Source organism: Rattus norvegicus, chromosome 2 (assembly GCF_036323735.1).
Source record: "Rattus norvegicus strain BN/NHsdMcwi chromosome 2, GRCr8, whole genome shotgun sequence".
Lineage (NCBI taxonomy): Eukaryota > Metazoa > Chordata > Mammalia > Rodentia > Muridae > Rattus > Rattus norvegicus.
The window spans coordinates 144,904,850-145,049,028 of NC_086020.1; the positions used below are offsets into that span (position 1 = coordinate 144,904,850).

At 41.4% G+C, this 144,179-nt stretch overlaps 4 protein-coding genes across 6 annotated transcripts; 2 read left to right on the forward strand and 2 right to left on the reverse strand.

The window, feature by feature from the left end:
- Positions 1–2,354: 2,354 nt before the first annotated feature.
- Positions 2,355–6,338, reverse strand: Serp1 (stress-associated endoplasmic reticulum protein 1). Its single transcript, NM_030835.2, is given in 3 exon segments — positions 2,355–4,254; positions 5,538–5,613; positions 5,888–6,338. Coding segments are annotated over 3 exon segments (201 nt in total). The 5' UTR covers positions 5,972–6,338; the 3' UTR covers positions 2,355–4,213.
- A 59-nt stretch (positions 6,339–6,397) lies between these two features.
- On the forward strand, positions 6,398–39,856 carry Eif2a (eukaryotic translation initiation factor 2A). 3 transcript variants are annotated; one of them, NM_001399818.1, is made up of 14 exons: positions 6,511–6,554; positions 12,965–13,034; positions 19,122–19,196; positions 21,115–21,233; positions 23,287–23,386; positions 23,876–23,958; positions 27,419–27,492; positions 27,612–27,756; positions 27,884–28,000; positions 29,904–30,475; positions 33,313–33,426; positions 37,550–37,666; positions 38,756–38,821; positions 39,280–39,856. In NM_001399818.1, exons 1-14 carry the CDS (start codon positions 6,527–6,529, stop codon positions 39,343–39,345), a joined length of 1,746 nt encoding a protein of 581 aa, NP_001386747.1. In that variant the 5' UTR covers positions 6,511–6,526; the 3' UTR covers positions 39,346–39,856. The 3 variants fall into 3 exon arrangements, 2 of the variants coding, with proteins under 2 accessions (NP_001386747.1, XP_063138482.1); XM_063282412.1 differs by lacking the exon at positions 12,965–13,034 and having other exon boundaries at positions 6,512–6,554; positions 21,117–21,233; positions 39,280–39,653; XR_005500352.2 differs by lacking the exons at positions 38,756–38,821; positions 39,280–39,856 and having other exon boundaries at positions 6,398–6,554; positions 29,904–30,197; positions 37,550–37,662.
- A 9,618-nt stretch (positions 39,857–49,474) lies between these two features.
- On the forward strand, positions 49,475–66,526 carry Selenot (selenoprotein T). Its single transcript, NM_001014253.3, has 6 exons — positions 49,475–49,678; positions 58,496–58,606; positions 59,016–59,142; positions 61,029–61,116; positions 63,516–63,669; positions 64,054–66,526. Exons 1-5 carry the CDS (start codon positions 49,542–49,544, stop codon positions 63,638–63,640), a joined length of 588 nt encoding a protein of 195 aa, NP_001014275.2. The 5' UTR covers positions 49,475–49,541; the 3' UTR covers positions 63,641–63,669; positions 64,054–66,526.
- A 30,457-nt stretch (positions 66,527–96,983) lies between these two features.
- Positions 96,984–123,086, reverse strand: Erich6 (glutamate-rich 6). Its single transcript, NM_001024300.1, has 14 exons — positions 122,723–123,086; positions 122,110–122,167; positions 116,389–116,483; positions 115,536–115,598; positions 115,177–115,232; positions 114,962–115,078; positions 112,714–112,824; positions 110,323–110,480; positions 109,671–109,741; positions 108,327–108,460; positions 103,322–103,407; positions 101,107–101,262; positions 99,309–99,537; positions 96,984–97,254 (listed from the first exon to the last, which is right to left on the reverse strand). The coding sequence occupies exons 1-14, from the start codon at positions 122,931–122,933 to the stop codon at positions 96,991–96,993; spliced, it is 1,809 nt and encodes a 602-aa protein (NP_001019471.1). The 5' UTR covers positions 122,934–123,086; the 3' UTR covers positions 96,984–96,990.
- Between the last annotated feature and the right edge of the window lie 21,093 nt (positions 123,087–144,179).

Genomic DNA, 144,179 nt, shown 5'->3' on the forward strand with positions numbered 1-144,179 from the left:
ACCAAGGCCCAAGAGTTACTTCATTGCAAGGGACATGAGACGCCCCTAAACTTTGGTGCATCTTCGAATTTTACCTCAGGAAAATCATGGGCCTCGGTATCTTTAAAGTCAAAGGGAGACATTCTATCTTCTCCCTGAGTCTCACTTTGCAGGCCACGCTGGCCTTGAACTCTAGGTGATTTTCCTGCATCAGCCTCCCCAGTGCTTGGGATTATAGGTCACTCATATGACCAGCTCCTAATAATAGTTTTCAAAATAATATTTTTATGGAGTTCTCAACATCACAGATGAAAATAGTTTAATACAAGGAAGTTGTAGCAGTTTTAGGTTCCATGGAATGTACCGTGCTGATAGCATTATTGATTCAATTTTCTATTTTTCTATTACATGAAAAAAGTGTAAATGTCAACTGAGCTCACTCTCCTTTCTAATTAGCAACTTGAAAAAAATTAAAGGCTTTTCTTTAAAGCATATGTGAAAGGAAAGGCACGTTAAGTTAACCAGGTCTGTGCTCTCTTGAGAGTACAGTCAGTCAAACCTTGGCTTTGTTTCTGCTCCCCAGCAAAGCTGTTCTCATGCATCACTTACATGTTTCCTTTGAACCACTGTAGCCATTACAGCTATGCCTTTGCTGATGGACAGTGGGACTCTAGTCACAGCTCTACCTCATATTACTTGTAATCACTGGATAAATGCAGTTTGTCTGTAAACTTCCCACAGTTCTGCTGTCTTTGTTTCTGCAACATGCATGGGTTTGAATCATCAAAAGACCAGGGGCTTTTTTCCCTTTTAAGAACTGGCACATAGGGGCTGGGGATTTAGCTCAGTGGTAGAGCGCTTACCTAGGAAGCACAAGGCCCTGGGTTCGGTCCCCAGCTCCAAAAAAAAAGAACCAAAAAAAAAAAAAAAGAACTGGCACATGTGTATTCATTGTTCGGTTCCTTATTACAGATGTGATATGAACAACTTCCTCAAGTCCCTGCAGCTCTGACTTTCCAGCTGCTATGACATGGAACCGAGCAGAAAGGAACCCTGTGTCACTTCCTCTCCTCCACTGCTTCTGTCAGAGTATTTCATCACATCAATCTGAAAGAAACTAAGGCACAGAGAGTTTGGTGGAGAGCAAATCAAATTTAAGGTGACTTCTAAACAGAGAATGTCATGATGTTGTAAGTTTACAGATGTCAAGCACTGTTTTATGGATAGACCTGGTAATAAGTCCTGAAATAAAAGTTCTGTGTGATTGTCCCGTATCTCTAAAATCCCACCAGTAGCTTCATCAGGAACCCAAGTGGCCCCACAATTGAATATAGAGGTATACACAAGAATGTAAGCCAAAGCCCCAGACACTGTATCCTGCTACAATGAAAACCGTGTTTTATTTTAGAAACCTGACTGCCAGCAACATTGTATCCAACCAAGCACATACAATGAAATGGTATCTCTGTTCTGACAGAGCTAAATCACTATTTGGGCAAATTAATTTCCTTTCTGTATCCAGCATTACAGGATAATATAAAATACGATAAAATAGGATAAAAGAAATGTGCTTTTGCCTTGAGCCAAACTTGGTTAGTAAGGATATGCTAAGTGGGTTAAGTATTGAATTTTCTGGCTTTTTATACTTTTTCTTGCTACCATTCAGCCTAATTACAGACATAACATACACCCCATGGTATTATTTCTTTTGACTTAATGTGTCTTATGTTAACTTGTCACCAAACTAGCTACCTAAATCTTGAGAAAATGCCCCCATACGGTCTTGCTATAAAGTATTTTCTTAATTAGTGATTGATGGGGGAGGGTCCAGCCCATTTTAGGTGGTACCACCACTGGGCAACCAGTCCTGAGTTCTATGAGGAAGCAGGCTGAGCAAGCCATTAAGAACAACTAACCAGTAAGCAGCATCCCTCCATGGACTCTGCACCAGCTCCTGCCTCTAGGTTCCTGCCTGTTTGAGTTCTTGTCTTGCCTTCCTTTTGATGATGAACAGTGAGTGGTATGGAATCGTAAGCCAAATAAATCCTTTCTTCTCCAACTTGCTTTTTAGTCATGGTGTTTAGCTGTAGCAATAGAAACCCTAAGACACTTAAATGCAGACTTTCCTTTCCTTTCTTCTTCCAGTGTTTTAAAACATGGTTTCTCTGTGTAGTAGTCCTGGCTGTCAGGGAACTCACACTGTAGACCTGGCTTGTCTAGAGCTCTGAGATCTGCCTGCCTCTATCTCCCAAGTGCTCGGATTAAAGTCATGTGCCACCACTGTCAGGCTAAGTACAGGAATTCCTTTAAAATAATTTTCTATGAACTATGAAAAGTTCAAATAGGAACCCTGCAAAAAATTTACCACAAAAGCATCAAATATCCAGGGAACTTTATTTTTAAAGCATAAATCAAACAGACACAACTTTCATTGACCCAAATATGCATAACCCAACCTGAATATAAAATGCACTGAATAGGCAAATTACATGATACAAAGGGAATGTATTTTACAAATGTGAAATGATTGATGGCTACAGCAATTTAACAAATCAATTAAAACACTGTATGTTTCAAAACAAAAGTATCTTAAAGCCAATTATCTAATAGTAAACCAAGGGAAATTCTGGTATGGAATGATTTGATTCAAAGGAAATAAGGCACCTGCTATAAATTTAGAGAATATTTTTCACTTTTAAAGTTATAGTAAAATAGAATTAGTTAACCAAGACTTGCTTCAGTGAATCCAGTTCAGGGATTCACTTACAGGGTGAAAAGAGGCAGACAACCATCAGTCATGCCCCTGCAGACCCATAGCCAGCTTTCTTTCCTGATCAGAGACAGATAAATTCCTGTGCATCCCTAACTATTCCTTTCCTTCATTCTCCTCTACATCTGAGGGGATCCAAAGTCCTGTGAGGTTTACACTGCTCTCAGAACAGGTAGCAAGTTTCCCTTCTGTTCCTTTGAAAACAGCTTATTTCAAAAGAGATCTCCTGAGGCAAATAACAAAGCAAACATAAGCAGGTTTCTTCCAATTCATACACAGATATTGCTTGGTGTCTACACCAAGTTCTGGCTAAGTGCATAGTCAGGACTTGCAGTTTTCAATAGTACCAGAAAACCTCAAACCTGCCTCATCACTCTCACCCTTACCGTTAGTAAAAAGGAAATCTGACCAATCACAACCTACTAAGTCATACAGAGGAAGACTAGACTGATCCTTATCAGTAAATTCATTTAACTCCAAATGCTAGTTTAGGTTGACATACCTAGAACCCTAAGGGCATTTCAATCATAACTTTTTAGTTGATGTGCCTTTTTGGTATTAAAAGTGCAATTCACATGCTAAGATATCATATGGCACACAGGATTCCACATATTTTGACAAGGCATTTACTTCTTGTAGACTTTTCCCCTTAACTTTTTTTCTACACAGTAAACCCCTTGATAAGTTAATTCTGATCTGTATGACATCAGCAAACCATCCCTAATTTCATCTCACCATGATAGCTTTTAGTGAAACTGCAGTCACTTTGATTAAGTTACAAAATGCTCAACCCAGTCTCAAATGGGATCCTAGGTGACTATACTTACTCATGCAAAACTCAAGGCTGTGTAACAGAAACATTATCATTAGAAACAGATGCAGCAGTGAGCATCTCCACTTACATATGCCCTAGGAGTTTTTAAAAAAATTTAGGTGACAATGATTGTGGTAAAACTAGGCCGTGTAGTTGTCCATTTATAAGCACCTGATTATAGGATAGTTACATGTCCCTATAATGGAGTGTGCTTTTTCAATCCAAGAGTAGTAAAGTGCCTAGCTATATAAAACCTTAAGTTTCCAAAATTTAAATTAGCTAATTGCATTTACACATTAGGGTTAACAAAATCTATACCCTGTCTACACAGATTTAATCTAATTAGTCATAAGTTTTAATAACCACATAAAACTCATTCTGTACTGAATAAGTATGGTCTACTACTGGAACTTAATAATCAAATTTTATTGCTTTATTCATGTGGTGCTTTTGCAAGGCACTGTGGCATGGACTAGCAAACCTGGAATGACTCTTGAAGAAACCTTGGAATGACACATGAAGGTTGATATGAAAAAGTCATTCTGAGGCAGGGTGATTTACTGAATTGTTTTTAACCAGGGCATCGAACATCAGGAATGAGTTCAAGTTAAAATTCACAGGAGAATGGAAACATCTCAAGGTCAGTCACTTCACATGCCCATCCTGATACTTTGAATAATCTGGAAAATTGCTGTGGAGAGAAAGAGCAAATATTAAAATAAGTTGAATAAAACAGGCCTCTCAACTAAAAAGTAATCTATTACAGCAGCTGGAGAATCCAGAGTAATCGTACAGTCAGTTACAAATGCTAATCTAACTTTACTAATAAGTGAAAGCAGGCTTATCATAATTAAACAATTAAATGCCTTTAAATGATTACTGTCTTGTGCTGCTGGGGATGGTAGGTAATGCATGATAGGTAAGTACTCTGCAACTGAGCTACACGTTCAACTCAAATTATTTCTTTAATTGCAGGTCTTTGACTTTTACCTGTAAGACGTACAAGAGAGCTTCCAGATGTGAAATTTTAGATAACTTAAAAGCACCAAAACAGTTGGGGATTTAGCTCAGTGGTAGAGCGCTTGCCTAGCAAGCTCAAGGCCCTGGGTTCGGTCCTCAGCTCCGCGGGGGGGGGGGGGGGGGGGGGGGGCGGCAAAAGCACCAAAACATTTTTCTACCACAGGTTTTATTTCAGTTTATTTCTTACATATCCTTAAAGGTCTGCTTTCCTAATATATGCACATTTCTTCATTCTCACAAAGCTGAAATTCAATAATCTTTGTGTTACATAAACTGGTTGGCTCTTGGCCACACATCAAGAAAGCTTCCGGTTGTTCAGTTTTGAAAAAAGGCGAAGTGAAAATGTCAACTGAAAATCTCAGTAACTATAGAGTGTGGCAAATAAAAGCATCTGCCTCAGTAATAACAGTTTGCATATTAAAGTGACACACAGAGCAGAAAGGCATTCTGTAATACATCTGCAGAGGCAAAGGTCTGTCACCTTAAGAGCAGGTTGTCTTAAATAACTAATTTTACCTGAAAACACTTGTCTCATACATTAAATTTTTAAACAGGTATGTTTCCTCTACAGAAAAATCAGTTCTTTGTGCTAGTCTTACTTTATATACTTTTTGACATAGAGACCTTGGATGCTGGTACCGTTCAGTCTTGCTTTAGTATCCAGATGTTCACAATGTTCGTTAAGTTATTTTTGATAGTTACAATGCAAATCACTCATGCCAAGAGTTATTTGGTGTTTAATTTCTTCTAAGGGATTATTAGGAAGATATAATCTCTTTTTTGATCTTCTATGAACACAAATCAAGATAAGAGAATTTCTGGGGCACCACACTCTGTGGTACAAGTAATCTGGTTCACTAGAAACAATTCTCAGCAGGTGGGTTGAAAACCACGCGGGTAAGACTCGTCACTCATCCACGTCATTCCAAACCACGAGAGCCCCCAAACACTTACCAGATCCACAAACGACAAAAATGAAGAGGGCCAATAACCAGGGTCCTACCGACGCCTTTTCTTCGGGGGCATTTCTCTGCAAAAAGAAAAACCCAGTTTCAAATGCAGAGAAACCACTCTCGGATCCCGGACTCCCATGGCCTGCACCCCAGGCCAGATGGCCAGACCAGCAACTCACAGATCTCTCCTCCCACCCTAGATTCCACCGCAGCGGGAGTCCGGAGTCAGGCGGGTCTGGAGAGAGCTAGCCGCGGCCATGGCCCCGGCCCCGGCCCCGGCCCCGGCCCCAGCCCCGGCGCGGGCCTCAGCCCCCGGCCCCAGCATGGAGAAGGGTGCCCGCTTTTCCTTACCGAGGTCTTAGCGACGTTGCCGCGCTGAGTTATGTTCTTGCTGTGCTTCTCGTTGGCCATACGGATCCTCTGCTTGGCGACCATCTTCGCGGCGCCACCTGCCCCAAGAACCTCTCGGACTCGCTCGCTTGCCGTTCCCCGGCCACCGGGAGGCTCGGCTCGCGGTGCCTACGCCGCCTACGGCCACTGGGCCGGGACGCCAAGCGCTGGAGCACCGGCAACCTCCGATCACAGCGGTCTGAGCAACCGAGGGGCGGCGCGCCGGAGAAAGAGGGCCGCAGGACCGGGAGGAAAGAGTCCAACCACCCGACAGTGCAGCCGGCAACCTCGAACTAGTTCGGGTTCGGCTGCCAACGTCAGCACTGGGCAGACCCCGCCCCGCGGAAGTATGGACTCCGCCCGCTCCAGAGAAGGAGGGCGAGGGCCGGCCGCCGCTGCAGCCAGGCCCTTCCACGCTCGGGAAAGCGAGGAGCCAGAGCTGCGCGTGCGCACTCGGAAACCGGAAGTGAATTGGCCCCGAGGCTGGCGGCGCCGGAAACACCAACTCGCAGTCACTGTGCTTGGGGAGACGTGTAGAGGCCGGGTTCGGCCTTTATTGAACTCTCACCCCAGCGCATGGGTTTCTCTTTCCGGGACAAGATGGCGCCGTCCACACCGCTGTTGACAGGTGAGTTCCGAAAGCGCGAGAGACTCTTTCTTTACAGTGGTTTCTTTCTGTGTCTTCGTGCTGGAGAATTACTTAGCAGACCTAGGAAGTCTGGCTTGCATTTTCTCCTGGAAGGACCAGACTGTCTTTTGGTTTATTTGACAATAGCACGCCAATGGGAAGTGAATTCTCCGTCTCCAATATTCCCTCCTCCCAGTTATCCATCCGTCGTTCTTCAACTTCTATAGGAATAGACAGGTAACAGAAAGTACGATTTTGATGTGTGACTTCTGGTCTGTAATACTGGTGCTGCTCGGACCCTTCTTAAGTCATCTGCCTATATAATAGAAGAAACGTGACTCCACATCATTTCATCTGAACTTAAGTAATTATGTTACTTAAAAATTATGTACTCCCTATTTTTATGAGGTTTGTGGAACTCGATAGGGAGCAAGGCATTGCTAGTATAAGTTAGATTTCATGATGAAGATTGGCTTAGGGTGGCAAAAGTAAGCAGGATAATGATAGTCTAATGTTTTCAGGTGAAGCAGTTGTGAGAATTGAAGTAGAACAGTAGAAGACTCTGGGAATTTGAAGCTGACACTGATTATGGTGCTTAAAAACAGGGCTGGAGAGATGGCTCAGCGGTTGGGAGCACTGACTGATCTTCCAGAGGTCCTGAGTTCAAATCCCAGCAACCACATGGTGGCTCATAATCATCTATAATGGAATCCAATACCCTCTTCTGATGTGTCTGGCAGCTACGTTATACTCATACATATAAAATAAATAAATAAATCTTTAAAAACAAACAAACAAACAAACAAACAAACTTGGACAACACCGGGAAAGGTGCTATGATATATTATGGTAGGGCTTGGGTGTGTAAGTTTGAATAAACAAAAGAATTCAAATAGAAAAGAATTGGGAAAGAAAAAAAACGTTGATAACAATGTAGGAAGAAAGATAAAATCACTAGGACATAAGTCTTACTTTTGTGAATTGGAAGTTACGTCCTTCTGAGCCATGGCAAAACTGTTATACTTCTTGCCAGTCTAGGAATACACTTTAAGATCCGTGCTTACTCGTGTTCAGTTAGACTACCATAATTTATTCACCAAATATTTATAAAATGCTAGTTATAATCTTCTAAACACTACACCCGACAGATTGCTTTCTTATATTTAGATTTATTTATTTATTTGTGTGTCTGTATCTGAGCATGTACACAAGAGCGCGGGTCTTTTTTTTTTTAAACATGTATTTATTATGTATATATCATACAGCTTTCTGCCTGTATGTATGCCTACAGGCCAGAAGAAGGCACTAGATCTGATTTTAGATGGTTTGAGCCACCATGTGGTTCCTGGGAATTGAACTCAGGACCTCCGAAAGAGCAGACAGTGCTCTTAACCTCTGAGCCATCTCTCCAGCCCAGGAGCACAGGTCTTAAGAGTACCAGAAGAGAGTGTGGGCGTCCCTGGAGCTGGAGTTAGAGTTGTGGGCCTCACCTTAAGTGAGTGCTGAGAACTGAACTTATTTCTTCGGGAAGAAAAGCAAGTACTCTTAATGCTGAGCCATCTCTCCAGCCCTCTGACACTATTTAAATGGCATGATTTTGTAATTAAATCAGTTGTTTCTCTAATTTCATAAAGATAACTTTGTTTAGAGGTTTAATACTAACTGAATATTTAAATTTTACTTTAAAAAGCGATTAAATGTTCTGCCCTTCTGAGGCAGTGTAAAATCCATCCTCTTTAGCCCAGCATATGGATCTCTTACAATCCTAGAACAGCTCTTGACATATTGCATGGGCATCCCGCCTTATTTTGTGTCCCATTAGTACTGAGTTGTCACAGCCCTTTAAGCTATTCTTTGGAATTATCCTATTCTTTCTGTTGACTTGGCACGCTACTTAAAGCAATTTCCCACACTTTCTGGACGGTTGCTTTGTGAGCTATTTTTCACTACTTTTCCACTTATCACGAAGGAAATTCTGTTTGTTCAGCTATTTTCCTTCCCTGATAGACTGTTAAATTCTTGATGTTTGGGGTAAAGTCTTATTCATCTCTACCTTTTCAGCACCTAATGCAGAACCCAGTAAAGGACACTAAACTAATTAACTAATGAAGAGTAGATTGTATTTAATCAAATCAACAGAGTAACAATTTTTCTCACAGGAGTCTAAGTTAAAGTCTTTGTTCTGACACACTCTCATAGTATCATATTCTTAGATACCCAAAGATTACTTGGCCAGATTTACATTACATATTTGCAGTGTCAGGATTATACCCAGATATTTCCATTCCATGGTCTATTATCTACCAGTAGAACACAGTTTACTCTTTCAACCATTCTTAGTTTTAAGTAAAATTTTAAAATCCTAAATCTTGTTTAATGTATATTTCCAAGATTTATAGACCTGTAAGTAATTGTAGCTTAACAGTGAATTTTATTGTTATGACTCTAAGTCAGAAATAAGAAAAGACCAAAACACGTGAAACTTGAGTTTTTAAACACTTGTTTTAAAAAGCTTTAATGTTAATAAATTTAAGTATTCACATAACCAAAAAATACCTATTTTCTCTATTTCCTGATTCTTGCTTTTCTTTTATTAAAGGAGACAGATTTATCCTCAGGCAGATATTCAACCAGCTAAGTGACTCTAAAGAAAAGAACTTTTCTTTATTTGGCCAGCACTCCCAACAGAAATCCCAAATTCTTTCCTTTAGAGAGTGTGTTTTATGTGGGTCTTGTTTTTCCTCTTGTTGCTGTTTTTTCTTATCTCTGTTATTTTGGCATTTACTATCTGCCCTAGGATGAGGTATAGATCTTAAATACAAATTGTGTAGGAAACCCCTTTGGTTGTCTAGAATATCCTGAGTTCCCATAATGTTGCCAGAGATGAACAAGATAGAGATCTCTGTGCTACTGATGAAAAGTGTCACTAGAGCTGGGAAAGTGCTGAGATACAGGTAGCAGTAAGAAAAAGCATTCCTGTCCTTTCTCCATCAGTTGAAGACCATGTACTTGGGCTGGTGAGAGTAACGTAGGATCACATTCATGTTTTATACTGACAGTTTGCCATTCTATTCTAGATTCGTATATAAATTCTGAAAAAGGTCTTAGTGTGTTATATTCTGCTACACCTTTGTGAGTGTGACCTTACACTGGCTAAATTTCTACATTATGTACAACTAAGGTATGATCTCAATAAACTCCCTAATTTGAAATTTTTATTTATGGTTTATTCCTCTAGTGTTTGTTAAACATGTAACTTATGCTGGGTATGGTAGCCTTTAATCCCAGCACTAGAGGGCAGAGGTAGTTAGATTTCTGTGAGTTCAAAGTCAGTCTGGTCTACTTAAGAAATTTCCAGGCCAGCCAAAGCTACATAATGAGATATTGATTTTTTTTAATTAATTATAGCATTAAGACAATGGGGCCTGTTCTAAATCGTAATGTATCTTCTATAAATTGCAGCAGTTTGACTGATCTGTGCTGAGAAATGCTACTGCTTTCCTGAGTGGTAGCAGGATTTTAATGCTGTAAAGAATAAAACTTGAGGGCTATAGAGGTAACTCCATGGTACATATATTTCCCTAAAGGCATATAAAGTTGATTAACGCACACACAAAGTGAAAGGGCAAGACAGTGACAAAAACAATGTGTTTATAATGTGTTTATGTTACTTACCTTGAGCACAGGAGCTCTTAGGAGAGAGGCCTCTCTGAGTTCCAGGACAGCCTGGTCATCATAGAGAGTTCTAGGCCTTATGGGGCTACATCATGAGACCTTGTCTCCAAAAAGAAAAAATTTACAGAACTAAAAATCTAGGACATATTTTGCTTCGGGACATTTTACAAGTATCATTATAGTTTTTTAGATATCTTCAGCATTTGATTAAATTATAGCAGTAGATCAAACTGGCCTCAAACTGTATGTCCTTGTATCAGTCACCTCAGAGCTGAAATGATAAGTGAGTGTTATCATACCCAAGTAGAAATCATCCTGAAGACCGTCTTTTTAATCCCTAACATTTAGCACATAGTGAAGGCACACAGAAGCACATCAAATAGTCTGTAAGCCATTGTGTACAGTCTCCGTTTTGAAATGTACAAAGCAGCTTAGCTCCATTCTATTGTCTGGTATCTGTAGGGACTATCTTCCCAAAGTAGCCCAGCTGGTAGTCTAGAGGTGAAAGTGGTGTCCACCTGTTTGCTTACATTTGCTTACTGACTTGTTTTCTACTGTTAGGCTGGCAACTCTGTAAAGATGTGGCTTTTCATTCTAGCTTGATGTTCCTTTGTCCCACCTGATAACTGAGCTAGTTAGTTCTTAGTCAGGATATGTGTTTTTCTAATAAGTGTCTCTTAACAGTTCTTGGAAAAATAAAGAAATGAAAGGATTAGAATTGGAGCTAAGCCCACCCCAGCTATTAACTTTATTGCTTCCTAGTAACTAAGAGAAGAGGGAAGCTTTTAACTAGCAGAAATGCAAATGTAGTGGAAGCCATGGGCTTTGGTTATAGTTTCTTCTTTTGTTTGCTTAAAGTGCTGTTAAAGTAGCAATTCTTCACTAAGTCCTGTTACATTTTTCTACATCTTACATCTACATTTCCACTTTTCATACCCATGACATCACTCTGAACAAAATGCATACCCTTTTTGGTGAGAGCAGTGCATACTTTCCCCACATCCAGTTCATTTTCTCCATTAAACCAGATTGATCTTTTCAAAATGCCGAAGTCCACAGAATATGACATTGTGGATAAAGATCATTTGACTAGAGACCTGTCTGCTCATGACAACACCCCTTCTTGGATTCTAAGAAGAAATTGAGCATCAGTGGAGTTGCTCCAATTGTGGTGAGACAGCCACTGGGCAAGAATTGCTTCAATTAATCTACAGACAAATACTGTCCCAAAAGGGACACATTATGCAGAATAGGTGACTGATGATCTTTGCTGAGCCAGAATTATCAGCCCATCAAAATTCTGCATTACAAAGGTCTGTCAGATGATGCTGGGCCAGAAGGCTGAAGACTGATGCTCCAACGTTTTTAGGAATGAGGGACTGTCCAGGTGATCAGCGATCTCTTTAAATTGGCTAAGTTTTAGAAGCTCTGTTTTGTGCTTCTCATAATTTCAGGTAATATTAGTCGTTCTCAGATTTCTGACGGAGTTGAAGACTAATTTAGCCTCATAGCCTACCCAAGCTAATGAACTTTGAGAAAACACAGTCATTTAGTTAATTTTCAAATGGTAATAGTTGTGCACAGCTTACATTTGAGAGAAAAAAATTTTTTTAAATTAAACAGAAAGGGTGATGTGTAGGTTGATGTCAAGGTGATACATGATTGGACAGTAGAGAATGGAGGGGGGACAAACTTTTTATAAGGTAGGAGAGGGGAGGAAGGAGGAGAATCAAGATGGGGACAGTTGGAAGGATGACTCAGATCTGGGTGTCTTGGATTGCTAAGGTAGCTGGGATGGATTTCTGTAATAGGCAAATTTATCTTATCTAGGTGAGCAGTTTATATCCTTATCAATTGGTTGTAAGTTCATTGTGTGGATGTATTGTGGATTGAGAATTTAACATGTAAATCTAATTGCTAAATTACAAGTTTCTAGAATTTTGATTTTACCGGGCAGAAGAGGAAGTGTGTGAAAGAAATGGCTGAGAGGCAGTTGGAGGGTGTGGATCTAGTTCTGTAGCCTGAGTGGAGTGAGAACGTGGAGGGCCTGCAGAATGAGGGGTGTGTGTGAGAGTGTGTGCACACACACACACACATGCCTGAGAGGATGGTGACTATCACCTAAGGGACCTCTGGACTAAGGGAGACGGCAGCTTGCAGACCTCATGGCAGAGTAGCAGCTAGAACGCGCAGATTCAGCATGTGAGAACTGATAGAAAACCTTCCTTTTAAATTTTTACTGCAACAATCTGGTTTTAGAAATCAGCAAGAAAAACTCTTGAGGTTTCTTCTTAAGATACTTAAGACCAACATTACTTCAGTCTCCATATTCTTCTAGGTCTGAAGCCTGTTTTCTTTTCCAGCTTCTCTTACCCACAAAACTTTCTGGGTTTTGATGTTCTTTCTTATCTTTCCCTGGGATTGCTTGAACTTGATACTGTTCTCTTTGCTTAACTGTATTCAGCTAAGTTTTAGCCTTTCTACTGTGACACAGGTACTTTTGTTTTGACAGTGATACTGTTTTAAGGTTTTTAAGCTGCATATTTATTTCTATCCAGCTATATGATTTTATGTGAAAAGGCAAAATAGACTTGAAACGTTCACATTCTATAGCATAAAAAAATGTTCCATGAGTTCTTTGTACTTTGATAGCCTTTGGCTTTTGAGTAACATTCAATAATAAAGCTGGGTGTTTCTCAGCACAGTAACCAACCTTTTTTCCACTGTTTCTTTAGTCAGAGGATCAGAAGGACTGTACATGGTGAATGGACCCCCACACTTCACAGAGAGCACAGTGCTTCCAAGGTATAGCTTGTGTCAAATACAATGCACACTGAAAGATTTTTGTTGATGGTGTGTTTCTTAAAATATTTTATTGTGTGAGTATAGGTATTTTCCCTATTTATGTGTCTAAGCAACATGGGTGAGTGGTGCCCATGGAAACCAGAGGAGCGTGTTATGTTCCCTAGGACTGCAGTTACAACAGTTGTGAACTATTTAGTAGGTGCTAAAAACTGAAGTGAGGTTTTCTGGAAGAGCAGTGAATGTTCTTAATTGCGAAGCCATGTTTCCAGCCCATTGACTAAGAAAGAAAAATAATAGATATGCTAGTTTCTTGGGGTGTTTTATTAACAAAATGGGAAGAATATGTATTTCTTTAATCAAGAAAAATAATCTTTGGACTTGAAAATCATTGTCTTAGGGTCTGGAGAGAGTGAAGGGCATACACTACTCTTCCAGAGCATCCAAGTTAGGTTCCCAGCACCCACAGCAAGTGCTCACAACTGCCTATAATTCTAGCTTCTGGGGCTGGAGAGATGGCTCAGCGGTTAAGAGTACTGACTGCTCTTCCAGAGATCCTGAGTTCAAATCCCAGCAACCACATGGTGGCTCACAGCCATCTGTAATGAGATCTGATGCCCTCTTCTGGTGTGTCTGAAGATAGCTACAGTGTACTCATATACATGAAATAAATAAATCTTTTTAAAAAAAAAATTCTAGCTTCTGTAGATACAACACTCTTCTGCACATGCACACATATAACAGATCATTTCTTTTAAAAAACAGAGCAGGAAAGAAAGAACTAATTAAAGGCTTAATGTAAATGAGTGTGCATTTTGGAAAAGTTTCATCTTCTAGAATGAGAAAAACTTGCAAATTTGATTAGTAAAGTCACTATTAGTGATCACTATGCTGCCAGAAGGTGGAAGTGGCATAAAAAAGAGAGTAGAATGTATATGGATAACGTGTATGAATACACGTGTGTTCTTCCCAGAAAGAAACCAAGGAAAATAACACAAAACTGAATAAGAAAGATAACCAGTGGGGCTGGAGAGATGGCCAGAGGTTAAGAGCACCAGCTGCTCTTGCAGAGGTGGCTCACGACCACCTGTAATGGGATCCAGTGCCCTCTTCTGGTGTGTCTGAAGACTGCGGCAGTGTATGCACAGACATAAAATAAATAAATCTTTTTTAAATAATGGTAACCAATAATATGTGACAAAATATATAATCAGGAGACTGTGAATGAACTTTGTTATATATTTTTGATGTTGGTTCATATAATTTTTTTTTTTTTTTTTGGGTTCTGTTTTTCGGAGCTGGGGACCGAACCCAGGGCCTTGCGCTTCCTAGGCAAGCGCTCTACCACTGAGCTAAATCCCCAACCCCTAATTTTTTTAAATAATAAAATTGGATAAGAATAGAATAATTAAAATGGCTAAATGAAACAGGTAAATTTAGCTTATGTTGAGGCAGTATAATTTTATAAAGACCTACAAAATTATTGAATACATTTAGTATTGTTATTGTTCACTAAAAATTGATATTGTCCCTTGAGGCTATTGAAACATAAAGTAATTCTGCTACCTTTGTGTTGCTATTACCAAAATAACTGAGTAAGCAAAGGAATGAAGTTTATTTGGGTTGCACTTAGTGGTTGACTGGTCCCTTACACTTGTGCAGAACATAATAGTGGCAGGTCACAGAGGGGGCTTTTCATGTTATGGAAGCCAGGAAGCAGAACAGAGCAGCCACAGGAAAGGACCAGGGCAAGATGTAACCCCAGGAATATGCCCAGTAGTGACCTTCCACCAACAAGAGCCCATCTTCTCCAGTTTGGCCACTTTCCAATGCTCTATTCACATTTTGAACCTATCAGTGGATTAAGCCATTCAGTAGGTGAGAGCTGACATGACATGATCTCATTTACACAGCCCCCCAAGTGTGCTTTGCTAATCTTTTAGATATTTCTCAAGCCAGTCAAGTTGACAGTCAAAGTTAACAATTAGAATAATTATATTAATTTCATTAGGATCTAAATTATTTTAGCATGAGTAAAGAGACTTGTGTATATCCATAGGAGCTCATTATTGCTTCTTACAAAATTATTTGTGGGACTAGAGAGGTGGCTCAGTAGTTAAGCCACTTGCTCTTTAAGATGACCCAAGTTCAGTTCCTAGCACCCACAGTAAGTGGTTACAACCTCCTATAAATGTCATTCCAGGAGATCCAACACCCCCTGCCCCCAACCCCGCCAGCCTCCAGTGGCAACAATTTACCCATTGCTTGAATGAACACCCGCAATGTACACTACAAACAAATAAATCTTAAGTAAAACATTGATTCCTAGTTTTGTCCAGGTAAAAGGCAGGAAGCAGTAATGAAAGAGTCACAGGAATCAGCTAGAAAGAGTTTAATGCTGACCTAAAAAGGCCGATTTGAACATTAAAAATTATACTGGAGAATAAAGATATTGAATATAAATACTCCATAAAAAAATCTCCACCTCCATACCTTATGTATCTATGGTACAAAAACCTTATGGGTTTTTTTCTTTGTATTCGCCCCCATCTCCTATTTCTTTGGGTAGCCCTCAGTGTCCTGGAACTTGCTTTGTAGACCAGGCTCTCCTCAAACTTAGAGATCCACCTGCCTCTGCCTCCTGATTGCTGGGACTAAAAGCATGTGCCACCATACGAGGCTTAAAAGCCCCACATTTCATAGTACCAGAAAAGTTGATGAATACGGACTCTAAAGGATGTGGTAGTCAATGTAGGAAGAATATTTCATAATCAGAAAGAAATTTTGCATTTAGACTATTGCCTCTCAAGCTCTAAGATATATCAGCTGTGTGGAAAAGGTTGGATTTAGTTGAGTGAAGTACGTACCTAGCTTGTAGTTGGACCCCTAAGACATCCGTAACTAGACAGCATGCTTTAGTGTTTATTTGTAATCTAATGTCAGAACCACTCCTTTCCCACACATTGAATAGCGAGGGTAGAAGTAGCATGTTCAAGTGTGAATTCCACCCCTCTAGTGTCTGAAAACAGGTGGTGGTGTTAGAAGATGAGGCAGCCGGTCTTTCCAGCTTGAGGTACTGAGAATCAAATCAGGCTCCTCGGGAAGAACAGCCAGTGTTCTTAACTGCTGAGCCACCTCTCTAGCCTCTGATGTTTTGTTCATGTTAGTGTTTGAGGTTGGCAATGAGTGCTTATAATTTGTATTTACTTAAAGTTTTTTTTTTATTTAAAAATATTGCTGACTGGGTAGCAGAAGCAGGGAGATCTCTGTGAGTTAAAAGCCAACCTGGTCTACATAGTAAGTTCCAGGATAGCTGGGGGCTACATAGTGAGACCCTGCCTCAAAAATAAATTATATCAGCATAATTTATAATTATATCTATTATTAGATATATTTTATGGAAATAATGACGTTTCTCATGTACCAAGATTAAGGAAAGGAGTGAGGGAAGAAGAGATGACACAGTGGTTAAGAACACTGCTGCTCTTCCAGTGGACCATGGTCAGTTCACAGCATTCACACAGCAACTTACAGCCCACTGAGACGCCAGTCCTAGGGGATCTGAAGACCTCTTCTGTCTTTCCCAGGCACTGCATGTGTGTATTGCACAGATTTCCATTCAGGCAAAACACTCATAAAGTTGTTGGGGTTCAGGAGTCGCCCCATAAACCACATGAACACCAATCTCAGACAGGAATGGTTTATTGAACACCCAAAGATTTGTCGACCAGGGCAAAATAGCTTCAGACTCAAGAACTGAAAGCTGCATGCTGAATATTTCTCAGGCCAACTCAGAAAGGCTAAACTGCAAAACTACAGTGAGCTCATACGCAGGTGCTGGAAGTGCCACTCAGTAGTCTGCCCTGACTCAAACCATTTTAGACATGACAGTCTATATTGACCTTTTGATGGGACAATTATATTGAAAATTTAATAGGCCCTAAGTGAAGCTTATGGTTGTGGAATTTCTTGAGACTAACAGATCTCATAACATACAGAACATAATAGGGTATGTGGTCAGCATGACTCTGCTCTGAGTCAAGTTATTTTTTGTGCCAATGACTGGCAGGCATATTACAGCAATAATATGAAATAGCATGGCAATAGCTATGCTCGGGGCAGGCCACAACAAAAATTAAAATAAAAATAAATAAAATCTCGGGGTTGGGGATTTAGCTCAGTGGTAGAGCGCTTGCCTAGGAAGCGCAAGGCCCTGGGTTCGATCCCCAGCTCCGAAAAAAAGAACCAAAATAAATAAATAAATAAATAAATAAATAATCTCAACAACAAAAAATGAATTAGTTTTTAACATCAACACTTGGGAGGCAGAGGCAGGAGGATCTCTTATGGGTTTGAGGACAGCTAGGACTGTTACATAGAAAAACTTTGGAGAAACCTTGCCTCAGTAAACAAACATGTTTATAACAGTGAAGGTATAACTGTGGACTCAAACATGAGGAAGATAGAAATGAGTAGATTGGAGCAGGCTAAAATATGGGTGGAATTAATAAGGATAATAGAAATTTTCTGTCTTAAGGTTGGAGAATGAATTGTACTATGACAGGACAAAAAACATTATTCATAGATATTTTTGTGGGAAAAGTATTTTCTAAGTTTCATTGTTAAGTCAGTATAAGCTACCATTAGTGAAAACAGAAACCAAAAAAATCTTAAGGTAAATCAATTAAGTTGTGTTATTTAAAGGACTGTTTATTGATCAGTTCTTGGTGTATTATTACTTAGCAATTGAAACATCGTTTGCCACAAAGTTCTTATTTAATGTCATTACACCAGTAGACATGTATCTTAGTTTCGGATTTTACTGCTGTGAACAGACACTGTGACTGAGGCAAGTCTTATTCAAGGCCAGCATTTAACTGGGGCTGGCTTACAAGTTCAGAGGTTCTGGCCATTATCATCAAGGAGGGAACATGGCAGTGTCCAGGCAGGCATGGTGCAGGAGCTGAGAGTTCTACATCTTCATCTAAAGACTGATATTAGAAGACTGGCTTCCAGTCAGCTAGGATGAGGGTCTTAAAGTCCACACTCACAGTGACACACCTGCTCCATCAGGGCCACATCTTTTAGTAGTGACACTCCCTGGGCTGAGCATATACAAACCATCACAACATGTACTTTTTACCCACATACATTTATGGCTGGCTAGGTCCTCCTTGTCATTATATGTATTCATAGTGGTCTTCTCTCTATAGAGCACTATAGTACTTCACAGTTTTCATTCCTTGCTAGAATGGTGACACTGGTCATATTTCCACAGATGATATAAAAAAATTGATTTCCTAAGGCCTCTGTATTGTTTTTATACATGAAGTCTCCACACAGAATTGATGGAGAATGTAGTCTTTCAGATGCAGGAGTCCTCAAGGGCATTCTTTCCACGTGTTTTGTTTTGTAGGTAGTTCTGTATTGTGGACCTCAGCTTGCTCAGAAATGACAGCTAACTACTTCACATTCAGTTTAATTGTTTTGGCTTCTTTGGTGACTCTCTTAGTGTTCTATTGCTATGAAAAGACACCATGACCATGACAGCTCTCATAAAAGAAAGCATTTCACAGGAGCCTGCTTACAGTGTCATAGGTTAAATCTATTTTTAGCACGGTGCTGGAGAAGGAGCTAAGAGTTCTATATCCAGATCCGCAGACAGCAGGAAGAGAAGGACACTGGGCATGTCTTGGGCTTTTGTAACCTCAAAGCCCACCTCCAGTGACACACTTCCTTCAACAAAGCCACAGTCCTTTGCTAGTCCTTCTCACATCTGGACACTTCCTAATGACTAAATGTTCAAATCCATTAGCCTATAAGGGCCATTCTCGTTCAAACCACCACACTGAAAGTGATCTATTTCTGAAGGTTTTCCTGCTTGTGTAAAACCAATTTCCAGAATACTTTACAATGGTTGCTGACATTATATTCTTAAAAGGTAAAATATTTAAATAGATAATAACATTTTGGAATATTTTCTAAAAGTTGTGTAAATTATTAAGACATTGAATTAATGGATTATAGATAGTTTAATTGGATTTTTAAGACATATTATTAATGCCTTTGAACTTTTTTTTTTTTTTTCAGAGAACCTGGAAAAAATTGCAAAGTCTATACTTTTAGTAAGGATGGGACATTGTTTGCCTGGAGCAATGGAGAAAAGTTAGTATTCGTTTGCTGAAAATTTTATGTGTAGCATGAATATAACCATAACTGGCATGATTTGAAATGCATGTATTTGGATATCATTGATAAAGTCTATTTCTTGTGTATTGTGAGTACTTTGAACATCTTCAAGGTATTTTTATATATGCCAGGAATTGAGTTATGTTGTGACTTAGAATTAAAAATTAATGTCAGAAAAACTATTACTGAGGAAACCAAAAAGTTATTTGAAATAGTGTTGTTAAAGTATCATATTACAAAATTGGCCTCTTAAGATATTCTTTAAATGGTCATATTTTCTTAAAACTAGTTCTTTTGAGTTTTCCATAAAATCACTACAATATTTCACAAATCAAAAAAAGTTCAACCATTTGTTGCTTATTTTTCTTGTTATTTTTAACCACATTATGGTTATACTGTTAGGCTTTTCTTTTTTTTTTTTTTTCCGGAGCTGAGGACCGAACCCAGGGCCTTGCGCTTCCTAGGCAAGCGCTCTACCACTGAGCTAAATCCCCAACCCCTGTTAGGCTTTTCAAAAGAGAGTAAACTATATGTATTAGTTTGTAAGTATGAATTGAATAGTTTTTTTTCCCTGATCAGTTCTTTATACTGGTAATATAAAATCTTCTGAAAGTCAGATCAAATGTGATTTTTTTAATTAACTATTAAAGTCTGCATTAAATTAGTTGATTCACTTTTTAAGTTATTGATTCTAACTATAAAATGCTTCCGTTTTATATATAAACAATTAAACCTTAGCCACAATGTTAAAGGTGCTTTGTTTTGTTTTAGAGATAGGTTCTCTCTACATAGGCCTGGCTATCCTCAGATTCACTATGTAGGTCAGACTGGCCTGAGACTCACAGAGATCTATCTGCCTCTGCCCCCTGAGTGCTGTGATTAAAGGCATGTGCTGCTATTCCCAGCTCAATTTTTTTCAATTAAATATTTATTTACATATATGTGGGTTATGTAGGTGTTTTGCTCACACGTTCATCTGTGTACTGCCCTTGGAGGCCAGAAGAGCCATCATACCTGGTTCTGGAGTTCATCATGTGAGTGCTGGCACTCCAACAAGGGTCCTCTGGCCTCTGAGCTACCTCTGCAGTTCTACCCTGGAACTTAATATAGGAAAGTACGTCAGGACAAACTGATTCCCAAAGCCTGGCTCTAACATTTATCCCTCATATGCTGATCAGATCAACTCATTTGATTTTGTGTTTTAGTCTAAATGAATTTATTTGTAAAATCAAAATAATGATGCTTGTAAGGAATCCAATAGATTTACAGAACATGGTTTGGCCTGTGCTTGGGTTCTGTAGGAAGCATACAAAGTGTGCAATGGGGCACGACTTTTATTCTGCAACTCCTGCCACTTTGTCATTATTATACCACAGTAATTCTTTTTTTTTTTTTTTTTTTTTTTCGGAGCTGGGGACCGAACCAGGGCTCTACCACTGAGCTAAATCCCCAATCCACCACAGTAATTCTTAACAGACCTATGTGTTAGACCACTTTTGAGATTTTAGTAGACTTGCTTACAGATTTCTCCAACTTGTTATAACTACTTCTTCACATTTAAAAAGCAGGCATCTCCATTCTGCCTCAGGCCTGCCTTCCCTTTGATTTAATGACCCTCAGCTTCTCTGCAGCCTGGCCAGGTGCTCACTCCATTGGAAGTCCTATCATGTCTGGATCTTTCTGCTAATTGTGTACTATTTCTCAATACTTTTGGGGTAAATTTTACGTTTTTTAAAGTTAAGTGTTCCCTTGGTATTATTTGGAACTGCCTGAAAAGTATCTTTTATGAAAAGTGAATGAAGTGCTCTATGTTTGAAAAGAGGTATGAATGTTTGGGTTGGTGCTGGCTGTTATAACATGGTAATTTTGCTGAAGTAATTTCTTTTGAAACCAGAGTGAATATAATCAATGTCGCTAACAAGGGACTACTGCACTCCTTTGACCTCCCAAAAGCAGTTTGCCTTGAATTTTCACCAAACAACACTGTCCTGGCAACGTGGCAGCCTTACACTAGTAAGTATTTTCCCTTATAAAAATATTCTAACAGGAGCATTACATTTGGTGGGAGAAAAACTAGGTTTATAGCTTTGTAAGACAGTAATTTAAGGTCAAATAGACACCCCGACACACACACACACACACACACACACACACACACACACACACACACACCCCGCCATCTGCAGGGAATATGACCTTATGTAGACTGAGACTGCAAGTGAGCCACATCCCTTAAGCCCTCTGCACACCAAGTAGCCTGGGTGTCCTCAAACTTCGTAACCGTGGGTGGCCTTCAACTTCTGGTCTTCCTCTGCACCTCCTGGATGCTGGGATCTCAGCTATATAGCACCTGTCCATCCACGTGGTGCTGCCGTCTAAACCCAGGGCTTCATGCGGCCTAGGCAAGCACTCTATCAACTGAGCTACGTCCCCTTTCCATCTTAACTAAGTACTTACTGTACTGTGTCCATAACTTTACTGTTTTAAGCATGCAGCTTTGCTTACATTAAGTAATTAAGGACTTTAACCTTATCACTTTAAGGCAGCTCCTCTTGGCTTTTGTTATCTAAATTGCTAGATAGAAACACTTCTGTATTTCTACCCATTATGCAAAATAAAAATTACTTGAAAGCACTGTGTCTGGAGAGATGGCTTAAAGCTTAAGAGCACTGACTGCGCTTCCCAAGGTCCTGAGTTCAGTTCCCAGCAACCACACTGTGACTCACAACCATCTGTAATGGGATCTGATGCTCTCTTCTGGTGTGTCTGAAGAGAGCAACAGTGTACTCACATATATATATATATATATATATATATATATATATATATATATATATATATATATATACACATACATACATACATACATACATAATTCTTTTTAAAAAAAAAGCACTGTGTACTCTGGCAGTTAATATAATAACCAAGAAAGCTATTGGGTGGGTAGAAGCATGTATTTAGTATGGATATACATAATACAAACATGATTAAGGAGGTGGTGGATCTCATAAGTTCAAGACCAGCCTGGTCTACATAGTGAGTACCAAGACAGCCAGAGCTATATAGAGAGAGCTTCTTTCAAACTCAAACTAACAATTTTTTTTCAAAAGATGATTCATTAAAAAGAGACTTGTGTTCCAGTTAGACAGAATGCATGGCTCAAGATGACATCCAATTTAAAGCTAATTGAGTTATATCTAGGATCTTACTTTTAATACTTTTAGGTCCTGGTTGATTGTAAATAACATACCTCAGGATATGAAGAAAAAATGTAAGTTATTAGATTGAGGAGAAGAAGAACTGCAAAGAAAATTTAGAAAATAAGTCACTACTGGCTAGAAAACATTTCTAAAGATCTGGAATAATAATGAATTAGTCAACTTTAAGAAAAGGACAGTACAGTAGATATGCTATCAAAGAAGTGTTTGTTGTAACAGTTCCGTACCTATGATTCTAGAGGAAGATTGTCAATTAGGGATGAGTTTAGCTAGAATGAAACTTTGTCTCCAAGAACAAAAAGAATAGAGAACAGTGTGCTATTTTGATACATTTAAAGCCATCTAATGGTAATGCTATGTGAACTTCTATAAAGCCCTGCTTTAGCTATACATGACATAATATAGGAACATTATATAGAAGCTGTTTTAAGAACATTTTATTAGAGACTAGGATGTAACTCAGTTGGTAGAGTGCTTGCCTACATTCGCAAGGCCTGGGTTTGATCCTTAACACTGTGTAAACTGGGTGAGGTGTCACAGCCTGTAATTCCAGCACTCAGAGAATCAGAAGTTCAAGGTCGCTCTCAACTACATAGGAATATGAGGTCAATCCAGTATATATATGACCCTGTCTCATAAAAAGAAGGGAAAGAGAAGGGGTTTGGGGGGACCCATTCTGTAACAATGACAGTTTTTGAATAAATAAATAATAATGGTTCATTGTTGGGTTATAAACCTCAGGGTTTTATTCTGTCAAGGGGCTTGGATTCTCATGAATCTTGTTTTCCAAGTAAGTTAAGCAGTCACAAGTGTTAGAAGACAATCACTATAAAATATTTTTGTTGCAGCTTCTAAAGATGGTACAGCTGGGACCCCTAACCTACAACTTTATGACGTGAAGACTGGAACATGTTTAAAATCTTTCATACAGAAAAAAATGCAGAATTGGTAACTAAATGCTTTAAAACTGTGATTTTTAAGAAATTTTAGATTGTATGAATGTTTTGCCTGCATGTATTTATACCTTATGTATGCCTACTAACTTTGGAGATCAACAAAAGACTTCAGGTCTTCTGGAATTCTGGTTTTCTACAAGAACAAGTGTTCTTAACCTCTGAGTACTCTACAGCCTGTAAAGTGATGTATATAGCTAATGTCATCACATACACTTGTTTCTCTGATATTGACTTGGAAAATGAGTTAGACCAAAATCTAGGTCTTTAAGGGTTTTTAAGTATATAGGAATATATTATAGTAAAAATATTATCATTTTTAGTTTGTAAAAAGGGACAATATATTTTTTTTAAGCTACAACAATTTAATAAGACTATTAGTATCGTTGGTAGCAGACACAATGTAAATGTTTTATCTTAAACAGCATCATAAGCTTTAATATGATTCTTCTTTTTTCCAATTTCTTTTTTTCTTTTGACACAGGTGTCCTTCCTGGTCAGATGATGAAATTATTTGTGCCCGGAATGTTAACAATGAAGTTCACTTCTTTGAGAACAACAATTTTAGTATGGAAAGACTTACTAAATAATGTTATTAGTTATTTTAAAATACAGTTTTAAAAGTTTTTTATTTGTTTGTCTTTAGTGCTAGGATTATAGTTTTCCTTTCCTACCTGACAACATAGGACCATCCTAAATATAATTGATGTGTTTATACTTGATATTTATTTATTTGCATAAATCTGAATGCCAGTGATATTCTAGAGCATAAAGATTTTCTTTTTACAATAACTATACTATTAGGTAATAGACAATAGCTATTAAAATATTAGAATACCTCTCTTGTTCTTGCTGTTGAAATTCTGTAATACAATTTTAAAATTTGTTTATTTTTAAACTTTTTTAACTGATTAATTTTTGAGACAGTGTTAAACTACACAGATCTGCTGGCCTGAAACTCAAAGAGATCTTCCTACCTCTACCTTCCAAATTCTAGGATCAAATGCATGTGCCATAGCAGTTGTGATAGCCCATGCCTTTAATCCCAACATTTGGAAAGCAGAGGCATGGATCTATGTGTAGGAGGCCCGCCTGGTCTACATTGTGAATTCCAGGACAACTAATTTGTACACCAGGCTAGCCTGGAACTCACAGTGACCTCCCTACCTCTACCTTCCAAATGCTAATATTAAAGGCGTATATTAGCTAACACACCTGCCCTAAAGTGTCTTATGTTATAGAATTTCTATTTCAGTAATTGTCAACCGCGGCACATCTTAACTTCTCACATCTACTCAATTATCATTTTTCTACTAAGCTAAAGCCAAACAAATATTTCAGTATCACTGAAGTTTAGGGTGGGCCCTTAGTTTTTAAAACTTAGCCATATAATTGTCATAACTAGTTAAATATGATTATTGTTCAAACTTCTAACTGCAAATGTTCTATTAAGTTTTAAAACTCAAGATCAGTTTGATATCTCTCAAATTTCTTTTTTTTTTTTTTTTTCTTTTCTTTTTTTCGGAGCTGGGGACCGAACCCAGGGCCTTGCACTTGCTAGGCAATGCTCTACCACTGAGCTAAATCCCCAACCCTCAAATTTCTTTTAGTAGATTCCCTCTCAATCTCTTTTTCACCCCTTATAATAGATTGTTTCTTTTTGATTCTTTTTTTTTTTTTTTTTTTTTTTTTTTTCCGGAGCTGGGGACCGAACCCAGGGCCTTGCGCTTCCTAGGCAAGCGCTCTACCGCTGAGCTAAATCCCCAACCCCAGATTGTTTCTTTTTAATTGTGTGTGTGTGTGTGTGTGTGTGTGTGTGTGTGTGTGTGTGTGTTTGATTTTTAAGATAACATTTCCCTATATAGCCTTGACTATCCTGGAACTGGCGTTGTTTGCCAGGCTGGCCCTGAACTCACAGAGCTGCCTGTTTCTGCCTCTTGAGTGCTGGGATTAAAGATTTATACCCCTATATCTGTGCAGCAGTAGATTATTTCAAAAAATCATTTGTCTTTTTGTGTTTTTGTATAGTTTGAAGTTTGCTTTTATTTCTCATTAATTTAACATGTTTTCAGTCTTGTATAAATTGCTAGTTGGATATAGTTTTTTTGCTCTATAATAAGATATTTTAGACTGCCTCACATATTTCCTGATATACATCCAAGACAGCCGAATCCTTTTTATGGAAAGCAGTATTTGCAGACTACAGCCTTGACTCTAGGGCTTTATTGCACTGTGGTAATCGTGGTATCTATCTAGACTTTCTCTTTCTTTTGGGAGGCTGCATTATTTAGGTTTGTGCTGATAACTTCTGATTAAAAGTTGCAAGATTAAAAAATACTTGTAAGGGGCTGGAGAGATGGCTCAGTGGGTAAGAGCACTGAATGCTCTTCTAGAGGTGCTGAGTTCAATTCTCAGCCCCACATGGTGGCTCATAACCACAGTAATGGGATCTGATGCCCTCTTCTGGTGTGTCTGAGGACAGTGATGGTATATTCACATACATAAAATAAATGCTTGTAGATTTATTTCATTTTATGCGTGCAGTTACTTTGCCTCATGTATTTATACACAAGCCTGTGCCTGTGGAGGTCAGAAGAGGGCATCTTGATCCTCTGGACCTAAAATCACTAACGGTTATGTGCCACCATCGGGTGCTGGGAAGTGAACCCAAGTCCTCTGCAAGAGCATGCTCTTAACTGTTGAGCATCTTTCCAGCCCCTTTAAAGGAAATACAGAATTTAACTTAACCTTATCTGTAGTACCTTTTACCCATGTCAGGAGTCTTGTTTCTTTGGTATATTGACAAAAATGATTTGGGGATATCACCATCACATAAGTATTTATTTGCTGTGTTCCACATTATCCACATGGTATTCTGAGAATAATAGTAACAGTAATACCAATAACACAATCACTGAGAATAAAGAAAAGACAATTCTATCTCTTTGTCGGCACACCATCTAATTAGTGATTGAACATTTATTTTATCATACTAAAATAGGAATTGGTAATTGTGCTTGTATGTGCCAAAGAAGATATGCAACATCTAGTCACTATAGATACCATAGTGTGCACTACATTTCCCTACTGTTGATACTCCTACCTTAGCTTGCCTGTTTGTTTGTTGGCAGGTCCTAGTTTGCTCCCTGTGCCTGTGACCACCTTAGAGAAGGAAAGAGCTTATTTTATCTTACAGCCTACCAGTCCACTATGAAGAAAAGTCGAGGCTGGAACCCAGGGGGCAGGGACTGAGGAATTCTATTTACTGTCTTGCTTCCCATAGACTCAGCTTGTTTTCTTAGAGAACCTAGGGCTATGTGCCTGAAGTATCAAGAAAAGGCTCCACAGACTTGCCTACAGTCCGATTTGATAGAGACAGTTCCTCAAAAGGTCTTCCTAGGTGACTGTAGTTTGTATCAAGGTGACAAAAACTAACACCCACTTTCTTAATTTGCTACAGAAAGGGAAGCCTCAAGTTTGATAGTTTGTTGTGGTACATTTGAATACTTTGTGATATCTGAAACTGAGTAAAGAGATTAGCTCTTTATCCCATTAACTAGGGTAACACTGTTGCTTATTAACATGGATGCTTGTTGCTTAGGATAGGGTAACAGTATCAGCTATCTTTATTATTATTTATCATGTAGAATTTCTCTATGCATAGTTTACATTAGCAGGCTGAGGCCAATCTTTCCCATGGAATGGGCTCTATGCTGCTTTAACATAGAGATGGGTACTCACTGGAACATTTACCCTGTGCTTGGTGGTGTATTCTTAAAGCCAATCCCTGGGAAATAGGTGGTATAATGAGTAGTATCATCTTACTACTTGCCCAAGTTTGCACACCTACTAAATAAGTCAATGGAATTCAAGCCTAATTCTGTCTGGCTTTTCTACTGGATTGCTCTTCCTCATTACATGAAACTACAATAAACAGTTTATAGTTATACTAGCCTTTTATAATGAATTCAGAGTTTGATACGTTTTATTAATTTATCCATCTTTAATCCATTTCCTCTCATTTTAGACACAATTGCAAATAAATTACATTTGCAAAAAGTTAATGACTTTAATTTATCACCTGGAACCCAACCTTTTAAGGTAATTCCTGTTTTTATTTATATAGAACTTGTCTTTTTTTAGAAAGTATGTCTAAAAACATTCATCTCAGTTCACCTTCTTCTAAGAATTAAGTACTGATTTATATATGTACATCTTAGGTCGCAGTTTATGTCCCTGGAAGTAAAGGTGCACCTTCATTTGTTAGATTATATCAGTACCCCAACTTTGCTGGACCCCAAGCCGCACTGGCCAATAAAAGCTTCTTTAAAGCCGATAAGGTTACGATGCTGTGGAATAAAAAAGGTATGATGAATAATTTTTCACCTTCGTTATTAAATATTAATTTCATCATTCATGTGTATAAGTAAAGGAATATAGATGATTTTAACTTCTGTTTTAAATCTCATTGAATACTGTTTTTCTGTTGTAGCTACTGCTGTGCTGGTAATAGCCAGTACAGATGTTGACAAGACAGGCGCTTCCTACTATGGGGAACAAACACTGCACTACATTGCGACAAATGGAGAAAGTGCTGTAGTACAATTACGTGAGTAGCAGTTTTCCTGTGGCTAAAAACAGTGATGGTAAAAATGTGTTTTAGTTGGGGATTTAGCTCAGTGGTAGTGCGCTTGCCTAGCAAGCGCAAGGCCCTGGGTTCGGTCCCCAGCTCTGAAAAAAAAAAAATGTTTTAATGTCATAAAGGTAATACAGTCATCAACATTCTTAATCAAGTGCCTAAACTCAAATGCCATAATGTTGATGATAGAATAAGTAGTATTCATTGAGAAGCTTAAAGTCATCCTTAAGCACACCTGACTTGGACAGACTCCAGTCAGTTTACTTTAGGACGAGTAGAATCTGAGTGACGTGGTTTGTTGTAGTAGCTCTCTGAGCATTTTACTGCCACAGCAAGTAGAGGCGCTGAGTTTATAACAACTGCAAAAACGAGAATAAAATCCAACATGTTACCAGTTCACTTCTTATTTTGATAAGCTAATTCACTATAGAATAATAGTGATTGTATCTAAAAATGTCTTTGCAGTTGTCTATTGTATGCATATGAGTGTTTTGTCTACATTGGTATCTGTATACCACATGCATACCTTTTGCTCAGGAAGGTCAGAAAGGGGCACTGGATCCCTTGCAGCTGACCATGTTCCCACTGAAATAAGAAATAAACTATAGACCTGAAATACTAAGTAAGTACAGCAGATCAAAAGAAGACACTTAATTCTGTGTCTTTGTATTAATGAAGTCACAGTATAAACAGCCATTTAAACAAAGAAATACATACCAAGAAACATATCAACTGTAAAGACCTATGGAATAAAAACTAAAAAACTCTTCACACAACTCTAAATTTTAATGAAGACTTTTAAATGTTGTCATTTCTCTTCTACTTAATCTAAAATTTAAAATTTTAATGCCACCTATGGTTTTTGTGTTCGTTTGTTTTTAGACTAGATAAACTTTTCTGAAATCTGGTAATGAAAAATTAGCACAAGAATATTTTGAAAGCTGTTAGGACGTGTGCAATTCTGATACTCCAAGATACTAAAATGTAAAACAGTTTAATTAAGAGTATTTGGATCTGGCTTATGAAAAAGTAATGTCTGTCAAAGTAAAATACAGATATTGAAAATAGATCTGTATACTTGTAGATAAAATTAGCACTTAACAGTGAAGAAAATATTTACTGTTCAATTTGTGGTTCTTGAAAAATTGGTCAGTCATTTAGAACATAAATTTGTTATTTTTTTCTTACCAATTATATATAAAATTTTAAAGGAACTTTAAAACAAAATATATGAAAACTTTTTTATAATCTTGGAATTAAAAAAAGATTTTTCTAAGCAAGACAAAAATGCTAAGAAAAATGATAAATTTGTAATGCATAAATATAGATTTCTATATTAAAAGAATCTGTTATCTGAGGTAAGAAGAAAAAAAATTTAGGCTGACGGGGTTGAGCATGGTAATGAATACCTTAATCCCGACCTTCGGAAGATGGGGACTGAGGATCAGAGATTTAAGGTCACTTGTATACAAGTTCAAGGCTAGCTTGAGTTACAGAAGACTGTATCCCAACTGCTCCCCAGGAAAAGGAAAATCCAAAAATAAAGCAAGCAAAGGATGTATGAGCACACGAAGTGTAAGCTTTCTTAATTTCTCAAGTTACCTGAATGGCTAGTTAATAAATGCAAAGAAAAATGAGAAATATGCAGGAAATTCAGTCTACCAGAAAACAAATGAAATTACTTCTAATTATGAAAAGATAACAGTAATTAAACAAATGGAAGAAATAAAGCCAAGCCATAAATTTTAGTATAATGGTTGGAAAAGGTAAAGATATAAACTATATAGTGTGACTGTGAGGGACCCATGCCACTAGAACCTGCTGATAGGCTTTTTTATAAACTTCTGATTTATATCTTATATTCTTTTTCTAGCCAAAAATGGCCCAATTTATGATGTAGCTTGGAATCCTAGTTCTACGGAGTTTTGTGCTGTTTATGGTTTTATGCCTGCGAAAGCAACAGTTTTTAACCTGAAGTGTGATCCTGTGTTTGACTTTGGGACTGGTCCTCGCAACGCAGCATTCTATAGCCCTCATGGACATATATTAGTACTGGCTGGATTTGGAAACCTTCGAGGACAAATGGAAGTATGGGATGTTAAAAACTACAAGCTTATTTCTAAGCCTGTGGCTTCTGATTCTACATATTTTGCCTGGTGCCCAGATGGTGAGCATATCTTAACAGCCACGTGTGCTCCTAGGTTACGTGTTAATAATGGGTATAAGATTTGGCATTACACTGGCTCTCTCTTGTATAAGTATGATGTGCCATCCAATGGCGAATTGTGGCAGGTTTCTTGGCAGCCATTTTTGGATGGAATATTTCCAGCAAAAACGATAACGTACCAAGCAGTTCCAAGTGAAGTGCCTAGTGAGGAGCCTAAAGTTGCAACAGCTTATAGACCTCCAGCCTTAAGAAATAAACCAGTCACCAGTTCCAAGCTGGTAAGTAATCAATAGCACAGAGGAAAGCGATTCCCTGTGTGGAACTCTGCAGGCCTTTTTCTCTTTGCTCGTGTTGCTTTGTACATATACAGGATACTCTCCAGAGAGATCACTCCGCCCACAGATGATGGAGATGCTGAGCAGCTTATGTCTTAAGCCAGCAAAGTTTAAAGGGGCTCACAGTTTTAAAAACACAATTTTTATTCTTGAATTTTATACATAGGCAATGAAATGAGGTCATATCCACCCTGTCTTCACATCCAACTTTGTGTCCTTTGAAAAATACCCTCTGAGTCCATTTAGTACTGTTCGTATGTGCATAGGTATGAAGCCATCTATTAGCAAATAGGAGTTCTACCAGTGGCCATATCCCCAAATCCTCCTCCAGCAACTATCGGTTGCCAATAACTTTCAGTAAGGGATGTGGCCTAGAAATTATCCATCAAATCTGTCTTGATTTGCCTGGTTTGCTCTTGTAACTCCAGCTACTGTGAGCTTCTGAGTGCATTAGCCCTGTGCTAACCAGGAGACAGACTCCTCCCCTCCTCCAGCTCTTAGGATCTTTGCAACCGCTCTTCTGCAGTGTTCACTGAGCCGTGCTGGTAGGGAGGGATTGACTTCATCTCCTCTTCAGGCTAAGCACTCATCTCTTTTTTCTTAGCAGTAGTAATGCATCTCTCCCTTGACTCTGCCCATTGAAAAAGGAAGCTTTTCTGACTAAAGCTGAGGTCTATGGGTATAAATATAAAAATTTAGAAGGCAATCTGCTAGCATGACTATTTAGCAAAATAATATCAGGGCTTTTGACCAGATTATACATACAGTAGGAGGCACGGAATTTTCTTCTATAGAACAAGCCTCAAATCCAATCAGCAGGCAGTTACTGTGTAACAGGCATACAACTGTTGTAACTGTAGGCACATCTTGCCTGGGAAGTCAGTATTACACCATGCAGCATACAGTACGAGGTAAAACCGCTGATGTCTTTTTCTCCCCCAGCGCTCTGCATATGAATGCTACTTAGCAGGGAGGAAACTTCCTGGCTAGTGTGAGATTGAGTCCTCTTAGTTCCTTCAGCCAAAATATGCAGTCTCTTCAGCAGTGAGAGCCTACCATAACTTATGATGGGTGATTTAGAGCAGTGGCAGTAGTCTAGAAAAGATGCTTTATAGGTTCATAGTATTATAGGTTCATAGCACTATAGGTGCAGAACTTACTCAGATGCTGATTAGTTGAGGCTGGGGATGGAAGGCAGTAGTGAACAGGAGGACATGGTGAGCAGCTAGCTGTTCAGCAATGGTTGAGTCCCCATGGGTGATTGATTATAGCCAGTTCACCCTAAGAAAATTGTTGATTTTCAAGACAAAATGGATCTGAAAACGTATATGAAATTGTCTTAATTTTTAAAATAATGTCCTAGTTAGTATTCTGTTGCTATGAAATGACAGCATGATCACGGCAACTCTTATAAAGAAAGCTTTAATTGAGACTGGCTTACAGTTTCAGAAGTATAGTCCATTATCATCACGATGGGAAGCATGGCATGGTGGGAAGCATGGCAGCACCCAGGCAGACATGGTGCTGGAGAAGGAGCTGAGAGTGCTACATCCAGATCCTCAGGCAGCAGGAAGAGAGACACACTTGGCCTGACTTGGGCTTTTGAAACCTCAGAGCCCACCCCCAGTGACTCACTTCCTCCAACAAGTGCCCACTTCCTTATCCTTCCCAAATAGTGCCACTTCCTGATGACTAAGCATTCAAACATGCACACCTATGGGGCCATTCTTATTCAAGCCACCACAAACACCATTGGTTTGTAGAAACACGTTTATTGTCTTCAGACCATGAGTTCTCACCTTCCTGAATATTGGTAGATAATATATATATATATATATATATATATTTCAACAGTAGTTCAGAACTCGGGAGAGCACTAATTGGTGCTCTCAGTTTTTGTGATGGTGTTAATAATAAAGGACCTGCGAGCATGAGCACCTTTGGGGTTGTCTTTGGGGTTCTTAGAAAAGTAGGACTATGTCATAGCTGAGACCTAGGAATATTCCTTTTAAAGAAGCTGATAAACTAGTAATAAACTATCCAAGGAAGTAGATAACATTTTCAAAGATAAATTTTTTTTCTTGCTCCTGGCTTGCACAAAAAAAAAGAAAAAAAAAACCAAAAAACAAAAAACCAGCATCCTTCCTTCATGACTAAAAATTTCTTAAAGCTTCTCAAATCCTATTGAGATATTCTGTTTCAACATTGGTTGACCCTTCAACTTCAGACCTTACCAGTGAAGATCTGTCACATGGTTCAGGGTATGAAGAAAACAAATGCTTTCTAATGATATCAATCACATCAACTTCCTAAGGATATTAATCACATCTAAAAGACCTCAGAGAAGCTGTTGTTACTCAGTTTCACAAGAATTACATGTCTCGGGTCGGGGATTTAGCTCAGTGGTACAGCGCTTGCCTAGCAAGCACAAGGCCCTGGGTTTGGTCCCCAGCTCTGAAAAAAAGAAAAGAAGAAGAAGAAGAAAAAAAAAAAAAGAATCACATGTCTCTAGTCCTGAGACAAATTTTATTGTTTCTATAAACCAAAAGTGAATTTTGCCTGGGCTTATGTAATGAAAAGATACATACCAGCTAATGGGGAGGTCCTTATTTAGCTCTGCTCTAGTAACAGATTTGAAATATTCTTGTCAGTTCTCCTAAGTAATTTGGATAAAATCATCTTATACTAGTAAAGGTACATAATATGCTATTGTGTATGCTTTTCAGCTTTTCAAACCATGTGGAGTCCACTCAGAAGTACTTGTTTTACATTTTCTGTAGCATGAAGAGGAACCTCCCCAGAATATGAAGCCACATCCATCAAGTGACAAGCCATTATCAAAAACAGCCCTTAAAAATCAAAGGAAGCATGAAGCTAAAAAAGCTGCAAAACAGGTATTTGGAGTGCTGATCTCTTCAAACCCAAGCAAAAAGTTAATTAACCTAACTTTAACCCATGACATTTTTAACAATTATATTTCTAAAGACATGATTATGATGTGATATATTGTAGTTAGAATTATATGTAAATAGCTGGGTAGCTTTTTTTAATATTTATGTAAAATTTATTGTTTTAATTTTTTTATCTTTATTAACTTGAGTATTTCTTATTTACATTTCGATTGTTATTCCCCTTCCCGGTTTCCGGGCCAACATCCCCACCCCTTCCCCCTCCCCTTCTATATGGGTGTTCCCCTCTCCATCCTCCCCACATTACCGCCCCCCCCCCCAATCCCGTTCACTGGGGGTTCAGTCTTGGCAGGACCAAGGGCTTCCCCTTCCCCTGGTGCTCTTACTAGGCTATTCATTGCTACCTATGAGGTTGGAGCCCAGGGTCAGTCCATGTATAGTCTTTGGGTAGTGGCTTAGTCCCTGGAAGCTCTGGTTGCTTGGCATTGTTGTTCATATGGGGTCTCAAGCCCCTTCAAGCTCTTTCAGTCCTTTCTCTGATTCCTTCAATGGTCCTGTTCTCAGTTCAATGGTTTAATGATGGCATTGGCCTATATATTTGCTGTATTCTGGCTGTGTCTCTCAGGAGAGATCTACATCCAGTTCCTGTCTGACTGCACTCTTTGCTTCATCCATCTTATCTAGTTTGGTGGCTGTATATGTATGGGCCACATGTGGGGCAGGCTCTGAATGGGTGTTCCTTCTGCCTCTGTTCTAAACTTTGCCTCCCTATCTCCTCCCAAGGGTATTCTTGTTCCCTTTTTAAAGAAGGAGTGAAGCATTCACATTTTGGTCATCCTTCTTGAGTTTCATGTGTTCTGTGCATCTAGGGTAATTCAAGCACTTAGGTTAATAGCCACTTATCAATGAGTGCATACCATGTGTGTTTTTCTGTGATTGGGTTACCTCACTCAGGATGATATTTTCCAGTTCCGACCATTTGCCTACGAATTTCATAAGGTCATTGTTTTTGATAGCTGAGTAATATTCCATTGTGTAGATGTACCACATTTTCTGTATCCATTCCTCTGTTGAAGGGCATCTGGGTTCTTTCCAGCTTCTGGCTATTATAAATAAGGCTGCTATGAACATAGTGGAGCATGTATCTTTGTTATATGTTGGGGCATCTTTTGGGTATATGCCCAAGAGAGGTATAGCTGGGTCCTCAGGTAATTCAATGTCCAATTTTCTGAGGAACCTCCAGACTGATTTCCAGAATGGTTGTACCAGTCTGCAATCCCACCAACAATGGAGGAGTGTTCCTCTTTCTCCACATCCTTGCCAGCATCTGCTGTCACCTGAGTTTTTGATCTTAGCCATTCTTACTGGTGTGAGGTGAAATCTCAGGGTTGTTTAGATTTGCATTTCCCTTATGACTAAAGATGTTGAACATTTCTTTAGGTGTTTCTCAGCCATTCGGCATTCCTCAGCTGTGAATTCTTTGTTTAGCTCTGAACCCCATTTTTTAATAGGGTTATTTGTCTCCCTGTGGTCTAACTTCTTGAGTTCTTTGTATATTTTGGATATAAGCCCTCTATCTGTTGTAGGATTGGTAAAGATCTTTTCCTAATCTGTTGGTTGCTATTTTGTCCTAACAACAGTGTCCTTTGCCTTACAGAAGCTTTGCAGTTTTATGAGATCCCATTTGTCGATTCTTGATCTTAGAGCATAAGCCATTGGTGTTTTGTTCAGGAAATTTTCTCCAGTGCCCATGTGTTTGAGATGCTTTGCTGGGTAGCTTTCTTATGTGCCTGCCTGTAAAACTAAGTATCTCTATTTATATAGTCGTTAACTATTAGCATCTGTTACATCAGTGGAGTACCTGGAATAATAAAGTTTTAAAGACAAAGATTTTGATTCATAGGACTTTGTCTGGTTCTGTAGCAGGGTCTTATCTTGTAGTACAGGTTTGGTCTTGAATTCATGATCTTCCTTCTTTATCCTCCTAAGTGTTAAGGATAAATGTGTACCATTGTGCCTTACAAACATGAAGTTACCATGAGCATTTTGCTTTTAGTGGCGTTAAGGACTGAACTCAAGGCTTTGCACATGGTAGGCAAGTGATTCGCCTCTGGCGTACATCTTCAGCTCTTTGTAATCAGTTTTGGAGATTGATTGGCCCTGTTACTGTGGGCTTGTGGCAGAAACCTGTTGTGTAGCAAAACTGTTTATGTGTGTATGTATACACACACACATACATCACACATATGTATGAGCCAGGGAGCAGAGAGAAGAGGTGATGGGCTAGAAGTCCACTGTACTCTTCAAGAGCATTCCCCCGGTGACCTGAAAACCTTCTCTCAGGCCCTCCGGAAGGCTCTACTACACCCTAGTAACTCCACCTGACAGAGAAGGTAACCATGACCTTGAAACCCGAGCTTTCAATAGGACTGTGTAGTGTTTCTTACCATAGACTGTGATGGAGTATCTGTTTTCCTTAAGGCACATATGTATTCAGAGAGGGCGGACTGGGCATGGCAGTTCATAGATACTTGCCGTCCCGGCACTTGGAAGGCTGAGGTTGCAGGGTTGTTAGGAGTTGGAGCCCAGTCTGACCTAGTATACATAATGAGCTTCAGATCAGGCAGGGCTTTGGCTCCAAAAGAAAATGAAGAAAAGGAATGAAAACTCAACTAAGACAATACTTAAACAAAAGACATTTATGTACTTGTGATAATTGATCTAAATTACAGTGATATGATTCATAGGTTCATGGTGATATTATGTTCAGCTGCATTAAGAATATCTGGTTGATGAAATCAGGATAAGCATATTATATTTTAGTCTATTTAGACTTACTAGATCAAAATACCTTCCTTAGGTTAGATGGTTTCTAAGCTATAAAAGCTTATCGCCCACAAACCTTGTGACTGGAGTCACAGCAAGGTGCTGGTGGACTCCTTCTCTGGGGAAGGACTTCTGTTTTGTGTCCCATCGGGGAGGACATAAAGCCACCTAAGAATACTTAATAATCCTGGGCATGACGTCGGAGCAGTCATGGCCATGTGATCTTGTCAGGTGGTGGCAGTCTGGATGTATGTAGCTTTCAGGAGCCCCCTTCCATCCTTGTTGGACAGGCTGTCCTTGTTTCTGCCTTTGTGCTGTATATTTCAGGCTAGCTAGCACATGAGTGGTCTTCAGGGTATGATTCCCTCCCGGCCATATGTATCTGGCTTTTAAAGTAGGCTCTGAAGATTGAACTTGTCTGAGCAAGCGCCCGTGACACAAACACAGAGATGGGGTGTTTCCTGCCTGAGTTCTCCTGGGAGACACAGCACACACCTCTTCAGGAATGGAGCCCACAACAACCCAAAGTAGCAATTGTACAAATGTCCAACCTGGCAAATCAGTATTTTATTGGATACTAACAGGACTGTGGGTAAGAGGTTTAACTATATGGAGCAGGAATGACTCAAAAAGCAGCTCACTTTCAGTTACTGAAAAGCCCACCATAAGATGGGTGATGAAATACAAAAGCTATAAGCCTGCTCCCCTATCTAAAATCTCTTTAGCCTGACTGGTCATAGTCTACCCTGCAGCTGTTTGCTTCTTTTATGAAGCTCGGAAAGGCCTTCAAATCCCGCTTTCCTAGATCTGTGGCTCTTTGTTCCTTCCTCCTCTCCTGGAGGGATGTTTCACTAGGAGGAAAATGTGCCACGGTAAAGTCAGAGGGCAACCTAAGGGGTTAGTTCTCTCCACCTGGTGGGCCCTTGGGATCAACTTCAAGTTGTCAGACTTGGCAAGGAGCATCCTTACCTGCTGAGCCTTCTCACTGCAAAGGGGAAAATTACATTATGTTTTTGTAAAGTTGGAAATTGAGGCATCATTGTTCCCTTTGCAGCTAGTATATTCCATTTTTAGAAATGTGTTTTAATAGGTCAGGCTCACGTTTGAGCCCGGACCATGGACAGAGTGGCAGGGAAGCAGCAGCTCCTGCAGGCTGTCCTCTTTCCACCATGGGTCCTGGGGATTGAACTCTGCTTGTTAGGCTTGGCAGCAGGCACTTTTACACACTGCTTGTCTCAGACACATAAATGTAAATAAATGTTCAATCTTGGTTTTCCTTTAGGAGGCAAGAAATGATTTGGCTCCTACTCCTGTCCCACAGAGTGCACCACGGAGCACTGTCACCCAGTCTGCTTCGGGTGATCCTGAAGTAGACAAAAAAATTAAGAATCTAAAGAAGGTGAGGCTTGGATGAAAAGCAGATATGTACATGATGATTAAGAGTGGGACTCAGGTGCTTAAAGCAGGGATTTAAAAAGTCCGTAACAGTTCTCATTGTTGCTTCATTTCCATAACAATATTGTAATTGAGAAGAGATCTCAGCTTAGTTCCATTCACCAATGCTTTAATGACTGGAACTGCTTGTGTGTAATTGTGAAGTAACACGGAATGATGGGGGCACATCTGTGTAGGGAAGGCATGTTTCGTTGTCATGGCTGTGGGACTGGGGGTTGAACACGGGGCTCGTGCATGCTAAGCAAGTGCTCTTCCTCAGAGCCACATACCCAGCCTGGGGCACCTCCCTCAGCATCTCGTTTGCTACACGAGACATCTCACTTATTAAGTGAGATAAAGGCCTTATTTCAAGTAGACAGGTACTTTATTCCAGTTTTTAAAAGGAACACACAAACAAGGGAGCTTATGGTCTGAGGGGAGGCTTCTCTTAAGTGCAGAGATGCTGCCCTGCCGCAGTGGGATGCTGAAATAGATGCCGGCCTCTGTGTTAGCCTTAGGAATCCACACCTGCCACTCAGTGAAAAACTTACTGTGCAAACCTGACAGCCCAAGTCGGCTCCGACTCCCAGGGAGATGAAAAGAAAGGGAGAGGCGCCACAGAGCTTTCCTCTGCCCTCCATGTGTGTCCCGCAGCTTAGGCACCACACACTCACACAGGATAACTAAACAACCAAAACTTGCAAAACCTATTTTACCCAAACCCATGTTTTTAAAATATAATTTTATGTTTAACTTTTAACAAGAATTTATCCTTCCATTTTAACAAACCATTTTTGAAAGAAATGTAGTATGGTTGTTGTTAATACCAAAATCTGCTGGACCAGAGAGATGGCTCAGAGGTCCTGAGTTCAATTCCCAACAACTACATGGTGGCTCACAACCATCTGTGATAAGATCTGATGCCCTCTTCTGGTGTGTCTGAAGACAGCTACAGTATACTTACATATAAAAATAAATCTTTAATAAAAGAAAAATTAAGAATCTGCAATAGAAAGTAACTCTTCTTTCTCCTTCCCCATATTTGGTTTTACAGAAACTGAAAGCGATAGAGCAGCTGAAAGAGCAGGCAGCCGCTGGGAAGCAGCTAGAGAAAAATCAGGTGAGCCTGCCTTCGCTGTCCATTTGGTTACGGTCGTTAATACAGGCAGTCCTTCCATCAGAAAGAAAAGCACAGAACACTGGCCCAGACCATGGTGCTGAGTCACTACTCCTAAGGGGTCTCCTAATGCTCTCACTGTAACGGTAGTGACAGTTATGGGTTAGGTAAATGACCAGAGTTTCCTCCTTCCTGCCTGCTGGACTCTGTCCTCTCGTTCTCCATACTTGTAAGCACAAGGAGATGCAGGAAATCTTGCACCAGAGGGGACAGCGAGGCAGCTCTGCATTGCCCCTGACTGCCTAACGAAAACCAGGTAGAACTGCTTTCTAATCTGGGTTTGCCAGTGACTCTGATAAAGTGTAAGAATACTGCATTTCTACCTTTTGTCCTTTATATGCCTGGGTACAGGTTCATATTTATTTTCTATTTAATAACATTATCATTTGAAATGTTTCTAGTTGGAGAAAATTCAAAAAGAGACAGCCCTTCTCCAAGAACTTGAAGATTTGGAATTGGGAGTTTGAAGACTCACAGAAAGCGAATTTGTTAGCAGGAAACACTATAAGCAAGTCTGTTAATCCCATGGTGTTTATGGAATTACCACAGGTCCACCATTAACATCAGTCTATGTCTTTAACCATTTATCCAAGGTTGATATGTGTAATTATTTAATGATGTCTTTTCAATTGACTTTTACATCTGCATTCTGTATCATGTCAGTATATAATAAAGAGAGATGATTTTTTCCAGATAAGCTTAATAAATTGACAGACTTTTTTAAATGGTTAATAGTATTTCCTATATAAAAAAAAATAAAGACATTTTAAATTTGTTTTGCCTCCAAGTTAAAAAGTTCTATAAAACCTGGCTGTAGTGGCAGACATCTTTAATCCCAGCAGTCAGAAGGCAGAGGCAGGTGGATCTCTGAGATCAGTGGCTACCTTGTCTATAGAGTGAGTTATAGGACAACCAGGGCTACATAAAGAAACGCTGTCTCAGAAAACCAAAAATAAATAGTTCTTTATTATAAATTTACAGGATGTGTTATTCTTACCAGAAAACTATGAAATATGTTGCTCTAATTTTTATTTTCTAAATGAAGAAACTTAAGTCCAGAAAATTAAGGAATCTGTTGGGTCTGGAGCATAGAGAGATGGCTACTTGGATAAGGACACTGTCTGCTGTCCCAGCACCACATGCAGCCATGTCCAACTCCCAACTCCAGGGGATCTGACACCCTCTTCTGGCCTCCACGGGCACCAGGCCTGTACAAATATACATGTGGGTGAGACATTCATGCACTAAAATAAAAATAAATATTTTTAAAAGAAAGAAACCTGCTGGTGTCAGGAAATGGAATTGAAACCAAGTAGTCCGACTCCAGGGTCTATGTGCTGGGTTCCTGCAGTCTGCTGAAGGGCAGTGTGACTGCTGGATCATACAGTGTATTTGTTTTTCTCTTATGAACACTGCCAAATTACTCTCTGGCAATTTGTTCTTCCATCATTAAAGTTCTTCACTTTTATCAGTGATGACTGTAACAAGGCCTCTTATTTTGCCAAATTAAGAAAACAATTTTTTGTGTAATATTATTTTTATGTATTTAGAGGGGTGTTTATGTGTTTTGCCAAATTTGTCAGTTGTTCATATTTTATGGTTTGTTTTTCCTTTGATTATTTCTCTTATCTGATTTTTCCAAACTTTTTTTTGGTAAACATTTGTTTATTGGGTGTTTAATTGTGTTTTGGTGGTTGGGTATGTGCCCTGGCTCACATGTGGAGGTCAAAAGACAACTCCCAGAAGTCCATTCTTCCCTTTCATGTGGGTTCTTGGCATCAACTCACTCATTTACCCAGTGAGCTGTCATGAAAGCACTAATATTTCTATTTAGGAAGTGAAGGCATATACATTATTAACAATTCAAGGGGTAAAAATTCAACATAAAATGAAAACACATCTCTCACTTGTATTCTTTAGCAACATTCATCAATTCTTTTGTTCTAAAAATACAAAGTATATGATATTCAATATATTTGTTCATATATATTTTAAAGAAATGATGGGATATAAAACCTGTTCTGTGCCAAGTGTAATCCTAGGAGCTCAGGGGTGGGGCTAGGAGTTGAGGTAGGAGGATCATAAGTTTGAGGCCAAAAACTATAAAAAAGAAAGGAAAAGTTCAGTAAATGCCCCTTTATACCCCTTTTCTCTTAAAATATTTTGGAGATCATTCCATATCAGTGCCTTCTATTATATATAATTCATAATAATCAGATACAATGTGGCATTTAAATAAATTCTCCCATTTAGGTCATAAAACTCAGTCACACGCTTAATAGCAAAGCATAGGCTCTTAACTATATACTAGAATTGGGTTTATTTGGGTTTTGGAAAATTGGTTTATTGGGTGCTTGGTGTGGTGGTCATTTCTGCATTGTGTGCATTTTGAGTTAGTAAGAAACTAGAAAGGACAAGGGTCCTAGGAGTTTTATTCAAGTGGGGTTTCAAAGCAGTTTACCCTAAATGGGCTAATGTATGAGTATCCCAAGCCAAGAAAGAGCTTGTGTCTTAGTAACTCTCCTTTTGCTGTGATGAAGCATCATGGCCAAGGCAACTGAGAAAAGAAAGCATTCAATTGAGAGCTTGCTCACAGCTGCCGAGAGTTAGCCCGTCGTCATAGTAGAGGGCATGGCAGCGTGCAGACAGGCATTAACATCAAAGACCACTCAGTGGTACACCTCCTCCAAGGCCACACCAAACAGTGCTACCAACTGGAAACCAAACATTCAAATATGAGTCTTTGCAGGCTAGTCACACTCAAACTAACAGTTTTGTGACTAGTAAAATAATAGGGGTGATTGTGAGGTACTTCCTGTGCTAATTTTAGTAAAGTTATAGCATGAGGTTTTTCTTGTTCTACAGGGAAGAAGACAAAAATGGAGGAAGCCTACATCAGGTGTCTTGCTCTGTCATTCTCAGCCACCAACACCATAAAGACACATCTGGCTTACTAACATAACCTTGGCATTTTTTCAAGTTTTATGCAACAATGTTTTCAGGTGTTTACTAGACAGAGTGTAGGTAACAAAGGGATATGTGTGTCGCTTGAGAATTTCATTATTTGTAGGTCTACTTATTTGTCTATGTGTAAGTTGTTCTATGAGGGTAAAACAAGATCTAAGTCCTGGGATGGAACAGATAAACACTCACAGGCATTCAGTATGTATGGCATTCATTGTGGGATTATTATCTTCACCAGTAACTACTTCTGAGTTTTATTATACTTATTTTGTTATGTGTGTGGAAGACACAGGACAAACTGAGAATTGGTTCTCTCCTTCTGCAGTGTTGTTCCTGCCAATCAAACTCAGGTCATCAGCCTTGGCACCTTTACCCACTGACCTATCTTGCCCATCTCAGATATTTATTGGTTGCATCTCTCGGGCACGTCAGGGAATTATACCTCCTCATATTATGACTTATGGATTCTGGATAAGTGATTTGCTTCAGCTAATCACATCATTTGGCCCGAGGTGTGTCATTTGTAAGCAAAAGCATTTATGTGCCAGTGATTTTTTTAGGTGTTTTTGTTATTCTTTATTATTTAAAACATCTTTTAAATATAAATATACTTTGATCATATGCTTCCCCTCCCCCAAGTCCTTCCTGATCCTCTCCTCCTCCCTACTCACTCAACTTTATTTCTCAAAAACAAAAAAAAGCAAACAAAATCCAATTCAACAACAAACCTCCCCAAACCAAGAAAGAAAAAAGAAAACATCCAAAAAAGAAAAACAAAACAAACTGTAACCAAATAAAAGCACACGCATACAAAATAACAGAGTCTGTTTTGTTTTGGGCAATGTGAGGCCTGTCCTGGAGTGGTTCTGTCTGTGTTGCTCTATATTTGTTCATATCTGCTGCAGGGGGAGTTTCTCTGACGATGGCTGAACAAGGCACTGATCTATGCGTATAGCAGAAAGTCACTAGGAATCACTTTACCATTATGTTATTTTTTTGACTAGTATTATTAAGTTTTACCTTAGGTCCCTGGGCTATTTAGTATCAAGTTCTTTGATACCCAAACACTGATGGGTATAGAATGGGCCTTAAGTCAAATCAGTAGTTGATTGATTACTCCCATGAATTTGTGCCACCATTGCCCTAGCATATTTTGCAGGTAGTATATCATTGTAAATCAAAGGTTTTATAGCTAGGTGTGTGCTTATTCTCTTTTGGAGGCCTGAAGAATACCTTCCTGTACCAAAGTCACTGGAACATAGAGGTGAAGGTTCTATGTAGGCTCCAGGTCAACATCTCCATGCTTGGTGCACTGTGTAGGTATTGTCTTAAGCGGTGGATCTTTTATGACAGTTTGTGGAGACTGTAGTCTTGGCAACACTCTGGGCTATTTGAGAATTCCTGTGGAGCCTTTTTGGGAAATAACTCAATTAGATATAACCCAATCCCAGTACTGAAAGCTTCATTTGGAACTCTTTCTCCCCAGGAGTTCCACCCAGCTACTGAGGAAGGCACAGTGGAATCAGGACCAGAGATTGCAGTGCCAAAAGCTGCTTACTTTTGACAATGTAATTCTTTCTTTAATTCTTTGCTATTCTGTGGCCAAAAGCCACTGGCCTCTGGCAACTTAACTCCTGCTGATAGCAGCAGGAGAAAGAAACTTAATTACTTTGGATCTTGACTTGGACCTCTCAGTGGCCAGGTGAGATGCATTCCTTAACTCTTAGCTAGAGAGAAAAGAAAAGAAGAGTCGGGCACACACAGAGACACAGGCATACTGGATCAAGCAGAGAAGGGTTAAATCACCTCTTAATTGATGTTCATTATTATACTTTCTCAGGATAATTGGTCACATGGTTTTCTAAGCACTTTTACATTCTGTAAGTTCACAGTAAGTTTAATGCAATAGTTCATGTCATGGATTCTTAAAGTTTACAGAATTACAGCAGAATTGTTTACATGTCTTTCCATTAAGACTAGGACCTGATTAAACATTCATTATCTCTTACTAGCTCCCTAAGTTCATTATAAGTTTAAAACAATAATTTTTATGTCGTAAGTTAGCACAATTTTGTAAAGAAACAAATCATTCGTCGTCTTGTGTCTTATTATTTTGAAGTCTTGTATAGAAAACTAATCCATCATTTATTTTCTGTATTTACACTTTCAATGAATTGCCCATTACCAGTTTATGACCTTTAGTTACCAGGTAGTGACCTCATTCCTAACCTAGAAGAGGTATTTTCCTTGTTCATAAATTTGTTCCAAGCCTGCTTCTTTCTCTAGTGCAATTAGCCACTGACACATGAAGGTTTACAGAGATCTATTTGAAGCTTTTTTTTTTTTTCCCCCTGTAGGGGACTTGAAATTGTGTCAGTCTAGGAAGTCTATAAAATCACTATCAGGAATTGTGACATCATCAATTTATCTACACAGCATTACTACATAAAAGTACATCTTCACATTTATTCTGCAAGAGATCTGTTCAATAGGGTGGGCTGATGCCCAGGAATCATTGGGCTGTGTAATAGTGGCAGGAAAGGCAAAAGTAGCAAGAGGCATCCAGGGATGAAATCTCAGAGGACCCTGCATCTCAGAGTGCACCCATGGCAGCCATGTAAAATTGTGAGCCATCTCCAGAAAACCCACTTGCTTGCCATAGCCTGTCCTAAATGGCTTCTGACATGCCTCCCAAATTTTTGAAGACTTCGTTTAGATGGCCTTGATAATATGTATATATTTTAGGAAGTTTCTACCGTATAAATTTCTAAATTACCCCTCAAATGCCCCTTTAGCCTTATTTTAGCTGTCTCTTCCATTATTCCCTCCTACAACCCACTCTCCCCAACTACTCCCCACTTGATCCTTCCATTCCAGCCACCCCCATCCACCTATAGCTATCTATTCTATTTGTCTTTACTAACAAGAACTACCTGTTCCTTTTAGTCCTCTACTCTACACCAACCATCTGTGGTTCTATGGAATACAACTTGGCAGCTGTGACTTAGCAGCTAATATTCACATAAAAGTAAATACATATCAGATTTGTCTTTCCATCTTCCCAAGTAACCCTTACTCTGACTTCAATCCTTCCACTGTATACAAGAAGCACACCCATCCTGTTGGTCTGTGTCTTATTTGGGAAACTGAGAGCATTTATGTTGAGAGTTAACAATGGCCAATGATTATTGATTCCTGTTGTTTTGTTGTCAGTGGTGTTGGTGTTGGTGATAGTGGTGTGGTGTGTGTGTGTGTGTGTGTGTGTGTGTGTGTGTGTGTGTGTGTGTGTGTGTGTGTGTTTGTTTCTCTTCTTTTGGTTTTACTTCCTGTGTTTTCTTGTAGTTTACCTCATTATGTTAGCACTTTATGTAGGGCTGGATTTGTAGATAAATGTTGTTTAAATTTAGTATTATCATGGAATGTTTTGTTTTCTCTATGGTGATTGAACTTTTTGCTGGACATACTAGTCTGGGTTGGCATTTGTGGTCTCTTAAAGTCAGTCTCCAGCACACCTGTCCAGGCCCTTCTGGGCTTTAAAGTATCCACTGAGAAGTCAAGCGCAACTAATATGTCTGCCTTTATGTTACTTGGCCATTTTTTTTTTTTTTGTAGATTTCATATTCTTTTTTTGTTGAGTATGTTTGATGAATTTCTTTTTTTAAGATTTATTTATGTAATGTATATAAATAAGTACACTGTTGCTATCTTCAGACACACCAGAAGAAGGCATTGGCTCCCATTAGAGGGGGTTGCTGGGATTTGAACTCAAGACCTCTGGATGAGCAGTTAGTGCTCTTAACCACTGAGCCACCTCTCCAGCCCGATGAGTTTCTTTTTTGGTTCAGTTTACTTGGTATTCTGTATGCTTCTTTTATCTTTATAGGCATCATCCTCTTTAGGTTAGGGAGATTTTCATCTATGATTTTGTTGAAATTTTTTGTGCCTTTGACCTGTGTTTCTTCTCCTTCCTCTAGTCCTCTTAGTCTTAAATTTAATCTTTTTATAGTGTCCCAGATCTTTTGTGTCAGGAGCTTTTTAGATTTGACATTTTCTCTGTCTTATATATCCATTTCTTTCTTTTCCTTTTTTTTTTTTCCTTTGTTTTACAAGACTGGGTTTCTCTGTGTCGCCCTGCTTGTCCTGGAACTTGCTCTGTAGACTAGGCTGATCTTGAACTCACGGAGATCCACCTGCCTCTGTCTCCCAAGTGCCATAACCAACCAGCTTATGTGTCCATTTCTTTATCAGGTCTTCAATGCCTGCGATTCTGTCTTCCATCTCTTGTATTCTGTTAGTCAAGATTGTAAGCGTGGTTCCTGTTTGGGTTCCTAAAATTTTATTTCCAGATTTCCCTCAGGTTGGGCTTTTTGTTTATTCTATTTTCATTTTCAGGTTTTCAACGGTTTTATTTCATTTATTCCGCTGCTTGCTTGTGTTTCACAGATTTCGTTAGGGGACTTATTTATTTCTTCTTTAAACACCTCTAGCATATTCATAAGGCTTATTTTAAGGTCTTCTGCTTGTGCTTCAGCTGTGTTGGAATATTCAGGATCTATTGTGGTAGGTTTGCTGGGCTCTAGTGGGAACATTGTCCTGGCTGTTCTTTATTGTGTTTTCACACTGGTGTCTGGGCATCTGGGACTGGGAAAATTGTAATTTCTCAGTGATATTTGATCTTATCTTTGTTGGATGGGTGTTTTGTTTCTTGTTTCCTCTTTTCACCTCTGATTCTTGGGAGACTGTGGTGGCTAATGTTGCCTGTAGAAAAATCTTCTGGTGTCTTCATCAGTATGAGCACTGGGGATTCCCAGGTAAAATGTGTTTCTTGGTATTGGAACCTCAGACTTAGGAATGGAGATGTGCTGGGGGTGGTGGAAAGGCTTCCCACAAGTGAGGAAATCAGGATGTTCCTGCACCACCTGCTTAGTTAGTCTCATGGGAGCATCGAGTGAGAAGAGGCCACAGTAGAAATCTGCTACAGAGCTGGGCTGAGACTTGAGGCTTGGGCTTGGAAGAATGGAGGGAGAGGAGAAGATCTGCAGTTAAGTTACCTGCTTCACTGGCAGGAGGGGCCTATTGATTTTCTGCCAGAGTTGGGTGCTGGGACAAACAAGGAGTTAAGGGAAGGACGTTTGGAGGAGAAGATATGGGTGATCCACTGGAGATGAGTGCCCAAGAGGAAGGTAGTCTGCAGCAGAAGTTCTGCTGCAAAACTGGGGTTTTGACTTAAAGGAGCAGAGGGTATGTGAAGATCTGCAGTCGGCCTTCCTACTTCCATGTCCATCATACATACTTTAAAGTCTCTTTTGTAGACATATTATTCACTCTTTGGAGAATCCTTGACTTATAGTTGAAGTTTTTGGGGTTTTTTTAATCTTACAGGCTTTTTTTGGGTTCATAACCGGTTATAAATATAGTTCCAACTTAGTTTATTTTGGACTTCATTTCTTACACGTATCTAACTTTAAAAAAAAATTTTTTTTTTACAGAATTTCATATCATGTGACTGTTCTTTGTTTACCCTGGGACCCATCAGCAGCCCTATGGTGCATCTGATGCCCTGTGTTTTCTGCTTTACATGTGCATAACTCCTTCTCTTTCAGTATTGCTTTTATCACTATCTGTTTGTCCAGCTATTTCAATAAATGTAATGAGATGTCAGATGCACAGAATGGTTGGTTCCACATATATCTGTGAGTGGACCAAGGAGGCCACAGGACGGAAGCAATGCCACTCATTACTTCCACATAAGAGCGTGTAAATTCAAGTTGGTGGAAGACCTTTATGTTTGATGTGTTGTGGGTTGAATGCGTTGCCTCACTATTTGGTGTTGAAATTCAATCTCTAATAGAAAAGTATTTGGAGATGGAAAGTTTGGGGGGGGGTAACTAGTATTCAATGAAATCATGAAGTGAGGGATCTCTTTATGGCATCGGGATTCTGACAAGAAACAGTAAAAAGCATACATGTCAACATACATTCACACACGCACTTATAGAAAAACCCTTAACTGATCTCTGCTGCCCCTCCCCCCTGCCCCCCCCAAAGAAAAATAGTATTCATAAGTCCCAAGAGATGGTTCATCAAAAGTCTGTGATGGGGGTGCATGGGAAGTATGTATGTTCTGTTCTTATGTTCAGTTTGATACGACTCTCAAACTGCTGTAAAAGCAATATTACCTGAGCATGGTGGTCCAGGCATTTAATCCCACCACTTAGGAGGCAGAGACAGGCAGATCTCTGTTGGCTTGAGGCTAGCTTGGTCTACATAGAGGGTTCTAGGATAGCTAAGGACCACATAGTGAGCCCAAACGAACAAACTTTAATATTTAAACATCAGCACCAAAATAAGAAAATGGGGTTCAGAGAGATGGCTTTGCTGATAAAGTGCTGGCCACACAAGTATCAGGATCTGACTTTGGATCTTCAGCATCTGCATGAAAAGCTGAGTGCTGGGTCTCAGGCTGGTGAGTGATGGCTCAGGGGGTCAAGCCTGCTGTCAAACCTGACAATATGCATGTAATTCTCAGAAGTCATATGGTGGGAGAAGAGAACCAACCCAACAGGTTTGCCATCTGACCTCCACACTTGCCCAGTGCACATAAGTACACACCACACACCCACACTAAATAAGTATAAAAATTTAAAGCTAAGCTTAGTGGATATGCCTATAACCATGCACTCAGGAGGAAGAGGCAGGTGAATCTCTGTGAGTTCAAGGCCAGCCTGGTTCAGATGCCTTCTTCCAGGACACCCAGAGAGCGGAGAAGTGAAGAACAAAGAGCAAGAGAGAATGAGGAGGGGGCAAGCAGCCCCTTTTATAGAGTCAGGCACAGCTGGCTGTGGCCAGGCGACTGTGGGGAGGAGCATACCTGGCTGTTCCCAGGTAGCTGTGGGGGTGGAGCTTAGACAAAATACTAACACCTTGGAGTCCAGGAGGGACACGTCTAAGCAATAAACATCTTTATGATAAGGGCCAACATCAGAAGGAACAGGAATCTTGTAGGACAAACTGCTATTATCCCAAAATGAGACCAATTGTCTATGATGATCAAGATGCAATCTGGAGCGGGTGTAAACATCTTGCCGGAAACAAAATTTGTTTTACAAATTCTTTTAGAGAAGATAAATATCGTAAGAGGAAAGGAATGCCATTGAACACATGTGGGCGTTCCCTTGGATGTAAAAGAGCTAGGGAACATAGCTCAGTAATTAGTACAGTCCATATCTATCATGTATGAATAATTGATCAACGATGTGGTGCTGCCTGCATCACATCGAAGCAGGCCTGCAATCCTAAAATTTAGGAAATGGAGGCAGGAGAATCAGGCACTCAAGGCTATAGTTGGCTTCAGTCTGGGCTATATGAGAATGTCTTTAAAAACAAAAAGAGGGATGTAGAATTCATATCTGCCAAGAGCAACAACTACGGGCCCCTTTTATATCTCACCACCAAAACTTCTCCCTTTCTCCCTGGTATCCTGTCAGTGTTTGCATACATCCAAGATGGTGGTGGATGAAGTAGAGAAACAGACCAGCTCTCCTTCCCAGAATGGGCGCAGACGCCGGCTGCGCAGGCGCATTTCGGCTTCCCTCGCCGACCTTGGTGGAGCGCGCCTGCGCAGTGGGGAGCAGTTCGTGGCTAGGTTTTGGGCTGCAGTCTCGGTCTGAAGGCGGCCGGAGCGGCTGTCTCAATTAAGATGAGGCTCTTGCTGCTTCTGCTGGTGGCGGCGTCGGCGGTGGTCCGCAGCGAGGCCTCTGCCAACCTGGGCGGCGTGCCCAGCAAGAGATTAAAGATGCAGTACGCCACGGGGCCGCTGCTCAAGTTTCAGATTTGGTGAGTACGCGCGTCGACCCCCGGCCGCCGGGTCCGGGCTGTGCGCTACCCGAGGCCCCGGCTTCGCGGCCTAGGTGGTTGCTGCTTGCTTGGCTGAGAGCGCGAAGCCGGCTCCTTCCACACGGGCGGCTCGGGGTCCGGACGCTTCGGCGGGCCTCCGCTTCCCTTGGGGCGCTGGCCCCGGGCCTCGGCTCTCTCTGGAGTGCTGGCGTGGAGTGGCCGGCCTTTCTCAGGCGGGGTTCCTCATCGCTGTGCGCCGGCGGCCGAACCGGGCCGGGCGGCAGCACTGCGAGGACGCGAGGTGGAGCCCGCCGCTCCTAGAAACCGCAGCTCCGCTAGGTTTCCGCGGCACCGGCACGCTTCCCGGACAGCTTTCCCCCTTTAAAGGTCTTGTTTATTCATAGAAAAAGGAAGGGAGCCCGTCAGTTTTCGATGTGTTAGTAATCGACTTTGCTGTTGATTGGTTGAACATTAAAAGTAGGACAGGGATCCATTTTATTAAGGCAGCAGGGGTTGAGGCAGCTTTTAAAAAGCTCCGATTCAAAAAAAAAAAAAATCAAAAGGCTGGAGAAAGTGAAACCTCAAAAGATCTTTTTTCAGGATGGGATGTCAGATTAATAATTCTTTTCAGAATCTGTATGCTTTTCAGTGTTGTTATTGTGCAGAATTCATTTAACGCCGACTTTTTAAAACCTGTACCAGTCTTGCTTTTACTCAATCATTTTGCTTCATCACTGAAGAAGCAAACATTTAAAATAAAAAAAAAATCAAATTTGTGGCATTTAAACCAGAGAATCAGAAAATAAGACGGCAAGGTTAATTTTGGAGTGAAAAATTGGTGACTTCACTGGGACCTTCAGTATATGGTGGTATTTATTACATGACAAATCTCAGCTGTTCCATTGACCAACACCTACAGTCCCTCATACTTAAGAAAGTGGTAGATATTTTACTAGCTGACCATGTGTTGGTTGGAATTTTACCAGGTTTTAAAAGACTTTTTTTTCCCCATCATGTTTGCGATTGAACTCAGGTCCAATTTCCAAGTCTCTCTGTATTTAGACTCTTGTTATAGTTTTACTATGCATTTTCCTTAAGGTGACACCTGAAATCTCAGTGGAGTCAAAAGGATCAAATATTCAAGATTATCTCGGACTACCTAAGTCAAAGCCAACCTGAGCTACCCCAGTCTTTGTCTCAAAAAACATGTCATGTCATGTCAGTTTTGTCATGACAAAACCCAAATAGAAGGAACAGCAAGCTGTCATTAATACTAAACTTTTAAAAGACCTTAATTGCTTTAGTCGAACTTTTGATGTTTAGCATTTCTTTGTACTTTAGGTACAGCATTGTTTAAAATGTCAAATGTTTGTTTTGCTGTCATTCTAAGCCCTTTGATATTTCAAAATATATATATACCAGAAATATCTTTATTATAATACCACACCTAGTTGTTAAATTTAGCTTATTGCAATTTCCTTGAGATAAATCTTCATAATAAAGTGAATATTAGGCTTCTGGTTCTGACTCAAAAGTTTGGGAAGGGAGAAGAAACTGATACAGTTGAACATAAACACATGAAAAAAAACAAGTTTGCAATTTCAGTGCTGTAAAACTCAGGATTTTTGTTTTTCTTTTTTTTATCAGCTTAACAGTTCTAAAGAAGTTTATTTCCATGAGTTTTGTGTTTTATAATTATTGTAAGTACTTTTTCTTAAATTTGTCATAGCTCAGCATACCTGCCTTCTGGGCACTTTTGCAGTTGCTAATAGCACAAAATAGCAACACAATTCATAATGGAATTGAATGTGAAAGAGATGAAGCTTATGACCAGGCTCTGTGTTCTCGTGCCTTTCCACCAACTGATCCTTCAGTATCTGCTGTGTCAGTGCCTGTCTTAGGGTTTTACTGCTGTGAACAAGACACCATGACCAAGGCAACTCTTATAAGGACAGCATTTAATTGGGGCTAGCTTACGGTTCAGAGGTTCAGTCTATTATCAGCAAGGCAGGAGCATGGCAACATCCAGGCAGTCATAGTACAGGAGGAGCTGAGAATTCTATATCTTCATCTGAAGGCTGCTAGGAGAATAATTCTAGGCATCAAGGATGAGGGTCTTAAAGCCCACACCCACAGTGATACACCTACTCCAACAAGGCCACACTTTCGGATAGTGCCATTCCCTGGGCTAAGCATATAAAAACCATCACAGTATACCAGACTGGGCCACCAGGAAACTTCCAAAAATGGCACCATTTTGTTCTCTGTATCTGAGCCCTTGGTTTACTGTGTTAGTTGATTGAGCAGTAGAATTAGATTCTTTTGGTGTTATTGATTTCATACTGAGTATTTTGATGTTTAAATACTGAATGTTAAAAGGGAAGTTCTCTAGTCAGACCTTGGCCTAAAGTTCTGTCTCACTTACCTTCCTCTGACTTATATGAATCAATGATGTATTCTGGAAGCTGCCCATAGGCACAGTAGGCCTTTATTTTCTCTAAGAACATGTGATTTAACAATCTTCTCAGATGTGCATTTGCTACAGTTTAAAGAGGTTACTCTTACTCTTTACAGTTAATACTCCCTTGAGCATTAAATAATTGAATTACTGAGAATAGTAGATTTTATGAAGTTAACCTTTTTTTTTCCACTTGAAGTTAACCTTTTAAAACCGTTAGAATATGCTGAATTTTCAAATTAGCAATTTAATTATTTATGGCTATAATTTTAGGATACGTAGCTCCTGCCTGCATTTTTTCCGATAACTGAAGCTGGCATTAGGAAAATAGATTTTTATTTAAATGTATGCTGTCTCAGCCTTTGCTTTCATAGAAGAGTAGAAAGAAGCTGACCACGTACTTGAGCGCCTTAAGGAAATGCTAAGCAGTTGAGCGCTTGCCGCCCAAGTTCTCAGCTTCCATGTCAGCAATTTTTAACTTCCAGTAACCACCTCCAGTGATGTCTGATGTCTCTGATTTCTATAGGCAGCTGCATATACCCCTTCTTTACAAATACACATAATTTTAAAATGTTTTTAAAGACCAAAATTGATTTAAATAAAACCAAAACTGATTAATAACTGATCAAGATGAGCCAAATGCTGAAGTGGAGACATTATAAATCATATTAGTGAATTGACACTTGATAATCTGCATACTTTAATATTTCTGTGCCTACTCTAATTTTTATGTGTTGCCCAGAATTAAATCCATGCTTTTGTGGTTTTTATAGGCAAAACCAAACTATCACATAAAATTGCAATTCTATTAAGAGAGCTATAAGGGAGAGTTTTAATGATAGGGAGAGTCCCAGTCTGGGATCAAGAAAGTTCCCTTTTTGGAGGAGGGGAAGCAGGGAGAAGTAGGGGAGGGAAGGAGGGATGGAGGAGAGCTTGTCACTTTTCTTCAGGTCTTCAGGAGCCTCATCTTATGAGACAAGCAATCAAACTTGAGACCTAGCACACACATCATTCCTGGGTTTTTTGTTGTTAGTGTTAGGGATTGAACTCAGGCACTTTTGCTTGCTTGGAAAGTGTTTTCAAAACTGAGTCGTTCCTCTGCTCTTGAACAGAGATCTAGTAATGAGATTTGTTTCCATGGGGCTTTGTAGACAGTGGCCTTATGGTAGGAAAATATACTTTGTACGAGAAGCCCAAGGCTGTTATTGACTTTAAAGAAGGAGTAGACTATACCCTTGAGGTTTCAACTAGGATCAGAAAAGCCAGCTAGTTTTATTGTAGAAAAGGTATTCCAGAGACAAGAATGGAAGGGAATATATTTAGAAGGGAAGAGTTTTTTAAGAGTTGTCCAATTGAGAGGTGATAAAACTTGGAACCAAACATAGTGGTGGACATACACAGAGGTTAGAGGGATCTTTAAGAGGCAGGCAATTTAGCAGCTTGAAGTGTTGACGTATAGTTAACCTTCTGCATCTGTGGGATCCACATCTATGGATTTAACCAATCTCTGAAAATACCTTTACGGTGGCATCAGATGGTGGGGGCCGCAGGGGAGGTGGTATTGCACTGTACCAGCATTCTCCAAACAGAATGCACAGCTAACTAGTCCATTGTGCTGAGTATTAAAGTAATCTACATTCATGTGTACAGGAAGGTATACATAGGGTGTGCAAATGCTGTGCCATTTTGTATTAGATCTAGACAAGGCCTGCCACCGAATTCCCCTGAGGACTTCAGGGATACAGTGAAGGAGAGACAAGGCAGGAGGTGAGGACTGTCTAGACACTGAGCTGTGGAATGACGAACATGGTGTGTGCTCTCTGAGCTCTCTCTCCAGTGCAGGTCAGGGTCTCACGGTCTATCCCTGGCTGTCCTGGGAACTTGCCTCTGTAGATCAGGCTGGCCTTGAGCTCACAGAGATTCACCTGTCTCTGCTTCTGCTCTAAAGTGCTGAAGTCAAAGCCACGACTGCAGACTTGGTTTCCTCCCCCGCCCCCCCCTTTTTTTTAAGAGAACAGTCTTTGCTATGAAGGCTTACTTGTTAGAAAGATGTTGAAGTATTGCTGGTGGTAGATTTCTGTCTGTTATAAAAACTAAAGCGGGTGTTACTTGTTGTTCTCTGCCACGGTTGGTCCTAAGACTTCTCCCTGACCCTCCCCTAACCCTTTGCTAGAGTGTAGAGATGGTCGCATAGGTTATTACCTGGCTGGCCTCTGCTGAGCTCAGAAGTGGCTCTCTGTGGGATATGCTATGTCCAAGCCACTGAACCAAGCCTCCAGATCTCACTGGAATGTACCGGTACTATTTTTCCTGTTCCCCACCATACTCTGATGCACATATACTGCTTAAATCCCACCAGTGTTTCTCTTTTTGAACATCTGGGGCTGCAGACATGTCTCTGGTTAAGAGCACTGGCTGCTCTTCCAGAGGTTCTGAGTTCACCTCTCAGCAACCACATGGTGGCCCCTAGCCATCTATCATGGCACCTCATGTCCTCTTGGCATGCAAGCAGAACACTCATACATATAAGTGAATAAATCCTACAAAACAACCCTCTGTTGGGCTATAGAATCCTAGGGATGGGGCGCTTTGCAGAGGTGAGGATAGCTATCCAGTCTCTCTTAAGTCTTAGCTCTGGGAAGTTTCAAGTAGGAAGTTTCCAGAAGCAAACGTTAGATAATTTTCCTCAATTTTCACCTTTCTGTTTCCCTCACAGTTTTTTCTTCCAGATCTTGCATTAGTCACAGTCATTGTTAGTATTGAGTATGTTCCATTGATGTGAATTTCTGTGGTTTCAGACTTTGAATTAGAATTTGATAGGGGCTGTGTACTAAAAGCTGTTTTAAGCATTTTCAGGCTGGTTGTGATGGCACATACCTACCATCCCAGTGTGAAGGCAAGTCTGAAGACAGTGTAGGCAACTTACCGTGAGACCCTGTCTCCAAAGGGAAAAGACTGGGGAACTGCTCTGTACCACAGTACTTTCCCTGCATAGTAGTAGTTTAACGTTTTTGGTGATGCTGGCTGGTAGAAGACAAGGAGTCACTGAGGTTAAAGATTCCTGTAGTGGTTGTTGTCAGGATGAAAGCAAAACCTGGGTGTTCTGCCACTGTTCTGTGCCCTGGCACCACAGCATTTGCTCTCAGACGCCACAGAACTTGTGTTAAACCTAGCATCTGTGGCGCTCACAGGCAGGCTCTCCCTTATGTGGAGGTCTCCTTCTTTGACCAGTTCATTTGGAAGGTGGTTGGATGTCTGTGGAGTTACCTTCATGTCGTGACTCTACTGCTCAATCAGCCTTAATGTTCAGTACGTGAGTCCGTGTTTATTATTGCTGATAAAGAGGAGAGCATAGAGATGGCTTTTGAAAAAGGATAGAAGTTAGATAGTTTATGTCCTAAGAAAAGAATGGTAGTCGGTTACACATAACAGTGAAATTACAGCTATATTTTCACTTTAACACGTTTGTTTATGCACTGAATCATGGGCTTCCTTGTGTGTTACCTTATAATTGTTCTCCAGAGATTGCAGTGTATTTGTCTCTCAAATTAGATTGTAAACTCCTTCAGGAGACTAAGAACTGTAATCATTTAAAGTACTGTTGATATTTTTCTTGTAATAGGGATAATCACTTTTGTACATACTCTGTCACTTTTACATGGTTATCTTCAAAATGCAGAGAGAGTTGGATAGTACAAATATTATAACTAGACCAGAGTGAATACCGTGTCAAAGAAAGTTAATGGTCTCGCACTGTTGATAGTTGGAGAGAGTATATTTCCTGACTTCGTCCATCAGCCCACACGTGGGGCTCCAATGCATGTGTGGAGGTCAAAAGAACAACCTTAGAGAGTTGGCTATCCTTCAGCACGGGCTGTAGGGATTGAACACAGGCCTTCAAGACTTTTGTGGGAAGTGCTATTTACCCACTGAGCCATCTCACTGGCCCATTACATTTTTGTTATGTGCATCTGTCCTATTGGAAAGTCCTTGGCTTTATTGACCTTTGAGGAAATTGGACAGATATGTTTGTTGATGAGCTTGCATAACTTGGTCTCTAATCATGCTCTGCCCTGTGACCATGAACAAGTTAGCCTACCCTTTCTGAGTCTCCTCAAGTCTAAAGCAGGGAAGGGAAAACCTCACAGGCTTGCTTTGTTCTAGGGCCTGCTTCTTTGATCAGGTTTGTGGGAAGTCAAGAGAGAAATAAGATTTGAAGGTGGTAGCTGTACTTGTGTCTGTCTTCTTGTCTGTAGTTAAAAGGTCATTTGTACAGTGTGCTTTTAGCTTAACTTTTAAAATTTTTATTTAGTGCAGTGTTCACATGTTTGCTCTTGTCGAGGCACCTGTGCCATGTGGCTCAGGGTTAGCAGCAAGCACTTTGCCTGCTGAATTATCTTGACCAGATTTATTTTTGATCCAGTTCAGGTTCTGAACTTACTACCCTTTGGAAATAATCTACTTCAAAAGGTCATGTATTTACAAAACAGTGAGTTCACAGGCACTAATGTAATAATCAGTACAAGCCAGACTGCTAACAGTCAAAGCAAGCATGTGACGTCAATGTGGCGTCAGGGACAGCTGGCTGCTGTGCTGAAGACTCCTGAGCTGTGTGACAACTGAGGCAAGGTTCCCTGCTGGCAGTTCTTAAGCTGATTCAGACTACACTTTAACGAGCCCGTTGGGAGACTTATCATGAGCCAAATGGAATAACCAGAACACTTAATAGTTGGCTTGGGGTTGGGGTAGGGTTGTGGACCAGCATGACTTTTATGAGAAAGGTTTTTGTATTTGTGTGTGATATAGTTGATTTAGGAACAGAGTTAAGCAAATCAAAGGTTTCTTACTTGAGAACAAATGAGATGTGACAAGAAATGGACCATTTGTTGGCTGTAGTAGTGTTTTGGGGAAGAGTGTAAATTTAGGATTAGGAAGGTTTATTTGAGAATAAGTAGACTTGAAAAGTTTCTCTGACATTTTACAGTAGACTAAATACTTCTATCTGAAAACATGTTAAAACTGATTGACAAATTCATAGTCCTTTAGACGAATTGAACCTATGTCAGTCCTCATGTTACTGCAGTATGCAGTCGGCTCTGGGAGCACTGATGAACAGTTATGGATGGGCCTAGGCGTCATCGACAGTATATTTGGGGAGAATTTCTAACTTAGGAAGTTAGAAAGTTAGGAAGTTTAGACTTACGAAGTCTAGAAATGTCTCTTGACCATGCTGTTCCAAAAGACCCCGTGCTTTTCCAACTCTACAGTTTAGTTGCCTGACTGGGTATCACCTATTTTACTTCTCTCTTCCCTGCTAGATTGGTCATTGTGACCATATACCTACTTATACTAAACCCAAACCTGTTACAAGTCCCTACCACTCACTGCCTCCAAATTACAGGGTAAAACTTGGGCAGGCTAAGGGTGTGGCTCAGTGCAGTGCTTTTCTATCACCAGGAAGACTCTGGGTTTGCCCCTAGCACCTGGGGAGGAAAAAAGGAAGGAACAGAAGGGGAAGGGATTGGGGAAAGGGAAGAGGAGGGAGGGAAGAAGCAAAATCTCAGGCCTTTACAGTTAGGGAAAAAAAAAAAAATCTGACTTCTCCCCACCTGTTTCTTCTGTCCTCTCCATTCCCAATTTCGTAGCCCGCATGGCAGAGGGTTAGGTCCTACTTACAGGAGATCCATCATTGCTCATGGTCCAGAAATGCATGTCTACCAGAGGATAGCTTGGAGTTTCTCTAGAAATAAATTGTGGATTTTTTTTTTAAAGTTATTCTCTATTAAGTAACATTTAATACCAAAATCTTTGGAGGCTATTCAGAATCTTTCAGTAGGACTGAGAAGAGAAAAATATATACATTCTGTTGGGGAAATGGAGATGTGAATCAGAAACCTCTGAGGGAGACCTTGGATTTTTAGATTCCCTAATTGGTCTCTCACAGGCCCTGCTGCTTTTTTGTTCTGAGTCACTTTGAGAACTCCTTAAATGTACATCCAGGGCACTGTGTAAGCAGTTCTAAACGGTCTCTGCCACTTATATTTTAGTCATTATTTTCTGTAGTCTTTATGGAGGATCAGTTGTTGTGAGGGTTCAATATGCATGCATATATAAATTAGTGTTATTGCCTAACACAAAGCTATGAAGTATACTGTCATAACTGGTTGATTTGTTGGGGACATAAACATACAAAATGTATAAAATGGGAGAAGAAACAAAGCCTGCCATATATCCGTTGTTTAAGTTTAGTCATTAATTTTAAAGAATTCAGAGAAAAAATTTAATCTGATAATAATTCTTAGATTTTAAGTCTAGATACATTCAGAACACTTAATGGAAACATTTTTTTTTCTTGGCAGTGTATCCTGAGGGTACAGGCGGGTGTTTGAGGAGTACATGCGGGTTATTAGCCAGCGGTATCCAGACATCCGCATTGAGGGGGAGAATTATCTCCCTCAACCAATTTATAGGTGAGTGAATTTCAGTAACTTGAGTATAGTGTTTGAACTTACAAGCTTTGTAAATGGGTTCAGTCACCTTTGCTGGTTCTTGTAATTTCTTGTTTGCTTATAATAATATACAGAGAATACTACTTTGTAAATAACACATGGGATGAAGACTTTTAAAAATCTATTTCCTTGTGTAATCTATGTTGGGAATTAGGCTAAGATTGAACCCAAGCTGTTATCTGAGCATGGATCTTACCACTGAGCCACACCCCAGGCCTCTCACAATTCCTAGAAAAACCAGTGATACTAAATGTAATATAATTATAACTTAGATTTTATATCCAGAAAATGTCTTTTCATAAGCTTTAACTATTTCAAGATAGATAAGAAATTGTAGTTTCTGATTAATTTGTTTCTTTTCTTTTGATAGACACATAGCATCTTTCCTGTCAGTCTTCAAACTAGTATTAATAGGCTTAATAATTGTTGGCAAAGATCCTTTTGCTTTTTTCGGCATGCAAGCTCCTAGCATCTGGCAGTGGGGCCAAGAAAATAAGGTATGTGGCTTTGGTGACTGTGGGCCTTTTAAGGTTGTTGTGACTCTGACTCTGTGTGGGGAGGAAGGGGAGAGTGTGGTGTATGTGTGTCCATGTATGGTTGTTGTGATTATTTTGTCACTGTTAGTGATTGACCTGCCATGCGTTGTAACTTGCACCATTTTCTGTCTCTGGGGAAGCCCTTCCTTCACTGCCTTGGGTTCAGTTTGCATAGTGAATGCTGAATACCTTGCAGGACATTTGTATAACCCTTTAGTTTCTCTAGAAGACCTAGGCACACACCTATTTGTTGCTGGAGTTTGACTATAACTTAGATCAAATCATATCTAGGAGAGCATTCTTATGTGATGCAGCCTTTTCTACCAAGTAATATAGTGTTAATGGTGCATGCTCTCATTAGTTTGTTATCGAAACTCAGGATTTACTCTTCGACTTTTCTGTTCATGGAGGGCTATTGACAAGCTGTTGCAAAGAATCAATATGGATACAGTTGGGGATTGTATGTTATGTTTTTCATCTGTAGAATTTTGTAGCACACAGTTTTAGATCATCTTTTATTAAAGCATGGGGACATTTAGCATTCAAAAGAGAAAGAAGCTGTAAAAACTCAGCAGCTGGCTGGAGGAGAGGAGGAAAAGCCAGGTCATTTAAGCTGGTGTGGAGGTCAGACCCATGATCGGTCAGCAACCATATTTATGCTAGGGAGGGAAGCTTTAGGGAAAGAGTAAGAAAGCCCAAAATATTGATGGAAAGTCCAAAGTGTTAAGGAGGACATGCTTAGGATAGAGAAAGAGAAAGGAGAAGTTATGCCTTTCTCAGTGCTGGCTTTTCTTAGTTATTCAGCCAAGTGGGCACACTGAGTACCTGCGTGGCTGCAGCCTGTAATCTCCTCATTAGTCTTATCTTTTTACTTAGAATCTTTTTCCTCTGAGTCATTTTCCCTTATTGGAAATGGGTCTAATTTTATAAAGCAAGGTTCTCTGGGGAGTGCTCTAGCTTTGCCTTTTAGTTCAAGTCTAAATATCGTAAACAGATTCCTATATGATTCTCCTAGAAAAGGCGTTGTTAACATAAGCATCCTTAGTGTCTCTAGGAGAAGTATATCTCTACCCTGTTGTTAGGCAGCTGTGGGTTTGCAGCTGAGTGCTTCCTAGTCTTCTTGCTGCGCTTACTTGTGTATCTTCAGCACGCTGTGCTTGCTGTGTTGGCTTCTGTAGACAGACTTGCTATTCCTTGTTAGCCATGGAAGAGCCAAGACAGTTAGAGAGAGTTTATGACAGTGCCCTCTGTGTTCTTATAAAAAGCAGTGACATCAACTACTGCCTAGCTCAAAAAGAATAGGCAGGCAAGCCCTTTCTCTTACAGACTTCTACATCTTCACCATATCCCATGTTTAGTCCAGTAAGTTCACTAAATTAAAGCACAGTGAGTGCCTCCGCTCTCATTTGAAAAGGGTAGTTTTTGCCTTTGAAAGTTGAATGCATGTACTTCTGTATGCTGGGGCACTCTAAACCTACAGATGGTTTTAAAATGGTTTTGAAGACTGTAAGTAGGTCGTATGCAATAGACAGAGTTGTTGGTGATCGCATGCCTGTGCTCTTGTGAATGTGGACACTGTACATGTGAAGTTGGTAAAGCTCATGAAGCTGGCATTTCTACTGAACTTCAGTTATTGAGATGTTTTAGAAGATCTGTATATGATATGAATGTCGTGTCTTGGTTCTTTCACAGGTAAAGAGCTGTGAGTATTTCTTGATGTGTAGATTATATCTAAACCTGTAAGATAGTTTTATATGGACACTTAAAGTATATTAAAGTACTGTTAAACTAAGGTTGAAACTGTGTATCAAAACAAACTAAGTTGTATTGTGCTATTTGACTTCTAGGTTTATGCATGTATGATGGTCTTCTTCTTGAGCAACATGATTGAGAACCAGTGTATGTCAACAGGTGCATTTGAGATAACTTTAAATGGTAAGTTCTGAGTAGCATGCATTTGATATTTCACATGTTTAACAACAGTAGGCCTTTTAGTTTTCATGAGAAATTCTTTGATACTCATATAAAAGAGTTGATATGATTATAAATTGAAGAATTTTTACTGCTACTTGAGGTTTTAGGGTTCCTGGATTAGTTAGCTTCCATGTGCTAACTCTCTGGCTATATTCTCTATTCCATGGCTTTAAAGTAAAAGCTGTTTAATGATTCTTGAGTGCCTTCATTAGGATACTCTACACCTATTTTGACTCTTTACCTGGGACTCTTTTTTTTTTTTCCCTCCATCTTTATTAACTTGGGTATTTCTTATTTACATTTCAATTGTTATTCTCTTTCCCAGTTTCCAGGCCAACATCCCCCTAACCCCTCCCCCTCCCCTTCTGTATGGGTGTTCCCCTCCCCATCCTCCCCCATTGCCCTACCCCCAACAATCACGTTCACTGGGGGTTCAGTCTTGGCAGGACCAAGGGCTTCCCCTTCCACTGGTGCTCTTACTAGGATATTCATTGCTACCTATGAGGTCAGAGTCCAGGGTCAGTCCATGTATAATCTTTGGGTAGTGGCTTAGTCCCTGGAAGCTCTGGTTGCTTGGCATTGTTGTACATATGGGGTCTCGAGCCCCTTCAAGCTCTTTCAGTCCTTTCTCTGATTCCTTCAACGGGGGCCCCTTCTCAGTTCAGTGGTTTGCTGCTGGCATTCACCTATGTATTTGCCGTATTCTGACTGTGTCTCTCAGGAGAGATCTACATCCAGTTCCTGTCAGCCTGCACTGCTTTGCTTCATCCATCTCATCTAGTTTGGTGGCTGTATATGTATGGGTCACATGTGGGGCAGGCTCTGAATGGGTGTTCCTTCTGCCTCTGTTCTAAACTTTGCCTCCCTATCCCCTCCCAAGGGTATTCTTGTTCCCCTTTTAAAGAAGGAGTGAAGCATTCACATTTTGGTCATCCTTCTTGAGTTTCATGTGTTCTGTGCATCTAGGGTAATTCAAGCATTTGGGCTAGTAGCCACTAATCAGTGAATGCATACCATGTGTGTTTTTCTGTGATTGGGTACCTCACTCAGGATGATATTTTCTTACCTGGGACTCTTAAACAACCAGCTTCCAATCAAGCTCTCAGCTCCCTCAGGTTCCCCTCTGCTGCTGTGGTTGTCTGGGGTTTGTTCAGTTGTCTCATCATTTGTCTATCTAATTTCACCTCCATTCCATAGTGAAGGGATTTCCAAACTCACTAAATTCTTTGTCCTACATTGCTTAGATCGGCTTCTCCTATCTTCACTGCTGCCCCCTGCCCCGGTCCATGTCGCATGGCCTCACATGGTCTCTGAATAGTAGGTTGACAAAAAGACCTTTGACCATAACTTTTACCTTTTCTGCTTTTTGTTTTTTAAGACAGGGTTTCTCTGTGTCTTGGAATTAGCTTTGTAGACTAGGCTGGCTTCAAATTCACAGAGATCTACCTGCCTCTGCCTTCTGAGTGCTGGGATTAAGGGCATATACTACCAATCCTGGCCATTTTTTAATTGATGAAAATAATACTTGAAATTCAAATTTCTGTGATTATAACACAACATTGGAGTTTTGTCAAGGAAAATTTCACAGAAATCTGTTCTCTAGTTCTGTAATGAATGGCCCAGGTTGATGTAAAACTCATGATCCTCCTAGCACTTCTTTCAGGTGTGTGCCATCATTGCTGGCCACAGTGACCTTTGTAATGAAGCTTTCCTTGTTACACTTGAGTGTCTAGACTCCTTAAGTAAGTTCTTTTTCAATATAATGCCAATGTATTCAGTGTGAGCAAAGGTTCTGCAAAATCTGATTTGATCCCGTAGTCCTGTCGTCTGTCTAATAGTTTTATTTGAACACAACTATGCCCAATTTTAAAATGTGTTCCTAGCGCTGCCCTCAGGTTGCTGTGCAAGTTGAATGTGACAAGCACTATTCCTTAGGAAAAATGTTTCCTTCTTGGTTGGTTGTATGCAGTCTTTCTTTTTTTTATCCCAATCTAAATGTCTATTCCTCTTCAGTCTCTCTTGAACAACTCCCTTGTACATCCTGTGCAGGTCTGTGCTCCTTTCAACTTCCAACCTTTACCTCAGTGACTTATCTTTTTCGTTATAGCTCTAGTTTAGCTGATGCTCCTCATAGCATTGTAGCAGTCGGGTTTTAATCCTGAGTGTTGTTTTGTGGTGACTTGTAATGCCCTTGGTTTTTTTGCTGCAGCAAAAAACGCCTAAGAGGAAGAAACCGTATACTTTTGTATCGCTAATTGTATATGCAAGTCAATAAATATTTGTGGGGTCGATGTCTACTGTGGAAGCATCTTTAATGTGTTTTTGGGGTGGGTTTGGGGGTTTGGTTATTTATTTTGTAGATGTACCGGTATGGTCTAAGCTGGAATCTGGACATCTTCCATCCATGCAACAACTTGTTCAAATTCTTGACAATGAAATGAAACTCAATGTGCATATGGATTCAATCCCACATCATCGATCATAGCCCTACCTATCAGCACTGAAAACTCTTTTGTAAGTAGGTTTAAAATGTAGTATCTATTTATTGGTTCCCATTAATCTTACCACAAATGCTAGGATATGCTATCTACTAGTCAGTTTCCAATTTAAAATGAAACATAAAGATGTCTTTGAAACTCTGACCTCCTAGTAGCAGAATTGATGTGTTTTATTATGGTTTATAGATACATAGCTTCTCCTTACTTTCAAGTACTAAGTTCCTAGGCATCTGTACTATTTTTAACATATTTAAGATTGGGCAAATGTGAAAATGTAAAGATGGGTTAGCTTTTGCTTAGTAGTGGCATTCTCTACTCCTTTTTGATCAGTGGGTTAGCTTCCCAATAGTTTGTCTAAGAGTGACTATTGAAATACGATATTTTTCTCTGTTTGTTTCAGACACTAAGGGATTTTGCAAGAGCAGCGTGACTGACATTATGAAGGCCTGTACTGAAGACAGCAAGCTGTTAGTACAGACCAGATGTTTCTTGGCAGGCTCGTTGTACCTCTTGGAAAACCTCAGTGCAAGACAGTTTTCCATGCTGGCACGTGCTGAACTCTGCACACACATGCAGTGCAGTGATACTGTGTAGCTTCCCCGAGCCCACTGTTAATAGTTTCTTCTTGACATGGCATTACTACTTGTAATTCTTTTCTTGGTCATGTTTAAGAAAGTACAGAATTGAGTTGCAACTTGAGTTTTTTTCAACATGTGTGTTAAGTCGGTTGTGTTTTTATATGAATTTTCATTTTTTTTAATAGTTAAGCATCAGCTTTCATGGGGCAACACCTGAAGTTCCCAAATAATTTTTAAGAGTTTCTCAGATAGCTCTAATTGGCCATGTTTAATACATAGTTTTAAAAACACTGCAGATTGTGAACAGTAAAAATTATACAGGATTATGGGAGAAAATCCAATGTCCAAAATACTCTACCAAGTTGTGTGTGTGTTGCCTAGTAAGTGTGATATATATGTATGTGTGAGTGAGTGTGTGTGTGTGTGTGTGTGTGTGTATGTGTGTGTGTGTGTGTGTGAGAGAGAGAGGGGTGGGGGAGAGAGAGAGATTATCAAGAACAGCAAAACCAACTGCTTTAAAAATCCTATTGTTCAAATTGTCTTGACCAATCTAATAAATTAATTAACGGGCCCTTTATACTAAACTAATTTTAGAAAAACTGAGGAGATGTTAAATGAAAAAGTTTATTGTTCAGTGTATCTGTTAGCATTATTTTTAATAACCATCTGCCTAATTTTTTTGTTTTTGACTTACAGATAATCTCATAAAGGACATACTTTAGATTCACACATAAGTAATGAGCTAATTTACTGTTTTTAGAACAGTTGAAACTCACCTCACTAAAGAACAATTCAGTGAAACCTCTTTACAAAGTATGTATTATGTAAACGGAGATCATTTGTCTAGTAATTGAATTATCTTAACATCATATATCAGAATTTTATTGTATTTGAAAGACAAAATTAAAAATATTTTTAATGTTTTCATATTGTTCCAGAGTTCTAAAAAGAAACTTAGGGTTGATAAAGACAGTAAGAATGATTTTGCAGAAATAGAGAATAATTTTGAATAGCAGTTACATAGCAGCTGTGGCAACAGAAAGACGTTAGGTGGAAGAACCAAACATAGCCTGGACCTGTGAGTGGGAGTTAGGAGCCCACGGGAAGGAGATGCAGGGGGTGATGGTGTTGATGCCACCTGACTCTTAGATGTTGAGAACAGCTTGACTCCTGGACGTACACTGAGTGCACTCAGGCAATGCCTCTTACAGCCTAAAGTGGAATCTACTGTGGTCCTCGGATAGCAGGAAGTTAGTCCAGTGATTAACAGAAGAAAACAGATGGAATATTACCCTTTTGGTCAGGATTATAGCACTGCTAGCCTAGGTTCTTTTGGTGATAGACATTGTAATTTAACCGAAGTTCCATATATATGTATATATTGACTAAGTCTTAAAACCTTGCTAATATGGTTGCCTACCACTTCAGACTCCACACCTTGCAGAGTTTAACATCAGAGGGGCCTTTCTTCAAGTAATGGACATTCCATGTGTGATGCAGTTAGCTTTATGGCACATAGACATTCATAATTTGAGCCATGGATGTTCATGTGTACTTGACAGGTCAAACTATGAAGAACCCAATGTCAAATCCAACTTTGTCCATGTTTGCCTTAGGGTTGAGTTTGTCTCTAAGTTAATAGCTTTTACTGGCTTAGACATTCACACTCATCTCTTTTATTTTATGCTTAGTCATATTTAAATCCAGAATGTAATAGTCTACTAGACAGATAAATGAGATGCATGAATATAAAAATATATAAGGAAAAGGAGAAGGTAAACTATTTATAACTATTATATTACTAACATTTCAAAATGTATTAATTGCTTATAAACTGTATAATTACAACATGTCTATGCTCTATTAACCAGAAGGCCGAGGACGTATCAACAGGCTGGCTACTGTACTGGAGTGTTCAGCACAGTTGCCATTGTGGAAGGTTTTTGCACAGTTAAAACATTGGTAAAACATGGCTTTAACCCTCAGCGTGTCAGATATGAGTGACTTTGGCTGTAGACTAGCATTAGTGATGGTTGCTCAGCCTGAAGAGCTGTGAAATGGGGTGAGATCAGTCATGGTTCATTCTTACTTCAAAGGTTTAATAGTTTGGAATTTTGATTGACTTGGCACGTTCTATCATTGTCATAACTTAAATAATTCAGTTAAAAATTTTTTAAACATGATTTGATATTCTAGGGCTTTTCTTTTTTAAAAAATGAGAAGCAGGTAAAGAATTGTAAAGATTTGGGACTTCTCTGTGGCATTGTGAAAATAAATAAGCCAATGTGAAAGGAACCCTGCTTTGTGAGACTAATTCTGTACTAGTGACTTTATGTAGTAAGTATGTTCAGGGAATCCTGCATTTTAACAGCTATCATCCAACGATGTCTGCTTTCTAAGGGCTTCTTAAGCCAGCCAGGTTTTTCTTTTTTAACTCCCATATCTGACTCTAATTCTTACCAGTTTTACACCGTAAAGTTGTTTTCCTCAATAATTTGCAGGTACAGTCCTGAGCCATCGACTACATTGTAATTTGTTGTCTGGAACATAAAAGAATAGCATACATTGTCCCATCTTTCACTCTCAACTTTAAGTTTTCCTGAGAAATGTATGTAGTACCTACCTAAATCTAAAGAGAAAAATACCACCTTTCCTGTCTTGACCAGCAAGTAAATTAATCTTAGAAGAAAATAAAGGTCACTTTCTTTGTTTTTAATTAAACCAATACTTAACTTTCCCAGAAATGGGACATACCCTGTCTCCCCGCACCCCTCTTTGAGAATAGTGGAAATCAGTAAATATTTACTTAACAGAATAAACAATCAGGTCCAGCTTTAAAACTATCTCAGAAAAACACAAAGTAGTTTCAGATGCTGTGTGAAGACCAGAAGCCTTGCATTCTATACCAAAGCTAGCAGGGTGGATTCTGTTTTGCATTTATTAAGCTTGAGCAAAGTAAAAGCATTGTGCTGCCTGCAGTGTCTTCCCCACACTACCCTTTCAGTTTCTGCCTAAGCATTACCAGGACAGATGCCAGCTGCTTATCTCTGGAGATTCTGAAACAGCCCAATCATTTGCATTTCTTAGTAAGATTCAAGATAACATCGATCGTCAGTTCAAGCTACACTGAGCAGAATTGTACTCTAGAGTCATTATTGGGCCCAGAAGAAGAACTGGAAAATTTGCTTTTTATCCCCTCAGAAACACTTAAGTCTTTGGTAAAATAGTAACTCAAATAAACAATAACAGGAGAGGTGTTTTTCTAAAAGGGTTACCCCAATTGATATTTTGTGGCTGCAGCATATCCTTTCCTGTAAAAATAATATTTTAAACTAATTTTTGAAAGATAAAATTAGAAACACTAATATTTGAAAGATAAAAATAGAATGGATTCATTTTTTTTTTATGGATCATTTTAAAAGTGTATAAACTGACAACTTGACTGCTCCATAGTACAGTTTAGGGAAAGGTTTTTACTGTAGATATAAACAAGAGAGCAGCCAGAGGCATCTGGAATAGTCTAGAGCAGAAAGGAGTTAAGTAGATTGAACACAGCCAGGACTATATCTTCCATAGTGGGGAGAATATCAAGGGATAGTGACTAGAGAAAACATGATGAGAAAAGCAGAGAGGAGGCAGGGGAGCGAGAGGATAGTGAGAAGTGCAGAGAATCTGAATGAGTAGTTAGGGGAGAGAAGGAGCTGGAGGGAGTTTAGGGAGAGGAGGAGTGAGAAGGGCTAGGAAGGTGGTGTGGACTTTGATACACTGACAGGTGAGCTTAAGCCCTGAGGCAGCCAATGGGGTGGAGCTTTGGCATGGGGGGGTGAGGGGACTGCAAGACCTGGTCTTGGAAGAGTATAAGTTCCTTAATATGATAACATTTACCTGTCCTGACTCTTAAGTTACTCAGAGGCCAGAAGGCAAATTAACACCCTATTGTTAAACAGTGAGGATATGAACTAGCAAGAGCACCGACTGCTCTTCCAGGGGTCCTGAGTTCAATTCTCAGCAACCACATGTTGGCTTACAATCTGTAATGGGATCTGATCTCCTCTTCAGGTGTGTCAGAAGGCAACTACAATATACTTATATGCATTAAATCTTTAAAAAAAATAGTGAAAAATAAAAATCCAGCAGGGGATTAAGGGTTAGTTGCTAGTCCTCCTCTTGCCCAGAAGCCCTTTTCACTGGCCAGGCAAGAGGGAGGCTTGGAGCAACTCTTGTTGAACCAGAAGAGAGTCATGCTCGCATAAAGACTTTTACACAAGCAAATATTGCATAAACACAGTCATACACACATTCATACACACGTACTCATATACCTTCATATATTCCTGTTGGGTCTATCCATTTGTCTCATCAACTTATATACTTAATGCACACCTATTATATGCATATATATATACACATACATATGTGCATATATGTGCATTTTTTTTAATGGATAGAGCAAAAGCCTCCATGATCAGGTTTCATTGAGCAGGTGCCAGTGCAAACAGAGCTCACTCATTCTGGATGGAAACTAAGCTTCAACCTTTATTGCATAGAGAAAAAGGCATCTACTTTTCTGTTGAGTATGAGAAAGCCCTGTCCTTATCAGTGTGAAGAAACCTGCTGTTAAGAGAAATCCTGTAAGAAGCAGTCTGCCTGCTGCTCTCTGCTGTGTTCTCTCTGGTCTGTGTTCTCTTCTGTCCTACTTCTCCTCTCACCTCAGCTCTATTTATTCTGCTATATTCTGCCTCTCTGCTTCTGTTTTGCTTCTACTCTCCTCTTCAGTTTTCCTATCTACTTAACTCTCTCTTTGTCATTATCTGTTAGCTTCTCTTCTCTGTAATGCCTCAATCCATATGTCTTAGGAGAATAGATCACATGGTATCCCAAGCGTCCTTTTTTAAAAGTTGACAAGAAGTTCAAAAAAATTCAAATCTTAAGTTGAATAAGGAGTTATAACATGTTTACATGTGTTTCCATTAATACTGGTTATCTAACTAGACATTATTTGTCACTTGTTCTACAGGTTGGTTCATTGAGAGTCTAAAATTAATTCTTATGTCTAAGTTAGCATTTAGTTTTGTATAAACCCAGCCAATATTTTACCTTCTGTTCTTACACCTAACAAAAAACTGTTCATTCCCAGTTGACGGCCTTTAGTTAATGGTTTTACTGCCTAAAGGGATGTATTCTAAATTGTGAATCTGTCTGCTTTCTATTCAGTGCAGTTAGCCCATGACACATGAAGATTTGCAGAATCCTAATTATAATATTCATACTACAGAGGACTCTAATAGCAGACCTTTTTATAAAGGGCCTAATTACTAGTATAAATTCTTATAGACTCATCATTAGGAATTAAATCTATTTGTCTATATAGCATTACTACAAGAAAGTACATCTTCATTGATCTGCAGAAAATCTGCCCAATAGGGTAGGCTAATGCCCAGAGACTGTTATATTAATTTAATAATGACAGGGAAGGCATATCAATAGCAAGAATCAATCCTGAGGGACTGTGGACAGATGTCTCAGCAGTTAAGAGCACTGACTGCTCTCCCAGAGGTCCTGAGTTCAATTCCCAGCAACCACATGGTGGCTCACAACCATCTGTAGTGGGATCTGATGCCTCTTCTGGTGTGTCTGAAGACCGCTGCAGTGTTCTCATACATAAAATTAAAAAAAAAGAATCCTGGGACATCTCCTTGCTCCTTAGCTCCAAGAGCTCATTCATTGCAGTCCATGGTCAAGCATCTTAGAAGGCTACCCTGCTAGCCTTAGCCTAAACCTTTCAGAGATGGCCCCTGACAGGTTCTGCTGGTAGCCATGTGTTTCTCTTGCCAAGGTGAGGGAAACTAATCCTTTTGGAGCTAGTTCCTGAGGAATGCTGGCTTCTGTCTCACTGCCAGAAATCCTGTTTGTTCAGGTTGAGCTTCTTCCTGGCTATTTGATTGTCTTTGGAGTTTGGGGAATTGTGAGTTTCTTTGTACCTAGTAAAAAGGAAATGGCCATTGGTATAATTTAACTGGTTTGAATTGATAGATCTTAGAAAAGTAGGCAGCAACATGCCTATATTACACTAGTGATATAATGATGGCTGACCTTGGTCATTCTATTAAAAATCTTCAAATTCTCACAGTTCTGAGTTCAGAAAAGTGCTCACATTTGCTTTCATGTATATAATTATATGTAATAGAACTCTGATTTGCTAGGGAACCCTAATATGAACTATTTTAAATTCAGAAAGATTCATGTAACTAAACAGTCTTGTAGAACCATCTCAGGGACTCAGCTGGAATCGTCAGAACTCCGTGCTATGCTGGCCCAGACCTCCCTCCTTTGGCCTGCAGAGGAATGGATAAGGAGTGCCGTGCAGGGTCCTGTGCGTTGGTACTATCTTATTTTTGCTGGATGAGATTGAATCTAGCTTTGCCTATGCTGAGCACACATACCAATCAAACTATACCTTTTGCCCTATATTTTCTGTTTATAACTGGATATGCAGTCCCCTTATCTATCGATTGATCGATCTATGGCTTTCTAGTTCTGAGCTGCTCAAGTCAAACACCCAGTTAATCCAGTTGAGGACTATCTAGCACTTGGTGGAGTCAGCAGTTGAGGGCCTGGTTAAGAAAGGATTAGAGCCTCAAGGACATGTTGCTACGGACACTCCCTTGGGCCGTCATCTGGTGGACTCTGCCGTAGCAACTCCTAAGAGAATAGAAAACAATCACAGGTTCTTTGTTTATCATTCTCAAGCTGCTAAGAGCAAGACTTCAGGAAACTGTGCTAGCTTTCAATGTCTATGAAGTATTAGCAAGTGCTATTCAATTTTATCTTTAGTAGCCTGTAAAATCTAGAGCTAAGAGATTGCTTTAAAGATAACTAAATTACAAACTGGGGAAATGGATGACTCATCTGACTGCTCTTGCAGAAGACCTGGGTTCATTTCCCAGGACCCACATGATGATTCCCGGTCATCTGTAACTCCAGTGCCTGGGCATCCAAAGACACCTGACATGAGTTCTGACAAAACACACAAAGTCTTATGGATATCTGTCTGTTAACTACTATGTAACTCTAGCCTGAACCTAGTCTTCATACTAAACATTAACAGAGACACTAATCTTAAGCCTCCCCCACACTTAGCCCTAACCTTAGCCTTGACAACCAAAGACCAATCACTTAACACCAACCCCTTAACCCTAGGAGTAATCTTGGCCCTAGCCATAACTCAGGTTCTAACCTTACATTAGCCCTAGCCCTATCCTTAGTCATAGGCCTGACTGTAATCCTAACTCTAGCCCTAACCCTAACTGTAGTTATAGATTGAACCCTAGGCTTTGGCCTAGTCTTAACTCTTAATTCTAACCCTAGGAATAAAGTTAACCCTGACCTAGCTTATAATCCTGGCCATAACACCAGTCTTAGCTCTATTCCTGAACCTAATAGGAAAACCACTGTACTTACGCTCTGATTCTGATATTAACACTAGGCTTAGCACAAACCTAAAGCTCACACTGTAACCTACCTCCTAGCCATATTCCTAGCCTGCTCTGATTTAAACCAGAAACCCAGCCCTAACTGAAACCTGTGCCAAGCCAGGCACTAACCTTAATTCTAACCCTTATCTTAGCCTAGGCTTAGCATTGTCCCTAAACTTAACTCTAACCCTACCCACAGCCCCAACTGTAATCTTAAACATAGACAAGTCTATCCTTGCATTATCCTAATCCCTAAATGTAGCCTGGCCTAAACCCTAACTTTTCTAATGTAACCCTGATCTGAACGCTAGCCCTGGCCTTTACCATCACCCTAACCTAACTCCTGTCCAAACCCTACCTGAACTTTAATCCTACATCTAGACCTAGTTGCAACCCTAAAGAAATAACTCCAGTCCTTTGCCTAGTCTGTGCCTAACCCAAACTCTGATATAACCCTATCCTAGGCGAGCAGTCCCTTACAGAGTTTATGTCAAAAAGGAATCTTTACTCAGTGAAAACGTAAAATTTTGTCAGAAAAAAAAAATCAGTCAAGGGATGTATTAGTTACTCCTTGTGTTCCTGTGGTAAATGCCTGCCAAAAGCAATGTAGAGGTTTATTTTTGGCCCACAGTTCAAAAGTCTAGTGTTTCATAGTAGGGAAGTCCTGGCAGCACCTGGGTGCCAGCGCTCATCTCTTTCCTTTTTATCCAGTCTAGGACCCCAGATCATTAGAAAGAAGGTGACACCTACAATCAATCTGAATCTTCCCCATTTCAGTTAATTTAGTCTGCACCAGTGGTTCTCAACCTTCCTAATGCTGTGACCCTTTAATACAGTTTCTCATATTGTAGTGACCCCAACCATAAAAACTATTTTCCTTGCCACTTCATAACTATAGTTTTGCTACTGTTAGGAATTCTAATGTAAATATCTGATATGAAGGATATCTGATACGGGAACCCTGTGAAAATTTTGTTTGTCCCCAAAAGGGGACATGACCCATAGGTTGAGAACTGCTGATCAGACAGTCATACATGGACATGCATAAACCTTGTGTCCAAGATAATTGTAAGTACTGTCAGGTTGACAGTATTAACTAACACAACTCCTATTACTTTTTTAAGCTCCCTCTTCCCTGTTTGATTATTTTGACCAGGCTGGCCTCGAACTGAGAGATCTACTTGTTTCTGCCTCCTGAGTGCTGATATTAAAGGTTTTTGCCACCACTGCTCTGGAAAAAAAATTTTTATTGAAAAAAATTATACAATATATTCTGATCACACTTTTTCCTTCCCCCAATTCCTTCCAGATCTATCCTACCTCCCCAACTCCATGCCTTTTCTTTCTCTCATTAGAAGAGAAACAGCTCTCCCTCCCCTCAGTTGGGCTGCACAGTGGAGCTGGCTCTGGAAGCAAGTGTGCAGCTGAGCTACCCTCCCCTATCCCCCAGCCCCCACATGCAGCTTTGGGTAAACTAACTGGGCCAGTGCTGGAGAGTTCATCCTGGTGGTGTAGTTGAATGAGATCCAGTTGAGATCAGCTAAACTACAACCCAGGCCCAGATCCTTGCCTTTGAGTCTGCCCACCCCAACATCTACACTTCTGTGAACTGTTGGAGCACATGATAGGGCAGGTCCTGCTGGTCCAGTGCTGCAGGGTCTCCACGACACAGGGCAACAACAGGATAACTGGAAAGAGTCCCAGTGAGGATCCAATATTGATGTTGTCACAGAAGCCAAAGCCCTGGATCAAGACCAATTGACTCATTGCAGTGACCATTTGCAAGTGAACATGTATGGACACACTGTGGGACACAATGTGACACACTACAGCTTCTCCAAGGAGATGTTTTCTATGGTTTGTTTTGCTTTTTGCTTTCTTTTGAGGAGGAGGTTGCCAGGGCAGAGGGTGGATATGAGGGGAGTGGGAAATGAGTGGGACTGGGGTGCATGATGTGAAATGCACAAAGAATCAATTAAAAAGTTGGAAAAAAAGGGATATTAAAAAAAAACAAAACAACAGGCACCTCCCCAGAAAACAAACAGCCACCACCAACAAAAAATCCTTACAAGATACACATAAACACATACACCCCACTAAATTATAAACCATAATATATAAGCAAAATAAGGTAAGGTAAAAAAAAATGCTTAAAGCAATATGAGACAAATATTTTTAGTTTTCTTGTGTTGGCTATCTACTGTTGGGTATGGGGCCTACCCTTAACTGTGGTTTATATACCCAGTGAGACTCCATAGGAGAAAACTAGTTTTTCTTTTGTAATCAAGTGCTGGTTGCAGATACCTTTTTGGTTGAGTGAGAGCCCATGTCCATTGCCCACTCTCAGCTCTGGGACCCCATCTGGCTTGAACCTTTGCAGCCCTGTGCAAGGTGCCACAGTCTTCTTGGGTTCACGTGTTCTTTGTCCCTGCTGTGCCCAGAGGGCACTGCTTTCTAGGAGTCATCCATCTCCTTCTGGCCATTAAACTTTTTTCTGCCTCCTTTTTCACATCTTCCCTGAACTCTGGGGAAAGAGATTTGATGAAGACATTCCCTTTAGGACTGAGTTTTCCAGAGTCTCTCACTGTATATTTTCCAGTTGCAGGTCTTTCCATAAGTTCCCATTTATTATAAGAGGAAGATTCTCTGATGCTGTCTGAGTAAGGCATTGATCTGTGAGGGTAACAACAACGCTAGAAGTCATTGCTGCATTCTAGCAGAACAGTAGTAATTGGTTTTCTCCTGGGCCCATGGCCTATCCCGTCTCAGGCTCACCACCTGGGCAGTGGATGCATGATTTCCATCTGCTGGAGTGGGCCCTAAATCCAATCAGAGAGTGGTTGGTCACTTCACCATCCTCGTGCCACTGTTACACCAGCACACTTGGAGGCAGGCCACTGTGTAGATGGCACAGTCCGTAGCTAGTGGATGGTTAAGTTTCTCTTTGGTGGCGTGCAGAGTACATTTTAGTTCCATGAGACTACTCAGTAGGGGTGAAGGCTCTAGGTGGGCAGCAGCTTGACTTCTCTGTATTCACTGAGGTTAAGTGTCATCTTCAGCAATAGGGCCTTTCTATCAGTCTATGCAGAGTAACTAATAGCCTTGGCTTACTTAGCCTTAAGTGTGTAGGGGTTACATGGAGCCCCTTTGGCTAACAACTCTATTAAATGGAAGAGCTGCCATGTGTCACTCAACTTTGGGGAAAGAGTCTTTCCAGATGAGACAAATAGTAAACCTGCAGCATGAATTTAGTTATGCTGTCTTCCCTAAATGATCATTTGCCTTTTCATCCTCTGGCATCTCCTAAAACCATTCACAATACATTTTGTATAGTTATATATTTTTTTAAAGTTCCATCCTTTAATGTGCCCTGATATAGTTTATGCCTGTAATCTCAAGACTCAGGAGTTCAAGGCAGCTTGAGCTACATAGAGACTCTGTCCCAACCCATGCTTTACCCTCCAGATTCTAGCATGCTTATGAACATGTGAAATGAAAACAAGTTTAAAAACAACAAAACAAAAACCAGGTAGTTCATGTTGGCCTTAAACTTGTGACCTTTTTGTCTCCATCTCCAAAGTACTAGGACTATGTATGGTAAGTGTGCACATCTGGCTGAGATGAAATGTTTAACAATGCTTCTTCATTGGCCCCTCTCTGCCCAACTAGAGTAAGAGTCAGTCTCCTCTCTCTCTCTCTCTCTCTCTCTCTCTCTCTCTCTCTCTCTCTCTCTCTCTCTCTCTCTCTCTCTCTCGTGTGTGTGTGTGTGTGTGTAGCTGGTCATTGCTACTTTGTGGGTTCTTTTGCTTATCCTTTATCCTTCCCCTGTTTTACCTCCTAACACTAGATAGGAGAGAAACAGGGATAGAGAGGAGAGAGAGAGAGAGAGAGAGAGAGAGAGAGAGAGAGAGAGAGAGAGAGAGACCGATAGATATATAGTCCTCATAGACAGACAGCCCTGAATCTAATTTCTGTCCTTTTGTTTATTCTTTGGTCACAGCCACTAACAAACTGTAACCAACCTCCCAGAATGATGAACCAGCACTCGCCCACCTCTCAGGGTCCTCACATTTATGTACCCTCTGAAAAGATCCCAGAATTCCAAACCTCACACAATCACAGAAGTTATCTGCAGCTGGCAAAATCCTACTTCTCTTAAAGCACAAGGCAAATTTTGGTCACCTGCTTCAGACAGTCCAAAGCAGCCCCAATATCCCTGAGATTAGAATGGAAGCATGTTCTTATTTCTGTGTTTTTAAAAGAAATCAAAATTCCAGAATTCTCAAAAATGTCACTACATGCTTGCGTTCTCTGTCCCTGTCCCTGTCCCTGTCCCTCTCCCTCCCCCTCCCCCTTTCTCCCTCCCCCCTCCCCCTCCCCTCCCCCATCTCCTCCCCTTTCTCCCCCCCTCCCCCCTCTCCCCCCCTCTCTTCCCCTCTCCCCCCCTCTCCCCCTCCCCTCCCCCATCTCCTCCCCTCTCCCCCTCCCCTCCCCCATCTCCTCCCCTTTCTCCCCCTCTCCCCCCCTCTCTTCCCCTCTCCCCCCCTCTCCCCCTCCCCTCCCCCATCTCCTCCCCCATCTCCTCCCCTTTCTCCCCCCCTCCCCCATCTCCTCCCCTCTCCCCCCCTCTCTCCCCCTCTCCCCCCCTCTCCTCCCCTCTCCCCCCCTCTCTCCCCCTCTCCCCCCCTCTCTTCCCCTCTTCCCCCCTCTCTCCCCCTCTCCCCCCCTCTCCTCCCCTCTCCCCCCCTCTCTCCCCCTCTCCCCCCCTCTCTTCCCCTCTCCCCAGTCCTGTTTGGTTGGTTGTGTGGAGTTTTTATTAGCGTCACCCTCAGTAGATTCAACTGTCTTTTTGATAGGACGAAATGCTCTGTGGGTATATGCCCAGGAGTAGTATAATTGTGTTTCCCAATTTTCTAAGAAACCACCAAATTGATTTCCAAAGTGACTGTACAGGTTTGCACTCTCACCAGCAGTGAAGGTGTGTTCCCCTTACTCCACGTTCTCAGCATGTGCTATCTCTTGGGCTTTTATCTTGGCCATTTTAATGAGTGTAAGAGGGAGTCTCTTCTACAGTGGAATTCAGAGTCATTTTGATTGGCATTTCCCTGATGGCTAAGGATGCCAACCATTTCCTTAAGTGTTTCTCAGCTATTTGAGACTTCTCTGTTTAAATCTGTCCTCCGTGTTTAATTGGATTATTTGGTTGGTCTCTAGAAGCATGTGTTCTTTTACCATCAGTGACTTATACTCTATAGAGTGATTCACTATGGAGTATACCAGGGATAGAACCCTCCAGGGGTACTTGCTTTTTAATTTCAGCTTTTGAAAATTTCATAAATATATTTTGATCGTATTATTTCCCTTCCCTCAACTCTTCCCAAGTTCTGCCCCCACTACCTATCCAACTTCATGTTCTGTATCTTATAATAAACAAAATAAATAAACTTGTTACAAAGGTAAAAGGACAATACACACAGACACAGACACACAGACAGACAGACAGACAGACACACACACACACACACACACACACACACACACACACACCATAGACTTTAGTTTTTATTGCTCAGCTACTTTGGAGTATGGGGTCTTCTTGGTTAAGATTGGGACTTTGTGACCACTCCTCCTTTTCCGTGCTGGGATTTTGTATGGTGGGAGATTGTGTAGGTCTTGTGCATGCTGTCACAGTCGCTGTAAGTTCTTATATGCATCAGTCCTGTTGGGTCTGGGAATTGTGCTCCACCACCTCTGGCTGGTACAGTCTTGCTGCCTTCCCTTGTGCAGAGGTTCCCAAGTCTTGAGAGAAAAGGTGTGATAATAACATCCCATTTGGGACTGCGCTCCAGAGTCTCTCACTATTTGTCTAGTTGTAGGACTCTGTGCTCATTAGCACTTACTGCAAGAAGAAACTTCTCGTCAGTAGACTGTGTCGATCTATAGGTACGGTAGTGTGTCGTTAGAGTCATTGTTTGTTCATTTAGCAGAACAACAGGTTCTTTGCTTCACTGGCAGTGTCAGGTATGGGTTCCATCCCATGGAGAAGCCTTTAAATTCAAATTTTAAAAGTGCTTTCTTAACTACCATAACATTTGTACCATTATTGCAGCAGAATATCTTGCAGACAGATCACTGTTGTGGCTCACAGAGTTCATGGCTGGTTAAGATTAAAGATTACTTTACCATGTAGAACTTTCTGACAACATGAACACCGTTCATAGGGGTGAACATTCCAGTTGACTGCCAGCTTGTGTTCTCCATGTTTGTATTGTACGATATTTAGTCATACTATGAACCCCGAGATTGTGTTATTTACTGAAAAAAAAAAAAAAAACCCAACCACAACAACCCTGTTTCTAGTTGTAGTGTGGCTCAGTGTTTGGTACACACCTTTAATCCCCCCTGCTGGAACAGACGTGCCCGGAGTACACATCTTTAATCCAAAACAGTGAAGGCAATGTTAGTTTGAGGAAGTGCCCATCTTTGAAAGTAATGTCTAATTAAATGGTAGACAAAGTGGTGGATCATAGAAAGATTTGTCAGCGTAGGATATGCCCAATCTCATGAGAAGGGAAAGGAAAGAGAGGCCACATAAGAGGGAGCGGTGCAGAGAGAAAAATAAGGAGGTAGTTTTACTGGGACAGTTATAAAGAGACAGGTTTCAGAGAGAGAACAAGCAGACAGGTGAAAACAGAATGAGCCAGAGGATAAAAAGAAGCCAGAAGAGTAAAACATATTGCCAAAGTTAGTATGAGACCAAGCAGAGCAGTTCAGCCAGAGACTGAGAGAGAAGCCAGACTGAATCAGTCATCTTGGAGAGAAGTTTGAGCCACACCAGATAGGTTGAACTTGCCAACAGAGCTCAGAAAGAACTAGAAACAGTGAACATGTTTATCAGTAAGTCTCAAGGCTAAGAACATTCTAGGCCTAGATTAGACTGTACGAAGGCTAGAAGCTTCCAGGTCTAGGTGTAGGTTAGCAGATGGAGGCAGTAAGCCTTTGAGATAACAATTACAAGAGAATAAAAATTACTTTTACAGGTCTATGCCATAAACATGTGCTGTCTTTAGCAACGAGGTTTTACTGTCAGGTTGTGGAGGGTAACCAATAGCTTTCTCAGTATTCCATATGGTTTTGGGGTGGGGGAGGGCACTATGAGACCCTTTTGACCAATAACTATTTATTTAGTAGTATATGATATTGTCTCCCCCACTAACCCTAAGTGTTGCAGCCAGTGAGGGGTGGGTTTATCTTTCCTGCTCTCATATCCTCCCAGTCAGCTGCTGCTGCTACTGGTGGGGACATGCATACATTTTTTAAAGTGACTCTAAAGATTAAGTGGCTTGTGTTAAGTGGTTGACAAGTCTTTGCTTTTAATCTTACTTAAGGAGAATCAACTATACATTGTCACTAATGTTTTACTTCGAATTTGTCAGAATTTATCTTTTGAAAAATATTTGTACTTATTTACTGTATGTGTCTGTATGCCTCTGTTGGGAAAGGAAAAGAATATGATCAAAGTATATAGAATGAAATTTTCAAAGACTAAAATTAAAAAGAAATACCTCTTGAGTGGTACCCTCAAGGGCTCTATTCCTGGCATACTCCATAGGGCATCAGTCTATGAAAAGGGGTTCTTGTTCTTTGTAAAATGGGAGTCACTGAGAGTGGAAGAACACGTTTCCATTATGTGTTCATGTATGTATGTACACATGTTCATGTATGTCTGTGTGTGTGCATGTGCACATACATGTGGAGATCAGAGAACAGTGCACCTGAGTCAGTTCTTTGCTTCCATTTTCTGGGTCCTGGGGATTGAAGTCAGGTCAGGCCACTTTTACCACCTGAGGCATCTTGCAGGCCCATGTCACATTTTAATCAGATATGTGCCGCTAATAATGCTAGCTAAAATACACAGTCATAGGAAGTGAAGCGATAGGTTTTCAGACATATCACAGTTCAATAATCTCAGAGGAAGGAAGATAAAAGTTTATGTTCAGAAAGAAAAAGAAAGAACTATCACACTGTTTCTATTTAAAGCAGAGCTGGGGCTACAAAAATGGCTCAGTGGTTAAAAAAAATAAATAGCTTGGTGACCTGAGTTCAATTCCTCAGCTTGTCCAAAAGTAACAGACTGCACAGTGTTGCCCGTGACCTCCATACGCCTGATCTGACACTGGCAGTCATATGCATGCACACATACTTGCATGCACACGGATGCACATATCATGCAACACAAAAACATATAAAGCAAGCTGTCTCTATTTTAAGTGGGTAATGCAGACCTCATGTAATATACGTATACTCCAACGGACTCGCTGTAAAGGCAATGTTTTATTTTAAAGTATAAAGATTCATAGCACATTAGAAATTATACTTGTTGTGATGGTTTGGAGTGACCATGACTCCTGGCTCTCAGCCGAAAGCACACACAAAATGCTTCTAAGGGCAGGAAAAGGAAAGACTGAAGCTAACAGGTCTGGCCAAACCCCTTTTGTTCCTTTCTGGGGGGTTGGATGTGAAGAGTCATTCACTAGAATGAGACTGGCTTGTAGCTGTGCCTTTGTAATAAGGGACAAAGGAGGCAGAAACTGATCCATGCTTCATAATTTCATGTAAGAGTGCTAAGCCCCACAAAATCGTAACTGTGTGCTTATCACATGGATGTTGGCAGAGGGAAAAAAGGAATGTTGATAGGTTATTTTTACCATTCCTAACACTTACTAATATACTCTCAACACTAATGTTTAAACATTCCATTCCGATATCACATTTACTTCCTATTAATACTTTCACCTAATTATTTACCCCAGCTCTATAACTTACACTTACATGTCTCTTGAGCCTCAGAAGAGAGGTGAGTTCATTTCCTGTTGAGAACTGTGTCTGTCTGCCACCAGTGAGCACAGTCTGCAGCCGAGGTGGCATTGTTCTGTCGTCTCTTATGGTCACTGTTGTAGTTATTGTAACATTTCATGTCGTAAAATTCTAACTCTGGGCTTGTAGACTGCTCAGAACGTGGGTTTAAGCTAACAGAAAGTTTTTATTAGCTACTACACTGTCAGTTTAGGATCCCAGTATAGTTACAAGCCTTTCTCAAGGTGAGCTGTTAACCACTACCTCCCCACCACACACACACCACATCCTGGGTTGACATACTTGAGTTATAAAGAACATTAGCCAGAAGCAAACTACAGAAGTACAGAAGCCAAAACCAAGGTTAGTACATTTAGGGGCTTTCCCAGAACTGTAGACTTTGGTGGATTGGGGCTTTGTCCGTCTTGGCTGCTGTGCTGTCTATGAGCTGAGTTTGGTGGCCTGAATGGTGCTTCCACAATGGTGGTCGCTGTGCTCATGCCTGGGAACCTGTTAAAGGGTAGTAGTATTTGAGAACAGGGCCTATGCGAAGTGATTAGATCATCAGGGGCCTTTATGAACCAATTTAGTGTCTGCCCATTTGAGGAGGCCTGGATCTCACTATGTTACCTAGGCTAGTATTAAACCTGTAGCCATCCTTCTGCTTCATCCTCCTCAGTTCTGGGTGGCAGGTGTTTACCACTAACCCAGGCATATAAGAAACTGTCAAGGTCTCAAGTCATCTTTCCACCACAAGAAAACAGGACAAAGCCTACAGTCTACATTCCAGAGGAGGGCCCTTACCAAAGCCTTAGCCCCCTAGAGCTCTGATACCAGATTCAGAACACAGAAGGGCAAGGAATGCTTGCTGTTTTAAGCCACTGTATTGACTAATTTGCGTGTCAACTTGACACAAGATGGAGTCATCCCAGAAAAAGGACCCCCAGTTGTAGAAATGCCTTCATGAGTCCCTGGTGTAAGGCATTTTCTCAATTAGTGATCAAGTGGGGGGTGGGGGGCATGACTCAGCCCATTATGGGTGGTGCCATCCCTGGGCTGGTGGTCTTGGGTTCCATGAGAGAGCAAGCTGAGCAAGCCAGGGGAAGCAAGCCAGTAAGAAGCATCCCTCTGTGGCCTCTGCATCAGCTCCTGCTTCCTGACCTGCTTGAGTTCCAGTCCTGACTTCCTTTGGTGATGAACAGCAATGTGGAAGTGTAAGCTGAATAAACCTTTTCCTCCCCAACCTGCTTCTTGGTCATGATGTTTGTGCAGGAATAGAGACCCTGACTAAGACAGCCACTATCTATGCTAGCTCCTCAAGAAAGTGACCTTATCTCTTTCAGTTTACAGCTGAGAAAACTGAGGCTGTTACTTGTCAGGGACCACGCAGCTAGAACTAGCTGTGGAGGACTGGAACATGCCCAAGGACAGTCTGCATGACCAATGTGAGCATGCTGTCCCTGTATTCAGGAGAAAGACCCTGAGGCAAGAGAGAGACCCCATAGGAAGAACCACCAACCAGACCCTCCAGAGCTCCCAGGGACTAAACCACCAACCAAAGAGTACACATGGAGAAACCCATGGCTCCAGCCACATATGTAGCAGAGGATGGCATTGTCTGGCATCAATAGGAAGAGAAGCCCTTGGTCTTGTGAAGGCCCACTTCCCCAATGTAGAGGAATGCCAGGGTGGTGAAGTGGGAGTGGTTGGGCGGGAGAGAATCCTTATAGAAGCGGGAGGGGGGATGGGAAAGGGGGGAACCAGGAAAGGAGATATCATTTGAAATGTAAATACATAAAATATCCAATAAAAATGCAAGAGAGGAATTTTGCATCAATATTCTTAAGGAAAATTGGTCTGAAGTTTCCTTTTTTGTTGTTGGGTCTTTGTGTGGTTTATACATAATTGTGGGTTAATAGAAGGAATTGGGTAGTGATCCTTCTGTTTCTATTTTGTGGAATAGTTTGGAAAGTATTGGTATGAGGTCTTCTATGAAGGTCTGATAGAATTCTGCACAAACCCCAACTGGTCCTGGGCTTTTTTTGGTTGGGAGACTTTTAATGACTGCTTCTATTTCTTTAGGAGTTATGGGGTTATTTAGATGGTTTATCAGATCCTGATTTAGCTTTGGTACCTGGTATTTGTCTAGAAAAATGTCCATTTCATGCAGATTTTCCAGTTTTGTTGAGTATAGGATTTTGTAGTAGGATCTGGTGATTTTTTTTTAATTTCTTCAGTTTCTGTTGTTATCTCTCCCTTTTCATTTCTGATTTTGTTAATTTGGATACTGTCTTTGTGCCCTCTGGTTAGTGTGGCCAAGGATTTATCTATCTTGTTGATTTTCTCAAAGAACCAAGTCCTGGTTTTGCTGATTCTTTGTATAGTTCTTTTTGTTTCTACTTGGTTGGTTTCCACCCTGCGTTTGATTATTTCCACTACTCTTGGGTGTATTTGCTTCTTTTTGTTCTAGAGCTTTTAGGTGTGCTGTCAAGCTGCTAGTGTATGCTCTCTCCAGTTTTTTTTTTTTTTTTTTTTTTTTTTTTTTTTTTTTTTTTGGTTCTTTTTTTCTGAGCTGGGGACCGAACCGAGGGCCTTGCGCTTCCTAGGCAAGCGCTCTACCACTGAGCTAAATCCCCAACCCCTCTCTCCAGTTTTTTATTGGAGGCACTCAGAGCTATGAGTTTTCCTCTTAGCACTGTTTTCATTGTGTCCCATAAGTTCTCACAAACCAAATCCAAGAACACATCAAAACAATCATCCATCATGATCAAGGATCATCCCAGGGATGCAGAGGTGGTCCAATATATGGAAGTCCATCAACATAATCCACTATATAAACAAACTCAAAGGGAAAAAAAAACACACGATCATCTCATTAGATGCTGAGAAAGCATTTGACAAAATTCAACACCCCTTCATGATAAAAGTCCTGGAAAGAATAGGGATTCAAGGCCCATACCTAAACATAGTAAAAGCCATATACAGCAAACCAGTGGCTAACATCAAACTAAATGGAGAGAAACTTGAAGCAATCCCACTAAAATCAGGGACTAGACAAGGCTGCCCACTCTCTGTCTACCTATTCAGTATAGTACTCGAAGTCCTAGCCAGAGCAATCAGACAACAAAGGAAGTCAAAGGGATACAAATGGAAAGGAAGAAGTTAAAATATCACTATTTGCAGATGATATGATAATATACTTAAGTGATCCCAAAAATTCCACCAGAGAACTACTAAGCAACTTCAGCAAAGTGGCTGGATATTAAATTAACTCAAACAAATCAGTAGCTTTCCTCTACTCAAAGGATAAACAGGCTGAGAAAGAAATTAGAGCAACGACACCCTTCACAATAGTCACAAATAACATAAAATACCTTGGTGTGATTCTAACCAAGCAAGTGAAAGATCTGTATGACAAGAACCTTAAGTCTCTGAAGAAAGAAATTTAAGATCTCAGATGATGGAACGATCTTCCATGCTCATGGATTGGCAGGATTAATATAGTAAAGATGGCCATCTTGCCAAAAGCAATCTACAGATTCAACGCAATCCGCATCAAAATTCCAACTCAATTCTTCATAGAGTTAGAAAGAGCAATTTGTAAATTCATTTGGAATAACAAAAAACCCAGGATAGCTAAAACTATCCTCAACAATAAAAGAACTTCTGGGGGAAATCACCATCCCAGATCTCAAGCTGTATTACAAAGAAATAGTGATAAAATAAAAACAAACTGTATGGTATTGGTAGGTAGATCAATGGAAAAGAATTGAAGACTCAGAAATGAACCCACACACCTATGGTCACTTGACCTTTGACAAAAGAACTGAAACCATCTAGTGGAAAAAAGATAGCATTTTCAAGAAATGGTGCTGGTTCAACTGGAGGTCAGCATGTAGAAGAATGCAGATCAATCCATTCTTCTCACCCTGTACAATGCTCTAGTCCAAGTGGATCAAGGACCTCTACATAAAACTAGATACACTCAAACTAATAGAAGAAAAAAGTGGGGAAGAGCCTCGAACACATTGGCACTGAGGAAAATTTTCTGAATAGAACACCAGTGGCTTATGCTACAAGATCAAGAATGGACAAATGGGATCTCATAAAATTGCAAAGCTTCTGTAAGGCAAAGGACACTGTCATTAGGACAAAACAGCAACCAACATATTAGGAAAAGATTTTACCAATTCTACATCTGGTAGAGGGCTAATATCCAATATATAAAAAGAACTCAAGAAGAAAGACTCCACAGAATCAAATAACCATATTTAAAAATGTGGTACAGAGCTAAACAAAGAATTCTCAACTGAGGAATATCAAATGGCTGAGAAACACCTAAAGAAATGTTCAGCATCCTTAGTCATCAGGGAAATACATATCAAAACAACCCTGAGATTCCACCTCACACCAGTCAGAATGGCTAAGATCAAAAACTCAGGTGACAACAGATGTTGGCAAGAATGTGGAGAAAGAGGAACACTCCTCCATTGTTGGTGGGATTGCAAATTGGTACAACCACTCTAGAAATCAGTCTGGGGGTTCCTCAGAAAATTAGACATTGCACTACCTGAGGACCCAGCTATACCACTCCTGGGCATATACCCAAAAGATGTCCCAACATATAACAAAGACACATGCTCCACTATGTTCATAGCAGCCTTATTTATAATAGCCAGAAGCTGGAAAGAACCTAGATGTCCCTCAACAGAGGAATGGATACAGAAAATGTGGTACATTTACACAATGGATTACTACTCCAATATTAAAAACAATGACTGCATGAAATTCATAGGCAAATGGAATAATCTAGAAAATATCATCCTGAGTAAGGTTACTCAATCACAGAAAAACACACTTGTTATGCACCCATTGATAAGTGGATATTAGCCCAAAAGCTCAGATTACCCAAGATACAATCCACAGCCCACATGAAGCTCAAGAAGGATGACCAAATTTCAGTTGCTTCAGTCCTTCTTAGAAAGGGAACAAAAATATTCATAGGAAGAAATACAGAGACAAAGTTTGGAGCAGAGACTGGAGGAAAGGCCATCCAGAGACTGCCCCACCTGGGGATCCAGCCCACATACATACAGCCACCAAACCCATACAATATTGCTGGTCCCAAGAAGTGCATGCTGACTGGAGCCTGATATAGCTGTCTCCTGAAAGACTCTGCCAGAGCATGACAAATACAAAGGTGTATGCTCACAGCCAACCATTGGACTAAATACAGGGTTCCCAATGGAGGACTTAGAGAAAGGATTGAAAGAGCTGAAGGGGTTTACAACCCCATAAGAACAACAATGCCAACCAACCAGAGCTCCCAGGGATTAAACCACCATCCAAAGAGTACACATGGACAGACCCATGGCTCCAGCTTCATATGTAGCAGAGGATGGCCTTGTTGGGCACCAATGAGAGGAGAAGCCCTTAGTCTTGCAAATGCTTGATGCCGCAGTTTAGGGGAATGTCAGGGCAGGGAGGTGGGTAGTGGTGGGTGGGTGTGTGGGGGAAAACTCTCATTGAAGCAGGGGAAGGGGAGAGAGGATAGGAGGGTTGTGGACAGGAAACCAGGAAAGGGGATAACATTTGAAATGTAAATAAAATAATATCCGATAAAAAATTTTAAAAAATAAACTTGATAGATTTTGATGTGTAAAAAAAAAAAAGAGTAAATCTAAGAGAACTTATAAAGAACAATAAAGAGTTTCGCCCTGGGGCTGGGGATTTAGCTCAGTGGTAGAGCGCTTACCTAGGAAGCGCAAGGCCCTGGGTTCGGTCCCCAGCTCCGAAAAAAAGAACCAAAAAAAAAAAAAAAAAAAAAAAGAGTTTCGCCCTGTTGCATTATGCAAAAAAAAAAAAAAAAAAAAGAATGAGAGAGAGAGAGAGAGAGGTAGGTTCGGTTTCTGACTCTGCCACCTAGTTACCTGCATGCTCCGAGATCTCTAAAGCATCGTTTAAATGTAAGGTTTTTCCAGTCCATGGGATTAAACCCAGAGCTTCACATGTACTGAACTCTGCCATTAAATCGGCATCCCCAGCAAACCATTTTTCAGTCTTAGTGCCATTGTTAGAAATAAGCAGGATTGCTGTCAGTCTCAAACTGTAAGTGACAGAGGATGCTAAGCAGGAGGAAAAGGAATGAAAGGAACCTCCAGAGCCAACTGGTTCTTAGGTACCACATGAGACATACGAATATCAGTATGTCAGTTTCCTCTAACAGAAATAGTGTGATTGATTGCTGGCAGGATATCCTAGTAGATAGGTTTTGTTTTTTAAACTTAAGGCAGACTTTAAGCACTGTAATGGAAAATTTCCAATCTTGTAGCTTAAACCTGTCTATAGCTTGATTAAAAATGAACTGGAAGGGCTGGAGAGATGGGCAGGTCAGCAGTTAAGAGCACTGGCTGTTCACAACCATGTAGTCATCTGTAAGTCTAGGGAATCCAACCCCCATTCTGGCCTTCTGAGTCACCAGGCATGCATGTCATGCACAGACATACGTGTAGCCCAAATACCCATGCACATAACATTATTAAAACTACAGCACTAGCCTTTGAGGGAGAGATAAAGAGACAGCCACTTGTAACTGCCAGCTTTAAGGTGATGTAGATGTTTTCAGTCAAGATGTCCAACCTTAATCCCACGCTGCGTTCTAGGTCACTCAAAACAGTTCTGAGCTAACTAAAAGTTTAAATCAAAGAAAATTAAGGGCAAACATTTTCTCATTGCTTCGGATTTTTTTATGCTTGAAACCATGGTACCCTCAGGCTCTTTTGGTGCTGTTTCAGTAAAAGCTACCAGGGACAAAGGTCATGGTCATCTCCTGCCACCCCATCCTGCCACCCTCTTCTCCCAGTGTGCTTTCTTGGTTCACCACTGTATCTTTTTATCCATGAGGCTCTTTCCTTTTTCCACCCATCCCCCACACAGTTGCTGAGATCTCCATCTTGACTGCCCCCTTTTTCCTTCTGGACTCCAGTAAATTGTCTTACATTTCTTTCTGAGCCCATTTTTAAGTTCTTTTATTAATAGGACTAAGACTTGCAAAGGAGAGTGTGCCCCAGAAGATTCTTTGTCCTATCTTTTGGCTCTTGTTTTGTTATAAAATAGGTACACACACACACACACACACACACACACACACACACACACACACACACACAAACCAACAATGTACCTGAGATACTATGCTTGGCATCATATCATTCAGGAACTGGATTGTGTGTTTCTTTCTCTGCTGAATGTTATAAAGAATGGTGGTCACCATAATGCAATGTGTGGAACTGAACATATATTGCTTTTGTACTGTCATAAAGATGAGAAGTTCTAAGTAGAACAAGCTGGGACCATCTGTAAAGGTTTTCCACTTAAGCATGTCATTTTTAATGAACTTTTAAAGACACAGTAGTAATACATAGTGACTTATTAGACACATTTTATAATAATACCCAGGCCTTCAGTGTGGAGCAACTTGGTAAAAGATGTCCCTGTATTCTGCTAATTTCAGTCTGAGTCTTCATCCAGTATCTGCTGTGGGCCTGACTCCTTCCAAGCAGTGTTCATAGTGTGTAATACAGTTTCTAGTAGGGGCTCTGCTGTGCTGTGTTCTCAGCACTGGACGGGTTATTCTAGCTAAGTTAGTTTACCATTTCTGTTTCTCTTTCTAGAAGTTAGAAGTTCAATCAGCAATGAAAAGCAAAATGCTCAAGGCAAATAATAGCATCAATTAAGACTAATCAATATCTGATCAATCATTGCCTTTACATTTTATTCAATCATATATTTCTAATCATGTTTTGAACTGGCTGAATGTTTCATTTCCAGAAGGCATTTTAAAGAAAGACTTACTATTTTTATTTACATGCATGCATGTGTGTGTGTGTGTGTGTGTGTGTGTGTGTGTGCACCCCTACCACATGTGTGTAAGTGCCCACTGAGGCCAGAGGGTATTGGATCTCTAGGAATTGGAGTTACAGGTGGCTGGAGTCCTCTGTAAGAGCATCTGCCCTCTGAGCCATCTCTCCAGCCCCCCTGGAGCTATATAGAGATAAAGCTTCACGGTAGACTGTAAAGTTGGCAGCTATGTTTACATTTTGAGACATTGTATTGCTTTTGAAAATCTTGCATTTTATAAATGGTTTATGAAAAATAATGTCCAGTCCAAATGGTCAGCTTTGAAGACAAACATACAAGTGAATTTATGTGGACTGAAAAGGTTATCCTCTCATCCTAAACTGAGTGGTGGTGACCCACTGAGCAGCTTGGGCCTTTCTCTGGTCCTCCCTGCGCTCTGGGGATGCCTGAGTCCTGGGGATGCCCTCTGCTACAGGCTGCAGTGACATGTTTCCTCCATGTCCTCTCTCTCATCGGTGGGAACAGTGTCTTCCATACCCTCTCATTCTCTCTTGCGATGCCTTTTAGAAAATCTCCAGCTTCTATACCTGCCACCCGACCTGAAAGGCCCTAATTTTTTTTTGACTTTGCAGTCAAATTTTGCCTCAATACCTCTTAGATAATAAATCCAAATGATTGGATCCTAATGACCCCTAGAACCCAATATTATGTAGGACTCTTACAAGTACTGTCAGCAATCGGGAAATGGAAAGATATTCTGCATTCCCTAAGCTTTTGGTTTTCTCTGCGCCAAGCCCTGTTTGTTTTTGTTTAGACTCCAGTCTTTCAAGTTACTGTTTACGAATCTGTAATTTTGTTACAAACTGGGAACTGAGAGCTAGATCTAGCAAGAGGGGAGAAAGCAAAGGAGTATGCCAGCTATAGAGTATGCACACCCAGCATACACTCCTCTCTGACTGGTGCCTCTCTCAGCTCCTTTCTTCACCATTCTCTGCCTATAGCCACGGCTCAAAGATTTCCAATCTCTAGGCCCTTGTTCTCAGCTTACTAGAATCAGTTTTACAGAGATTTGAGTGTCTTTTATGTATGAGTGGCATTAGACTATTGTTTTGTGCTGTCCCATATCAATTAAAAGCTGACTCAGAGGAGTTGTGGCATGGCTTCTCCTCCTCTAACCCAGGTATGTTTGCCGTCTTAGAGTTTTATTGCTGTCAAGAGACACCATGACCAAGGCAATTCTTATAATGGACAACATTTAATTGAGGCTGACTTACAGTTTCAGAGGTTCAGTCCATTATCATCATGGTGAGTAGCATGACAGCATCCAGGCAGACATGGTGCTGGGAGAACTGAGAAAGTTCTGCTGAGACTGACTTCTGCACGCAGCCAGGAGGAGGGTCTCTTCCACACTGGGCAGAGCTTATGTATAGAACCTCAAAGCCCACCCTTACAGTGGCACACTTCCTCCAACAAGGCCACACCTTCTAATAGTGCCACCTCCCATGGGCCAAGCATTTTCAAACCACCACACTTGTGTAAAGGTTTTCTCCAAAATCTTTGTCCCATATCAGGTGAGCTACCTGACTATGTGGCAGAGAAATGACAGCTAAACAAAATAAAAGGACAGAGTGTTCCCAACAGGGAGTATTGCAACTCACCTCATATTCTTCTGGTTTTGGTTTAACTCTCTAAAGTTTTGTTAAGGAATAAATCTTATTTCAGGATTTGTAAGACTATTGTTTAAACTTCATGATTTGTAAGCATATTGGGTATGATTATAAGTTTGTAAAATCTGTAACAAAGGGGTTAACTTAAAATTTAACACTAGCGTTAATAGTTTAAAATCGATACATAAGTAATCTTAAAGGAAACACATGGCTTACCGCCATCTTGACTGCTTTCCCCCATTGGGATGGAGGCAGCAACATGGCTGACTGCCATCTTTGGTAGGGTTGAAAAGGATAGATTTTTGCCATGTGACTTCATTCCCATATTGATTAAAATGACAACATGGTATAAGTCAACCAAGGGGAGAGAAAACCAGGTCCCCCAGCTGTGAAGCCCAACCCAGATGGTTCCTCCACTATTTTCTGTCATGCTAAGTAGCCACCTCCCAGAATACACTCAACCAGTCTTTTCCCTCCCCAGCCTCCTCAGTCTCCGTTTCTCCTTCCTCGGTGATGGACACCCACTCCTATCCCACTGGCAGCCCTTAGACTTCCTGCTGCTCACCTCTGCTCTGCCATGGGATCTCCATTACCTTCCCACACCTAAACCAACCTCAGTTCTCCATTTGTGGGAGGATGCCAGAGTGGACAGCTTGGTCAAGGTTTGTGTCCCCTTCTCATTAAATGAACTTTCTCAAATAGAAAAAGATTCGGTTCCCATACTGATAACTTTTGTACCTTTATTAAGGAATTCCAGTATGTTACCCAACCTCACAAGCCCATCTTCCATGATGTTCATACTCTCACCAACGGTCATCTTTCCCAAGGATCTCAGGCAAGTCTGGGAACAGGCTAGAGTACACACAGAGAAAATCCACCATCTAATGCCACCTGCCCAATTGGGCATGAGGCCCTGAGTGGAATTACAGCAACCCAGGGGCATCCTAGATAGGAATAAATTTATAACTTGCCTCCTGACTGGTCCCTGCAAGGCCGCTCTTAAAGTTGTAAATTATGAAAAAACCCAAGAGGTCATCCAGGACAAACAAGAAAACCCATATCAATTCCCAGGCAGCCTTACAAATCCCTCTTACAATACACCTACCAATGAATTCAGAGACCCAAGATGGAAAACATCTCCATGTGACCTACTGCTTCCAGAGTTTCCCTACTAGGGCCAGACTTAAATGTCTAAGAGAAAGGAACCCTGAGTCCCCAGTTTTTTTCATCTCTACCATGGCCTGAAATACCGGATACTGGTGGTCTTAGTTAGGGGTTCCTACTGCTGTAAGAGCCACCATGACCATGGCAACTCTTAGAAAGAGAAACATTTAATTGTTGCTGGCTTACAGTTTGAGAGGTTTAGTCCTTTGTTGTCATGTCAGGAAGCATGTGTGCCGGCCGACATGATGTTGGAGAAGGAGCTGTGAGTTCTACATTTGGATTGCCAGGGAGCAGGAAAAAGACCGCCATACTGGGCGTGGCTTGAGCATCTGAGACCTCGGTGCCTGCTCCCAAGTGACCACTTTCTCCAACAAGGCCATGCCTCCTAATAATGCCACTCCCTATGTGCTGAGCCTTTAAACTTACAGATCTATGGGGGACATTTCTACCTAAACTGCCACACTGACTAAGGCCTTTCAGCCAACCATAGCAACTACCCTGGCTCCCTTGACTCCCAAAGCCCCAGAACTTCTGGATCCCTGCTTTAATGCAGACCGGAAGGCCACTGGACCTGGGTTTGTCTGAACCCTTGCAAATCATTCCAACTGTGCCCACAGTACCATTAAGAGGGAAATTGAGCCACTGACTATCACCATGTCTCCTGCAATATGAAGATATCAGGCCCAGTAAGCTCTCCGAGGTCTGGCTGTGGGTGATTTAGTTGGTTCAGATCTGTTGGCCTGACCACTACCATCTCTGAGAACCTTGGGTCATCATCAAAGAGCCACATTTTTGGTCATGACAAAGGTTTAGGGATCCATCCCATCTCTTCTTATTCTTCTGTTGGCTGAGTAGGGGGACAGACAGCCTTACAAGCCCCACCAAACCCCACCGTTTAGTTGTATCTTTAGGGGTATTCTCTTACCCACTCCTTCCTACTGGTACCAGCCTAACCAGCCTTCTAGCTAGGAAAGGACCTCCTAGCCAGAGTGCAAGCCTCTATTTCCTTCATGCCCCCAATCCTATTGACCCCAGCCTCACTGACCAGTCCCCCCTCCTCCAAATCATACAACCCAACATACCTTGTCCCTTGTCAGCCTTCCAGGTGTATCCCCAAATATGGGGCACCCAAAACCTCCCTATGGCCAAGCCTAACCTCCTCTCACCATTCAACTACAAAATGTTTTCACTTCCATCAGGGGTAAAAGCAGACATCACCTTCCCTCCTGGTATTTGTGTCTGCCTGCCCACATGTGCATGCAGATGGGTTTGTGTTTTCTGGTGTGCAGAAAACATGGGAGCTGAGGGAGAAATGAGTCATGCTCAGTCGAATGTTTGGATGATGGTGGCCAACTGCAGGTTTTGTTTCTTGCTGGTCTCCCTTGGGCCTGTGACCTTTCTGAGTTCTCTGTTTATTGTTTTTGTTTCCTCTGCTGCTGCTGCCACCAGCCATTACTGCTAATGTCATGGCTGTTTTGAAGCCCATGTCAGGGCTCAGAATTTATCTCAGAGTTCTCTGGTCACTGGACTCAATTTAGCAGGGATTCAAATGTCTTTTGAGTGTGGATAAAATTAAAGTTGTCCTGTTTTATTGGAAAGTTGGCTCTAAAGTTGGGTTATGGCATCCTGTCCTCTAGTCCCAAGCATGCTTGTTTAAAGGTTTTCTTCAAAATCTCTGTCCCATGTTAGGTGGGCCACCCGACTGTGACAGAGAGAGGAGAATGAAACTAAAGGATTCAAGGGAACTTGATGTACAATGACTGCTCTCGGTAATAACTTCCTGTGCATCTGGTAAGTGGTTGGATGGAGAATGTAAAACCTAAAGTGAGTTCTGAAGGCTGAGGAAATGTGTGAAGGTCTAAGGCTGTCAAAGCTGAAGGAAGTCCTGAGGGTGACAGTGATTTAAGGGATGAGAAAAGTTTCAGATTCCTTTCCCCCTCTATGCTTTTGCTATATTAAGGCTTAGGAAACCTATACTTAACGGTTCAACCAGACCACTCTCACGGTGGCGTCTGGAGATTGTTCATAAGCAGGTTGCCAAAAGGAGATACTTATCTCTCTAACTCCTGTCTTCTGTGCTTGCTTTATGATTGCTGTTGGCCAGGGCTTATGGAAGCTGCCCTTGCTGATCCTGTAGGAGACATAGTGCATAGTCAGGAAGGTGTTCTACCCTTTATGCAGAATGGGGATCTTTCATATGCTAATAAGGACCCATGGCACTCCACCTGGGCATGATCACTTTGGAGTGTTGTTGGTTGTGTGTCCCTCTTGAGTCAAACTCACGACCACCACTGTGCCCTCCCCCATTGTCCTCTTAGACTCTCTCACCTCACTCATTATTTGCTTTAATCTGATTATCACTACCCCTTATCGATCCCACATCTCTCCTTTTAGTTAACTCCTGACTGTTAACTCCTCAGGAAAGAGCAGTTCAGGCCATACACTTTCTAGCACTTACTACAGGAACACCAGGACTGGCTACTTCCCTAGCTATCTACAATTGCTTTCCTCCCAGTTCATTCAGGCTCTTCAAGGTGAGCCTGGATCCTGTGGGTAAGGTGGCTCTCTGAGGTAAGGATCACCAAAGTAAGGTTGCTTACCATCCAGAGCCAAATAGGCTCACAGAATGCCATGATGCCACAAAATCGTTGAGGATTAGATTTACTAACCTAACCGCAAGGAGAGGTGATCATTGTCTCCTCCTCAGGGAGGGACGTTGCCTCTATGTTAACACCCCAAGTAGAGTAAAAGACAAGATCTGATGGTCTCCAAAAATATAAGAAACAGCTCATGCCCCTGGCTAGTGGATCATTGACAATCTAATAGGAAACTGGATAATTGCTCTTCTTAATCCTCTTCTCCTTTTCTTAATCCTACTTAGTCATAACCCTGCCTCATAAACTTCTTGTCTAGATATCTTCAACAACAGATCCAAAAGATTTCTAACCACATTTTCAATCAGCTGCTCTTACAGGATTATCGGCCCCTAGCTACAGTACCAGAGTTCTGCACCCCTGATTATATCCTGATGGTGAAGATCAAGCTTGGTCCAAGAATTTTGATGCCACCATTAAGCAGGAAGTAGTCTAATGCTAGCATCTCTCCCTTTTCTTTTTTCTTTTTTTTCGGAGCTGGGGACCGAATCCAGGGCCTTGCACTTGCTAGGCAAGCGCTCTACCACTGAGCTAAATCCACAACCCCATCTCTCCCTTTTCTTACCCTTGATGGTTTACCAATAATAAACAAAAAGGGGAGGAATGTCGGCTATTCATACTGACTAGAGAGGCTTTTCCTGCCATACAGAGACCCACATCTTAGGCTCCTACCTCTCACTCTTTCTCTCTGCCCCCACCTTGCAGATCAGGAATTAACTTCTCAGCTATTGTTCCAACACGACACCTCCCTGCCTGCCACCATGATCCCCACCATCTGAAACTAAGTAAGCCTTCAATTAAATGCTTGCTTTTATAAACTGCTTTGGTCATGGTGTCTCTTTGTAGTAGCAGAACAGTAACTAAGACAGGATACTCACTGATCTTCCTTCTGTTTGTCACCTTGATTGAGCAGAGGGGACTGTGCTGTGTTATCCCTAGGAATTCAGTATTGTGACACCTCCCTCACCAAAGCAAATGGGAAATACATATTTTTTTGCAGCTTAGCCACCTGGCTCATATGCAGTTTCCCAGACTGATTTGGCCAGGTAGAGGGGGAGGACCCATAATTGTCTTTGGTAGAAGTCTGGCAGATGGTAGGGTCTTGCTTTCCTATACTGCAGAACCATGCTGCTGCAGCTTCCAGGTTCTCTGCCCGTCCTCCATGGATGCTGTGGACAGTGACTCTGGCTTTCTAAGTGTTATTCTTCTTCTAGACTTCCCTTCCAGGGATGGGTAAGCACCGCTCCCCACACCCTCTGTTTTAGTTAGGATCTCTGTTGCTGCGAGGAGACACCATGACCACAGCAACTGTTAGAAGGGAAAATATTGAACTGGAGCCGACTTACAGTTTCAGAGGTTTAGACCATCATCATCATGGCAGGAAGCATGGTGGCACACAGGCAGACATGGCGCTTGAGAGGTAGCTGAGAATTTTGCATCTGGATCAGCAGACAGCAGTAAGAGCAAGCAAACCACACTGGGCCTAATTTGAGTGAGAGACCTCAACATCCACCCCAGTGATGTACTTTCTACAAGAAAGTCACTTCTCCAATGAGACCACAACACTAATAGTAGTTCTTCTTCTTCTTCTTCTTCTTCTTCTTCTTCTTCTTCTTCTTCTTCTTCTTCTTCTTCTTCTTCTTCTTCTTCTTCTTCTTCTTCTTCTTTCTTCTCCTTCTCCTTCTCCTTCTCCTTCTCCTTCTCCTTCTCCTTCTCCTTCTCCTTCTCCTTCTCCTCCTCCTCCTCCTCCTCCTCCTCCTCCTCCTCCTCCTCCTCCTCCTCCTCCTCCTTCTTCTTCTTCTTCTTTAATTTTATTTTTCTTGGATATTTTATGTATTTACAATTCAAATGTTATCCCTTCCCCCTTCTTCCCTCCTCCTCCCCCTCCACCTCTCCCTATAGTGCTGCTTCTAAGGGCCAAACCTTCTAACATATGAGTCTGTTGAGGCCACTTCTTTCCAAGCTTTCCAGGTCGGCTGTGTACCGGCTAACACATGACTCTTTTTTCCATGTTTATTTTCTGGTGTTGAGGAAGTGGGTTGTTTCCAACTGAGAATATAAACCAGCAAGACTCAGTGTATTCTAAGTGTTTACATAAAGCATTTCTTGATATTTCCTGGTTATTTGATTCCCTCTTTGTACAGGTCTGAGGGGAAAAGGTATCCTGACATTCGAGAGCCAAGGGATACCACAAAGCCACACAAGTGATTTATTGGGAGGGAAGAACCCAAGAGAGTGCTGCCTGTGTCTGGTGAGAGGCAGCAGAGAACTGAGTTGGAGAGAAGGTTTCTGTAGGATTTCTGAAGGGGAGGAACTTTCCAGGGTGGGGATTGTTAAGGTTTAATCTTTTGCTGTCATTGTAATGTTAAGTGTTGATCTACTGTTTGCACGTAGCTTCTGGGAACCTACCCTTAGTTTATTCTGATTGGTAAATAAAGATGGCAGCAGCCAATAGCTGGGGAGAAGGGAGGTGGGGTTTAGGTTTCCAGGGCTAGAGACCTCGAGGAAGGGAAAAAAGGAGAGCCTCCAAGCCTTAGAAGAGCCCTCATGCAGGAGGGAGAACCGGAGCCACCATGTAAAAGGGTCAAGAGAACGTGGTCCAGAGGGCTGCTCAATTGGGTAAAGAGCAGCCAAGACAGAACATAGAAATTAGAAAGCACTAGCTCGGAGTTATGGAGTTCTAACAGCATGGAGGGTAGGCAGCTGCCCAGCTACTGTGCAGCCTAAGGCATAGTAACACATAAAGGTGTGTGTGTGTGTGTGTGTGTGTGTGTGTGTGTGTGTGTGTGTGTGTGTGTGTCTTTCATTCAGGAACATAAACCATTGAGGCAGGTAGTAACCCCGCCCTGGGATTTATTAAAATATTCATACTTTAGAGATTGGTGGGATTTCAAGTCCAGAGCTTAGGCTTTTTACTCTGGTGTGGGCTGGGTCCAGCCATTAGGGAAGTTAGATATTCTGTGGGTGGAACCTTGTGGTTGGAAATGCTCAGAGGAGGGGCATGGCCACTTGCATACCTCAAGGGGTACATTATGTCCCTTAAAAGACCCTTAACAAAATAAAAAGGGCCCCATGGCACTTCTTCACTCGTTTTCTTTTATTAGCTCTGTAATAGTTTCCATTATGTTTTGCTGTATGCCAGAATTTTGACAGAGGGCAAGCAGTTTTAGGGAGAGTGAAGAAAGGTAGGAAGGTTGCTTCAGTCTTTCCCAAGCCTTACTTACAGGGAAATTCACACATCCTTCCATCTTACTGAACAGCCGCCGGATCTTTATTAAGCTGGCCAACAGCAGAAGGTCGTCTCCACTCAGGAACCTCAGGGTTGGAACCTCCTCTGGATCCTGGAGCTTGTTAGCGGAAAGGGGGGGGGGGAGGGGGCAAGGTGAGTGTCTATGAGCGGAAGTGGACTAGTGGGTGGGGCCTGAGCACTGATCTGGAGGTGGGGCAGTGGGAGCATTTTACTCCTAATGAGGAAACAGATCGTCCTGTGGAGACTTGAGAGAGAACAAATGGACTTTAGACACTGTCAAAGCTTATAATGTATTCACGAGATTTAACTAGTGTCTACTGAATCCACCTTAAATAGTCTCTTCTCTAGAAAGTGCCTACTAGGGCAGAGGTGACCATGGATGCTCCGAAGACCCAGGGGAAAAGTACTTGCCCTGCCCGCTTCCTTCCTCAGCTCTTCCTTTTGGAGCTGCTTCCAGTCTGCAGTTCAGGGCCACCAAGGAGGGCATCTGTCCTCAGTGGGGCGGGCTACAGAACAGCAGAGTCTTTGGCAAGCAGATAGGGATGCAGGGGCACAAAGAGCCCTTTGAGTTCTCACCCTACCCTCCAAAGAAAGAGCAACTGAGAACAATGGGAAACATACAAATCCTTAGCACTGGATTCTTCCCTTTTTGCATCAAAATGCCTTTTCCTTATTGAAATTCATTTCCAATAGACAAGGAGAGAAGCAGTGTGTGTGTGTGTGTGTGTGTGTGTGTGTGAAGGTGCCCAAGAGAGGACATTTTTGTGTTTCAGAGAATGTACTTACTGTGAGAGTAATATACCAAAAAGATGTATGTATGGGCATATAAATATAAATATATATATATATATATATATATATATATATATATATACACACACTAGCATTAGCTGATCCACACTGTACATTTCTAACCAAGAAAGAAATTTATTGAGAGCTGAACCCAGGTAGATGGCCAGATTGACTAACGGGGCCTAGGATCACGCTGAGCATTCCTCAGGGTGAGCCTGCATCTCCCTTTGTTTGATGGTCCTAAGATGGTCTGCCTATGCTGAGTATTGAGACCATGTTTCCATATGAAATGCACCTCCACCTTTAAAAGCAGACGAGGTGAAGTGAGTGAAGCCTCTGAGAGTTTAAGAGCTGTGCCCCAAGTGGTTTTGCATATGGAAACACACCAGCTTCTGCGAATCTCTCTGCATTTGTGTGCCTTTGTTGACTGAGTGCAGAGTCAGCATTCTGTGCTTAGCACTTTACATTTCCAGACTCCTCACAGCAACTGAGACACAGGAAGCATTACTTCCTAGATGAGAAACCGAAGCTAAATAAAGCTCGCTCCCGCAGCCAAGGGCAGAGCTGAGATGAGAAAGAAACCACAGACTAACTTGATGTCTGTGCTCTTCACCACTACCTTATGGCCTTCGTGGAATGTGCACTTTGATAAAAGCACTAGGCACTAGGATAAAAGAAGGAGAGAGAGCCTGGTGGCGGCAAAGGCAGCCATGACGCCATGAGAGGCAGCCTGGCTCAGCCAGTGTAGGGCAGGGCCAAGCCTGTGGAACACTCAGAACATGGTAGATGATGACTGGATAAAGACCTAGGCAGTGTCTAGTCTAGCAGTGTCTCCGAAGGGTCAGAGTTTGTGTTTCCAAGCTCTTCCCTAGGTTAGAACCCAGGTTCCCTGGCCCAGCCTAGGGCTTTCTGCCCTAGCAGGGAGGAAACAGAAACCTCACAGCATCAACCTTAAAATAGGACTGCCAAACGCAGTCACACAGTGAACACCCAAAGATGCTCTGTGGACTTAAATCTGAACTGAAAGAAATTTTAAGAGAGAAGAAAATGTAAGGTTGCTTCAATTACATGGGAAACTTTCATTGTTAATTCCCCAAATTCTCAGTAGATAGGTTATACATAAATATATTCAATTAATAATAACATTAACAAAATTATTTTACTTTAAAACTCTAAGTGATTTAATCTTTTTTTGGACAGGGTTTCTCTGTTAATAGCCCTGGCCATCCTTGACTTCACTTTGTAGACCAGGCTATCCTCGAGCTCTTGGAGATCTGCCTGCCTCTGCCTCCCGAGTGTTGGGATGAAACGTGTGAGCCACCATGCCCAGTTTAAACTATTTTTCATAAATACACATACCACTACTTTGGTCCCAAGGCAGATTGTTGCCTGTTGGCCCATTGCTAGAAAATGAATGGAGACCTTGTCTTGTTCTAGGATGCGGATTCCAATGTAACGGTTCAGGGCCAGAAGGACAGGTTTAAAGGAGACAAAGGCTGGGGTAGGCTTGGTACTCGACCAGTTCCAAGTTCGTATCCTGTTGCCGGCTTGATCTGAGTATTGGCCGCCCAAGATGTTGATGTATACCCTGAAGGCAAACAGAATGGTCAGTAGAGGTAACCTCAGCAGAGGTAATCGTCCCTACTGTGAGGAGAGTTCTGTATTCACAGGAAGGTGGCTTACTTTGGCAATTAATTTCCCTTTTAACTCCAGGAAATAACTAATATCTTGTTTCTCCAGCACTGACTGACGACTACTGACATTAACTTGATAGTAAAGGAAATGCAAAACCCAGAAGATATCTTCCTGGATTCAGAAATCACCTTCAGGAATGATTTCCCTGTCTTTCAAGTAACAATAATATTCGACCATACTGATCTGAATCAGCTCTTCATTTATTCTTGGAATATATATATATATATGTAGCTGTGTAAGGGTAAAGATTCAGGATATGCCTTCAAGGAACTTCAGTGCACAGAGACACAGATGTGCTGCACAGAGGCAGAGAGAAAGGGCTTTGAGGATGCCAGGACCAGTCAGAATACTCAAGAGTTCAGCTCATGGGCTGTAAGATCTCTGAAATCAACTGCCCTCTACAGCTTGTTGAATTAATACAGGTTTCAGTTACAATACTCCACTCAATGTAACACAGACTTACTATTGGATCCTGAAGGATAAGTAGAAATTTACCACTATACACTGTGTTAATGGATTGATTTCTGCTTTGAACTAGAAATAGATACTTAACCTTGTCCCAGTTTGGTGAGCAATGGCAAGGTTCAGGCTTTGCCAATGATTGGCAGAGTTTTATGAGTGAGATTGTACCTACACATGATTTGAAAAGCCAACTGTAATTACTGGCTTAAACCTGTAATCTAGCACGTCAGAAGATGAGGGTCACAAATTTGAGGCCAGCCAGCCCTGTAGAGGGAATTACAGTCTAACTAGGGCTATAGAGTAAGAGAGTATCTTCAAAAAAAAAAAGTATATACCTTTTTTTTTTCTATTTTTCGGAGCTGGGGACCGAACCCAGGGCCTTGTGCTTGCTAGGCAAGCACTCTACCACTGAGCTAAACCCCCAACCCAGTATATACCTTTCTGAAAGGCTTAAATTTTACCTGAAGTTGGAACCCAGATTTTTCTTCCAGATTAAAGAAAGTAATAAGAAGTCATAGAGTGTATATATTGGCAGATTAAAAGGAGTCACGATCTTTCTGTAGAGACTTAGATCTTTCTCTAAGTGTGTATGCATGAAGTACATGGGGCAGGGGCTGCCTGTGAGCCATGACATGTGTGTGGAGGTCAAAGGATGATTTCCTCTAGGCAGTTCTCTCCTTCCACCTTTATCCGTGGATTCCGGGAATAGACCTGGTGTTGTCAGATGTGCATAGAAAATGCCTTTACAGGCTTTCTGGCTCCAGGGGTTTTGTTTGTGTATTATTGTCTGACATGCGACAGGAAAATTTCTACTTAGGAATGTACCTGAAGAGTAAGTGACAGTATAATGTGTCTCCGAGTTATATTATTATCTAAAGACCATTAGCTTAAATAAATCTTTCTAAAGTGTTTATTGTTGTTGAAGAGGAAAAGAAATACAATTAAAAACTGTGGAAAAAATAATAAAAATACCAAAATAGCAAGGACCCGAGAGACATACCAGACATTTCCATTGGGGTGATAGCAGGAGCTTCTGCCGGAGGAGTCAAACAGTGCCAGGATAGCAGGGCTGGTGGCTGTGTCTTCTTGGATTATACAAATAAACCCATCTGTCTTGTTGGGTACTCGGATAATGGCTAGGTTTCCAGACGGATAGCTGAGATCAGATAAGGCCCTCTGAGTAAACTCGTGACCCTGGACTACTCATGGAATAAAGTTAATTTATGAGGAGCTCTTGGAAATTATGAACATAACCTCAAAGGCCTTTCCTCCTCATTACTTTTAGTACAAAACAATTGCATGCTTTTATATGAATCAAAATGTATTTATGAAATGCAAAAGTTCCCAACAAAATTGTAAGAAATAGAATTTAGAAATATGGATGAGAAATATTGTGCTTCATGATAAAATTAAATTCATCCCAAGAATGTAAGGTTGCTTCAATGTCTGAAAAATCAACTAATATACCACATTAATAGAATAAAAAGCCAAAAAAAAATGATCATCTCAATAGGTGTGTGTGGTGTGTGTGTGTGTGTGGTGTGTGTGTGTGTGTGGTGTGTGTGTGTGTGTGGTGTGTGTGTGTGTGTGTGTTAGAGGATAGAGGATAACTTGAAGGACTGAGTTCTCTTTCCACCGTGTGAGTCCTGGGGACTGAATTTATATCATCAGGTTTGGGGGAAAGTACCCTTACCCACCATCTTGCTGGCCCCTTCTAGTCAATTACATATGAAAGTTCTAACCATGGGAAGTTTAGGAAAGGAAAATATCTGATTGGAAGGGGAGGGAAAACCATATTTGGAATCTGTATATACCAAAGTCCTTAGGACTACAAAATGAAATTTTAGAACTAATAAATGAATTCAGGCAGACTGTAACTGTAGGCTGCAGGACCAACATACCAAATCAACTGGCTTTGTATAGCAGGGAACATTTTGAAAATGACATTAAGAAAATCACCCCATTCACGATAGCATTAAACCCAAAGCACAGTATCTTGGTGTTAATGTGGGTTCATGTGCAGGCCAGTCAGAGGTAAAGTTAAACCAAGACTGAGTTTGAACCTTTTGAAAATCAGCCACAACCTCTAAGAGCCACATGAAATAACTAGCAATAAAAGTTGGGCAAATTATTTAATGAAAATAGAACCCCCATTCTTTCTCATGGGGGTGAGGTACAGCCTTGTCATTTGTGACCATGGACTTCATTTTTTCTGGCTTATTGTTGGGTTTGAGTAACATTTGGAACATCAACGAAAAAGGACTCTGTTCCATGAGAAGGCACTCTGTGAAAAGGGTCTCTGTTCTTTTGTTTTTGTTTTTAACTGTTTTTGTTTTCTATTTTTTAAGAGATACTGAATGGCTTTTATGCCCAAACTCCATGGCCTGGCTATCAATGTCCTATGATGAAGTGGCTAGTGACTTTTTGTTCATGGGCGTTAGGGGTCAAAATATACCAGAGCGGGAAAATGTCCACGTTTCTTACCTAGACGGTCTCCTCCTAAATACTCAATTCAAGGAAGTGAGTTGTAAGTCTGGGACAGGGACGGCAGAGAGCTGTCCCCTAACTGCTGGAACAGGCTCACAGCACTGTGCAGTACAGAAAGTTCTGGATCTCAGTGTTTGTTGCCTTTTAAATACTCTTAATGTTACATGAAAGAACCAGTTGTAAAATTAAATATATGCTTGAGTTGATTTCAAAGAACTATACTGTAAGCTTGAAGACTGGGAAGGCAGTGCAAAGGAAGGTGCATTTTAAAATGTTACCAGCTTTTCTGAGAGTATGTATTTTCCTGTATTCCCCTGCTTTCTTTTCCTTCCTTTCTTCCTTCCTCCCTCCCTTTCCTTCCTCCCTCCCTTTCCTTCCTTCTTTCCCTCCCTTCCTTCTTTTCTTTCTTTCCTTTCCTTCTTTCTTTCCTCTTCCTTCTTTCCTTCCTTCCTTCTGTAATGGGATTGACACTAAGGCCTCTCCACGTGTGAAGTGCTCTACCAAAGGCCTCCTCCTTAGCTCTTTTTTTTTTCCCCTTCTTTTCAAATTTTGGGATAGGCTCACTCTAAATTGGGCAGGCAAGTTATAGACTTGCTATGTTCCTGCTTCAGCCTCCCCCACCTCAGCCACTTAAGTAGCTGAGGCTAGGAGCCTATGCTATCAGGCCCTGCCTGGCTTTCTTTTTGTGAAGTAAAACTAATACAGTGACGTATGAAAAGAAAGGATACAATATTTGTATCGTCCCATCAGGAAAGGAAGTGAGAAACTTGCTTCCGTGCTTGTAATCCTTCTCCAGGAGCTCATTCCCCATGACCTACACGCACAAAAGAGCAACAGTAACTGCCAGTTGCTGGGCGAATGCACTGAGCACCAGTGATACAAACTGATTCTTTTCTTAATGTGCTTGGCCTTGCTTTAACAGCATGGATGGTCGGTCAGCAGCAATCATTTACAGATGGTCCCTGATGCATGCCGTATAACGTAATAAGCCCTTCGGTTATCACTCACCTATTTACAATTTTTATTTTTTGCTCCATATGTATTACCATGAGAAAAGGGGGGCAAAAGCCAGTCACATCACAGCAATCACACTCCTATCCTGACTGTAATGATTTTATACACCTGTGGAAGTGCTTAGCGGAACAACAAAAAGCTAAGTATTACCTCGTAAACCTGACCTACTGTATTCATACGTTCAGGTTTTTTGTTTATTTGTTTCTTGTTTTTCTGTGGTGCAGATTGAACCTAGGGCCCTGCACATAGTAGGCAAGCACTTTCCACAGAACCACATCCCCAGCAGTAAGCTTGTCTGTAGAATAAAGAGAAGAACGATTGAGGCTAACATACAGCACCTGGTGTCTGTTCAGGGCTGTTCTGTTCTTTATGAGACACAGAAGAAAGACAGGTGCATGACTCTTATGGTTCTAAGTTCAACCACTTTTATGTGGGAATTTAGGGTGGAAACAAATTTGTATCTGATAATATTTAAGATAAATGGAAGATTTGGTTTAATTCTTTGCACTCCCGATCTTGATTTGTACTGAAATGGACACAAGAACTAAGTGAAATGAACTAAGTTTTTGGATAAACATTGTGTCAGTTACTTTGCAAACCTATTGTTCCATCTGGAAATGATGCCCCACCCCTTCATGTCTGAAGCTGTCAAATAGGGAATTTTTCTAGATGAGCTCTTCTGTGCACTATTTCTACAGTGGGTAATTGTGAAACAAACACTCAAGCCAATGCCTCACAAGCCGACAAATGGATAAAAACCATCCTGGTGTGCTCACCCAAGTGTGCCCAGACCAGTGTGCTCACCCCAGGTTGTGAATCCCGGTATCGACACTCAGCCAAGATGTAGCTGGCAGCATGGTTTTATGGTAATTTTTGTGCCCTTTTCTTTTGTATGTTCATCACTTAGCTTCTCCCACTTCTAATGTCCCATGCCTGGGCTCATTTGTTGAATATTGTAGTATCTTCTTTTTGTCAAAGAAAGATCCCTCCTCCCCTGAGCAAGTAGCTACAGTACAGTGATCTGTGGTTTTCTATTTGTGTTTGTCAGTACTCATCGTGGGTGAGGGACCCTGGTCTCTCCTAGTTAAGGAGAACATTCGTACACGTGCGTGGGGGTGGTACGTTCCTGTGGGACACTGTTCTTCATGGTTTGTGCCTGTGACAGGCAGATGCTGGTCAGCTACTGTTGGCTCCTCTCCCCAAGCTCAGTACCATCAGAGTTCGTATTCTTGCCAGCATGGTTACCATGGAACGAGTCTTCATCTCTCTGTGACTAAGTGGTTGAGCAGGCTTTCATGTGCTTTTGGTTGTCTGCATTTTCACTTGTGAAGAGTTCCTGTTCAAGTTTTGAGAAAGGGTCCACTTTTCTGTTGGATTCACTTTGTTTGCAGAGAAAGAGCCTTACTACGTAGTCCTTGCTAACCTGGAGCTTCACATGTAAACAAGGCTGATCTTGAACTCAAGATCGCTTACCTCTGCCTCCAGATGCTGGGATTAAAGGCGTGTACTAACTACCACACCTGGAAAAGTGAACTTTTTAATGTTGATTTATAAAACTCTTCATAAATGTAGGATATAAGATATATAAAGATATACCATATGTAATTTAAATAATTCTTCAGTTTCAGCTTTTTAATAATTTTAAATTTTAATTAGTCAAATCCTTAGCAAATACTGGTTTTAAGACTAAATCCATTCTACCATGTTAAAAAAAAATACCTTGTGGCAGCAGAAACTGGACTGAGTTGTTAAATACAAAAGACAAGAAGTGGGGAGGTATTAGGGGTGAGGGATGAGAACTGGATTGGGGAGGAGTTAGGGGGAGGAGCCTGAGATGACTATGACCAAAACACACTGCATGCATGTATGAAAACATCAATAGTGCATTTTAAAAATATATTTTAAAAATAAAAAGGTCTTTATAGTTTTGTATTTTGTATTTAGGTACTTGATCTCCTTAAAATTTATTTGTGCATATGATATGATGGTACAAGGTAGTCTTTTCAATTATATTAATAAAGCATATGGCTGTCCAGTCGGGGTTGGCCCAGAACTACACGTAAGAGAGACATCCTTCCATCACTACCGTGTGGCAGCACAGCTGTCATCAATCAGGGATGCTGCTTGGTGAAGTCTCGGTATAGACTGTTCTGTGGCCCTGATTCTTTCTCCCCCAATGTAATCCCTCCCCTGGCTTAAGCCCCACTCTCTGTGGTGGTCTACATCTCCCTTTGGTTTTCTTCCAGAGTGTCTTAGAAATGATAGGTTCTTTATATGTCTACATAGAATTGAAAAGCAACTTATGAAGACTTCCCTCAATACACATAAAACACACTTTTCTCAGAACCTTGTGGAGATTTCATTGGATCATTTAAGGGGAGAATGTCCCCTTCGAAGTTCTTCCTCTTTAACTCCAGGGATATAGAGGGCCACTGCAAACATAAACACTTCAAATGCTAACACAGTTTTGAGGAAGTAGTTAGAACTTTGGAGATTTTTCTTCCTTTTAATTATTTAAGAGTTTGAGATGGTCTTTTTTGGATTTTTTTTTAACATTTCAAACGTTACTCCTTTTCCCGGTTTCCTGGCCATAAGCCCCCTATTCCATTCCCCCTCCTTCTATAAGGGTATTCCCCCTCCCCAACAATCTCCCTTCCTGACTCCCCCCTGACATTCCCCTACACTGGAGGGTCCAGCTTTGGCAGGACCAAGGGCTTCCCCTTCCATTGGTGCCCAACAAGGCCATCCTCTGCTACCTATGTGGCTGGAGCCATGGTTCTGTCCATGTATAGTCTTTGGATAGTGGTTTAGTCACTGAGAGCTCTGGTTGGTTGGTATTATTGTCCTTATGTGGTTGCAAGCCCCTTCAGTTCCTTCAATCCTTTCTCTAATTCCTCCAACAGGGACCCCATTCTCAGTTCAATGGTTTGCTGCTAGCATTCGCCTTTGTATTTGACATGCTCTGGCTGTACCTCTCAGTAGATAGCTATATCAGGCTCCTGTCAGCATGCACTTCTTAGCCTCATCAAAACTGTCTAGTTTTGGTGGCTGTATATATATGGACTGTATATCCATGTGGGGCAGGCCCTGAATGGCCATTCCTTCAGTCTCTGCTCCACACTTTGTCTCCGTATCCCCCTCTTATGAATATTTTTGTTCACCCTCTTAAGAAGGATTGAAGCATCCACACTTTGGTTATTCTTCTTGAGCTCAATGTTGTCTGTGGATTGTATCTTGGGTAATCTGAGCTTTTGGGCTAATATCCACTTATCAGTGAGTGCATACCATGTGTGTTTTTCTGTGATTGTTTGCCTCACTCAGGATGATATTTTCTAGTTCCATTCATTTGCCTAAGAATTTCCTGATGTCATTGTTTTGATAGCTGAGTAGTACTCCATTGTGTAGATGTACCACATTTTCTGTATCCATTCCTCTGTTGAAGGGCATCTGGGTTCTTTCCAGCTTCTGGCTATTACAAATAAGACTGCTATGAACATAGTGGAGCATGTATCTTTGTTATATGTTGGAGTATCTTTTGGGTATATGCCCAGGAGAGGTATAGCTGGGTTCTCAGTAGTGCAATGTCCAATTTTCTGAGGAACCTCCAGACTGATTTCCAGAGTGGTTGTACAGTTTGCAATTCCACCAACAATGGAGGAGTGTTCCTCTTTCTCCACATCCTCTCCAGCATCTGTTGTCACCTGAGTTTTTTTTATCTTAGCCATTCTGATTGTTGTGAGGTAGAATCTCAGGGTGATTTTGATTTGCATTTTCCTGATGACTAAGGATGTTGAACATTTCTTTAGGTACTTCTCAGCCATTTGATATTCCTCAGCTGAGAATTCTTTGTTTAGCTCTGTACCCCATTGTTTAATAGGGTTATTTGTCTCTCTGGAGTCTAACTTCTTGAGTTCTTTGTATATTTTGGATATTAGCCCTCTATCAGATGTAGGATTGGTAAAGATCTTTTCCCAATCTGTTGGTTGCCGTTTTGTCCTAATGACGGTGTCCTTTGCCTTACAGAAGCTTTGTACTTTTATGAGTTTTGTTGATTCTTGATCTTAGAGCATAAGCCATTGGTGGTGTTTCAGGAAAATTTCCCCAGTGCCCATGTGATCAAAGCTCTTCCCTACCTTTTCTTCTATTAGTTTGAGTGTATCTGGTGTTATGTGGAAATCCTTGATTGACTTGAACTTAAGCTTTGTACAGGACATTAAGAATGGGTCAATTTGCATTCTTCTACATGTTGACCTCCAGTTGAACCAAACCATTTGTTGAAAATGCTATCTTTTCCCCACTGGATGGTTTTAGCTCCTTTGTCAAAGATCAAGTGACCATAGGTGTGTGGGTTCATTTCTGGGTCTTTAATGCTATTCCATTGACCTACCTACCTGTCTCTGTACCAATACCATACAGTTTTTATCACTATTGCTTTGTAATACAGCTTGAGGTCAGGGAGTTCTTTTATTGTTGAGGATAGTTTTTGCTATCGAGATGGTCTTTAATGTATGTGTAGCTGTCAAATTTTAAGGCCAAAAGGCTTTAACTAAGAACATTAAGGTATAAAGTGTAGAAGCAGTTGCAATCTCAAGTCTGAACTAATTCTTTTTGAGAGATAGCTCATTGGCCACCTGTGAGGCTCCACAAGAACAACTATATGTTCTAATCAAAACTGATCTCTTTTGAAAAGGTCACAAATGAAAGCTGTACGAGAATTACCTTCCCACATATTTTCCAGGAATCACAGCAAGTGATGGAGATGTTAGTGATCTGAAGATCAACTTCTTCAGTGCGCACATTCTGTAGGTAATCTCCAGAAAGCTGATAAGAAATTGTCTTCAAATGCTTTGTATCTATGGGGAGAATGGCAAGAAGGTATATTTGTGCTTTGAATTAAAAAAAAAGCTCTATAATAAAATAAAAATTCAAACCCTTGTTGCAAATGCTTTGAATTATCTACCTAACATTTGTTTTAAAGGACGAAAAACAAGGACCTTTGTTAAATTAAAATTAGAGAGGCATTTTCATTGATTAAAAATGAATGAAATTTTCTATTAAATAAAAAGGAACATTCCTCTAAGAGATTTTTCATTATGTGGAGTTCCTAGACTCTTGTTTCCTCCCTCTCTCCCTCCCTCCGTCTTTCCTTCCTTCTTCTCCCACTCCCCTCTCTGTCCCTCCTCTTTTCTTCTTTCATTTCTTTTCTGTATTTTTTTTTTGAGACAGGATCTCAACCATATAGCCCCAACTGGCTTAGAACTCTATGTGGACCAAGGTGGTCTCAAGAACCCAGAGACCTGCCTGGCTGGAATTTAGACGTGTGTGCTGCCATGCCTGTGGACTTTAGTTTCTGTATGAAACAGTGAATTTCAAGAAGCCCCCTATAATATTACACATTTAGTTACAAAAATACAAACTGAACTGACTACCTTAAGTATCTTTTCCATAACAGAAGAAACGTGATGCTGACTGGAAATCTAAGTTATTTCTTCCAAATTAGATGGTCCACGAGGAGGCCATCAAATGCATAAAGCTAGGATTTCTGATGCTAAATTCAATTCTCCTTCAAATGCTCCAGTTCTGACCTGGTGAGTCCGGGAAGGAAGTATTCAGGTGTCCTTCAACAGATTTTCCACATACGAGTTTGAGATCAGAGTGCAATGGATGCTCCCTAACACAGAGACAAACTTGCTAGTACTCAGCCACTATCTAAGAGGCATTCTGAGATGCTGCTAATTTATTTCAACTAACAATGAGGGGACAGAGACCAAAACCTCTAAAAGCCAGAGGGCCCAGACCCCAGATCTCTTGACCCATTTTACCAGATACAGGCTGCATGATACTTGTGAATGAACATTTTCAGCATTATTATTATTATTATTATTTTGGTTCTTTTTTTCGGAGCTGGGGACCGAACCCAGGGCCTTGCGCTTCCTAGGTAAGCGCTCTACCACTGAGCTAAATCCCCAGCCCCAGCATTATTTTAAGATAATGCCAATTTGATGCCTTGGCCCAGCATGTGAGCTTTCTGATGACGCAGGGCATCCATGACAAAAGTCTTACCTTCCTCAGTTCCCACGGGGCTCTGCTCTGGTATTATTGTGAAATGCCTGGCCATCTGACGTTCTTGTTTCCTACAAAACCAAAACAACCAAGCATAAATCCACGTCTCGGTTCAGAGTGGAAATAGTGCCCTACACATTTCCTCTACTCGTGCTTTGTTATTTTAATCTCTTATCACTTATGAATCCAGTTTACGTGGTCAGAGCCTGCAAGTGGACCTACAGGCAAATTTCTCTAGCATAAGAATTCTGAATTGATTTATGTTTGACAATTTCTACTTAAAGTCAGTGAACTTGTTAGGTTTTCTCTCTAATATCATCATCAGTATTACTATTATTATTTAGTATCTCTGTGTGTGTGTGTGTGTGTGTGTGTGTGTGTGTGTGTGTGTGTGTGTTGCAAGGGACTTAATTTGGGGCCTTGTATACACAAAGGAGGTATTCTACTACTGAACTGTATCCCTGGCTTTTGTGGGAACTTTTGAATCTCATAACATCAACCAGGAATTATAATGCGCTTGCTTTAGCTCATTTCTATTTCTATATAAGGAACATATTCTCATAATTCTGTGTTTTGAGAAACCAAGGCTCATTTTATGAGATGCTCTTCAGTCAGTGTATCCCATTTGGCTCAGCACCAGGGCCTGCATTACCTCTGCATAGCCTTCTCCTTTGCCTTGAGTCTGTCGGCATCACTGCCATGCGCTGCGTGAGGCGAAATACTGATTAATTCCATTTCGGGGCTTTTGGTGGTTAGCCTTTCCTCAGTGATATAATCAAGGAGGTTTTGAAACTGAAGACAGCAGCTCCTCTGAAAAATAAAGACCATGACCATGCTCTCATCACGGTGATGGTTAGTAAGGTCACAGGGGATGAAGCCCCCAAACCAAGTGAGGTATAGGTGACAAAAGGCTATAACTCCTTTTTCCTCTATTAGCTTTGCTGAGAGGACTGTCACACACCACACAACCCACAAGCCTCAAAGATTCACCTCAGCTGTTTTTTCAATACTTGAGAGCACCCATCACCAGTCAGTTCAGATGAAACCTGTACCCACCAACAGTGGACCCCCGTCCTCAGAGCGGCCACAAATCACTCATCTGCTTCTTTGTTTTTGAGCCAGCAACTGATTTATCCAAGTCTACTTTGTGTAGCCACGAGTGACCTTGAACTTGTGATTTTGATTTTCAGTCTCCTCCTTCCAAGCACTGGGAATACAGCACATGCTGCCACTCGAAGAGCCAGCCTGCCTCAATCTTAGGCGTAGAAGCCATCTTCAAGTAAAGACAAACCAGGCTCATTCCCATTCATGATTGAACTGGCTTCTTTGCCCTACCTTAACTACAAATGGTTCTGTGCTGCTTGTTCCAAGAATGGCATTTGTGTCTTTGTATCAAAAGGTTAATCAATTTCCAGACACAGCAAAATTGAAATAATTCCCTGCATCCGATCAGCTCTTTTGGGAACCTTTCCTTCCTACAAGGTTGCCTTGTCCAGCCTTGCTATGAAGCTGTATGCCTTGTTATGCCGAGTTTCGTTGATATCCCTGGGAGGCCTGCCCTTTTCTGAAGGGAAATGGAGGAGGTGTGGATCTAAGGTATCGGTTGAGCATGAGGGGGTTGGGAAAACTGCAGTCGGGATATAATATCTAAATGAAGAGTAAATAATTTTTAAAAATCCGTGCTCAACAAACTCTTAGAAATTATGTCGAGTGTGGAAGTGTTTTCCTGAAAAAGTTGTCAAAGTGTTTAGAGACGTGTCAGTCACTTGGCAAGGGCTCAGGTGAATGAAGCAAAACTTCCTAGCTCAATTCACTCAACTTTTGAATGGCAACAGAGGATTTTTTTTTTTTAACATCTTACCAGTTTACTGGGCACACTTCAGGTACAATGGTTTCACCTAGATTCAAAAACACTAGCAGATTGCTCATCAGTGACTTTGGCTATGACCTTTATTTGGTGTAAGTGTACCTTTAAGAAGTATTTTGGAACTTTTTTTTTTTTTTTTTTTGTCTAGCCACAAAGCTGGGTATCCCTGGTTGTTGGTGATACATTCCACTTTTATTCCCTTCTCAACATCTGATTGAGAAATGGTTTGTTGAGGTTGCATAGAATGAGAGATCCCCAGTTCAAAATGATGTGTGTATGCATGTATGTATGTATGTATGTATGTATGTATGTATGTATGTATGTATCTATCTATCTATCTATCTATCTATCTATCTTTCTCTCTTTTCTTCTTCTTCTTCTTCTTCTTCTTCTTCTTCTTCTTCTTCTCCTCCTCCTCCTCTTCCTCCTCCTCCTCCTCCTTCTTCCTCCTCCTCCTCCTCCTCCTCCTCTTCCTCTTCCTCTTTTTCCTCCTTCTTTATTTTCTCATGGGGCATCCACTTACTGCGTTTTTTTTCCACCTTTCCAACTTATTTCAAATGTGGAATGAACTAATGACCTTTGAATGTTCTGTGTTGAAGTTTTTTGTTTGTTTGTTTGTTTGGTTGGTTGGTTGGATGGTTGGTTGGTTTGGTCAGCTTCTCTTGTAGCCATGAGATGATAAGCTTTGATGATTGCCCTTAAATGTCATCCTCAACTTCTGACTCCCCATCACTGAATCTATCACATTCAGGCTCTCTACTCCATTGTGAAACTTCTTGAAGGACCAGAGGGATGAAAGTTGGCTGGCAGCTCTTCTCTTCTTTCCTCTCTCCCTCTATCCATCCCCTCCACCCCCAGCGCCTTATGTATACCAAGCTGGCCTCAAACCTTTAGCCTTCCTGTTTCTACCTCCTGAGTCCTGGAATGGTGTGTATGACCCACAGCACCAGGCTAAACCTACTGTCAGTTCCTATGGAGCTTTGTCAATACACTATTGTCAGTCTTTTAAGTTATAGCTTCCTAGTGGATGCGATGTGGTTGTGGTTGGCATTTCTTTGACAGTTAACACCTAACCCTTAAGAATGATAATGTAAGAGAAAGAAGCAGGAGAAAATACTCCATCTGTTTAAAAATAACACACGTTCCTCAGTCAAATCTTATTTAGAACTAACTTACATGTGATTTCCCTTTGGTTCCAGCATCGTCAAGGGAAGTGTCCATATTAAAAAACAGTGACTGTAGATCACTTCCACAGAATTCACATGTGGCTCCCAGCTCTTGTTCATCCTTCAGAAAAAGCGAGAGAAAGTGAAGAAGTGTCCTAAGGCCCAGCAAGCTTAGGGGTAACAGGAGTGGGGGTGTGAGTGCTCAGCAGGACCATCAAGGCAATGGGAGATGTGCCAATTTATTTGAGAACAATCATAACAGAAATACTTGATGGAGAACTTTTAAGGGTCTGAGATTTTGTAGCTGATGGGACCAAGCTGGCAAGATCTGCATGGTCTAGCACGTGACATCATTTCCACTCAAGTGTTAGAAGGCAATAAGGAGCCCTGAAGTGCACTTTGACTGCTGCTTTCTGGCACAGTTCTGTACAGCAAAGTCAAGTGCTTCGGCGCTATGCAAATGGGAGAAGAAAGCTACAGAAAGGATGACGTCAGAGTCCTCTGGAATGGACAGAAGTATATGCTACATAACCCATAAAAGCTAGTAAGAAAAAGCCTTGTCATTACTGTATGCATGTTTGATACTGTTTTGTCTCTATGACAGAATTCCTGACAGACTCAAATTTAATGAAGAAGGGTTTCTTCTGGCTTGTGACTTAAAGGATACAGTCTATCATGGCAGTAAGGCATGGCAGCAGTAGGTAGTACCTTGTGGCTTTGGTAACAGGAATGCAAAGTGACTGGCTACATTGCCTCAGCAGTCAGGAAGCAGAGAGCTAGGGCCTGAATGGGACAGTCTATGTGACTCATGAGACTCACTCCTAGGGACCCATTTCCTCCAGCAAGACTCCACCTCCTAAAGGTTCCACAGCCTTCTGAGACAGCCTCATTAGCTGGTAGCTAAACACATGAGCCTATGGGGGACATCTGACATTCACCATGTACAATTGCCAACTTTCTACAGTAAGCCAGTCTTTCCTTCCTGGGGTACCTGTGCTTGGAGTTCTGAATGCAACAGGGCAATTCAGGAGGAGAGGAAGCAGATGAGGGGAAACAAACAAAACAGAAGTCAGGATGGGTCAGGTAACTATGAGAGGTTACTACACTCAGGCCATGTTGGAATTTGTTACAGCTATGATTTCAGAGGACTCTGGGCAGGTGAGTAGCTGAGTCTTAGAGGAAGAATATGACCCGCCAGCTCAAGAGAACTCTCAGGACAGAAGCCCTTCCGGCTTAGAGGAAGGGATTGCTCTGTTCAGGTCTGAAGAGTCTATAGAGTGACTATCAGGTCTCCAAACCAGAATAAACAGCCTATCAAATAGTTGTTGGTGTTAGGTTATATGGTGTCTAAGGTATTGCCTTTGTTAGTACCACACAGTTCAACTGCTATGCATAATGGCGATACATCAGGACATGCCCATATGTGCTGTGATACTGGGACAAAACTCTGTACTTACTCTTACTATGCACAAGACATCACCTAGTACATCTCAAAAGACATCATCAAGGGGATCTGGGTCTGGGAGTGTGCATTCTCTTCACATGGTCACATACTATCCCAGATTTGGCAATGGCCATGTTTCCAGCCATTCCTTTACCACTCTGGCCCATGGAATTACTAAGGAAACCCTTATCTAGCTTGTCAAATACTGGCATTAACTGGTTCCTTAATATCCTTAAATATGGCAAAGGTTCACCTGTATTTGCAGGTTTTGTGGCCACTACTGTTGGTTGAATTGTGCCTTCCCAGAACGTACAGTGACTGTTTAACCTCTGGTTACCTGGGCATGTGATTTATTTGGTCTTTATGAAGTACACCAAGTTAGAATGGGGTTATTGGGATAGGTCTTAATCTAGTATTATTGGTGTTGCCAGTAGAGAAGGACCTTTGGACATAGGGACCCAACAAGAAGCCAGTGAATACTGAGGCAGAGACTTGCAGGGTACAAATGCCAGCCAAGGATGGCTACACACTGTCCACCAGATCATAAAGTCAGGAATATGAAGAGACTCTCCTCACAGTGGTGACCCTGTTGATAACCGGATTCAGACTTGTAGCCTTCTGAACCATAGGGCAGAGGCTCTTTTGTTTTACAGCGTTCAGATGAGAGGAGTTAGGAAGTCACCCCATGTGCTATTTTAAGTAAAGGAACCCTTTGCTTTGATTCTTTTAAAGTATAATCACGTCTACTGTACAAATCACTGTGTAGCCCCATATGGCCCTTTACAGAAATAGTAAAGCACATGAATTGAAGTACCTTCAAGATAACATCCATACAGGAGTACTCTTTTCTGTATGACAGAATGGTTGGTGGCCCAATGCTGGGTAATGTCCTTAGAGAAGTTTCAAAAAAATTTACAAAGTCTTCGTTAAACTAAATATTAAGGAGAGAGAGAGAGAGAAAATCATTAGAGATCGAATAAGTCACTTTACAAGAACAATGCATTCGTTATCACGACCAATAGCTCTTACCTCCATCTCACATAAAATGCTTAGCTTGGGCTCCTCAGGATTAATTACCCAGTTTTCTGCAGAGAAAGTATGGATGAAGACGGAAAATTGCAAGCCATTTTGCACTGTATTCTATTTTTCTCCACTTTAGAGATTCTCCCCCATCCTAACCCACTAGGACTCAAGCACAAATAGGTATGCATGTACACACATGCATGCCCGACATGCCCATGCACACACACATTCATATACGTGCACCTCTGCCCCTTTCACTCACACTGCTTGCCAGGGTACGTCCCCAGTGCTGTGCAAGACAGGTTTGTTCCTTACTGACAATCTGTCTTTTCCAGCAAAAGAAGATGAAGCAAGCAACTGTTTACCTCTTAACTTAGAAGCCAGATTTTCTTGGGGCGCTTCTGTTATCTCAATGGATGGTATTCTTTCTAACAACAACAACAACAACAACAACAACAACAACAGTGAAAACAACAAAGTATGTATTTATCATCGATCTTGAAAATGGAGAAACAAAGTTGACTATGGAAAAAGATCAGAGAGAAGCCAGTGCCTGTGTTTGTTTCATTTTGAATTTACCCTCCTTTTCCGAAATGGTGACTGAACAATGGGAGCAGCCACCAACCACTCTGCATAAATTCCTAGGTTTAAAGCAGCTAGAGTTGGAATTATGAATCCAGAGACCAAGAGGACAGCCTCTGAGAGGTAACAGCCCTCTCTGTCCCAGAGCAACCAGGGACAATGAGAGTCATTAGATCTTAGAAGGTGATCTGTCAGGGGGAGTGTGTGTTATCTGGAGAAAACATTAAACATACTTTTAAGGCATTATGTCAACAAACAGAAGTGCTAGTTCAAGCATAAAAATCAATGCACAACAATTATCGTTAAGACCTTATTTGGGTTCAATAAAACAACTAACCTTGGAGCATCTCATGCCCCTAGAGTGGACTACCAAGTAGTCACTTCAGAGGAACAGTCACTCCTGATGTGGAACGGTGGCATGCTGTCTTAGTCCATTTAGGATGCTATAACAGCATGCTAGGAAGTGCTTTGGTGTCACAGGAGGGCTTGTTTCTTGGCTAACAGATGTTGCCCAGTATCTCAATGTTTACGTGTACTGCCCAGATTCAGCATGAGCTCTACTGCTGTTCGATACCAGTTGAACTTCCAGTTTGCAAGTCAGCCTCCCAATAAAACCTAAATAATCAGGGGACTCACTTATTCGCTTTCTAGCAGAAATTCGTTGAAGCCAACTTTGGTCTTCTGTTTGTATCGATATCTGAACTCGTTCATAGAAACTTGGGTACATAAGTCTGAAATTTAAATCAAAATGTTAGAGTGTAATTATATGGTTGTTAGCAAGTCTACTCTAGATAGTATAGTTTTAGTTGAATAACATATGCCCATGGAAAGTCCTGATGTTTTCTTTTAAAATAATTTCTTCTGTTCCTATCTTTTCAGTAAAGTTAAACATGATATGTTCGATCAAATAAATTCTTTGGAAAATCTTCCTGAAATTCCTCAGATTTGAGGTCCACGAAGGACAATGAGAACTGGCCTTTTTGGTAAAAGTTTTATTAGGAGTTATGTAATGTCATAGATAGGAATGGTGGGAGTTGTAAAAATATTCAGGCCCATGAGGTTAAGTGGGAGAGGGAAGGCTCCATAACAAGGAGTTGATGTGGCAAGCAGACCATAGTGCACATTGGTTGTGTTTGACTTTCAAGAAGCAGAGAAAGTGGGAAAGATTTAGCTTTTCAGTGACTATCCATTAAAAAGGATGTGACCTGTTGCTCCTGATTGCTTAGGATGCTTAGTAAACATTCTCTGAAGAAGTGAGGTCCATAGACTCATAGTCAGCCACAGGAGAATCCCTGACATTTCTTTCATGGCAACCATCAAGGTAGAGAAAGAGACTGCTATGGGTGTGCATAGACTCAGTAGGCCCAGCTCAAACTTAACACTTTCTAGATCCCAGAGTTTTTTTTTCCTGGAGGGTTTTACTAGTACTGTATCTGTGCATGTGCAAAATTCTCTTGCTTGTGCTAGTGATGTGCACATCTGAACATTTACGTAAATTTAAATTAGCACAGTGTGTTCATTTTCTTTAGTTTAAAATTACAGAGGGCTGAGCTTTCTGGCCAGGCTGCCTTGCTTTGTTTTTCAAGACAGGGTTTTTCTGTGTAGCTTGGCTATCCTGAAACTTGCTCAACAGATCAGGCTATCCTTGAACTTGGCTGCCTACATTTCCTGAATGCTAAGACATTACATAGACTTTTAAAAAAGTGCTGGTGTTATGGCAAACTCGTTGTAATTAAGAGACTTCTTTTCCTTATCTGAGTAGTTTAATCAGCTATTTGATTAATGCGGGGAAGTAAGAATTTAATAACTCTAGTGATAACAAGTAAATGAGTTTTTCCAATCTCCCTTATTTCTTGGCATTTTAATTAAATCATTGCATCTTCTGAAATGATCAGACAACATTATTTCAGTTCCTCAATTTAGCATTGTTACTTTTTCCTGCAGACTTCAACTGTATCTTCCCCTGTCATTTTGACACTTTGTTTCCTGGCACATTGCATCAGTGAAGCGCTTTTTGTTTTTCAGTTCTGAAGCAACTGTGTCCTGGAATAGGCCAAGAGCTCCTCTGTGGAGGCCACTTATGCAAGTCTCTGAGGGAATCTTGTTTATCTAAACTTCCCGAGAGACAAGCTGTGGGTACTACCAGTAAAGCAACATGAGAGGGAAATCTCAAGACATTTGCTGTGTATTCTCCCCCATCCCCAACCCCCAGTGCAATAGCTAACAAAAATGAACACATTCATGCCTTCCTTAGTCTTCCACCAACGTTTTTGCATGGAATTTTTGGGTGGAAGATAAATGAGAATGGCCACAGAATTCACTTTGTGGAGAGCATACTAGGTAGGAATGAATACTGCTTTACCTGCGATATTTTGATTACCTTCACAAAAGCTAACCAAGGCCTTAGTATTTCCTTTCCACTGGCAAGGAAATGGAGGCCCATGAAGACAATGGGATGTCTAAAAGAGTCAGAAAGGCTTCTGTCTGGGTCCAAGACTTATTTTGTCGCATTCACCTGTGTCTTAGGTATCGATTCATTGCTGTGAAGAGATACTGTAACCAAGGCAACGCCTATAAATCAGTGTTAGTCCATGATCAACATGGTGGGAAACTGGCAGGCATGGTGCGGCAGATGAGTGCTTTACATCCTGATTCTTAGGTAGAAGAGTCGGGAGGGGAGAGAGAAGAGAGGAGAGGACAGGAGACTGGGCTTTTGAAACCTCATAGCCCCCCACTGACTCGCTTCCTTAACAAGGCCACGCCCCCTAATCCTTCTAATCTTTCTCTTCAGATACATCAGAAGAGGGCATCGGATCTCTTTACAGATGGTTGTGAGCCACCATGTGGTTGCTGGGAATTGAACTCAGGACCTCTGGAAGAGCAGTCAGTGCTCTTAACCGCTGAGCCATTTCTCCAGCCCCTCTAATCTTTCTCAAACAGCTTCACTCCCTGATGGCTAAGCATTTAAATATGTGAACCTATAGAACCATTCTCGCTCAAACCACCACAATTTGCCCTTTAAAGTGCCCTGTTTCAGTGAGAATAGCAGTAAGGCAAGTGAAAATAGAGTTGAACTGATGTTGGCTGCATTTTTAGGGCATTAAAACACACACACACACACACACACACACACACACACACACAATCTCACCAAACTCAGCAAAGAATACTTTGACATTTGTGTGTGTGTCTAGCTTTTAAGCCATCATCTTACAAAGATTTGTGAGACACAAGAAGCTTGTCTGGGAGAGAGAGCTTCCCATGGACTTGAAATAGCATGGCTGAAAAGCACAGCAACAAGGTGGCACAGTGTACAATCCTTTCTTTCCTCTTTGAATATTTTACTGAAACAAACACCAGACTCTTAAATGTCCAGCCTTAAAAAATATGCTCTAATTGGTATATAAGTAATACTTAGCTTTGAAAGGAGGAAAGCTAAAGCAGAGGGTACAGGAGCTTAAGACAAGAGGTTTTCCCAAAAGGGAATTTTGAGAAACTTCGGTCTTCATGCAACCAAGCATAGAACCAAATGAATGGTGGCTATCGTGACCGTAAGTCAAGAAATGACCCCAGACAATCCAGCCCCCAAAGCTCCCTGCTCTCCCATTATATGAGGCAACTGGTGTCAGTTTTCTTTAATAAAATTTATGTTAATATTTTTGTGTCTGAGTGAGTTGTCTGCATGTATGCATGAGTACCACATGTGTGCCTGGTGTCCCTGGAGACCAGTAGAGGGAAGGCATCTGGAACTGGATAGAGTGACAGATGCTTGTTAGGGACTACATGGAGACTAGGAATGGAACTTGAACCCTGTGCAGGAGCAGCAAGTACTTTTAACCTCCAAGGCATCTCTCCAGATCTAGTAGTTTTATTTCTAAAGGAAAGGAAAGAATGGCTTGTTAATGTGGTTGCTGAAAAATGGTCATATACCTGGGCAGTTTTCCCCTTGAATGAGAAACAGAGAATATAGTTGCTGACTCAACAAGCTCTAGGAAAGAAAGACTGGAAAGGAGAAAGTTAGGGTGGAAGGAAGGTGAGAGAGAGAGAGAGAGAGAGAGAGAGAGAGAGAGAGAGAGAGAGAGAGAGGAGGGAGGAAGGGAAGGAGGGGGAGCAGATAGATTGATTGAGCATTCCACCGTAAAGAATTTTAACTACAAAATATAGCATCCTTTTCTTAACTTCACTAATGGTGGGGTCACAGGCTAATGAGAATGCTAGCTGTGATATTCTCCCTCATCTGCCCAGGGTTCCTGTAAGCTCTCCTACCTTAGAAAAGTGAAGTACTCACTCACTGTAGGAAGGTCTCATTTCAGCTGCCTGCCAGTCATTCATTTATAAATGTCAACAGATAACTAAGGACTGTCATTACTTAAAAATAACTGATATCAGAGAAGAAAGAGATCATGGAAAAAGGAATAAAAGTACATTAGCATGACATATTAATATATTATCAGGCCTTCAAAGACAGTAAAGAACAGTCAGAAAGCACTCTGAACAGCGATAACCACTGGTTCTCAGAAAGACAACCATGAATCGCAGAATAAAAATGTCCATGCACATGCCATACACCAACGTTTAAACATCAAAAATCTTGAAGAGACTGAAAATATAAAAAGGAAGGACGGAGAATCCTACCCAACAGGCACAGTGCACATTCTGAAGGGAGGAAGAGAGACAACAGGAAGGAAATGAAAACCAGAAGGGAATTAGACTGATCACCAAGCCTGGATCCTGGAAAGCAAAGAGGCAGTGTCTTCAGAGCTCGGAAGGACGACGCTTGAAATCACATTCCGTGACGCCAGGCTGTGTTAGTAATAGCGTAGGTAAGAGCTCAGGGGTGAAATGGACACATTTCCAGGCAGACAAGAGTTTATAGAGATTTGAGTACTCAAACTACATGAAAAAAAATGTGCCTAAAGAATTTCCTCAGCAAAGGTGATAAGCTGGGAATCAATGGACTGCAGCTTCTGACTCAGCCCAGAAAGAGTGAAGGCAACGGAACTCAACTGAATGGGACGTCTTTTTTCAGACAAGAGGATTTGCTAACATCAGATTTCATGCTCTCGGCCTTGGACCTAATATATTGGCTTCTCAGCATGCACTTGAGTGTGTTTATTACCTTTCAACTTTTAAATGCAAATTGTTCCTGAAGCACTACTGATCGATTGTAGCTAACAAAACAATACACATTATAAAAGTAGTATAATATAAAAACTGCAAAGTAATATAATTTCATATGAACGTGTAGCTAATGTAATTTGGAAGCACTCCTCTCTCTATATTTATAATTTGTTGTTAATTAAAAAAAAACTAAATGAGAAGAGATAGAAGAAAGCAGTAGTGGATGTAGTATTAATATTTTATAAATCGTCACTAATGCTGACAAACCAAAAAGTAGAGGTTTAAATTTTTTACAATTCAGAATCCTAGGAAATTAAAAGTAATATAAATATCAAAAAAAGAAAAAAGAAAAGAAAAAATGGAAAGGAAGCCCAGACTTAAGCCAGAATTTGATAAATCGACTGAAAATGTTCTTTAAAATTATAGTTGAAGGGGTAGACAGGTAGCTTAACTGGTAATGTGCTTGCCTTGCAAACACAAGGCTGTGAGTTCCAACCCCAGAACACATCTAAAAAGGCTGGTGGTAAAGATGGATGGGCCCCTGGGTCTTGCTAGCCAGCTAGCCTAACTTAGTGGCTGATATCAGGCCAATCAAACACCACCTAAAGATGATACCTCAGGTGATCACTGGCCTATGCATTAACACAGACACATGGAAACATGTATCTCACACCCATACACTCAGGAGGACATATGAGTGGAGGTGCCTGTTGAAACCAGAGGCTTTAGATCCTGCGGGAGCCTGTAGCTGGAGTTACAGGCAGTTGTGTGATGCCTCAGGTGGGCGCTGGAAACTCAACTCCATCTACTCCTTAACTAAAGAGCTCTCTTCCACTCCCACTACTTATTATTGTCTGCACAGCATGCGTTTACTTTGGATCACGTTGATAAGCAGACACATCAAACATACAATTGGGTAATAAGGTGGAGACAGGAACGTCATCTCTATCTCTTACAAAGTGCCTACTAGTGTAAGGGGTTTCGTTTGTTTGTTTTTACGTTTCATGATTCATGCTATGTAAGATAGAGTGGCCCGAAATTTGGGGTCCTCTTACCACCGCCTCTAGAATGTTGGGATTACAGCAAGTCCTAGCATGCTTGGGAAAACCAAAACTAAAACCAACACTTTTGAGTAAGCAAGTTGTAAGTTCCTAGGATTATTTATAACAAGTCTATCTAAAAAGGTAAACAATTATTTGCTTTAAAAAATACTGACAATTGAAAACATTTTCTTACCTATCTACAGTCACTTCAGACAAGTCTTTCTTAAATGTTTGAAATATTTTGGGATAGCCTGTCAAATGAAACATTAAACAGTTTAGCCACTTCATGCCACAGTTTCTCCAAGGCAAGTTTTGTTCCCAGAGAACATTTGGTGAGGGCTGTACCAGCGTGGTTGTCACAGGGCTGTGTGTATGATTTGTGTACGCTGATAAACAAAATATCCTAGAATGCACAAGGACACCATCCTTTCCCCCAACAGTAAAGATACGCCGCCCACAGTAAAATGTGAACTTTGAGTTCAAGAAGCTCGTTCTAAATGCTCTGCTTCCCTTTAAAATAAGACAGAGATCCCAGCAAGGAAGTTCATTCAGTGCACAGGAGAGAGCGGCCGGCCGTGTTATAGCAGAACTGCTTCAGTAAGTAGTTCAGCACCCCACAGGCAGTAGTGCCCCAGGATGACCACAACTTCCACCTTTCACTTTTGCTGAAGGATTTCCTTTACATCCTACACTAGGAGCTGTCATAGCAGTTAGCCAAGACTTGATAGTGTAAGAGCAGTGGGGGAGGGGGAAGCACAGGCCGCCTTTCAGGCCAGGATCCCAAGGGAGGAGAAGCCCAACGCTACTTTTGTGGGCCGAGATGCTGGAAGCAGGAGAACCGTCGCTGCGTGGCGCTGGCAGCTCTTCTTCGCTCCATGAGGGACTGGACAACGGGCTGGGCGGGGGCGTAGAGCTCAGGCTGGGGCTGGACACACTAGTTAGGCGGGGACGAAGTTCCACCGAGTCTTCGTCAAAGACTCCACTGAGGTCCACCGCCTTCCAGATATCATCTTCCATCAACAACTCAGGGAACTCGCTCAGGCTTGACTGCTGCTTGCTCGCCCTATCATCCCTCCTCTGAGCTCCCTGCTTCTCCTGCTTTCCCTCCTCCTCCTGCTCTCCCTGCTCCCCCTGCTCCCCCTGCTTCCCCTGCTCTCCCTGTTCCCCCTGTTCCCCCTGCTCTCCCTGTTCCCCCTGTTCCCCCTGCTCCCCCTGCTCCCCCTGCTCCCACTGTTCCCCCTGTATCCCCTGTGCCTCCCGTGCTCCCTGCTCCCCCTGCGTCCCCTGCGCCTTCTCTTCCACCATCTTCTCTTTCCCCTTCGACGCTTCATTCTGCTCTTTTAACTTTGGATTGCTCTTTCCAGGATTCTGTACACCCTGATGCCACATGTCTGCCGGCAGCCCCCGCAAAGCTCAGTGGTTGAGCGTCTGTCTCCCAGGGCAACCTACGACCTTTCGACCTTTCGGGGGTTTAAAGCCACAGGACCCCTTTAGCGCTCCCGGTGGTAGGTGGTCCCTCACTCCCCACCCAGAGCTAACCTTCTTTCTGCCTTTGCTTTCAAGGTCTCTGAGCCCCTCCCAGATGGCAAAGAAGCAACCTCCCTTTCCTTGGAGTCAGCCCTTCTCGATTTTTAAGAGGATATGGCTTCTGGGAACCAATACCCACAATGTCACTTGGCACTGAGGGAACTGTGGAATTTGATTTTTTAGTAGAAGAATGCCTTTTGGAAATTACAGTAAAATTCTGCTTATGATATTAGACACCACATTTGGTCTGTAGTTTGCTGACTTATGATTACATTATCTTATGTTTGCTGCTGCTGCTGCTGTTGTTTGGCATCCTGTATATTTTGCTGCTGAGATATTTTGGGCTACTCTAGCCCTAGTTTGGTTGATTGCTTGATCCATCCTTTTGTTTTGGAAATAGAAAACTTCTATGTTACTTTAAATTATTTTTTTGTGTACAATATTTGCACATACTAAAGATGGTATTCAGGAAAACATGGTGGGCATCTGGTTGACTCACTCATTGGATGCCCAGGGTCAGGCCCGTGAGTCACTAAGCGTGATTTCTGCTATTTCACTTGACTTCTGTTAGTCTATTTCTGGGGGGAAACTGGGAACGATGATGCCTTTAAGATATTTGTGGGTATTGATTATTATGGAATAATGGCCTATAATTTTAGACATAGTCTAAGACCACTGGGAACGCCACCGTAGGGACGTGGAGGTACTGAATTTAACTGCAGTGTGACATTTTTGGAAGGTCCTATCTGAGGATAGACTTCCCCCAAAGTGGTTTGGGAGAGGATCTAAGGAGCTGCTCATGTTTCGGGAGGCAGGGCAACTCCATGATGGAGACTATGTGGTGGCACAGTGGCCTTAACGTTTGTTTTCATTTAGACAAACACACATGGTCCCGTTTTGTGGTTGGTTCACTGAGCAATTATTTTTATGGCTGCTAATTCGACTCTATATTTATTAAGCACTCCTGTGAGCCAGGTCTCTGTTGGGTGGAGAGCCAGGACACTAGGTAAAAGCCTGCCTAAGTAGCTGTCAAAGAGTACCTAACTACTTGGCAGGGTTCATCAAGGTCACAGGCATTAGAATATAGACCAGGGAGTGGGTGGCAGAAGAGGTCCAATACTCCTGTGGGTGGGGCAGAGAGAAACTGCACAGAATGTTTTTGAAAGACTGGAAGGTCTCCAAGGCCAATGGAATGCTTGCTACAGGCTAGTGAGGCAGTCCAGATGTTTGAGTGGCTTGGGAAGAAAGGTCAAGTGTGGGCGGACAGGACCATGGAGAGCAGCACATCAGACTCAGGGCAGGAAGTCGCGCTCCAGAAACCTTGTGCGGTTTGGGAGTGAGAGCAGTAGGTGGGACTTTAAGAAGTCCGATTCAGACAGTTTTAGAACGTTGGGAATGGGTGCTAGGGAATGAGCCCAGGGCCTGCGGAATGCTCCTTACAACCGAGCTTCTGTCCTACTAAGAGCGCTCTGGTGGTGTAAGCACTCTTAGGTCCTGAAATTCAATTGGCCCTCTGATTAGGGAAGTAACCCATGTAAATAAAGGGACAGCTTTGTTTCTCTTTCCAGAGATCGTTGAGTGCAGTCAAGCTGTGGGGAGAGACTTGGAGGGTGTGTGTGGGGTATGTTTAGTCAAGACCACCTGCCTCTGGATGGGTTCTATGACGGCTACATTTCCCCAATTACGCTGTGAGCTATATTTAAACAGTATTCCTTTTTAGATCTTCCCAGCTTCCTTTAAAAAGTTTTAGGGACTCTCCTTCCACAAAGAGCAGGGCCTTGTTTCCCCAGATGTCACTTTCTTGTCCTTCTGACCAGGGATCATCTAGCTCTTCCGCAATCTCATTTCCCAGTGTCTTCCCAGGATCTGGGACTTGAGATTGGGCAAGCTACATGACTGAGATGATCAAGCCTTCATCCCTTGATGGGTAAATTGAAAACTATCAGCCAGTACCTTTCTACTTAGCTGATTGTTTCGGCTGGTTGTTCAGCTACTTTGTTTTGGAAAATGGATACTGTGTTTTATTTCATTTTGTAGATCTGTATAATTCTGTTTAGAAAACCCTGATAATTTCTATAATCTATAAAATAATGTCTCGAGAGCTTCAGATAAGCCCTCATGTGTTTAAAGACACTCTGTTGTCATGTGCCGTTTCCTTTTCATTACTCCGAGTACTTTGAGAAAGGCCAGACCTCGATTTCTGTACAATTCAAAGTTGGTGCTGGTGTGCAGAGCACTGTAGACCTCTCCTCATTGTTGAGCTTCCTTGTCATTTTTATGAGACACAGATGCACTCTTGCAGCCATTTCCTGGTCCTTTGGCTCTTCCAGCCTTCTGCCCTGTTCCTTGAGCTATAAGTACAAGGGCTGGGTTATGGATGTATCCTTCAGGGAATTGGACACCCCATAATCACTGTCCTCTTTTCGGACAGTTGTGGTTTTCTGCAACGATGTCTGTTGCAAAGAGAAGTCTCTTTAATGAGGGGTGAAAACCACACTTATTTGTGGGTATAGGCACGGGGAATTAGGACGCAGTTAATAATCCTGCTGGTTTAGTAAGGTGGTGGAAATAGCTTCTTCTCTAGGAGCCGTGACCTCACTGACTCAGGTAGTTAGCTAGTTTTCCAGTAGCAGGGAAGATTTCTCCCCTATTGATCAGGCCTTGAGTCCAGTCAGAGAACTATTGGTTACCACCACACGTTCCCCCCACTGAAAAGACAGGCATGCACAGCAGGAGAAAACATGATTGATGTTTGCTGAGGAGGGCTTCACTTTTTGTAAGCTGGGGTCCCTCTGAGGAGGGTGTGGCTTATGTTTAACAATACCCTCTGCTAGCTTCAACTAACCCATTTAAATGGTCTCACTGCATTTGGCAGGACACAAGAGAATCAGTTAACGCAGAAACCTGATAGAATGATGTTGTACTAATGCCCAAATATATCCGAAATGCAGCCCCAAGGCAGGAAGAAAAGACTATTGGGACTACAGACCCTAACTGAAACTATAATTCACTTGTGATACAAAGAGCATCTCTTTCTTTGTTACTGTAAAGACAGCCCAAAGATGACAGAGTTAGGCTTTCAAATCCAAAGAGTTAAAGCCATCAGGGTAATGAATCTGGGCTTAACATTAGAACTAAAGACAAGATGTAGACCAAGAACAGAAAGTAAATGAGTTGATAAGCCAATAAGCAGAGAAGAATCGACTCCAAAACTGCTTGCTAGACACAGAGAACTGGCCGTGGATTTCTACCCTGGAGATCTTTCTTGTCGCCCTTAGGATACACGGGGAGAAGGAGAACAAAGGGAGTCAGTCATTCTGGAGCTGGGGCTTGTCCTCTGGTCAGATGATCAGCTCATTTCTGAGACTTGTGTCTATGCTCTGTCTATGTGTCTTTTCACTGCCACTCCCTGGATTATTTCTTCACTCATGCCCGGGATGCCCGGGCTCAGGCACTTCCTGAAATTCAGAGTTTAGTTTCTGCTGATTTCCAAGGCAGAGGGAATGTAACTCAGAACAAACATTCCATTAACAGTGTGGACATGCTATTAATGACATGCAATGGAGACTTCTTATAATATAGTTTCAATGTGTCCGTATAACACAGAATATCCAAGTGTTTCTGTTGATTCCTCCTGTTCCCTGTCATAAGAAGGGAGGTCCCAGGGAGGGGAGGGGGTCAAAAGACTTGAGAGATAGCTATACCAGAAACTGTCTTGGAGCTTGGACTCCTGAGTAGGAAGCAGTACTCAGTTGGGGGTTAGCCATCACCTGATATCACCTGGTTGGACTATTTGCAACCCAAAGCCTTGGCTATTAAATGGAAGAGATGCTCATTACAGAAAAAGTTGGTAATGCATTAAAGCGGGTGGAAACCAAAAGAGAAACCCACCCACAGCTCTCCTGAAGCCAATGCTAACATATGCAGATGTTTTCTCCCCATCATCTTTCTCCTTATTTTATATGTGCTTTACATCTTGCCCTTCCCTGCTTAGCATGACCTTATAAATACTCTCATATAGTTTATTAATCTTTATGTCAAGTACAAGTACCAAATTTATTTCATAGTACTTTGCATTCAATTAGAGAATTCAGTCAACAAATATTCAATTCTGTGCTTCAGACTCTGAGGATACAACAGGGAAGTAGATGGACGAAGCCCTTCACTTCTTTTTTTTTTATATATCTGTATATATATATTTATATTTATATAAAAAGACCAATAATAGCAGTGTGTTATGCATCAACAGCAGCAACAGCTTTTCCAGGTTCTGCAGTCATCTGAACAAAACTGTAGAGACATCCAGCACACTCCATTAAAAAAAAAAAGTAAAAAAACAAAACCCGAAAAAACAGCACAGTTCTGTTACTCTTGTGGTACCTGGCACCATTTTTTTTTTTAAATTAGCTTCTCAATCATCATCTGGAAAGAAAACATTCTGAGCAACATCATTAAAAACAGCTCTGATAAAGCACGGTCACTACTACGTATCATAAAGCAGGTACAAGCTATTTTACATCCACAGAGGTATGATACAGTACTGTCCTACATCTATAATACTAGAGGATACAATTTAAAAGGCATTATTTGAGACTTGATTCTACTTTTCCAGCAGAGGGCCCAAAGGATGGTGTGACACAGCTTTGTAAAGAAACATACTCTAGACAGGATTTCCTTTCACTAGTGGCACACTTCTAAGGATTCATTCTCTCCATGAATGTCAGCTAAAACCGTTATTAAAAAAATGAAATATCCCTAGAACAAAACCGTATAACCACCGGATTCACATGAAGATGACCTAGTGGAGACAAGCTGGACCTCACCTTACCAACAAGCTATCAAATCTGTTATGTTTAAACAGTGAGACCTCCAAGGAAGGAGATGCCAAGTAGTGCTTCAAAGCTTCGGACCACAATCGAACACAGCATCCTTTTCAACAGAAGCAGAAGCTCATCTGAATATGCTCATGGATGCTGACATCAACATTTAATCATCTCCTCACTCATCCAGGAAGAGGGGGAGATCAGTTACTACTGTACTTTATTGTGTTCAACCAGATCACCATGTTACAAAAATAGCAAGCTGCCATAATAAAAAATAAGGCTCCTCTATCCAGCACCAGATAGCATCATTTTACTTTCAAGCCTAGAAATTGCACACTTGTATATAAACCAATCGAAGATGAGGATTGAGAGTCATCTTGGTGGATTTTTCCTTTGATGAATATGAAGTGTCCTTCCTTATCTTTTTTGATGACTTTTAATTGAAAATTGATTTTATTTGATATTAGAATGGCTACTCCAGCTTGCTTCTTCTGACCATTTGCTTGGAAAGTTGTTTTCCAGCCTTTCACTCTGAGGTAGTGTCTGTCTTTGTCTCTGAGGTGTGTTTCCTGTAGGCAGCAGAATGCAGGGTCCTCATTGCGTATCCAGTTTGTTAATCTATGTCCTTTTATTGGGGAGTTGAGGCCATTGATGTTGAGAGATATTAAGGAATAGTGATTATTGCTTCCTGTTATATTCATATTTGGATGTGAGGTTATGTTTGTGTGCTTTCATTCTCTTTGTTTTGTTGCCAAGACGATTAGTTTCTTGCTTCTTCTAGGGTATAGCTTGCCTCCTTATGTTGGGCTTTACCCTTTATTATCCTTTGTAGTGCTGGATTTGTAGAAAGATATTGTGTAAATTTGGTTTTGTCATGGAATATCTTGATTTCTCCATCTATGTTAATTGAGAGTTTTGCAGGATACAGTAACCTGGGCTGGCATTTGTGTTCTCTTAGGGTCTGTATGACATCTGTCCAGGATCTTCTGGCCTTCATAGTTTCTGGCGAAAAGTCTGGTGTGATTCTGATAGGTCTGCCTTTATATGTTACTTGACCTTTTTCCCTTACTGCTTTTAATATTCTTTCTTTATTTTGTGCGTTTGGTGTTTTGACAATTATGTGACGGGAGGTGTTTCTTTTCTGGTCCAATCTATTTGGAGTTCTGTAGGCTTCTTGTATGCCTATGGGTATCTCTTTTTTTAGGTTAGGGACGTTTTCTTCTATGATTTTGTTGAAGATATTTACTGGTCCTTTGAGCTGGGAGTCTTCACTCTCTTCTATACCTATTATCCTTAGGTTTGATCTTCTCATTGAGTCCTGGATTTCCTGTATGTTTTGGACCAGTAGCTTTTTCCGCTTTACATTATCTTTGACAGTTGAGTCAATGATTTCTATGGAATCTTCTGCTCCCGAGATTCTCTCTTCCATCTCTTGTATTCTGTTGGTGAAGCTTGTATCTACAGCTCCTTGTCTTTTCTTTTGATTTTCTATGTCCAGGGTTGTTTCCATGTGTTCTTTCTTGATTGCTTCTATTTCCATTTTTAATTCCTTCAACTGTTTGATTGTGTTTTCCTGGAATTCTTTCAGGGATTTTTGCGATTCCTCTCTGTAGGCTTCTACTTGTTCTCTAAGGGAGTTCTTTATGTCTTTCTTGAAGTCCTCCAGCATCATGATCAAATATGATTTTGAAACTAGATCTTGCTTTTCTGGTGTGTTTGGATATTCCGTGTTTGCTTTGGTGGGAGAATTGGGCTCCGATGGTGCCATGTAGTCTTGGTTTCTGTTGCTTGGGTTCCTGCGCTTGCCTCTCGCCATCAGATTATCTCTAGTGTTACTTTGTTCTGCTATTTCTGACCGTGGCTAGACTGTCCTATAAGCCTGTGTGTCAGGAGTGCTGTAGACCTGTTTTCCTGTTTTCTTTCAGCCAGTTATGGGGACAGAGTGTTCTGCTTTCGGGCGTGTAGTTTTTCCTCTCTACAGGTCTTCAGCTGTTCCTGTGGGCCTGTGTCTTGAGTTCACCAGGCAGGTTTCTTGCAGGGGAAAAGTTGGTCCTACCTGTGGTTCCAAGGCTCAAGTTTGCTCGTGGGGTACTGCCTAAGTCCTCTCCGCGGCGGCAGCAACCGGGAAGATCTGCGCTGCTCTTTCCGGGAGCCTCCGTGCACCAGGGTTCCAGATGGCGTTTGGTGTTTTCCTCTGGCGTCTGGATGTGCACAGAGTGCAGTCTCTTCTGGTTTCCCAGGCGTGTCCGCCTCTCTGAAGGTTTAGCTCTCCCTCCCACGGGATTTGGGTGCAGAGAATTGTTTGTCCGGTCTGTTTCCTTCAGGTTCCAGCGGTGTCTCAGGCGCAGGGGTCCTGCCGCCCCTGGGCCCTCCCCTACAGGAACCCAGAGGCCTTATACAGTTGCCTCTTGGGCCAGGGATGTGGGCAGGGGTGGGCAGTGTTGGTGGTCTCCTCCGCTCTGCAGCCTCAGGAGTGCCCACCTGATCAGGCGGTGAGGTCTCTCTCCCACGGGGTTTGGGAGCAGAGAGCTGCTGCCAGCCCTTCACTTCTTGAATCCTGTATTCTGGAATGGAGTAAAGCAAAATATACTGTTATCTGCTCACAGAACATTATGAGAGCGTGGACTGTGCAACGAAACTTGATGAGTGAGCGGCTTCAGAGTCCTTGGCACCTATGCACCCACCTGAGATGGTAGGCGGCTCCCTGCTCCTTACCATATTCCTGGCTTGAAACATGTGCCACACTTCCCACATAAGGAAGCATGACTTGTGGTCATGTAGCCCAGAACAGAGTTCTCCACACTAATAAGGTACCTAGAGGCCCTGAGGTTTAACCAATAAGCTCCCCTTCCTGGACATTTCTCCCTGCAAAACTTATTTAATCTCTGGTCTGCCTGAGGAAGTTGTATGCACCCATCTTCTATGATGAACAATCAATAAATGGTTTGAAACACAGAGCTGTCTCTTCTATCAAAACTGCTGTGGGAAGCATGGTGAAGGCCTTCACCTACAGAGTCACAGCTTATGTCTCCTGCAGAAGGCCTCTCTGTGTTCCCAGACAACCACTGCTAAGCTAAGGACTTTCACTCCTGACTAAGCTGGAGTTCTCCATTCTCCCAGGCTGGGCTCATTGTCATCTTCAGCCTGTGGGGCCCCCAACTCTGTTCCCAACTACCTGCGACCTGGCAGTGCCTGGATGTCCAGGAGTTTGAGAGCCCCTGGCCATCACAGGGGTTCCTCATCACAGGCCTGGGGACTCCTGACCTTCTGTTCCCAACTCCTCCATGAAGTTTTCCAGCAGTGACTGGGTGTCGGGGAGTCAGGGAACCCCAGCTTTGGCCTCCCACATTCTAGGCTGCATTTTCTTACCCCCTTGAGTGGTATATCTGTGCTTCACTGGAGCCCAGCACCTAACAGCGTTGGCACAGGGTAAAAGCAATCCAAACACCCCGACCTTTCCACACCCTGTGGGATGTGGGCCCACAGAGCGCCATAAAATAGGGGCTTCAAGAACATTTTTTTTTCTCCCAGTACTAGAGGCTGAGAATCCATGATTGAGGGGTTTCAGGTAAGAGGCAATCCTGTCAGACCAGAGCCTAATAATGAAGATATCATTTAATACCAACCATTTCCTTAGGAGTAATAGAGTCACATTAGGAAGCAGGACTGTGTATAAAGAACCCTTAGCACAGTAAACATAAAATCTTCAATGTATGGTTTTGGTTGTCTCTGGACACACAGTGAGCAGACAACAGGATGGAGACCATTCATGCAGGTGTCTTGTTATACAACCTCCCTGTAATAAGAAACATAAGTAGTAGTTTGGTAAAGCAAAGAGGTTTAATAGCCGTAGGGAATGAGGACCTGAGAGTATTTATAGATGAGAGAAAAGTAGCAATGTGGTCACAAGCTCTTTCCCAGTGAACTCTGCCAAGTTTCTTGAAAATGAACAATTTAGTTAAGGACTGGTATCAGGGGACTGTTATGTTATGAGAAGACTTCAGGGCATAGCATCTATGATAGTGTAATATAAACAGGATTTTATTGTTTTCTGGGCATACCTTTTATTTTCACTCTTTTTATGTAAATGATTCAAATTTACTTTTTGGAGACAGAGCCTCACTTTGTAAGTGAAGCTGGTCTTGAACTCCCAACCCTCCCACCTCATTCTTCTGAGTGTCAGCATTTCAGATATGTATGTCATGGCAGCTTACTTCCCTTCTTTGTTCTAATTGTTGATAGTGCAACAGGCCCTGGCATTCAAAAGTAGCGTGCTGGAATTTTACAAGCTTGCGTTATACCGTAGGGTGAGTTTAATGATGAGGCTAAAACTGGACACAGCACAGTATGTGTGTTTCAGGAGTATGAGGGGTGTAAACATCTTTACTGCCCCATTGTTGATGTGTATGTGTGAGTGGGTCAGTGGTGTGTATATATGTGTGAGTGGGTCAGTGGCGTGTATTTATATGTGAGTGGGTCAGTGGTGTGTATGTGTGAGTGGGTCAGTGGTGTGTATGTGTGAGTGGGTCAGTGGTGTGTATGTATGTGTGAGTGAGTCAGTGGTGTGTATGTATGTGTGAGTGAGTCAGTGGTGTGTATGTATGTGTGAGTGGGTCAGTGGTGTGTATGTATGTGTGAGTGGGTCAGTGGTGTGTATGTATGTGTGAGTGGGTCAGTGGTGTGTATATATGTGTGAGTGGGTCAGTGATGTGTGTGTGTGTGTGTGTGTGTGTGAGTGGGTCAGTGGTGTGTATGTATGTGTGAGTGGGTCAGTGATGTGTGTGTGTGTGTGTGTGAGTCAGTGATGTGTATGTATGTGTGAGTGAGTCAGTGGTGTGTATATATGTGTGAGTGGGTCAGTGGTGTGTATATATGTGTGAATGGGTCAGTGATGTGTGTGTGTGTGTGAATGGGTCAGTGAGAACTAGGACCATACATGGGCCACGCTCCTTAAGTCTCTTATCTAGTTCTGTGTTCAGGTCCTGTGGAGGTCTTGTCTTCTTGAAACCAGCCAGTCCATCTTAAATACCCGTCCTTATGTATGCCGCTCTCTCTGTGCCTTGCCCACCTAACACCTATTTGTCTTTTGTGATTTCCAGGATACATCCCCAAGACCATTTCTTGCTGTTATTCCTGTCAGAGAGCACAGATCATCTGTAGTGTCTGAGTGTTTATACGTTTGTCTTGCTGTGTTGTTTCTACGTTGTGGGTGCCACGAGGATAGGAAGTGAATATATCTCACTCTTTTGCCTATGTCAGTGGCCCTGGTAGTAGCTCATCAAATCAGATAGATCACAGCAAGATTAAGCAGTGTTTTTAGGTCAAACTTAGCATAACCCCATATTTCACAGCTGAATGAGCAGGACTCAGAGCCTGACAGTTCTTCTCATCCATGAACTAGCTGCAGCATAGGAACTAGAATTTAAGTTCCTTGGTTTCTATGGTCATGTCACCTTCACAAAATCATGTTCTGTGTGTCCTTGGACCACTTATGATCAACCCAGAAGATATTTTTTAAAAATGTAACTTACGTATGTAGAGATGTATACAATTTATGGGTCTATAACTTGACAAATTTTGTACATGTTAAGGCAAGTTCTAATGATACATAATGATTGTGTGCACGCACACACACATATGCCGGTAGTGTAAGCTGCCTCATTATTGATATCTATGATATATATCATATATATATATATATATATATACATGTGTGTGTGTGTGTGTGTGTGTGTGTGATATATATCAGTTCTTGTTTTTTGATGAAACACACACCTTCACAAGCAAAGCTATCCACATAGACTGCCATTCTGAGACTTCCACATAGGATGGCCCCATTCCCCTGGTTGGTAAGTGAAACTGTGCTCACCAGGTCAGAGCAGTTAACCTTTTATTTTGTCATTGTGGCTGTCTTGGCTGATGAGTCAGTGCACTGCCCCACAGTCCTAGAATCCCAGTCACCTTCCATGGCGGGGCACTGGTGGGACCAGCTCTCCCTTTTAAATAGGGTGTACTGCATCTGGAGCTACTTGTCACTCTAACCAGAGTTTCTAGGAGAGACAGCCCTAGAGGTTTCCAAGTGCTCTGGGCAAGCCCTTGGGCGGTCTGGTGCAAGGTTCACAAATGCCTCTCCCCCCTTTGGTACACTCCGTTGTGATAGAACTTTGTCCTCCCCGCCTCCCACTTTTCTGCTCTTTGGATCTGCCTTGGTGAAAGTGCATTAGCAAATGCCAAAGAGAAGCTGGACAGCACCCGTGCAAAGGGAGTCTTACCCATGAACAGCAGGTGCCAGAGGCTGGACTGATCCCTGTGGGGTTAGTCCATGTGGAGCAGAGGCAGACGATTGCAGCTGAGGGTCCTTCAACTGAACAGCGTGTCACCCAGCTGAGTGAAAAGGAGACAGATGTTCAGTGCACACCAGCTAGCCACGGGGATGAGCCAGCTAATCATCAGAACATCTGAGCTCAACTATGGAAAAATGGGAAAGTTTGTTATGTAGCAACAAACCTTAAGTCTGTGTCTATGTGTCTCCAGTGTCTCGAATTCTCTAGGTCTCTTTCCATTGTCTTTGTTTGCGTAGCCATATCTCTTTGCATACTTGATTATTTGTCTTATACACCAGATGTTACTGAAATAAAATTATGACTATTTCAGGGCACCATAATGAAGAAACAGAAGGGACACCTGAATGGAAATGGTTCTCCCTCTCCTTGTCTGATTTTGACCTCTCCCTGGTTGACACCCAGGAATTTCGACATAACTGACAAGGTTATCTGTATCCCCGGTTCAGACAAACTCCCCAACTGAGGCTGTGAATGATTTGTCAGCTATGCTTTCTGCTTAACCTACTGGCCACCTATTTATCACTAAAACCCCTTTGAGTGATTTATGTCCACTAGGACTCCCTTCTCCACCCTGAGACGGTGAGCGTAAAAGTCTTTCTTCAAGGCTAAAACTGAGAATAAGAAAAACACTTTTCCTAAAACCTCAACTTAGTTCAGATACTATTAAAGCCCCCAAGCATGCAGCTTGCTCCTGCTGGGACACTCAATCCATTGTCTTCTAACATCCACACATGGCTTTCTTCATATAGGTCTTGTCTTTCTGCTTTATCAATAAATTTTCTAAGTTTGATCCATTCCAAACAATCTTGAGGTTTGTTACTGGGAAGATTAGCTGTACCCAAGTAGCAGCCTTACCGGACTCCAGGCTTGTCAAGCCACACTATAGGCTACCGTTAGCTGCATTCCCTGCTTCTGGTGGCAGTCAGAGGTTGGGGATTATATAATCTTCCTTTGGAGAGACTTATACTTTCCTAGGAAGGCACGCGGGCATACTTGAAATAAGAAATAATATATGATCACCCAGCTCTGTTTGGGTGATTGCTGTGATTTGAAGCTGAAACAAAGCTTCAACTGTTTCTTTTCTTTCTTTCTTTTTTTTTTCCGGAGCTGGGGACCGAACCCAGGGCCTTGCGCTTGCTAGGCAGGCACTCTACCACTGAGCTAAATCCCCAACCCCTCTTTCCCACTCTTGATTGGAGTTCACTCTCATTTTCTGTTCTAAGCCCACTCAAAATTATAAGAGATTTTGTATAGATCCTCAGTTGCCATTTTAAAAATCCATATATATCTCAGATAGAAAGCACAGGTGCACTTCCCTGGATCTAGATTTTCCTTCTGTGGTAGTTTGAGTGAAAATAGCCTTGCAGGGACTGTCACTCTTGGGAGGTATGGTCTTGTGGAAATAGGTGTGGTCTTGGAGGAGTTGTATCAGTGGTGGTGGTAGTGGTGGTGGGGCTTTGACGCTTCAGAAGCTCAAACAAAGCCTCCCATTTTAGTCTCTTCCTGTTGCTTGTCGATGGGAATATAGAACTCTCAGCTCCCTCTCCAGCACCATGTCTGCCTGTAGGCTGCCATGTTTCCCGCCATGACAATAATGGATTCAACCTCTGAATTGTAAGCCAGCCCCAACTAAACGTTTTCCTTTATGAGGGTTGCCGTGGCCATGGGGCCTCTTCCCAGCAATAGAGACCCCAGTTAAGACATCTTCTTTGGGGGCTGGGGATTTAGCTCAGTGGTAGAGCGCTTACCTAGGAAGCTGGGGTTCGGTCCCCAGCTCTGGGAAAAAAAGAAAAAAAAAAAAGAAAAAGAAAGACATCTTCTTTGTATAAGTTGCTTTGGTCATGTCGTTTTATCACAGCGACAGAAAGTAACTAATGAAAAGGGCATAACCCATCACGCTTGGCCAACTGAACTCCCAGTTTCACTCCTCTGCTGATTCCATTGGGATATTCTGGAAAGGAATGCAAAGCTCTCGTTTAAACATCCCTTGCAACAAATCTCTTCTCTTTAGTGCCCAAATCTATATGCCACATGCTATTTTATAGCTCTCAGAACATTTTGATTGGGATTTTATATATTAACTAATAAGATATATTTATTTTTATTTTATGTGTAGATTTTTTTCTGCATGTAGGCATGCACATCATATGTGTGCCTGGGGCTGTGGAGGCCAGTAGAGGGCTTCTGATCCGTGGAACTGGAGCTACAGAAAGTTATGAACATCTATATGGGTTCCATGGGGAATCAAACCCAGGACCTCTGGAAGAGCAACCAGTGCTCCTAAACATTGAGCCATTTCTCCAGCCCCTGATGAGGAGAGTACAATGAATGTAGAGTTTACTCATTAGGACAAGAACAAAGAGTTCATCTCATTGTTTTCCCTTAAGATATATTTTTTATTTTGCTGCTACGATGTTTGTTTGTTTAATTTTTTGCTTCCATGCATGTCTGTATGTGGAGAAAGCCACACGTGGAATTTCAGCTTGTTTTGGGTGTGGGAGCTAAGATTCAATCCCAGGCCCTCTATAAGAGCAGTGTCCTTAACCACCAAGCCACCTCCCCAGCCCCAAGCATTCCTTGTGTGACTATCACTACTCACCAGTTCTTCTGTTCATGAGTATTTGGTCATCTTCAATTCGAGGGCTATTATAGGCCGGGCTGGGAGCTTTCTCATACTTCACTTTGGTATGTATACATTTACTACTGTTGTTACTTTAGTTACAGGAAGAGTCCACAGTCACTAACATCTCTGTCTCAGTTCTTCTGGGATGCAGTAACAAAGAGAAACACACTAGGCAGCTTATATAACATGGGCACTACTTTCTCTCTATTCTGTAAAGTGATTCTATCCAAAATTCGGCCTTTCTGTGCACTCTATTATTTAGCCTTCTGACTTCATTTTTCTTCATCTTACAGATGAGGCAACTGAGACACAGAGAGCTCAAGCATCCCACTCAAAACTACATGAGCCTGGGTGGTTCAGCAGATAAGGTGTTTTTGTTCCAAGGTCCTGACAACCTGACTTGGATCTCTGGAACCCACCTACGGGAAGGAGAGAACTGGCTTCCACAAGTTGTCCTCTGATCTCCATTCACCTGTACACGTATATACATGTGAAAAGAATAAATAGATAAATAAATACAATAATAATAAGAAAATCCCCTCACAGGTACAGCAGGAGGAGCTACAGTGGAGCCCAAAGGATCTGGGAGCAGAGACTGAGCTCTTTGTCACTTACAATGTCTCCCATTCCCAACTTCCCCAGTGCTGGGGAAGAGAACCTAGAAATTGTCTAAGTGAAAAAGTCATCCCCGACACCGACTGACTTCTAGCTGCAAACCTAATCATTCACTGAGATTCTATAATATGTCTTCTCATTTTCCCTCAAATCTAGACTTAAATTATTCATGTCCATCCTGAATGTGTTATCATTTCCTGAATGATCTACTGTGTCTCTCTGCATCCTTCAGAGCACAGCTGGAACTGTAATTCAGGTTGCAAAAACAACCTTAATTCTTTTTTACTTTTTTTCCCCCAAAACGGAGTCTCGCTATGCAGCCTTAGCTGGTCTGGAACTTGCCGTGTAGAACAGGCAGGTCTTAAATTCACAGGGATCTCCTCTGTCTCTCCAGTGATGGGATTAAATATGTGACTACCACAACTGGTTCCAATCTCAATTTGCTAATTTGAAACTAAACCTTGGCATTGTTTGGGGACGAAGTTGAGACGGGAACACAAGTCGTGATACCTTGCAGGAGGTGCCTCATTTCTTCTGCCTTTCTTCCCCTTGAGCTATGCATGGTGGCCACATTGGTTAACCACCTGACCCCCCATACCTACCCAGATCTGCGTGCCCACCACACCCTCTTCCTTCCTTCCCTCCACTCTCCCCACCCTGAAACTCTGTGGACTCCACTCAGCCTTTGCTTCCTGTGAGGAAACCAGGGCGTTTCGTGTTCATTGTATGTCTCAGAACTTCTTTGCCTTCTTTTGCAGAGGTCTTAGTCATATAACCAGCTGTCTAGATACCCTCCCCGACAGAAAAAGATGCCCCCTTGTGGTTGCCTGACCTCGTTCCCAGGATTCGGCACAGTCTTTTGCTTCATTACAAACTAGGAAGACCTAGCTGTCTTGGTCATGCTGTCTTATCCCAGCAATAGAAAAGCAACTAAGGCACTATACCTAACCCTCTAACAGCCTTAGTGCCGACCTCTGCTTCCAACTCGTGGGTGTCATACAAGCTCCTCCACCCCAAGGCCTATCCTGCCCATCATGCGTCCTTTCTAATTTCCTGATTATTGCAGAGGCACCAAACCAAACACATACTTTGAAAACTTGAAACTAGGATCTACAAATGAAGGAGCACAGGAAGTTCCATCTATTTACCTGCAAATTTCATGTTTTCCTCATAGCTGAGCAAAGTTCTATTGTGTACACACACTACCTTTTCATTTATCATCGGCATCTGAGCTGATCTTACTCCCTGGCTCTGGTGAGCAGGGCAGTAGTGAGTATGCATATGCAAACATCTCTGTCGTAGGACATAGGTTCCTTTGTGTGTATGCCCAGAATCGGAAGAGCTGGATCACATGATAGTTTTATTTTTAACTTTTTGAGAAATCTCTACACCAGCTTCCATGGGAGAGTTTGTAGTCTCAGTAGGATTTAAGGGCTCTCTTTCCCCAGCATCCTCACCAAATCCACTGTCATTTGTTGTCATGAGAGCCATTTTAACTGGGACGGGATAGATCTCTAAGTCACTTTAACTTGCATTTCCCAAGCCTAGCCAGACATTATTAACAACAGCTAACATAACATCAACAAACCACTGATCATCTCCATGTGGTCCTATGTCCCAGAATCCTTTGTGCATACCGCATGACATTGATCTTTGTTATGATGTGATATTTTATGCGTTCACCCTTTGAAATAGATATAAGTGCAGAGAAACTAGTGGGGAGCTTTCTAGGACATTGAGGGGATTAAATGATGATATGTAACGAACAGAGTGTTAGCTCTTATCCTGATCAAAATTTACCATTAGAGGACAAAAAGAATGATGGATTACATTCTAGTTTATTATGGCCGCCATCTGTATGCTTTTGGTAACTTCATCTTATGTCAGTTCTTTTCTCCCTTCTGTGAAGCAATGAGGACCTCAGACCCTCTGCTCTGCCTCAACCCATTGCAGCAGGCTGTAGTAATACAGATGAACAGAAGGGGGCAGCATGCTGCTGGGCTAAAACTGCAACGCAGGGATAGAAGGTAAGGATAGTTCAAAAAAAAAAAAAGGTGAAATTTCGCCTTTAATACAATGTAATATTCTACGGGAGGGGAGTTACTCTGGAGGATAAGCTGTAGCACTGTCCTCACACGTCTGCCTTCAGGAAGGTGGAAGACCATCTCTGTGCCCCAGTTCTCATGGGCGCATTTGTGAGTAGTTTTCCTCAGGTGACAGGTTTAGATCTGGTAGCCTTCATTTGGAGGTGCTGCTGTCTTAGGGGGTGCGTTAACATTGTGTCTTGTCTCTGGAGTATTCAGGAAACTTCTGAACATTGGGCTTCCCCGTAATATCTGCTGAGCTTCTGTTGGAGAGTAACTGTCTGTGCTCCCCAGCCCCAGTCCCCTGAGGCCAGGGACTATGTCATCACCTTTATGCATCAGTAGTTTGCAATGGTGTATCCTAGTGAGGCTGGACTAAACTGCACCAAGGCCAGAAGGTAGGAAAAGAGGGGTAGGTATGACCATGTTGTTCTTGAACAGTAAGACTCTCCTGCTATGACCTAGAGAATGGTCTTTGTCTCTTTTCAATGTAAAAGGCAAATGTTGTTGACCATTTTACACATGAGTACTATATTTACATTATTCCCACCTCCAACCTCTTCCTTGTCCCCCCTCGAATTCATGACTTCTTCTATAATTATTATTGTTACGTAAACACACACACACACACACACACACACACACACACACACACACACACACAGAGAGAGAGATATCCTGCTGAGTCTGTTTAGTTGCTTATATGTACATGTGCTTAGGGTTGACCACCTGGGAATGGATAACCTATCAGGGTTCCTGGAGAAAACTGGTTCTTTCCTCACATCGGCCACCTTTAGCTCTTCATCTAAGGATGGGGCCTTGTGAAATTTCCCCCATCCATGTTGGCATATCGACTGATGGTGTCATTGTGCAGGTTTTGGTCCGGCAACATCTTGTTGAGATTTCAGGAGTAGCACGTCCCTGTTATGTCTAGAAAGTAGCATTCTGGTCCTCTGGGTCTTACAGTCTTTCTGTCCCCTTTTCCACGAGGAGGTTGTGCTTTAGCTGTACCACTGGGGCCAGCACCCAAACCCACTTACTAACTCTCTGCATTTGACCAGTTGCGCATCTCTCCAGTAGCTTCTATTTTGCAAAAAGAGGTTCCGTTGTTGAGGGTGAGAGCTACACTTACCCATGGATTTTAAGCTTTAATGCATTGTGGTCTGATAAGATACATGACGTCGTACATTTTTCTGTGTTGGGGATTTGTTTTTGTCCCAATATGTATTATATTTTAGAAAAAAATTTCCACAGGCTGCTGACTTAAGTATGCATTCTTGAGTGTTTGGGTGGAATGCTCTGTAGATACCTGTTAGATCCATTTGAAAATGGTATTTAATTCCGATGTTTCTCTATTTAATTTTTGTCCAGGTGACCTGTCTGGTGGAGAAAGTGGAGTACTGAAATCCCTGATATTCCTGATTTGGGGTTAATCTGGGTCCTGAAGTCTACCTGCATGCTTTGTACAGATTTGGAGGCACCAGAGTTTAGAACATTGGTATCTAGGATTGTAGTGTCTTCTTGGTTAACTGCTCGCGTGATCAGAGTGAGACATTTATTTCTTCTGAGACATTTTGGTTTAAAGCCTATGTCCTCAGATACTATGGGAGCAATGCCCACTTTTTCTAGGTACCATTTAGTTGTCCTTCCATTCTACGGTGGCCCTTATCCTTGAAGGTTGGATGGTTTTCTTATAGACAGCAAAAAGATGGATTTTCATTTCTCAGTCCCAGTCAGTGGACTTCTTTTTGATTGGGGGATTGAGACCGCTGATATTTAAAGTTATTTTTGAAAAACTTTGATTGCTGTCATTTTGCGAGGTATGGTTATTTTGTTGCAATTTGCAGTTTGTGTCCTTAGACCTATTTTGTGTTTCAGTGGTAATTACTTTTTTTCTTTTTCCTTTCTGTAGCCTCTTGGTTGTACGTAGCCATCTCTTTGACCACCCAGTGGGTGGTGCTCTTTGGGGAGGCTGTGGAACCTTAGAGGGTGGAGCCTGCCTTGCTGGAGGAAGTGCATCCTAACTGCCTGGAAGCCAGTCTAGTACTAGCAGCCATCAGATGAAGATGTAGAACTCTCAGCTCCTCCTGCACCATGCCTGCCTGGATGCTGCCATGCTCCCACCTTGATGATAATGGACTGAACCTCTGAACCTGTAAGCCAGCCCCAATTAAATGGTGTCCTTTATAAGACTTGCCTCAGTCATGGTGCCTGATCACAGCAGTAAACCCTAACTAAGACACCATCATTTCATTCAGCAGTATGTTTGTGCTTTCTTGGACATTTACCAGGAATTTATCCCTCTCCTCTTTAAGGTCATTCAATAGTTCATGTTCTCTGTACAATTCTTGAATTCTTTTATCATGTTTACAATTTTTCTCTTAAATTCTCTGTCTTGGAGTTCATCTAGACAATTCTAATTGAAGAACAATTTTACTTTGGGGGGGTTGGTAGTGGTGAGGGACATATTGTCATAGTTTTTCATATTGTGTTTTGTGTGATGTGACCTGAGCATATAGCTTGCTTTATTGACTATATGTCTGTATGTCTATATGTTTGAAATGACAATCTAACGGTCTCTGTTGAGTGGAAATTTTGCCAATTTTCAAACTTGGTTGATTTTAGATTAGAAATGAAGAGTTTGTAGGTCAATCCTTTGGGTATTCAGTGTTAATTTTTGATTGGAGATACTGGGTTGATTCCAATTTCATGGGAACTGAAGAGCCTGCAAATGGGCTCAAACTGAGCATAAAAGGGCACTGTGCATCCACGGATCCGGGACAGACTCACTGATTGAGAGTGAGTTCAACTCCCTACTGGACCTGGGCAAGAAGGGGTGGTACTGAACAGACTCATGATGAGAGCATGTGTGGGTGCCATCTGGGAATGGAGGGATGCAGGCAAAGGTCTGGGATGGCTATTGCAGGGAGTATGCACAGAGGTTGGACTCCTGGTTGGGTCTGGGCATAGGGGTGGCAAGGAAACAGGTCTAAGGAACTCACCCAGTACATGCACACAGAGATACAACTGAGCATAAGGGGCAGCGTGGAGAAGGCCTAGGGGTGGCAGGTGGTGTGGGTGGCATAGGCGCGAGTCCGGAGCAATTAATGGCCCAGCTAGCACACATGTAGGTGCTATGGTGAGTGAGTCTGAGTCTGTTGGGATTTTTTCCTACATCATAGAAGTAGTTCAGGTTAATAACCTATTTCCTTGCCACCCCTATGACCAGGCCCAACCAGGAGTCTAGCTTCTGTAGTTCAGGTTGGTAGTAGCAGGGAAAACAAAAAGAACATCTGACAAACTAATAATATTATTCACCCAATATTAATAAAGGGAATACCAGGTTCTTCTCACACTATGCACATCTATAGCAATATGAATGATGATGCTGCCTTTAACTAATTCTCCTCCTTTGGAGGACTTTCTTCTGGATGTTTGCACTGTTAAAGAGCTGTCTGGAGACTATCTCTGTAGCTAAGTCTTAGCTTACATATTTCAGTGTGCTTTAGGATAAATTCCCAGAGGAAGAATTTTGGGGTGATGGGTAATTTGCACTGTCACCAATAGTGACAGTGCCCTTAATCAGATGAAAAGTTGTAATTAAACATCACACCAGAAAGCTGTAATTTTGTCTCAGTACTGTCAGCACTGTTCAAAAACATTTGATGAACTCTGTGTTTGGTGATCCCAGCTATGATTCATACAAGAAAATAAATCGTCATCTCTCATCCTGCCTTTGATCTTTGACTCTTCTGGAAAATCTAATTTTGCATGAAAGCTACCATGGCAGGTTTTTATGCCAACATGTCACCAGCTCTAGGAGGGAAAATAAAGCCTCACACTGCTCAGAGTAGTGACACATCAGAGAAATGTTCAGTGTCCCCAGAGGGCAGCTCTTGTTGCATGCGTCCTGATCTCAAAAGGCGATGTCTCTGTTTTCTCACACTGTCTGGGGTGCCACTCTCAAGGTTAGACTGAGAATATTCTTTACTCTTTCAGCAACCATTTCTTCAGGTTGTTTTAGAGTTAAGGGTATACCATATGCCCCCTCTCGTCAACTGCCTACACATGCACTTCGCTCCAGTGGCCGTCATCTCCTGAAGCCTCTCTTTCTTTAGGTCATAAAGAAGTACATAAACAAAGAGTGAACATGTATAGATTTATAAAGTGGACTGCCGGAAAGAGTGAGACAACAGTCCCTGTCTGGGTTTAATTTCTGCTCAGAGGAAGAGCCAAGAGTGGCTCCT

Coding starts and splice junctions, on each gene's coding strand:
- Erich6 (NM_001024300.1), bottom strand. CDS start 122,933: ATGGAAGATGATATCTGGAAGGCGGTGGACCTCAGTGGAGTCTTTGAC. Junction 115,599..116,388: donor TTCTGCTAGAAAGCGAATAA/GTGAGTCCCCTG, acceptor TGTTGTTGTTAG/AAAGAATACCATCCATTGAG. Junction 115,079..115,176: donor GCATTTTATGTGAGATGGAG/GTAAGAGCTATT, acceptor CTTAATATTTAG/TTTAACGAAGACTTTGTAAA.
- Eif2a (NM_001399818.1), top strand. CDS start 6,527: ATGGCGCCGTCCACACCGCTGTTGACAG. Junction 13,035..19,121: donor GAGAGCACAGTGCTTCCAAG/GTATAGCTTGTG, acceptor TTTTTTTTTCAG/AGAACCTGGAAAAAATTGCA. Junction 30,476..33,312: donor CAGTCACCAGTTCCAAGCTG/GTAAGTAATCAA, acceptor CATTTTCTGTAG/CATGAAGAGGAACCTCCCCA.